Source organism: Tamandua tetradactyla, chromosome 1, assembly GCF_023851605.1.
Source record: "Tamandua tetradactyla isolate mTamTet1 chromosome 1, mTamTet1.pri, whole genome shotgun sequence".
NCBI lineage: Eukaryota > Metazoa > Chordata > Mammalia > Pilosa > Myrmecophagidae > Tamandua > Tamandua tetradactyla.
Window position 1 is genome coordinate 103615256 of NC_135327.1, and position 121066 is coordinate 103736321.

At 36.4% G+C, this 121066-nt stretch overlaps 1 protein-coding gene, 1 long non-coding RNA gene and 1 other non-coding gene across 8 annotated transcripts; 2 read left to right on the top strand and 1 right to left on the bottom strand.

The window, feature by feature from the left end:
- Positions 1-584: 584 nt before the first annotated feature.
- On the top strand, positions 585-655 carry TRNAS-GCU (transfer RNA serine (anticodon GCU)). The gene has a single exon. It is a non-coding gene; the product is annotated as a tRNA-Ser (tRNA).
- A 13262-nt stretch (positions 656-13917) lies between these two features.
- ITGB8 (integrin subunit beta 8) lies at positions 13918-116949 on the bottom strand. 6 transcript variants are annotated; one of them, XM_077122226.1, is made up of 16 exons: positions 115747-116949; positions 81923-82008; positions 76544-76718; positions 64710-64956; positions 63074-63239; positions 62350-62508; positions 52404-52499; positions 48332-48421; positions 36999-37133; positions 34162-34567; positions 31285-31510; positions 30050-30156; positions 22220-22315; positions 16149-16312; positions 15939-16048; positions 13918-15853 (listed from the first exon to the last, which is right to left on the bottom strand). In XM_077122226.1, the coding sequence occupies exons 1-16, from the start codon at positions 115871-115873 to the stop codon at positions 15766-15768; spliced, it is 2478 nt and encodes an 825-aa protein (XP_076978341.1). In that variant the 5' UTR covers positions 115874-116949; the 3' UTR covers positions 13918-15765. The 6 variants fall into 6 exon arrangements, with proteins under 6 accessions (XP_076978341.1, XP_076978342.1, XP_076978340.1 ...); XM_077122227.1 differs by having other exon boundaries at positions 13918-15271; positions 22220-22318; XM_077122225.1 differs by having other exon boundaries at positions 22220-22318.
- On the top strand, positions 116895-119107 carry LOC143651141 (uncharacterized). Its single transcript, XR_013159879.1, has 3 exons — positions 116895-117015; positions 117896-117988; positions 118191-119107. It is a non-coding gene; the product is annotated as an uncharacterized LOC143651141 (long non-coding RNA).
- Positions 119108-121066: the final 1959 nt, after the last annotated feature.

Consider the following 121066-nt stretch of genomic DNA (forward strand, 5'->3'; position numbering starts at 1 on the left):
GAATTACCAAGTTAGAGGATTCATACTACTTGATATCAAGATTTACCATAAATTAGAGTAATCAAGGCAAGGCAAAACTGGTATAAAGATAGTCATATAGATCAAAGGAATAGAGTAGAGTCTAGGAATAGAACCAGACGCACACAGCCAATTGTTTTTTGACAAAGGTGTCAATATTTTTTAATGGAGAAAGGATAGTATTTTTAAGAAATTATGCTGGAATGATTAGACGCTCCAAAAGATGGACTTCATTCTATTCCTCACACCATATACAAAAAAGTGAGTAAAAGTGGTTCATAGACCTAAATATAAAATCTGAATTTATTAAACTTCTAGAAGAAAACATAGAAAAAACTTTTGTGACCTTTAATTAGACAAAGATTTCTTGGATCTGACACCAGAAGCATAAACCAGAACAGAAAAAGTAAACTGGACTTGATCAAAATTAAAACTTTCTCCTCTTGAAAGAGCATTTCATTCCCACTTTAAGAAAATGAAAAGATAATCCACAAACTTGGAGAAAATATTTGAATACCTTAACATAAGATCTTATATATCTTATAAAGAACTTATATCCAGGGAGTGCAAGGGTAATTCAGTGGTAGAATTCTCGCCTGCTATGTGGGAGACCTGGGTTTGATTCCCGGCCCATGCACTTTCCAAAAACCAAACAAACAAAAATTCTAAAACTGGTGCTCCAACAACGCGATATTCACATGGAAAAAGAATGAAATGTGACCTCTGCCATGCAGCATACAAAAAGAAAAAGAACTTATATCCAAAGTATATAAAGAATATTTTCAACTTAATAAGCCAACCTAATAAAAGGAATGGGCACAGGATTTAAGCAGACATTTCATCAAAGAGAATATATGAATAGCATGTTAGTTATCTATTACTACATGACAATTTACCATAAAACATGGAGGCTTAACATAATGATAAAAATACATGAAATTGAGTGGCTTAACTGAGTTTTTCTGGTTTCTGCATGAGTATCTACTTCCAAAATGTCTCACTCACGTGGCTGCTGGCTATTTTTAGAAAGCCTAAGTTCTCACCACAGTGAACCACTCTATAGGACATTTTGAGTGTCCTTGTGACATAGCCGCTGGCTTCCCACAAAGTGAGAGTGAGGAGAAAGCAGCAAAGATTCTATGACTTAGCCTTACAAGTCACACACCATTGTTAATGCAGCATGCTTTATTGATTACACAGGTCAACTTTATTTAATTTGGGAGGGGACTACAAAGGGTCATTGGCAGGGGAAGGGGACAAATTGGAGACCATTTACTATAGATGTCAAAAAAACAGGTGATGGTTAATTTTATTTGTCAATTTGTCTAGGCTGTGGTATCCAGTTGTTTGGTCAAATAGTAGCCTAGTTTTCAAATGAAGGTGTTTCATAGAGGGGATTAACATCTGCAATCAGTTGACCTTAAGTCAACTGAATGAGAGTGAGGCTCATCCAATCAGCTGAAGGTCTTACAATCTGATGCAGAAATCTTATTCTAGATATTTAAAACCATTAAAACAAGAGAAATAAAAATGTATGCGCAAAGGTCTTTGTGAATGCTTACAGTAGTTTTACTTGTAATTGCCAAAAGCTAGAAAAAAAAAACAAATGCCTATAATGGGTGAATGTATCATCAAATTATGGAACATCATACAGTGGAACTCTACAACTCATAAATAAAAACAATTATTTATATGTGCGAACATGTTTGAATTTCAGAAACATTATACTGAGTGAAAAAAAAACAGACAGAAAGGCTATATACTATATGATTCCATTTATGTTGCACTCTGGAATAGGGAAACTATAGGAACAGAACTCAGATTAGTGGTTGTCAGAACTTGTGATAGTGGGAGAAAATGGACTACATAGTAGTTCAGAGAACTTTGGGGGATGATAGAAATATTCTGTATGTTAATTGTAGGAGTGGTTACATGATTGTGCATGTTAGTCAAAATTCATCAAACTTTATACCTAAAAAAAGTGTATAATTCTATAGAGTAAATTATACTTTAATAAACCTAATTTATAAAAAGAAAAACAAACAATTTTTGTTTAAAAATTATGTTAACTTCCATGTTTTAGTTTTGCTGTGAGAAAATTAGGTTTGGGTAAATATCAGTGAGGGGCTATGAATTATGAAGAAAATGAAAGCTAAAAATCACTTTGCTTATGGTAACAGAAATCAGTGATTATCAAGAAGGGGAGAGGATTATTGATTGACTGGAAAGTGTCATGAACAACTTCTGAAGTGACAGAAATGTTCTGTATCTTAATTGAAATGACAGTTACATAGGAATATACATTTGTCACAACTAATTAAATTGTTAGCTTATGATCTGTGTATTACATTGTATAAAAATTATTCCTAAGGGAAAAAATCCAAAGGTGCTCTGGGCAGGTGTATTATGCCTAATCTGATGTGATTTCTCATACAAAATGTGTGTATATGAATGTGAGTGTGTGTATGTAAGATTTGGAAAATGTCACGGAGGTTTTTCCTGCTGTAAAATGTTCTTTTTCATTTTGTCTCCCTTGATTCTGTTTTTTTTTTTTGTTGTTGTTTGCTTGTTTGTTTTTGCATGGGCAGGCTCCAGGAACCCAACCTGGGTTTCTGGCATGGCAGATGAGAACTCTGCCTGCTGAGCCACCATGGCCTGCCCTCTCCCTTATTCTTGAACCAACACACCCATTATGAAAACTCACTGATGCCTTCACTCACCACCATTTTAAAGAACTCATTTACTTTTGCCTCATACCTTAGAACTCCATGGGTTTCTTCTCCTATTCTGCTCTTGCTTCAAATGCTTATCAACTAATTAGAACATTAACTACCATTACCAGAATAGAAGGTTAAGATTTATGCTTATTCTTACTAAATGACTAATAAGCTAGGAGGAAGCTTAAGTCATGTATTTATCTTTTAATAAATAATAGAGAAAAGTAAAAAGCTGACATATTTAGTTACCATTCTAGTCATCCAATTTTGACTCAAAGAGTTCTACATATTTTTTTTCCAAAATAGAGGCAATGTTATCAGAGGACAAGACAGTGAAATCTTGAAGCTTATTTAAGCAGAAAAGGATAGCATTATGGTGATTTTAAATGCTGAAAAACATTTTGTATTTCTATTAAAAAAAAAGAAAAACCCTCAGTCAAACAAAAAGACTTCTAGAAAATTGTTAAGTGAATATTTATCAGTCTTTTAATACTTAATCTGAGGATTGAGGTACTTTTTTGCAAAGTTATCTCAAAAATTTTAGGTGCACTAAAATATAAAGTCTAGTGATTTTTTAAAAAAATAAGAAACAGTACAATTGCAAATGTTTAAGTTTTTTTTTCCAGGTTCTCTTGTCAAGTGAGAGATACATCATGTCCAAAATCATTCCTGAGATGAGTCTGATATTTTGCTTTGATATTTGAAAGAAAAGCAAATGTCATTTATTTATTCTGTTTCAAATTATACTCTAATTGGCCTGTAAAGTAAGATTAAACATTATAAAAATTCATTTTAATCTAGAGACTAAAGAAATTAGAGTCTATGGGAAAATACAAAAACAGTAAATATTACCTATAACCCCACCAGAGAGAGATAATCATAACTAAATATTTTTTGGTTTTTCCTTATTGTTTTTGGACTAACATTATTTTTAAAACATTGTATACACAGTACAGAGTTTTGTTACAGATTTTTGTTTATCATTATAGCATAATTTTCCAATGTTATTCAATAACCTTCTAAATTATGATATTTTGATAGTTATACACTATTCCACTATATCAATACAAAATTTACCCCATTGATATTTGTTTGACATCTAATTATCTTAATTTTACTGTTTTTAATGTTAAATTTTATTTGGTTGTTCAATTACGTTACTTTCTTTTCTGCCCTAAACACTGATAAACAACCTTAAAATGTTTTAATAACAGTTTATTTTTTTCCTTACAGAAATGAAACTTCTCATTCCATTATTTCAGGTGTAGTCATTAAAGGTGGGAAAAGAATGGCCAGTAACTTTTGCCAGCTAAATAGTAAACAGTTGCAAGAGAAGATGGAACTCTTCATTAAAGCAATTTATACCCTAAATTACGCTTTGGCCTATTTTCCATTTATTATGCTAATAGAAAAATATATAACAATGCAGAAATCATAGTGCACAAAAGGGCTATCATGTTGGGTGTCTAAATACTTATAGGTGAAGAATCATGGAGAATTAAGTTAGAAAAATTTATGCTTTCTAGATTTATATGATCCATCTATTTAGAAAATACCCTGCTCCTCAAAATATAAATTGTTAACATATATCCCTCAGTTTCTGTCATGTTCAATTGTTTTTCCACTGATGGTGTTTTAGTTTCCTTAGCTACTCAAAGAAATACCATGTAATGGGATGGCCTAACCAATGAGAATTTAATGGCTCATCGTTTTGAGTCCAAGGAAAGCCCAACTCAAATTCAAATGAAGGCCTTTTCAAGGTGATGGTTTCTTTCCAAAGACTGGTGTTCTTGGGTTGACTGCTGGTGATCCTTGGTCCTAGGCTCTTCTGTCACATGGCAGTGCACATGGTGGCCTCTTCTGGCATCTCCTTTCACTTTCAGGTTCTGTTGACCTTCAGCTTCTTGCTTCTCATAGCTTTTTCTCTCTCTGTCTGAATTTCATTCCACTTACATAAGACTCCAGTAATAAGATTAAGACACATGCTGTTGGAGTTGGGCCACACTTTAACTGAAGTAACCTCATCAAAAAGTTCTTCTACAATGAGTTCACACCCCTAGGGATGGATTTAAGTTTAAGAACATGTTTTTTGGGGCACAGAGTTATAAACCACCATAGATGGGAAATACGCTATTTTATTTCATGACAGTTTATTATTGTTTGCATCTGAGTGACCCTTCTGTATATATATATATGTATACACTGACCTTTATTTTTTCTATTCATTTGTACCCTGAGGGGCATTTTACCTTTCCCAGACCTACATCAAAGCAGAACTATTACCGAAATAAGAGGCATCTAGTTGAAAGAGACAAATTTGGATGCATGTTTGCATAGATTTTTCTTTTCCTAAGAGCAGATAAAACTGGATCTGGGGCAAAGGAAAAAGGTGTGATTTGGAACTGACAGAAAATAAGGAAACAAATATGTATTCCTTAAGGTGAGAAAAAGCAGGATTTTCTACTTCAGGGACCAGGGAATAGAATAGAAAGGATGCTAGGCCATCTGTCCTTTGGTGTGACTGTCCTTGAATTTCCTGAAGGTAGCCAACAGATCTGGACACTTGTGTCACTGAACAGAGGCTAGGAGAAAATTCATATACCTTGTTCAAGGATGAGAAAGTGAAAGGAAAATCTAGTTTTCTAACCAAGATGGACTGTAAAAAACTCAGAGGAGGAATTTCCCCATGAGGGAGAACAGTGATGGAGATCCTTCTCTGCTTCACAAAAATCTACACACATTTAGCTTTGGGGGAGAATGAAAGAAGTTTCTGAGGGAGATAAATAGTGAGAATTGGCCTTAGACTGTCAAAATATTTAAGGTAGAACTCTATATGCACTGGAATTATTTTTTAAAAGTGATGGCATAAACCTCATTTTTTTAAACAACATGCCATGCAACTATTTTATTACTGATTTGATCTTAACTATAACAAATGAGATGTGAGCACAATACTTTGTTATTGATTCATTCAATACTTGTCTATTGAGCACCTGCTCTACATACCAGCCCCTTGCCTAGGGGCACTGGTGAGCACCTAATGACTCTGGTCTTCTGATGCCAGTTTTCACTCTTCATGAAAGTGATTCTTAAAGTTTGATGGGCATCAGCATCACATGGAGAGTTTGTTAAAACATTAATTGCTGGGCCCCATTTCTGAAGTTTCTGATTTAGAGGATCTAGGGTGGAGAACAAGTATTGCATTTCTAACAAGTTTCCAGGTGATACTGGCTCTGGGGAACCAGGGACTAGCCTTTGAGAACCACTAATCTATAGGTTATCCTGTATTTAACAGGGAAATATGTAAAAATAAATAATAGTGTTTGTTGTTATGCCAAATGAAGATTTTCTCAAAAGGATAATTATCTCTCATGACTTTATGAGATGTTTAGAATAACGGCTAGAAAGAATTTTGAAGTCCTAACGCAGGAAAATCAGTCAAGTATGCCAAAGTCTGAAAAAGGCAGTTTTACTCTCTTTCATTGGAAGGAGACTAAACAGTATTGGGTCTGAAGTACTAAATAATGCAGCAGCCCAAGTAAGTGCTAAAGGATTGCCCTTTTGAAAACCAAGGTGCCATTTGTTTTCACAGCCTACCTGCGTAAGATTATTGTTATACTTCTACTTCTATTTGTAAATATGATGAAAATATTTATGTAAGAATTATTAGGTTAAAAGAAGATACTGCCTGTCTTTCAATTAAATTTATTTTGATAATATTTGAAAGCATGATTTTTGACGTAGTTTAAAAATTCACAGCTTTAGTTTTGTCTGGCCAAAAATTTTGATGAAGCTAGAATTTAGTCTAGAAGTCATGGATTGCAAGCGCAATGTGGTCTGTGAGGCCTGCTTGGGAGTTTTATCCAGTTTGGATAGAAGCCTATGATGACTTTCTGAGTTGAGATTAGATCCCTTCTTGACTAATTCCTTTTCTTATCACCTATATTCGACCAGCCCCCAAGTTCTCTCAAATCTTTGCAGCCATAGCTCATATTCCATTCTTTGTTCTTATGTCTAGACTTTTAATTCCTCATGAAAAATCTCCAAGTTCTTTGCACTGGCTATCACAATATGAAGTGCCCTCCTATTTTACCTTAGACTGATTCAAACCCAAAATATACATTTTCTTCTATACTGGCTCCTGTCCTCTGCCACTATAAATGTGTGAATCTCTCCCATTCAAAAGTAATTTGCTTCACCAGTTCCCTCTCATTGAATAGTTTGCTACCAGTATTTGATATTTGATATCACATCCTGCTAATTCTTTTCTCAATGAATATAAGGGCTGTGACCATGGCACATTCAAGGATAGAGTAATATTCACCCATTAAACGGCTATAAATCCTGACATGGAAAAATATTTGCTATATTTTTGAAGAAAGAAATCCCTCTACACCAGACTATTTATAGCATATTTCTTTTTTTAATGTATTCTTAAATTGTAAAATATAACATAATACAAAAAAGCAATAAATTTCCAAGTACATTTTAACAAGTAGTTATAGAACAGATTTTGAAGTTTGGTATGGGTTACAGTTCTATGATTTTTCATTTCTTCTTGTAGCTGCTCTAAGACACTGGAGACCAACAGAAATATCAATATAATTCAGCAGACATACTCACTTGTTAAATACTATCTTCTCTGTTATACTCTTCCTTCTCTTTAAATAACATATTTACATAAAAGCAATAAATTTCAATGTACATCGCAATCATTAGTTGTACAACAGATTTCAGCATTTGGCATGGGCTACAATTCCACAATTTTAGGTTTTTATTTCTAGCTGCTCTAAGGTACTGAAGGCTAAAAGAAATATCAGCATAATGATTCAGCAGTCGTACTCATTTGTTAAACCCGACCTTCTCTGTATAACTCCACTATCACCTTTGATCTTTCTCCCTTCTTTAGGGGTATTTGCGCTATGCCCATTCTAACTGTTTCATGTTGGAAGGGGCTATCAATAATTTGGGGTAGGGAGGTGGAACTAGTTGATGTTCTGGAAAGGCTGGCCCCTTTGCATTTCAGGATTTATCTGGTTCAGGGAACTATCTGGAGGTTGTAGGTTTTGGAAAGTTACTCTAGTGCATGAAACTTTTGTAGAATCTTATATAATGCCCTAGGTATTCTTTAGGATTTGCAGGAATGGTTTTGATTGGGGTTTGGCAAAATATGATAGGTAACAATGTCTAACTGAAGCATGCATAAGTGTGACCTCCAGAGTAGCCGCTCAACTCTACTCGAACTCTCTCAGCCACTGATACCTTATTTATTACACTCTTTTCCTCCCTTTTTGTCAGGATGGTGTTGTTGATCCTATGGTGCCAGGGCCAGCTCATCCTTGGGGGTCGTCTCCATGCCACCAGGGAGAATTTCATCCCTGGATGTCATGTTCCATGTAGGGAAGAGGGCAATAGTTTCACTTGCAGAGTTGGGCTTAGAAAGAGAGAGAGGCCACATCTGAGCAACAAAAGAGGTTCTTTGGAGGTGACTCTTAAAAGGCTAAGCTTCTCCACACATACACAGGAGCAAGCCTCAAGACCCAGAGCTTAGCCTGTTGATTTGGTTGTACCTAATGTTTGGCATGTATTCGGGTTTCCCCAGTGGTAAAGTTTAATAGTTCCATATTGTTTCTTCCATCCCTCAAGAGATTTTGCCAATACTTTTTGATTATCTGCTTAATATACTCTGGGATGTATCCAGGCATTATGTTGAGCTGTACAGGACTAAAGGTTCTCATTTTTATTCTGGGCTCCCTGGTTTTAGATTGTTTAAATGCTCTATCCAGACAGGTTGAGTTATATTATGTGCTACAGAAAATTTAGGTTCTGGACATAATAAAATTTTCTTCCTTTGGTCTCAAAAGAGTAGATGAAGTTCTAAAATACAGACGGTGTATTTTGTTATGAATTTCCTTAATCCTGACCCAATCAGCTTCTTATTTCTAAATGCCAGTAAAACATATATAAAACAACCCCTCAAAAATCCAGAAATTATAGCATAATTTTTAAAGTTACAAACAGGTATTCCTGCCTAGATAATAAATGGTAATTTTCATTGCCGTACATTGGATTTGAGTAATATTTAATTTTTATGGTTATAGATATTTTTATGTAATTATAATAAATATGCATTATCTGTATAATAGAAGTTGAAAATAAAAAGAAAAATATGATGAAAATGCTTATCTATGAAAATGATTACCAGTGGGGTGTTGGATTGTGAATTTTTTCTGTTTTTGTATACTTTTTACTACTTCCAATTTTTTACACTATATTAAATAGTATTTAAATTTAGAATTAAAGGGTAAAACATTGTTTTAATTAAAATTACATTTATTTAATGGAAGCACATGCCAACCATGTTTAATTTCAATCATATCACTTTTTCTGTGTAAAACTTTAGAGGCTTGCACTCTCCTACTTCCCAAAATTCAAACTACTTAGCCTGGAAATCAAGCTTTTCATAACCTAGCACCTATAGATTGCTGCCTTTCATTATCTGATGCTGTATCACAACAAAATTTCAAGGTTCTTGAATGGAATCATGTTTTCCTCTTCCTCTAGAACTTCCTTATCTCACCTTTCTTCATGTCACACTCACCTTTCCTCTAAGGCCCAGAACAAATGTATTGCCCCCATAGGCTTTCTCAGGCCTCATTCCTGCAGCTAACTGCGCTTAGCGATTTGCTTGTCATTTTAAAGTCTCCTTTAAAGTTTCATTTTTCCTTGTGTAGTATTTATTCACACATATCTGCTCCTCAACTTTGTTTATTGCACATATTTTGCATACAGCATCAGAATACAGCCTATCTGTCATAACATTAGAGCCCCCTAAATGCAATAGTTTAGCTAAGATCATTTCCCTCTGTCTTAAGGTGAACAGTCCAAGGCAGAATGGGAAGCTCTGACAATTTCAGCAGGAGTACTTGGTGCTTCCTTAATCAAGACAAGCTCCAGGCAATATAAATGGGGAAGAAGGAAGTGAGATTTAGGAATGGATTTATCACTTGCTCTCCAATCCCACTGGTCAAATTTAGTTCTGTAACCATTTAGCTTCAAAGGAGACTGGGAATTTAAGTCTTAGCTGTGTGCTTTGCTGAAACTCAGAAGGTGGGGTCCTATTACTAAAAGTGGAAGGAAGATTGGGCCCAAATAACATTCACAACAAAATCAGGATTCTGAACCAGCAAGATATTAGCCCAAACTTAACTGAAATGAATTCTCAAAGTTAAAATTCTCATAATACTTCCTTACAGTTTCCATCCCATGTCTCCAGCAAAACCCTCCTATCTAAATGTGTGCCACACATACTTTCCCCTTCAAACTGTAAAGGGCTCTTGAAGCACATTCAACCTTTTATGCACTATCCCCACCACCCAGCGTTACCCTCTTTTCTGGGGTGAAATAAAGAGACCCTTTCTCCTAGGGTTAAATAAAGGGAAATCACAATACATGGGTAGTTGATACATTTCAATTGTTAAATATGGCTCTTGAGAATGTGCAATTGAAGTTCATGAACATGTTAGATTTGTATGAATGTAATGGAAGAAGACTCTGGCAAGCAGGAGAAAAACTTTTTTAACTTTTAGATAATCTGTCAACATCTTGTCCTTAGGATATCCCTTCTACTTTTATCAAGGGATCAAAGGAAAATAGGGCAAAAAGAATGGCCCTGTATGTTCATCAATGCCCCTACAATTTTCAAAGAAGTAAACAGCCTTTTGGAAATACGTGCTGTCCTCTATAATTACAATATATGGCTGCTATTTCCCCGTGTCACAATGTGCTATTATTTGGCAACTGAGAAGGTCAACACTCAAACTGTGGTAATTAAAGAAGAATTCTGTACATTCTTAGGTAACATTTTTATTTCAAAACATTAAATTTCATATTGATTAACATTTACTTTTTAACAGAATGATGCATAATAAATGCCTTGTCATTAACTGTTATAAGCTCTGTTAGAAAAATAAACATCTCACAACAAACTACAGTGTCAGCTCTTTAATAAATACATCAAACAGAAGTTAGTAGTCAATCAGAGTTATATGAACTGGTTCATAGTATATTATGTGAAATGATCATATTCACCAATCTTCCATATTTTTAAGGCAAATTAACTTTATGTATAATTCAACACCAGAAATAATAAGAAAAATGTTTGATAGAATTTGTTTTTATTCTTTGAGCTATTTTATGTTCAAATATTTTAATTTAAAAATATTTGATATTAAATTTATTTTTACAAAGGCAGTACATGTTAAGTGAAACAAAATAAAGATTATGTTACTGATAATTTAAAAACATTTCTAAAAATATTTTTGCAGACATTTAAAAACCTTTAAAGAAGTAGCTGGTAAATGTAAAATAGAGTTTTAAAGTTATGTTAAATATATGCAAAAAATTTCTGTATTAATGTGTGAAAATTTATATTATTTATAATTTAGAATTAAAATATTTCATATTCAATATTCTTGATATAATCTATGTACCATACTTGTCATTGTGTGGAATTCTTAGCAAAACTATTATACCTATCTGTGGAACTATGTAGTCAGTAAAAACGTTTACATACATCACACATTTTCCATCCTTGGAGACTACAGTGGTTTTCTTATATTGTAGTTTCAGATAATTTTAGCTGAAATTAGTTGCAGAGGTTAGAAACCTGATTAACAGCATTAGCTTAGAAAGATGAATTTTGTGTAGAAAAGTATTTCAGGTAGATAAAGAGTAGTGTTATTACTCTCAGGTATTTCATTCACAGCTGCCCAGATAGCTGAATAATTGTTTCGTATAATTCAAATATTTTAAATATGCATACATGACAGTCATTGTATGGGCCTGAAGGTAAATTATTAGAGCCAAGAGAAAAATCAAATGGGAGAACAGAAGTAATAACGAAGGATAAAAAGGTAGTAGGGCCAGGGGAAATCTGTTTTCCATAGCACTTAATGGTTATATCCTATTTTTCTCCTGTCATTGACATAAAACATAGAAGATGCTGCAAAATCTAATTATGATGGTTTCATGTAATATTTTTCCAGTTAATTCAGTTTAAAAATGAGATGGTCATATGAAAGGATCCCTCGGAAAGGAATCAAAAGAAGAAAAACTTGCTAACAAAACTGGCAGATCTGCACTGATTCCTGTCAGTTATCTTAGGGTTTGCTGAAACCATAGCCGTTAGTACAAATTATTAACAGGAATCCAAAAGGGGTTTTAAAACCTAGAGACCAGCAGGGTCTGAGGTTATAAGCCTACAAGCCCCATTCTGGGTTGTATAGATTCAGTTACTCTGAAAATTGACTCCATATGTTATAAAAACTGGACTCTCAAATATTTATAAGAAAAGGAATGCCGTTATACCCATAAACATTTGGTTAAAGACATATTAGTGTAATATTTATTCAAGCACAACTTTAAATATTATATCTCAGATGCTAACAATTGTAAAACATATCACAATTTTGGAGATGTTAAACTGATAAAAAAGGATGTCTTAGAATTGATGAAATATGAATATGGACATGTAGAATTAGTAACACATAATATGTTCGCAATAGAGGAATGATAAAAGAAAAGGGAAATGATCTGAAAGAAAGTTAGTTCTACAATTCTTTAAATAATAGATCTCACTTTGCCTTGTATTGAATTGGAATTCTTAAGGTCAATATAGATAAGGATATTCAAATTGAATATTAAGAGTAAATAAAATAGAAAACAGTATGCACATGATTGAACTTCCAAGTAGCCATATTTCACATTATACTTTAGTGAAAACGTATGTATCTCAAGTTCTTCAAAACTAAAAGAAGCTTGAACACTTGTGAAAGTTTAAAATTCTTAGTTTTGAATGTGTTTTTGTTCAGAGCATAGATCAAATGAACTTTAAATCAACAAAACATGTTTTAAAATGAAGAACTTCATTATAATATTAAATTTAGATATTTTTCACAAATAGATTTATTGAACTTGAAACTTTAGGGTGATTCTTGGGACAAACAAGTGGAAAAATAGGGAGCAGAGAAAGGAAAGAAAAGGTTAAATTAAATCTAATCTATTCTACCAGGTACCAGAAGGAACAAAAATAGTTATAATTCTTTGGAGAGAAATTTTTATAGTCTATCATAACTATGTTTCAGTGTCTCATGGATGCTTGTTGTCATATGAATAGCTTCAATAGAGAGTAATTCATAAAACTATTCAGCATTTATTCTTTGGTGAAGTGTTGCATCAGACAGACCGGCTAATTTTAATTTTTAGTTTTGAAAATTTTGCCTCCAGATATTTCTATTCTGTTGAACCTTAGATTTTTTAAATTTAATTTTGGGTTATCTGTGTAAGCAAAGGCTAAATTGAACATTTAGGAAATAAATAATCGGATTCTTAGTCAATTTTTGAGTCTTCCAGAGAATATCTATGACTTAATAAATATTAATATATTTCCAAAAAATATCAAATGCTTTTAAATACAAGTTCACTGAAGTGTCAATATGTCCCCAGAGAATGAAAATGTATACAATTATATTGTAGTGTATGTATGACAATTCTAAAGAACTGCATACTTCAGGGCACAAAAATGCTATCGTACCAAAAGTGTTGTTCAAATTCTTAATTTTGTTAAAAATTTTAAATTTTATTAATTGTGCTTTATATCAATGAATTGCAAAAGGCTCCTCTGGTTATATTAGTTGAAAATACGTTCTATTTACATAAATTATTTAGTCTAAGAATACCCTGTTTTCCCTTATCTTTTAAATTAATTCTAAATAGACAGATATTAATTCTGTTCTCACAAACCATTACACAGGAGAACACCCATAATTCAAGTAAAATATAAGCACTAAAATCTTTTAAGAATTAGATCTTTAAGTAAAACAAGAAAGCAAAAGATATCACAAGCATAGCTACCATCATCATCTAGCATTGAATTGACTTTCAGGATGTTTGTCCCTTCCAATAACAGACTTGGTCCTTTGCAAAGTTAGTGCAAACTAGTGAGGGTGTAAAAAATAGGAACCCTTGATTTTTAAGGGTTTCATTTTATTATACTCTTTTGTATAATTTATTCATGTGGAAATTAGTTTATGAACATTTTCATATTCATTTTTAAAATTGTCAGCATTTTAATGAATGGATGTTTTCCATTTTGTAGGAGGGAAGGGGGGTTAGGCATCCCTTTCTTTTCTTTTTCTTTTTTTTTTTTTAAATATAGTCTGTGTGATAGGCAGGCTGCAATATGGATTTTACATTATTCTTGGTGATCAAAGATTTCGTACACAAGTAGTCACAGTACTGAATTATGTCAATGTCCCCAATCCATTTGGGGAAGGAAACACAGTCAACAGCGTCATAATTGCTTTGCTGTTGGATCTGCTAATGTAGCTGTTGTGTGTTGGCTCCAGAACAACTGATTATATGCTTTCCACTCTTCTATAGGGTAGAAGATGGGGTGGAGGTTGTTCTTCATTCAAACACATATATCTGGCACTTTTATTCAAGCGCTGGAAGACATTAAATCTGGGAAGTTATAACTTACAGCTCTGTACTGTACACAGGACTGTTGAACTGCTAACCAGTAAAAGTAGATTTAATGAGTCCTAGGAAATAATAATTGTGAGGAAGTTTCCATTGGGGAAGAATCAGCCACTCATGGCCCCTGTATCAAGCTCTCAGGATGAACGTCATACAACTCTGGGGGGTTAACATACTGTGCTGTAGGATTCCCTCGAGTTGTGCCATGCTGTAGACTCTTAGAAGCTGATTATTAGGAATGGTGGGAAACTGAGAATGGCCAATTCAATTTGAACTACTCTTGTCTACTTTGCTTTGAGGAAAATTTCACATGCCCATATGCTTAAGACTTCAGCAAATCACCTTAAACAATACTTTGCCCAGTCAAATATTTTAAAGATTCAAGAGGTAGCATAATATCGTGCAATGAATACTGGCTTGGCAGTAAGGAGATAAAAGCTCTTTTCTAATGCTGCCAGTTAATACTTTGGTGTCTTTTTGAGTAATCATTTACCACTTTCTGAGCCTTAGTTCCTGGACTAACTAAAAGGGTGAATTTAGCTTATTTCTAGGATATCCTTCCACCCTTCTCCAATATGGTACATTTACAAATTTTGGGTGAGTGTGGGTGTGGTGAATCAGAGATAAAAATGTCCTTAGGTTGCCCTGAAGGACAAAAATAATATAGCTTTTAATTGGAAAAATGCTGAAATGCCTTGTAAAAAATCGAAAAAAGGTCATTAAAAAATGTGGTACTTTGCTTGCTAGTGGAGTTTCTAAATAGGTCGTGAATTTCAATTTATTGAAGCAATCTATCCAGTTTACCAGGTAAGAAGATTGAAGACTCCACATATGCAAACAACATAGCTCTTCAGGTTTTGATGTTACTTTACAGTGCCCCTTATTAAACATTCAGTTTTAAAACCAGTATTCTAGTAAAGTGACATTGTATTAGGTTTTTATGGCAGTAGTAACTTAGCACTTATTTAATCCAGTCATCTGTGACATATACATTTATCCTGTAAGAAAGAAAAACAGTATATAAAGGCCTAGAGAACATTGGAATTAGTATCCATCTGTAAAAAGAAGAAAATACAAACACACATGCATAAAACTACACAGTTTCAAAAGCAATATCCCTTACTGTGAGATTAAGATTCTCTCTGGTCACCTCTTGAACAAGTGAAACACTCACCATCTATCCATCTAGCTGTTCTTGTCTATTTACTGACATTTACTGAATTACTTGGCTACATGATATAACTGACTGATTTTCTTTTCATTCACAAGTTCGCTGCAGGAAATACAGTACCCTTGTAGTGACACAATACTAAACCCATCAAACAGCATTGTCTTTTACAGGTACCTGTAAAGTGTAATCAGTGCTCTTCAGATGATCTACATTCTATGCCGATCTAAATAAGTTATATATTACAGTAAAGTGCTACAATGACACTAGTCTCCAACAGTAGTAAGACACATTTTTCTCTGAAAAATTCAGCAGCTATGTGAGTCACATTTTGATGAGGATGCTTGGCAGTCTTCGTTCGAGTATGCACCAGCAACTGGCATGACCTTGAACAATTTGGCTCCTCCTGTGACTTTTAAAATTATAATTTTTAGGAGTAATTATTTAAAATCCAGTTTTCCATAAAGTACTTAAAAAATCTTTTTTAGAAGTTGCACCTGAAAGTTTCATGAGCATTTAATTTGCTGATATCCATTTTTATTTCTTCAGGTTTCTCACGTCGGTAGGTTACTGCTCTTGTGCAAACACTTTGCAGAAGCAACTTATCCTTGATGGAGAAGAAATATCATTATTTATTAATGATGGACTGAACCATTATAAGTAGATAATAACATGCTGATAGTAATTCTGTTTTAGAATTCACTAACCTTTTTTGAGGTTGAGACTCTGTAATCTGCTGAAGACTTAATTTTATTACTATTCCACTGTAGAATCACCTGTCTAATGATAAGGACTTTAAGCAATCCAATCAAGAATGTAACTATGAAGATGATGAAAAATATTCTCAAGTAGCTTGTGCTAGAGAAACATTCTGTAACAAAATAAATAAATGAATTATAGAATTAGAATGAGGAAATCAAAGGATTATAACAAATAAAACATATTTACCATCCAAATTTATATGAACAGAGATATTTGCAAATTTGCATTTTCAAAATAAGGGATTGATATTACTGTAACAAAAAATAAATGCTTTAATTTTATTGTACATTTATTATTAAAATATTTTCAGCAGAAAACCCTCCTTTGGAGAAACCACAATTAAGGCTTCAATAAGATTAGTTTGCTACAGCCTAATTCTTTAATTGTATTAATTGGAAAAGTCCAACCTCCTCAACCAAATATAATTTTATCCATGACAGAGGAACAAATTAGTAATGTGCACTGCTGATCACTATTTGGAAAACAGGATTTAACACTTTTTTTTAAAGCTCTGGGCAATAGCATGTTTCTTTTGTTATACTCTCTCTTCATGTTTTGTACAACAGTAATGGAAAATAAAGTAAAAAAACTGCAGAAGCTAAAATCATTACTACTATAGTAGATGAGTGAACATTTCCTTTGAAATTATGGTGAAAGTGTTCATTATTATTATACATGGCTATTCAGTTAACTAGGAGTATCTGATTTGGGACATTATTTTTCCCTCAATTTTTATTAATTTATTTTTCACTTGTCTGTTAGCCAATTCTATTTTATTTTGCTGTTAAAAATTCCACTCTCTATTGTTTCAAGAACAATAAATGCTATCTGGAAAAAGAAACACTGCGTTAAGAGGAGGGCCATGCTAGGTCTCTGTTTTAGGACCAGACCTTTGGCAAACTCCAATTAGAAAGGCCACAGGGCTCTGTTATCAGCAGTATTACTCTAAGAGAAACAAGGGTGAACAAAACACAAGTATAAAACACAAGTATTCCACAGAATGCACCCACTGCCCTTCATACTCCTCCACCCTTGGGGAGAATTTTGGAACCTCCCCTACATGTATGAAGGTCTGCTTGAGAGGCCTCCAGGGAAGGGAACTGCTTAGAGCATCATCCGACCTTGGGTGATTTGGGTTTGAATTCCAGGTGATGACCACCTCTGCTCTTCAGTAACTCAAGAACTCAGGGTCAGGGTTCTTCCTCAAGTGGGTAGACTTACTAAAGCTCAGTTTACTTTCACTAGATGATAAGATCAGTGATAAGAAGATGGAAGGGGGAGGAATTGTGCGAAGATGGCAAAGTCGGAAACTCCAGGAATCAGTCCCTTCACTACAACTATTAAAGCAGGCAGGAACGTTCTGAATCAAATATTTCAAAATTCCAGAGTCCTGCAGAATACTTTATAGCACACAGGGAAGAGCAGGAGGAAAAGGCTGGCAAATAACAGTAAATATTAGTAAATTGCTCTCTCTGTGTGGCAGTTACTGGTGCCCATTTCTCATCTCACACAGGCAGCAGTGGGGTCCAGCCCCTGGAATAGCTTGCTGGTACCAGAGAGGGACATAAAAATCCACTTCCCCAACATGTGGTATGGGTGGAGGAGTAAAGGTTGACTACTAATCACTCTACAGCTTTTGACTAGCTACTCTGGATCACTGTGGTCCTGGTTCTGAGGGCAGCCACTGTTCCAGTGCACTCTATACAGCACAGCTTTGGGCAGTCATTGGGGGGAAGCTCCTGGTGTCCTTCCTGACTCTTTCCTTCAGCCTCTCCCCAAGGCAATTTGGAGCCAGCCAGCACTTCCCTTGTGAGTCCTTGGCCCTGTTCTGGCTGGAAAAGACTAACTAGAGAAATTCCTCCCCAGAGTGTTCCCTGCCCCCCTGCCCCCACTCACCCTGAATTTGCTCTCCAGGCAAAAGCAGCTTGAGAGAACTAAAGCAATATAAGAAACAGTATACATGGATGGACTGCTTTAAGTCCTTCAGTGGAAGACCCAGGCGAGGAAGAAGATCTGTCTCCTGGGAAGTAAAGGGGGCATTCAAATGCCTGATAATAAGGGAATTCCTAAGGCCACCTAGCAAGAACAAGTCCAAGACAAGATACTGGCCCAAAAAAGGCAGGGAGGGTTCTGACTTTGCATTTGCTTTGGGTTGACCTTCCTGATAGTGGACTGAACTCTGATAAAGAGTACTAGACAATCTCACTCAGCATAATGTCCTTAAGGTCCATCCATGTTGTTATGTACTTCATAACTTTATTTTCTCTTACAGCTACATAATATTCCATCGTATGTATATGCCACAGCTTGTTTAGCCACTTGTCTGTTGATGGACATCTGGGCTGTTTCCATCTCTTGGCAATTGTAAATAATGCTGCTATAAACATTGGTGTGCAAATGTCCATCTGTGTCTTTGCCCTCATGTCCTCTGCGCAGATACCTAGCAATGGTATTGCCAGGTCATATATACTTAGCTTCCTGAGGAACCACCAAACTTCCTTCCACAGTGGTTGTACCATTTGACATTCCCAGCAACAGTGGATAAGTTTCCCTCTTTCTCCACATCCTCTCCAGCATTTGTCATTTCTGTTTTATTGATAATGGCCTTCTGGTGGGTGTGAGATGATGGTGTGATGGATTTGTGCATATGAAACTTAACTCCGCAAAGGATAGGCTAAGCCTACTTAAAATTAGGCCTAAGAGTCACTCCCAAGAGAACCTCTTTTGTTGCTCAGATGTGGCCTCTCTCTCTCAGCTAACATGACAAGCAAACTCACTGCCTTCCCTGTGTCTACATGGGACATGACTCCCAGGGGTATGGACCTTCCTGGCAACATGGGACAAAAATCCTAGAATGAGCTGGGACTCAGCACCAAGGGATTGAGAAAACCTTCTCGACCAAAAGGGAGAAGACAGAAATGAGACAAAATAACGTGTCAATGGCTAAGAGATTCCAAACAGAGTTTAGAGGTTGTCCTGAAGGTTATTCTTATGCATTAAATAGATATCACCTTTTTAGTTAAGGCATAAGAGAGAGGCTGGAGGGAATTGCCTGAAAATGTAGAGCTGTGTTCCAGCAGCCATGTTTCTTGAAGATGATTGTATAATGATATAGCTTTCGCAATGTGACTATGTGATTGTGAAAACCTTGTGTCTGATGCTTCTTTTATCTGCTTTATGGAGAGATGGGCAAAACATATGGATTAAAAATAAATCAATAATAAGAGGAACAAATGTTAAAATAAATTTACTAGATTGAAATGCTACTGGTCAATGAAAGGGATGGGTAAGTGGTATGGTATGTATGAATTTTTTTCTGTTTTCTTTCTCTTTTTCTGAATTGATGTAAATGTTCTAAGAAATGATCATAATGATGAATATACAGCTATGTCATGAAAAGAATGTTCATATTGTATGTTGATTGGTTTTATTAATAAAATTAAAAAAAAATACTAGGCAATGCAAAGCCAATTTTCAGATAGTGAAAGGTATTTTTTGCTTAGATTTGCTCGGTTCTTTTGGCTCCTAACACTCAAGAAAATCTATCATCTCATTAGGTTACAAATCCAGAAACAGACACCTGAGAGAATAAGTCCCTGTATTAACATTTTAAAATATGAACATCTACAATGTGCAACAAAAGATTACAAGCCAAACAAAGAAACAGGAAATGATGGCCCATCCAAGGAAGAAGATAAAAATCTATAAAACATCAATGAAGAAAACCAGACAGCGGACACACCAGACAAAGACTTTATAAAGATCTTCAATATGCTTGGGGAGATGAAGGAATATATAGGAAAATATGAAAGTCTATCAGGAAAACAATGAATGAACAATGTGAGAATCTCAATAAAGACATAGAAATTTTACAAGAGGAACAAAACAAAACTACTTGAGTTGAAGACCACAATAAATGAAATGAAAAAAGAAAGCAGATTGGAGCTGGAAGAAGACTCAGTGAACTTAGAGACAAGACACTTGAAATGAGTCAGGCTGATAAGTAGAAAGAAAAAAGAGTTATAAATGTGAAAATAGCCTAAGGATCTCTGGAACACCATAAAACATATCAATATGTTTTATGCATTATGGGAGTCCCAGAAGGAGAAGAAAGGGGAAGAAGGAATATTCAAAGAAATAATGAGAAAAAAACCTCCCAAACTTAGTAAAAGACATGGATATGCACATCCAAGAAGCTAAGAAAACACCAAACAAGATATAATTGAAGATAAACACACCCAATCACATACTGATCAAACTATCAAATGCAATGGACAAAGAGAGAGTTGTGAAAGCTGCAAAAGGAATGCAACAAGTTATGAACAAGGGAGTCTCAATTAGATGGAGTGCTGGTTTCTCACCAGAAACCATGGAAACAAGAAGGCAGAAAGTGCTGAAAGGAAACAACTGCCAACCAAGAATTTATATTCAGCGAGACTTTCTTTCCAAAACAAGGGGGAGAATAAGACATTCCCAGATAAATAGAAGTCGAGCAAGTTCATCACCACTAGACCTGCCCTACAAGCAATGCTAAAGAGAGTTCTTCAAATTGAAAGGCAATGACATTAGACAGTGGTTCCAAATGGTATAAAGAAATAAGTACCTCTGGTAAAGATATCCATATAGGTAATTATAAATGCACTACTATTGTATTGTATTTTTGGTATATAACTACTCTTCTTATTCTCTACAGGTGCTAAAATGCAAATGCATAAAACGTAATGATCAATATATGGTTTTGGACATAAAATGTACAAAGGTACGATTAGTAACAAGTTCCAAAAAAGGTAGGGGGACAGAGGGATATAGGAACAGTATATGTATGCTATTGAAGTTAAATTGGTAACAAATCAAATATGATTTTCAAAAATTTAGGATGTTAACTTTTAGCCCCACGGTAACCACAAGAGAAATACATGAAAAATATATGCAGATAGAAATAAGAAGGGACTCAATATGGTGCAATACAAAAATTCAAATAAATATGGAAGTGAAAAAGTTGTGATGGATGCAACTAGGTGAAGGAATCTTGAGAACTTTAAATTGAGTGAAATAAGCCAAAAACAAAAGTACAAATATTGTATGGTTTCACTAATATAAACTAGTTATAGTTAGCAAACTCTGAGAATTGAATTCTAGAGCATAGGTTATATAGAAAGTAGGCAGAGATTGGGCAATTAATGATTAAGGAAACAGAATGTTCGATAAGGCCCATTGTAAAGATTCCTAGATTGTAAGCTCTTCCAACAGTCACTTCCATTCCTGAGTTTTAACTATCATTTCTAAATTCTGAGATGCTGTAATCTTTGTGTTTAACCTGGTAGTTCCCTGGAACTTTGGGTATTTGTGTGACATATGAGACATAGAGTTAGAATTCTGCAGCTCTGAAAGCATTATTCTATATAGCAATTGTTAAAGAAGCTGAAAAGGAGATCAGATTTCAACTAGAGTATGAATGAAATGGACCAGGTTAGGACTAAGGTAAATCAGAATATAGGGTAAAAAAGATGAAATTGCCTGTATTTTAAAACCTCAACTTCTGTGTGAGACCAAAGGAAGAAATGTTTATTTGGTCCAAAATTTAAATTTTCTGCAGCGCACTATCTAATTTAACCTGTATGGTCAGTTTATTTAAACAGCATAATTACATGGAACCTAGAGTAGAGAATGAGATCTTGTTATTCTGTATAGGTTAATGTAATACCCTGATACATTTCAGAGTATTTTGGGCAGAAAATAAAAAAGTATTTGCAAAGTCCCCTTAAGGGACTGGGGAAAAATGTAGAAGTATTAAATTTCCCCACCTGGGGAATTCCTGATACTCACAAGCATTAGGGACTCCCAACTTAATAAGCCCAGCCCTTGATTTTGAGGCTTGCCCTTTTAAACTTATTTTGCATGACAATATTAAGCATACTTATAATTATGCCAGAGAACCTCTTTTTTTGCTCAGATGTGTAGTTTCTCTCTCTAAGCCAACACCACAAATAAACTCACTACCCTCCCCACACCTTACGTGGGACATGACTCCCAGAGCTGTAAGTGTCTTTGGCAACACAGGACGTGGCTCCCATGGATGAGGCTGGCCCTGGCATTGTGGTGTTGAGAATGTCTTCTTGACCAAAAAGGGTAAAAGAAATGAAACAAAGTTAAGTTTCAGTGGCTAAGAGATTTCAAATAGAGTCAAGAAGTCATTCTGGAGGTTGTTCTTATGCAAGCTTCAGCCAGATATTGCAAATTGTCACACTATGCCAACCCCCTACCAACAGTATTCCTGAAAACCCTGAAGAATACCCTGGGCTCTAAGATTCTATAAAATTTTTACTTATTAAGTTTATTTGTCCAGAAACTTAAGGCCTCCAGATTGTTCCTATGCCAGATAAGCCCTGAAACCCAGAGGTACCAGTCTCTCCAACATCAAACAATTTCACTCCTCTACTATATAAGGTTGACACACCTTTGCAGTACAAAGAAGTTAAAATGATCATTTCCCAGATATCCCTGAAGATGGAGAGAATGATCAAATGAGAGAGAGAAGGTATACTGAGAAATTGTTTCAACAAACAATTATGATTATTACCTCATTATGTAGATATTTCTTTTTAGTTTCTAGGGTATTTAGTTTCTAGTGTATTAGATTAGCTAGAAGGAAATACCTGAAATTATTGAACTGCAATCTAGTACTTTGATCTTTGATAATGATTGTATAACTATATGGCTTTTATTATGTGCCCATGTAATTGTAAAAACCTTGTGACTGACGCTCCCTTTATACAGTGTATGGGGAGATAAGTGATAAAATAAAAACAAAAATAATGATGATGATGATGACGATAATAATAATATGGGGGATAAGGGGTATGAGATGTTTTGGGTTTTCTTTTTTGGAGTAATGGAAAGGTTCTAAAATTGATTGTGGTGATGAATGTACAAGTATATGTTGATGCTGTGAGTCACTGATTGTATACTTTGGGTGGATGATATGGTAAATGAGATATACCTCAATAAAACTTCATTGAAAGATAAAGCAAGAAAAACCCACAAATTACATATAATGAAAAAAATAGGCAATTATTAGCTTTTCGATACCAACACACTTTATGCCTGAAGAAAACAACTATATGTTGATACTGTGGTCACTGAAGTTATCTGGAGAAAACAGATAAACATATTTAACATACTCAAGGAAAGAAAGTGAATCAAAGATTTGATAAGTGGTAAAACTGACTTTCAGGTGTAAATAGGCATACATAAACATATAAACATACAGGATCTTTAAATTAAAAAGGAAAAAAGAATTTTCTTCTTGTAATATTAAATTCCTCCATCCGCCTAATAAAAGAAGACTGAAGATGTTTTTAAAGAATAAGAAATGACAGAAATGTTTTGAAGGAATACATAAAAAAAATAAAATAGCATAAATCCATTTGAAGTAAAAATCAAGCAAACTGGTTATCACTATCCTCCCTGTTTTATTTAATGTTTGGGTACTGAATTAATGTCCATAAAATTAGGAAGTAAGTGATTATTTAGGGAAATAAGGACAGTTAGATCTATTCTTCACTTAAGATTGTTTTCCAGTATAAAACTAGTTTTATTCATATATGTAAACATTTAACCTTTTATGGTGTTGATTTAATTTTTGGTACACGTATACTGTATTTAGTTTTGTTTCATTTATTATGCACTTGATTTTAATATGAATTGGCAACTCTACTTTTGAATAAATAATTCTGCAGCTTGAAACATATGGAAATCGCCATTAATGAAAGAATTGAGGGACAGAAGGAGTACAAGACTTATAAGCACTATATAGCAAAATGGCAAAAGAAAATCCTGCATTATTGTAGTGACTTTAAATGTAAATAAATTAAACTTGCCAGTAAAAAGGCAGAAATTGTAGAACGGGTAAAAAAGCATAACCCAACTATATGTTGTTTACAGGAGACTCAAAGACATAAGTAGGTTGAAAGTGAAAGGATAGAAAAATATACCATGCAAGTAGTAACCAAAAAAGACCTTAGGTAGCTATACTAATATTACATAAAATACAAAATCGCTCCAAGGGACAAAGGTTGTCATTATATAATGATAAAGAGGTCAATTCAACAAGAAGATATAACAACTATAATTATATATGGACCTAACAACAGAGCCCCAAAATATATGAAACAAATATTGACATATTTGAAGGATGAAATAGATCGTTCTACATTAATAGTAGGAGGCTGTAATACAACATTTCCAATAATGGATAGAACATTTAGACAGAAGATCAATAAGGAAATACAAGACTTGAACGAAACTCTAAACCAAGTAGACCTAACAGACATATATAGAAGAATTCGCCCAATGGCAGCAGTATATACATTCTTCTCCAGTACACATAAATCATTTTCCAGGATACATCATATGTTTGGTCACAAAGCAAGTCTTAATCAATTCAAAAACATTGAAATCATACAATGTATTTTCTCCTACCACAAGGAAATGAAGCTAAAAATCAATAGCACAAGGACAAATGGAACATTCAGAAATATGTGGAAATTACACATTTATACTTTTAAACAACCAGTGGGTTAAAAAGAAAATCAAAAGGGTACTTAGGAAATATCTTGAAGCAAATGAAAATGAAAATACAACAAACCAAAATTTATGTGATGCAGCAAGGGCAGTGCTGAATGGGGAATTTATACCTCTAAATGCTTACATTAAAAAAGAAAAAAGTTTTCAAAGCAAAGTCTGACTTCAAAACTGGAAGATCAAGAGAACAAAAAAAAGCAAACTATACCCAAAGTGAGCAAAAGGAAGGAAATTTTAAAGACTAGAGTGGAAATAAATGAAATACAGACTTAAAAAAAAAAGTTGGTACTTTGAAAGAAAATCAATAAAATTGGCAAATCTTTAACTAGCCTGAAGAAGAAAAAAGAGAAAAGCTGGAAATAACTAAAAGCAGAAATGAAAAGAGGGACATTATTGTCAACTCCATTGAAATAGAAAGGACTATAAGAGGATCCTCTGAATGACTGTACACCAATAAATAACATAACCTAGATGAAATGGACAAATTCATGGAAACACACAAATTATGTACACTGACTCAAGAAGATATAGAAGATTTCAACAAGCCAATAACTAGTAAAGAGATTGAATCAGTAATCAAAAGTCTCCCAACAAAGAAAAGCCCAGGACCAGATGGATTCACAAGGGAATTCTTCCAAACATTCCTGGAAGAACTGACATCAATTCTGTTCACACTCTTCAAAAAAACTGAATAGGCAGGAGCAACCTAATTCATTCTCCAACACCAACATGCCAATTTTAGATAAGCATACCACAAGAAAATTACAGGCCAATATTTATTATGTATATAGATGCAAAAATCCTCAACAAAATGCCAGCAAATGGAATCCAACAGTACATTAAAAACTATACACATGATCAAGTGGGAATTTTTCCGGGCATGCAAAGGTGGTTCAACATAAAATCAATTAATGTAATACACCACATTAACAGAACGAAGGGAAAAAACACATGTTCATCTCGATGCAGCAAAAGCATCTGACAATATCTAGTACTACTTCTTAATATTCCTTAGAAAACTAAGAACAGAAGGAAACTTGCCCAATATGACAAAGGGCATATATGAAAAACCCACAGCTAACATCATACTTAATGGTGAAAGACTGAAAGCTCTTTCCTTAAGATCAGGAAGAAGACCAGGATGTCTACTGTTACCACTGTTTCTTTTTCAACATTGGACTGGAAGTCCTAGCCAAAGAAATTAGGCAAGTAAATGAAATAAAATGCATTCAAATGGAAAGACAGAAGTAAAATGTTCCCTGTTTGCAGATGACATGATCCTATATACAGAAAATCCTGAAAAGTCTACAACAAACTACTAGAGCTAATAAATGAATTCAGCAAAGTGGTGGGATAAAAAATCAATATCCAAACATTCAATTGTGTTTCTATATACTAGTAATAAACAATAAGAAGAAATTAAGAAAAAAATAATTTACAATAGCAACTAAACAGATCAAATATCTAGCAATAAACCTAATCAAGAACGTAAAGGACCTGTACACAGAAAACTACGAAACATTGCTGAAAGGAATCAAAAAGGACCTAAACAAATGGTAGGGCAGTCTGTGTTCCTGGATTAGAAGTCTAAATATTGTTAATATGTCAATTCTACCCAAAGTGATTTACAGATTCAATGCAACCCCAATCAAAATTCCAATAGCCTTATTTGCCAAAATGGAAAAGCCAATTATAAAACTTAAATGGAAGGATAAGTTACCCCAAATAGCAAAAGCCATCTTAAAGAAGAAGAACAAAGTTGGCGGACTCACACTTCCCAATCTTAAAATTTAATCCAAAGCCACAGTAGTCAAAACAGCATGACACTTGCACAAGGACAAATATATAGACCAATGAAATTGAATTGAAAGTTCAGAAATCAACTCTCACATTTATGGCCAACTGACTTTTCACAAAAGGGCAAAAAACATTCAATTGGGAAAGAATGGTCTCTTCAATAAATGATATTGGGAAATCTGAATCTCCATTTGCAAAAGAATGAAGGTAGACCCCTACCTCACACCATATACAAAAATCAACTCAGAATGGATCAAAGACCTACATATAAGAGCCCAAAACTATAAAACTCCTAAGAGATAACACAGGGAAACATCTTTAGGAATTTATGTTAGGCAGTGGTTTCTTAGACTTTACACGCAAAACACAACAAAAGAAAAATTAGATCAATGGGATCTCATCAAAATGGTAAACTTTTGTGCTTCAAAGGCCTTTATCATGAAAGTGAAAACAACTTGCTCAGTGGAAGAAGATATTTGGAAACCACATATCCGATAATAGTTTAATATCCAGAATATATAAATAAATCCTCCAACTCAACAATAAAAAAACAAACAACCTAATTTTAAAAATGGGTCAAGGAGTTAAATAGACATCTCTCCAAAAAGGATACACAAATGGCCAAAAAGCGCATGAAAAGATGCTCAATGTCATTAATTTTTAGGTTAATGCAAATCAAAACCACAATGAGATACCAATTCCCGTGGCCTTGGTAAGGGATGGTGGTGATAACAACACACCATTGTGAAGGTAATTAACAACACTGAATTATATATTCGAATGCAGTTAAAAGGGAAAATGCTATGTTGTATATATGTTACTAGAATAAAAATAAATCCATGGAACCCCTAAACACAAACAGTGAACCCGAAGTTTAACCATGAACTATAGTACAAATGAAAATGTGCTTTCATCAATTGTAACAAATGTACCACACCAATAAAGTGTTAATAATAGGTTAGTAACATGGGAACCCTGTATCTTATGCATGATTTTTCTATAAACCCACAACTTCTCTAATAAAAAAGAATAGAACACCTGGTAGCAAAAGCAGTCAGTGAAAGCTTTCCATATCTTCACAGACTGAAAGAATAAGGAAGGTGTTCTAAAACAGTAATAGAATGGAGTCTCTCTAAAAACAGTCCCTGCCGTGGTAGCTTTCTCATTTCAAGACTTATATTAGGTTGGACTTATGTTTTCAAGCAGTGTCTACTGGTAAAGTGATTCTTTGGGAAAAAAAATCCATATTTGTAGTGTTTGCTAATTTCTGTGGTGTAGGTTTTCCCACTGTGGCTGATTTTAAACTGCTGTCTCGATATTACTGGGTGTGGAGCTGAGGTTTTATGAGCAGAACTAGCCCTTGCAAATGACTAGGAGGTACCCCTAGCCCACCACTGGAAGAATCTTAGAGGCTGTCTTATTCTAAGCCCTGATTTTTAGAATTTAGCCATCCTCTGGAGAGGCCTCAAGCCACTGCCTCTTTCTATATGTAACCGTTCTACTTTCCTTAAATCACAGCAGCTCCACTTTAAACTGATTTGCACACTGGGTTTCTGGGTGAAACATCATACTTGTGAATTTGGTGTTCCCCAAAGCAAAGTTTCCCCCAAATTTTAGTACTTAGTATATGATCAATAAAGGCCAAATAACTTTGGAGAAACTGCATATATCATTGCCCTTTCTAGTGTTCACACTATAACATAGTATATTAACGTTTCTGAAAAGCCCTACAACAAATAATTCTATATTATGAGAAGGAAAGGTGGAAAGGAGGCCTGAGGGAATGAAAGCACCAAATGCAAGTCTTTTCTACAGGTCACACACAGAGAGAATCCAAGGCTCCCTATTCAAAAGAGTGGCCTCTGAGTCTTCTACAGCACCCTACAGATTCACACACTGATACACATGCTTTAGTTCTGACAGAACATGTCATTTCTCTTGGCTGGCTCAGAGTGACTCAATCAACTAAAGCATATCTTTAATGGGGACAAGTGGCATGATCCCACTTACTGGCAGGAGTTAAGCCAGAAAAATCAAAAGGATGGCCTTTAAGAGTGATTGAGTGGGTGGATAATAGAGGGGCTAACAAGTGCTCTTTCTCCTGTACAATAGATGAGAAGGGGTGGGGAGCCCCCTAGCTACCAATACATTTTTAAAATAATGGGTTATGATCGAGGTCATTTTCAGGGCTCAAATTTGCAGATATTTTTAAATGTTGTTATGGAGGGCTAAACATTTAACCCTATCCTATGCCTCTTTTCTTAGTTTTGGTCAGGCAAGGACTTTTATTAAGGACCTTTGGGAATACTTTTTGTAACAACACAAATCAGAGTAGAGTGTTTACTTAACATAATAAATGACATGTTGGCAGTAAAGCCCTATTTGTTAGAAAAGGCACTTGACTTTCTGGCATGATTGCTACAGCCCTAGCTGGCAGCATATGGTCTATTTTCAGAGCCAAATAAACTATGGGCTAAGATCAGCATGGATGTGGGGGAAAAAGGAAGCAGAACTTTGGAGAAAGTTTATTCTTCTGTACAATCTCTGTAAGAGCTGGAATTATCTTCCAGGAGACTTGAAATAGGTAGTAAGAATGTTTTTGAAGAAAATGTAATTTTGAGCTTGATTTTTAATTCACATATAGTACAACACCTTATAACTGTGCAAAGTGGGATGCTAGTTTTTGGGTTGTAATGACCTTTGTTTAAAAATAGTCTTTGAGAATAGCTCTCACATGTTTCCCCCATTTATAGCTCACCATTCTTTTAAGTTCACCAGTTCATTTAATCACAGAAACCCTTAGAGGTTAGTATTATTATATCCATTTTACAGATTAGAAAACCAAAGTTCAGAGAAGCTTTGTGGGAAGCCTATCATTTCTTTGCTAATGGTGTTAAGGAATATGTCTTAAGCCAAGGTCTTCAAACTAAAAGTTCCATGGCTTTTCCATTATGCCATTTATAAGCATTTACCTTTAAACTACATTTATTTCAGAATAAAAACAACTAAGAAAGAACAACTTTGAAGTTCTGTATTTTGCAAAAGTAGATCATTGCTACATAAACTGGTTGGCTTTGCCTGAACATAAAATTAAATGTTGGTCTGATGCGAGGAAGATCAGAACTCGAAGCAAGTTTGGTTATGAAGGAAGAGTGTGGTTCCAGAGACTTTGTAAGAAATGACACTGAGATGTACACTGTGGCTCACCAAGGCCTCAGTCCATTTGGATGCCCTTCCAGAGGTCTGTGGTGTGGGAATTTAGCTGGGCAGTTTAGATGGGAAGCCTAACAACTCAGCCAAGCCAGGGCAAGCATGCTCAGCAGGTTAAATGGACCACCATCTCTGGGACATTTAAAACACTGAAGTAGTTAATCATTTCCTTAGCATGATTCATCATGGGCCCTTTGTAGGAACAAGATGTTCTACAGATACACTTCACTTCTCTGATTATTAAGCTTTGGTTTACCTGATGTTTGTTCCACATAATGTTGTTCCATGAGTGCACAGGAAGTTTTACACTTATCAAGTATAGCTTGGGAAAGATTGTGTGGATGAAGGCATTGCACACAATTCCTGAAAGGGAAAAAGAAATAAAAACATTTATTCTTTAAAAAGATTGTAGCCTTTAATGTTCTCTGTGAGAAATAAAATAACAGAATAGGACAACAGCCTTGTAAAACTAGGAAATAAATATTATGCAAATTATTTGTAACCTTGGCTGAATTTAATATCCTGGCAATTATATTCTAACAACTTAAAATATTTCAAAAATGTATAAAATCAAAATAATGATTTCTCTATATTGAGAGGAAAATCTATAGGCAATGAAGAAGGTATTCTTGCCACAAATTAACTATTAATCGTATTGGTGTTTTTGAAGATGAATATTATGACACTACTAGAAAAAGAATTAGCAATGACTAGAGAGTTCAAATTTTGGTCAGGTTTATTAACAATAATTCCCATTAGTAATAAATGCATAATTAAAATATTTACATTAGCTACAATCTGAGAAAGTGAAATGTCTTGAAAATTTTGAATAAAACCAACGGGAAGGTAGTGAAGTTTAGAGTGGTAGTCAGTGTTTGAGTAGGTCCTAAACTGTAATTGGCAAATCTATTTTGGCACGAAACAATAATGCCACCTTTACTAGACATGTCACCTTCCGTTTATATATCACTTATTTCTAGAGTACTTCATAGCTACCATCATTTTTTATCTTTACAATATTAAAAATAAAATATAGTAATAACATACTTATTCTATGTTTGCTATGTACCCAAGCACAAAGCGTTTTTTTCTTAACATGAATCATCTAATTTAATTATTTTGCAGAACTACAATAAAGTATTATCATTTATCCTCACTTTTCATATCTGGAACCTGAGGCATGGAGAATTTCAGCAGTTTGCTCTAGATCACACAGCTAATTAATAATAAACTGTGGAGCAGGCAACCTAAGGCGATGATTGCCTAGATAAATTTTGATGCTCTCACATCTAGCTAGTAGCCAAAGATTGGAATTCAAATCTCTTAATTCCTAAAACTCAACATTCAGTCCTTTAATTGGCATGATGACAAAAGTTAATCTGGAGGGGTAGATTCAGCAACCTTCAAAATTTAGGGGGGCAGAACGATAAAAGGGACAAAATTAGCTATAATGAAGAATGCTTTAGGTATATTTGGAGTCAGACAACATACCAGTTCTCATTGCAAGCTGGATTACATGTGGGGCAATGTTCGCAGAAACGGCCAATGCTCCTGGGGTCAGCACACTCACACCTGCCGCACACACATGTCCCTCTTCCACTGCACACCTGGCCCTTTGCATTGATGCAGTGCTGGGCAGATGCTGACGGGCACTGGCACCGATCCCCTTCCCAGCCACTGAAGCACTGGCATCTGCCTGCTTCACACTCTCCATGACCTGCACAAAAAAAAAAAACACTCCAGGACGTTAAGTTACTGGGGCTGCCAACTTTGTGAAGAGTTTCCAAACACAGATTCCCCTCTACCTCCGTGGAAACACACTGAGAGTCCAGTGAATGGAAGCAGCATTATTTTCTATTCATTTGACATAAGTCATTGCCAGGCCTTACAAGTGTCTAGTTTCAAAGCTGTTCTATTGCAGATGAACTCCTGATGCTAATGTAAGTGCTGACAAGTATAAAATCTGCCCCTGCTGCGGTTGCTGTGTATTTGAACATCCCATTCATTCAGTTTTAAATTAAAAAAATACAAATGGATATAAAGAAGCTACAAAGGCTGAAGTTATTGTAATTGTTTGGCTTGAAATCAGAAAAATAACAGCATTTAATTAATGGTTTCCATAATGTGCGTGTTTATTTTGTTGTTGCTAAGGTCTGGGATAACTTTGAATGACCTGAGGCAAAGCCTTTTAGCACCTCAGTTCTACTAGTACCAAGTTTAAAGATAGGGTTTCCTGGGAAGTTGAACTAATGCTTTCATATCCTCACTACATTATTTAATAGGTTAGTGGAGCCTGTTCTAAAGTATGCTGTGAGACAAATAAGTTGAGGGAACACAGGTTATGCATAGTTAAATGGATTTTAGACTGCAGGAATGGTCTATAATTTAATATGCTAATGTGATCTAGAAATCTTCAAGAAGGGGTACATCTTACAGGGTTGACTAGTGTTTATCAAGCTTATTTGGCCACAAATATTCCTTCTTTCTTCCCTCCGTCCCTCTATCCCTTCCTTTCCTAGCTTCCTCTTTACCTCCCTCCATCCTTTCCTTCTGTCCCTTGCTTCCTTCCTCCTTCCCTGTATTGCCAAGTACTTCACAGGGTAGCTTCCCATGGAATCTACTGTTGGACCAGCTCAATTGGCTAGAGTGTAAAATAGTGAGGCCAAGGCCAAACAAATGTCTAGCAAATACTGTTCTCTATATACAGGCTCCACGCGTAATCCCAGCCAGCTGGCCTGTGAATGTGGTTTAGGTCTCAAGGAGACTAGGAACAAAATGTAGGGTCAGCCCCATGGTTTACCACTTATGTACGAACAATTCAAAGCAGATTCTCAACTGCTTGTGAGTCAGTAGTACCATATGCATAGAGAAAGGCCAAAACATTGATTTTTGATATTTCACTGTAGGCAGACTGGAATACTCAATGTATTTCAAACTTCTTTGAGAGACTGACGGCTATGGGCCATGATCTCTGAATTCTTTTTCAACCCTGTTCCTAATAAGATTAGCTCTAAAAAGTAGCAGACAATTGCTGATGGTTCATTCTAAAGTCACCTATAGTCCATCCTACCCATGAGACTAGGTATAGCTGGATGAAAGTTTGGAATATAAAATATCCTGTATATATAACAGAATAAGAAGGCAATTTGCCATCACATACTTAAGTAAATGCAATATAGGTCAAATTTTTAGCTTACACAAGAATAGACAAGTATTTTTTGTAGATCTGTTAACTTTCTATATGCTCAAGACAAAGAAAATATTTCAATTCCTCAAAAAATTTAATAAAAAATTATTTACTAAAATGCGAATATTAAAAGGATATTTTCATAAGTAAAAGAAAAGTCATCACAGAATTGTGATGACACGTAATTTATTTAATTTATTTAAAAACATTTCATTTTCAAATGTTGTGCAGATTTTTCGGAATCTAACCTCTAGGTGGCAGTAAACCTAATTAACTGAAAAGTAAGCTTGATATTTAATTTTAATTTCATTAAAAATGTATCTGTGGGGCGGGCCGCGGTGGCTCAGCGGGCAAAGTGCTTGCCTGCTATGCCGGAGGACCTCGGTTCGATTCCCGGCCCCAGCCCATGTAACAAAAACGGAGAAACAGAATACAATAAAAAACAAGAAAATGTTTAAAAATGTTTCCCTTTCTTCCTTCCTTCCTTCCTTCTATCCTTCCTTCCTTCTCTCTGTCTTTCCTTTAAAAAAAAAAAAAAAAAAAAAAAAAAAAAAATGTATCTGTGTATGGCTTTAGGGACTACTCTTCTAGATTACTTATTAAACTAGTATTTTCTTGAAGAATGCTGCTTTGACAATTCTGTTGCTGGTAGTGTACTAAAAATAAATTGGATCAGTTTAAGTTTTTATTCAATTACAATGCCATTTATATTGCTATAATAATGCTTGAGAGTTTTCTGATGAATGAAAGGTATATTTTTATAGCTCACTTCCCATCATCCTGACAAAAATAAAATCCTCTGAGCAAGCTGGAGGGAGTGACTGCTTATTAGAACGAATCAGAGCCTTCTAGGGAAATACATTGATGATAGGAAACCTATCACATTATCATCAATAATTTCCTTTTCTGGTATACATCTTTTCAAGGTCAAAAAATACAAGAAAGTTCCAATTATTTTTTGCTTTTGAAATTTGAAGTATTTCCTGGACAAAAGAAATTTAAACTTAAATATCAGAATCATGTGTTTTGCATCTGTTGCCATGCCCTAATTTCACAGACCATGAAATTTTGATTAAAATCATATTTAGTGTCATAATTTTAAAGATGTAATTGGAAGATATTTTGACAGATATACTAATACAATAGTGACTATAAAACTGCATGGATATATTTAAACTCACCAGCACACAGATTTCCATGGTGATATGGACAAGAAAAGTCATCCTTTTCACAGTATTTTCCATATACTTTTCCAAGCTTGATTTTGTGACATAAACATTTCCCACAAATGCAAACTCCTCGACCGCTGCAAACAGGTTGATCCTTGTGTGACTTGCAACTCTCAGCAGGAATTTGATCTTCATCAAAATGACATTTATTCTCATCACAGTGGAAACATGTAGCATCTAGAAAAGTTTCATCTATACACTCTGTTTTAGGTCCTCTGCTGTCATCACATTGACAGCTGCAGTTTCTGTGTATAAGAATTTTAGTGGTTTCATTGAAACCAATTGGCTTGATTATTGCATAGCTTTTTCCTCCTGTGACATCACATTTTTTCATTGTAACTGTTACATTAAAAAAAACCTAGGGTTGGGGGAGGGGTGGAGAAATATATTTACATGTCTTGATTACTTTTATTTCCATTAAAATTTCTGTTACTATTATTTTGAATCAATAATATACTATCCTAGATAAATTAACAAAATTTATAAACCATACCTATAATTCTCTTGTATGTAGATGTAACATCCCTTTTGAATGCCATTTATTTCCTAATTAATGAACTAAAAAGTTAAAGGATGCAATGTTTGCTAATTACCTATATTGTGACGTTCAACAAAGCTGGATACAAATCTATTGGAAGTGTCTATTCCACTACTGGTGATTAATTTATGTTCTGAGTCAATTTCCTAGCAAACTTAAAATAGCTTAAGATAGGCCATACCATTTTCTGGATTCAGCCCTTAAATTGTTGTGGGGTTATTAGCACTAATAAGCCAAAGTAAAGTGCTGCCTCTCTACTGGTTTAAAACCGAGAGATGAGATGTTCAAACAAAGAATTTTTATTTTGTTCCTATTTTCTAGAGGCCTAAGTAAAGGTTTAGTTTATTCAAGGTGTCATTGGAGGGCAATGTGAAGCTTGCTCAAGGAAAAGGTTTGGGACACTCATTTTCAGCTCTTAAGACCGCAATATAAGGTCATACATTTGTCTCAGTGGGAGATGACAGGCCAGAATTAAGGAGCTGGGCTGGCAGGAATTGGTTTCCTTCATAAATCTGTAGCTTATTTCTCCTATCAAATTTTCCTTTTCCCTATTCTCTCTCCCACAAAACAGTTGGCTTAACTTATCTATATTTGTTGACCCACTTTAGCATCTCCAGGGACTTTGGTGTAGAAGAAGGTTATGTGTTTGGGTTTTTTTTTTTCCCTGTTGAACTGAGATCCTTTATAACTTAAAAAAAAATTGTGCTTGACCCTTTTGTTGCTATATATATATTTTATATATTTATAATGAAATATTTAGATTTATGTTTCTATATTATATATATGCATTAAGAATTAGAGGAAGTCTTACAATATTAAACTCAATAGAGTACTCCTGTGCTTGAAATGTTTTTTGTCTTTCAGAACGTTAAGGATTATCAGATGTTCAGGATAATGTGGTCCCTCTCAGTCCTAATAATAGAGTAGAACTTGGGTTTTATGTAATTAAGAGGTCATATGACCATTCCTGATAATCCAACTTTTTGTACTATATGGTTGAAAATGAGGGGAAAAGGGATGAAGACAAAGAAAAAGAAAAAAGTATAAGAACCAAGGAAAGCCAATCTGCCAAAACCAAGATTGCGAAGGAACTACATTTAAGAGGGTAACCATTTTTCAGAAAATAACATACTTCTAACTTTGGTTAGTACAAAGTTTTCTCATATTTAATGGATGACAAATGTATATGTTATAAATTGGCAAATGGTGTGTTCTGAATAAAATCCAGGGAGTGATTATAAAGGAGCCTATAGAATGAGAAACTTTCAATAATTAATCTTAAAATGTGCGGCTTTGTTGGAACAACTATACTACCGCAGATTCTCAACTTTCCAAGAAGGAAAAATACTTATAACTAAAGAGAATGGAAGATTCCCTTTAATTTAATTTTGGAATTTTTCATTTCTCTCAATAACACCTTTTATCTTTCTGTATATAGCATGGCATTTTAAAAACTTAATAACATCATAGAACTTTAGAAGTGGAGAAAGGGGTATTAGAAATCTTCTAGTCTAAAACATTCATTTAAAACTGAGGCAATTGATGCCTCAAGAGGTAAAGATTCACTAAAAATCACTTTGCCCTACAAGAACTACCTTTAAAAGCACACTTCTGCTTGTTCACCCTCTATTGTGCTGATCCTGGGAGAATCCTTATCTCCCTTGATCTTATTTCCTGATGCTGCTATAATCTGGGCCTCTCCAGTTGCATAACACCCATTTTTAGCTAAGTAGTGCCACGCCTCCTTTTTTATTGTTCTTAACAAATGCTCCTATCTCCTCCCTAGATCATTATGAAAGAAAGATTGGGGAATTTTCAGTCTTTGTCAACTGCTGCATTACCTGCATTCTTTCCTATGTCTTACTAGCTGTGATTTCACATTCTGAGAATTTTCAGAGCAGAAACCAAAAAAGGCATTATCACCATCATAAGTATAGATGCTACTTTTTTGAGGAAATGTGATGTCCTAATGTAGACTGGCAGTGATACCTAAGTTTAAAGTACCTATTATTAAATAAGTATTGACTATAATATTAATTTATTTATTTGCTTAGTTTAACCTGAGAGTTTGGGAGAAGAGTTGAGCTAAAACAAGTAGGAGCTTTCAGAAGAGACAACAGAAGTTACTATGATGTTTAGACTTTGGAAAGTCAGGAGTAAATAAGGTTTTTCAGAATGGTTTGCTTTTTCTGCCCGAAAGCATGCCAAATAACACAGTTAATTTAAAATAGGAAAAAACAGACCCACATACTTCATCATTGCTTGACACGTTTCTGCATCCATCTGTGCCTGGCCTTCTGGTCCCATCTGGACAGATGGCAGTAATGTTAAAATAGATGCCCTGTACCTGGTTTTCCACCTGCACTTTCACTTCTGAAATGAGTTTCTGCAAAGACATCAGTTTTTAATTCTTTACTATGGCAATTTCAAACGTAAGCAACAAAACAATAGTCAAGTTTATTAAATCATCCAAGATTTAATTTTTAACTAAATCAAAGAAAGTCTGTCTCTGTAAAAGGATGGAAAAAAAAGACATCTCCACATAATGGCCCAATTATATTTCAAATAAATAATAAGCACCGAAGAATTATACTCTCTGCACTTAAATTGCTCTCTTCACATATTTCCATAAACATATATTTTGATCACCTCAGAGTTATTTCTTAGCCTTTTATAAATTATTCATTGTTTTGTTATCCAATTATACTTACATTTTATAACATTTAAATACATAAATAATGTTTAAATACAATATAAATACATATATATTGAGAATACATATATCATCATGGAAGGTAACTCTTGAAAGCTTAAAAGTCTGAAACACGCTTCAAATATATATAGCTGGTAAAGAAACATTTCAGTTTCAAATACTTTAGGCTATCATAAAAGCTATCATGCCTAATTGATACAGAATTGAAAGGAAAATATTCGGGAGGCTATTTCTATATTGTAGGCACAAGAATTACCTGCCACACATGGGACTATAAAATTCTCCAAGGATGGCCTAAGAGCTTTGTTAAGTCTCTGGGACTTGTTTGCTTCAATCAATTTTGGCCCAAGCCTTTATATTAAAATAGCACTTCTTACTGGGCAGAAAATCACTCATTTATTTAGTCATTCATTTATACATTCATTCAATATGCATCTATGAAACGCCCACTGTGTATCAGGCACATGCCAATTTCTTAATTCATAATCTCTGAATTCCAAAACAGTCAAGCTACCTTAAATATATACTGCAAATCTTTGTGTATTTTGTCTCATAGAACTAAGAGTCTACCACATGCAAAAGATCTCAACTTGTAAACGACAAGAAGGGGAAAGAATGAAGTCTGTACCTAAAGAAAGAGAGTAGCAGTGTGTGAAGAGAAAAATAATTTCCTATGGCTTCTATTTCCTTAACTTAATTTTTCTTCCTCAAAGGTATAATCCACAATGAGACACATGCTTACTGATTAGTAACTAATAATAGAATTCTGGTAGTGAACCTTCAGAACAAGATACTTTCTTCAAATTTGTGAATTTATGTGGATTAGATAAGACTATGTCAACTACATTAATAGTCTCCCCAAGAACTCAGTACACTTTAATTATTTAATTGAGTAATTTCAGCAAATCAAAAGAAACTTCTAGTGGTATACAAATGGTATTGATAGTTTGAAAGATGAGACAGAAATACTAACACAATCTAGCATTCTCACTTGTTCTTCTGAAATTCTGCTCCACTAAAAACCTTAAATTGGTTAGGGATATGTTTTTCAAACAGGGAGTGAAGACAAATGTCTAAAATTTTTCTGTTTTGGGATTTAGAAAGTAAGCTCCAGACACAATATTAAACTTCCTTTTCAATATCTGAAAGGTACGGTACTGGGGAAGAATCTGTTTTTCTGATGCAGAACTCGTCAATGAATTGTGATGTTTTTTCTGGTGAAAACAAAGTTAAAATTTCAGAAGAATTTTGAAAATATAGACCTATATAGTGGATATATCCTATATATAGGGTCCCAAATTTAGGAGATTAACTAGCCAGAATAATTTTTTTGTTTAACTTGGCTGTATTTTTCCATTGTTAAGGTTACTCAAAACTACAATGGCCTAAAGCATCACAAATGTATTCTAGCAAATAAAGAGCATAAAATCAAATGCTGCTGTCTTAAGAGGCTCTTTATCTTTCTTCCTGACACACAAGTATGAAGTCTGTTCATTTATGTGCCTTGTCTGGAGTAATAAATGAATTCATACTTTAAAATTTAGGATGACTTCTAACACTGTAAGCTCCTTCCTTATTTTGATTAGTTTTTGGAACAACCTGTTGAAGGGAATGAATTCCACACATTTGATTTTCCTTGATAAGAAGCTCCCCTGTCCTAATGATCTTTTGTAAGCCTGTGAAGGAAATATAATTTAAAATGCTCCTCTTTACTTCATCCAACATAAGTTTTCAGACAGAAAATTCCTTGGACGAAAAAAAAAAAAAAAAAAGGTCTAATAAGATTTATTTTTCTTTTAAAAGAAGAAAGTTTAAACAAGACCTTTATTTTATATTCTGTGTATATTTCCTGCTTTCCCTTGCTAGCCATATTAAAGGCATGTGATGACTGGAAAAAATTAGAGAAGAAGCCAGAGGTTTTTCTGGTTGTGTTGGCTACGATTTACACTATTAAAGTCAACTGCATTGAGAAGGGAATCAGAGAGCATTTTGGGCTTTGGGACTTTATCAATGGCCCCCAAAATTCAAAGTAGAATAAAGCATCTCTTTGACACAAGGGAAAGTAGGTGGCAATACCAAGGAGGAAGTATCTGGGTTCTGGAGTCCAAAACACCTGAATTCTGATCTAACTTCTGTTCATTTGCTGTGTGACCTTGGGTAAGTTAATGAAGTTCCCTGATGCTCAGCTTCTACAAATGTATAATGGGGGCACCAATACCTGCCTTATAAGACTGTTGTGAGGAGTAAGTGAGGTTTTATGTGGAAAGTGCTTGGTTCTTGGTAGTATTAAAATGATTCAACAGTCCTTATTATAATAACATCTTAATAGGAATTAATTTATCCCAGAAATCACCCAGGTTGAGAGTAGATGTTTCTTTCAATTCTTTGCCTTTACATTCCCCACTGTTCACAGAACTGTTGATGCATAAGACTGCCAATTTAATAAAATAGTATTTTAATCAAGTTAATTTGAAATTTAGATAGCCTCAGTCCGATGCATTGTCAATGAGAAAATTGAGCACAAAAGGTGAATTGATTTTCCCAAAATATCAGGGCTGATTAGTGGTAGAGCCAGAGCTAAATGCCAGTTTCCTGCGTCCCAATCTAATGTTCTTTCTACTCTTCTCTCAAGATGATATGGTGCTAGTTTGTATCTTGCCATAGAAAATTGAAATTAAAAGTTTATTTTGAGTGGGTGCAGGTGGGACAAAATGGTGACGTAGTGAGGATGGAATTTAGTTCATCCTCCAGGGCCCCTAGTGAATAACCAGGAGCTATATGGAACAACTGTTGCGAGGACATCAGTGACCAGATGCACATTGTATACCAGTCTTGAACAGGTGGAATGGCTGAGATCCCACACAGAACTATAAGTCTCCCAAGCCATGGAGGCTAGTGCCCCTTCCCCGAGGGCATGGCAGGCTGGTTCCCCAAGGGAAAATAAAACACACTCTACTAGGAGCAAGGAAGGTAGCCCAATCAAGCTCCAATTGCAGAATTACTTAATAAATTCAGACTGCTGAAAACAGGCCCAGAGCACAGATAAACCTGGAGTAAGCACTAAAAGAACCATAAGTTTTCACCCCAGCAGGGAGGAGGCAGGGCTGATGGAAAAAACAAAAAAACAGAGGTGTTTTTATGTTGTAAAGCACAAAATACTGGAAAAGGGCTAGACCCCAAGAAAAGGGGGCACATATAGCCTAGGGACACATAGAGCTGTGTACCAACTCCAACTCTTGGTTGACAAACCCAGGGAGCTGGAGTCAGCTTTGAAAAGGGTTTTTTTCTTTTCTTTGTTTTTAACTTCTTAACACCTTATTAGTTAGAACTGCAAGCACTCTTAGGCTTCAGCACTGCTTCAGGCAAGGGCAGAATTAAGGCATTACTGAGAGACAAAGTAGCTAGTAGGTGAAAGGGAATAATTCCCTAAAGGATGTATGCTCCCTAAGAAAAGGAGGACAGGGTTCAGCTCAAGTGGTGGCCCTCCTTCAGGGAATTCAGGCTCCAGGGGCTGGAAAACAGAAGCAACTTAAGCCTACCTCCCACCTCAGCCATTGTCTCAACCACACCACTGGTAGGGAGAGGCTGCTGAAAATTAAAGGCATTGCATCACTTTATGCTGGTGGGAAGTTACAGGCTGACAAGCTCCACATCCTGGGCAGGATAGGAAAAGCACAGAGTCTAGAGGCTTCATAGGAAAGTCTGGGTCTTGATACTGGTTATACCCTCAGAGAAACCCGATGCTGGGGTTATATCCTTCTTCTGAGACATGGCCTGTCTGATCTGGGAAAATCTGACTGGGATTGATCGTATCTGAGGAGACCCTCCTCAAAAAATGTTCCATATAGGTAGGGCAAAAACCAGAAAAACAAGAGCTGAAAAATTCCAATCAGTTAAACAGAAGCTATGCTAGAGGTCTAGAATAAATTGAACTGAATACCAAAGAACAGATAGAGTACAAAGCCAACCAACAAGAAAAACCTAGGTAAAAAAGTGAAAATGATCTCTAGAATAAGCCAATCTAGGAAATCAGATGCCTAGACACCAGGAAAAAGTAATAATTCATACTAGGAAAATCGAAGATATGGCCCAATCAAAAGAACAAACCAACATTCAAATGTTCTACAGGAGTTGATACAACTAATTAACAGTGTTTGAATAGACATGCAAAATCACATCAAAAGTCAAATCAATAAATTGAGGGAAGATATGACAAGAGATGAAGTATAGAAAGAAGACACTGGGCAATCATAAAGAAGAACTCAAAAGTTTGAAAAAATATTACAGAACTTACGGGAATGAAAGGCACAATAGAAAAGATGAAAAAACAACAGAGACCTACAACAGACAATATGAAGAGGCAAAAGAAAGGATTAGCGAACTAGAGGACAGAATATCTGACTTCCTACACACAAAAGAACAAAATGAAAAAGAATGGAACAATATGAGCAGGGTCTCAGAGAACTGCGTGAAAACACGAACCATGCAAATATACGTGTTATGGGTGTCCCAGAAGAAGAGAAGGGAAAGGGGGCAGAAAGACTAATGAAGGAAACAATAACTGAAAATTTCCCATCTCTTATGAAAGATAAAATTACAATCCAAGAAATACAGCATACTGTACTGAACAAAATAGGTCCAAACAGGCATACTCAAAAGACACTTACTAATCAGATTGCCAAATATCATAGAAAAGAGAGAATTTTAACAGCTCCAAGAGAAAATCAATCCATCACATACAAGGAAGCTTTATAAGACTATGTACAGATTTTCAGCAGAAACCATGGAGGCAAAAGGCAGCAGTATGATATATTTAAGATACTGAAAGAGAAAATTGCCAACCAAGAATTTTATACCCAGCAAAACTATCCTTAAAAATGATGTAGAGTTTAAAATATTTTCAGATAGTCGCTGAGAGTGTTTGTTACTATGACACAGGCTCTACAAAAAAAAAACCACAAAAAACAAACAAACAAAAACTAAATGGAGCACTATAAGCAGATAGGGAAAAAATAGGAGAGAGAGAGAGAGAGGTTTGGAGTAGAAATGAAGACTATCAGTAAAGGTAAAAAGTGAAAAAAAATAAGATGTATAAAATCCAAAAGACTATATGGTAGAAGAATGGACTGCCTTAGTAAAAATACCATTAAATCTTAATGGATTAAATTCCCCAACCAAAAGACATAGACTGGCAGAATGGATTAAGAAACAGGATCCATCTATATGCTGTACACAAGAGAATCACTTTATACTTAAGGACAAAAACAGATTGAAAGTGAAAGATTGGAAAAAGATATTTCATGCAAACAGCAACCAGAAAAGCGCAAGGATAGCTATACTAATATATGACAAATTACATTTCAAATATGTAAAACAATTAAAAGAAACAAAGAAGGACAATATGTATTAATAAAAGGAACAATTCATCTAGAAGACATAATAATCGTAAATATTGTGCCAGAGTGCCCCAAAATACATGTGACAAACACTGACAACACTAAAGGAAGAAGAAGATGCCTTTGCAATAATAGCTGGAGACTTCAATCCAGTGCACTCATCAATTTGGATAGAATATCCAGACAAAGGATTAATAAGGAAACAGAGATTTTGAATAATACAATAAATGAACTAGATTTAACAGACAATTTACAGAGCACTGCACATCCCGTGATAGCAGGAATCACATTTTTCTTAAGTGGTCATTAATCATTCTCAAGGATAGATCATATTCAGGGTCACAGAGCAATTCTCAATAAATTTAAAGATTGAAATTATACAAAACACTTTCTCAGATCATAATGAAATGGAGTTGGAAATCAATAACAGGAAGAGGGCCGGAAAATACATGGAAGCTGAATAAGACACTGTTAAACAACCAGTCTGTCAAGGAGGAAATTACAAGAGAAATCAGTAAATATCTCTGGACAAATGAAAATGAAGACACAACACTTCAAAACTTATGGGAAGCAGCAAAGGCAGCGCTGAGAGAGAAATTTATTGCCTTAAATGCCAATATTAAAAAAGAAGAAAGAGTAAAAATTGAGGAATTAACTGTTCACCTGGAAGAACTAGAGAAAGAACAGCAAACTCACCCAAAGCAAACAAAAGCCAAGAAATAACAAAGATTAGAGCAGAAATAAATGAAATTGAGAATATGAAAACAATAGAGAAAATCAATAAAACCAGAAGCTGGTTCTTTGAGAAAATCAGTAAAAGAGATGGACCCTTAGCTAGGATGATGAGAGAGAGAGAGAGAGGGAGAGAGAGAGAGAGAGAGAGAGGCAGACAAAGACACAGAGAGAGGTGGGGGGAGATTTCAAACAAATAAAATCATAAATGGGAGAGGGGACATAATCACTTGACTCTGCAGAAATAAAGGGAGTAATGACAGGATACTATGAGCAACTATATGCTAATAAACTAGACGAAACGAACAACTCCCTGGAAAAGCATGAACAACAACAATGACTGAGAAGAAATAGATGACCTCAACAAGCCAATCACAAGGAAAGAGATTGAATCAATCATCAAGAAGATCACAAAAAAAGAAAAGTCCAGGACAAGATAGCTCCACATGTGAATTCTACCAAGCATTCAAGAAAAAATTGGTACCAAACTTTCTCAAACTCTTCACAAAACTGAAGAAGAAGGAAAGCTACCTAACTCATTCTCTGAAGCCAACATCGCCCTAATATGAAAGCCAAAGATACTACAAGAAAAGAAAATTACAGATCAATCTCTTTAATGAATATAGATGCAAAAATTCTCAACAAAATAATTGCTAATCAAATCCAACAGCACATTAAAAGAATTATACACCATGACCAAGCGGGATTTATTCCAGGCATGCAAATCTGGTTCAATACAAATAAAATAAATTAATGTAATATACCATATCAATAAATCAAAGCATAAAACCCTTATGATTGATTGATATAGAAAAGGCATTTGATAAAATTCAACATCCTTTTTCTTGATGAAAACACTCCAAAGGATAGGATTCCTTTGGAATAGAAGGGAACTTCCTCAACATGATAAAGGGAATATATGAAAAACCCACAGATAATATCATATTCAATGGTGACAGACTGAAAGCTTTCCCTCTAAGATCAGGAACAAGACAAGGATGCCCACTGTCACCATTGTTATTCAGTATGATGCTGGAAGCTTTAGCTTTTAGAGCAATTGACAAGACAAAAGAAATAAAAGACATTCAAATTGGAAAGGAAGAAGTAAAACTCTCACTGTTTGCAGATGAAATGATACTATACATCCAAAATCCTGAAAAATCTATAGCAAAGCTACTAGAGCTGATAATTGAGTTCAGCAAAGTGTCAGGGTCCAAGACTAACATCCAAAAATCAGTATTGTTTCTATACACTAGTAATGAGCAATCTGAGAAGGAATTCAAGAAAAAAATCCATTTACAATAGTAACCAAAAGAATCAAATATTTAGGAATAAATTTAACCAAAACTGCAGAAGACATAGATGCAGAAAAGTACAAGAAATTACTAAAAGAAATCATGGAAGATCTAAATAAATGGAAAGGCATACTGTGTTCATGGATTGGAAAAGTAAATATAGATAAGATGTCAATTGTACACAAACTGATTTGTAGATTCAATGCAATATGAATTAAAATCCCAAAAACTTACTTTGCAGAAACAGAAAAATGAATAACCAAATTTATTTGGAAGGGCAGGGTGGCCCAAACAGCTAAAAATATCTTGAGAAAGAAAAATGAAGTGGGAGGTTTCACATTACCTTATTTTAAAGCACATTTAAAACCTGCAGTAGTCAAGACAGCATGATACTGACATAAAGATATATATACTGACCAACAGAATCTGAGTGTTCAAAAATAGACCCTTTTATCTACAGACTATTGATTTTTAATAACTGTGACAGAATAGTCTCTTCAATAAATGGTGTTCAGAGAACTGAATATCCCTATGCAAAAGAATGAAAGAGGACCTATATCTCACACCCTATACAAAAATTAACTCAAAATCGATCACAGACTAATAAAAGCATTAGAGCTAAGACCATAAGACTTTTAGAAGAAAATGTAGGAAAATATCTTATACATCTTGTGATGGGAAGTAGTTTCCTAGATCTTACACCCAAAGTGCAAGCAACAAAAAGAGAAATAGATAAATGGGATCCCCTCAAAATTAAACACTTCTGTGCATCAAACAACTTTGTCAGGAAAATGAAAAGGCAGCCTATGCAACGGGTGACAATATTTGTAAACCGTGTATCAGATAAGGGTTTAATATTTAGAATATAAAAAGAGATTTTACAACTCAACAGCAAAAAGACAAATAACATAATTTAAAAATGGGCAAAAGACATGAACAGACACTTTTCAGAAGAGGAAATACAAATGGCTAAAGGGCATATGAAAAGATTCTCAGCTTCACTGGCTATTAGGGAAATGAAAATCAAAACCACAACGTGTAGCATCCCACACCTACTACAAAGGTCATTATCAAAGAAACAGAAAATGACCAGTGCTGGAGAGGATATGGAGAAAGAGGCACACTTATTCACTATTGGTGGGAATGTAAAATGGTACAACCACTCTGGAAGGTAGTTTGGTGGCTCCTCAGGAAGCTAAGTATAGAATTGCTATTTGATCCAGCAATATAGGAACTAAAGGCAAGGGAAAAAAAAATGGACATTTGCACACCTATGTTTATAACAGTATTATTCATGATTGCCAAGAGATGGAAACAGCCAAAATGTCCATCAATGGATGAGTGGCTAAGCAAGCTGTGGTATATACATTTGATGGAATATTATGCAGCTGTAAGACAGGATAAAGTCATGAAGCATGTAGCAACATGGATGAAGTTTAAGGACATTATGCTGAGTGAAACTAGCCAGAAACAAAAGGACAAATACTGTATGTTCTCACTAATATGAACTAACATTAATGAGTGAACTTTGATAGTTAAGGTTAAGAACACAGGTTATCAAGAAATAGAGGGTAGAGATTGGACATTTGGTGCTGAAGGAGTACAGAATGTGCAACAGGATTTTTTGTAAAAATTCAGAAATGGATAGCACAATACTATCTGATTGTAGCACAATAATACAAGTATACTGAATGAAGCTGAATGTGACTATGGTAGAGGGAGAAGGGCTAGGGGCATGTATGACACTAGAAGGAAAGAGAGGATAAAGACTGAGACAGTATAACTTAGGAATGCCTAGAGTGGAAAATGATGGTGATTAAATGTACAAATACAAGAATGTTTTTGCAAGAGGAAGAACAAATGAATGTCAACATTACAAGGTGTGAAAATGGGATGGTATATAGGAAAAAACACAATCAATGCAAGCTAGAGTTTATAGTCAACAGTAACATTATAATATGCTTCCACTGAATGAAAAAAAAGGCAATATGCCAAAACTAAATGTCAATGAGCAGGAGATATGGGGAAAGGGTATGGGATTCTTTCCAGAAGAAAAGGAAATGCCTTTATATAGATTGTGGTGGCAAAGACATGGTTATGTGATTATATCAGGAACCATTGATTTTTTTACTTAGGTTGGATTGTACAATGTGTGAATAAATAAAACTGTTTAAAAATGAACAGAGAGATAAAAGTGCTGGAGAAAATGTGAAGAAAGAGATGTACCTATTCACTGTTGGTAGGGAAGCTGAGAGGTGCAGCCCCTCCGGAGGGCAGTGTGATGGTTCCACAGGGGGCTAGGGGTGGGGTTGCTATATGATCCTGCAACCCCACTGCTTGGCATATACTTAGAGGACCTGAGAGTTGGGACCTGAATGGACATTTGCACACTGGTGTTTATGGTAGCAGTGCTCAAGATTTGCAATGGATGGAGGTGGCCTAAGGGTATAACAACTGAGGAATGGAAGGGGGATCTTTGTTTAATGACTACTGAGGAGCTGTAGGAAGGAATGAAATTGTGAGACATGCATTTATGTGAATGAACCTTGAGGACTGTATGTTGAATGAAATTTCAGAAACAAAAAGACAAATATTATCATGCCTCATTTATATGAAGTAACTGTAATATACAAACTCGGAGAATTGAAGTTGAGAGCATGGGTTATCAGGTTGGGGCCTATTGTAAAAGCTCCTAGATTGTAAGCACTTAGAGCAGTCACATCTGTTCCGGAGTTGTAATCATTATTTTTAAATCTGAGATGCTGAGCTATTTGTGTATAACCTGGTCGTTCCCTGGAACTTTGGGTATTTGTGTGACACCTGACAAAATAAAAATTCAGTGGCTGAGAGATTTTGAACAGAGTCTAGAGGTTATCCTGGAGGATATTCTTATGCATTATGGCTATATCCATTTTAGAGTTTATGATGTATTGGAGTGGCTAGAGGGAAGTACCTGAAACTGATGAACTGTATCCAATGGACTTGATTCTTGAAGACGATTGTATAACAATATAGCTTTTACAATGTACTGTATGATTGTGAAAAGCTTGTGGCTCATGTTTCCTTTATCCAGGGTATGAAAGATGAGTAAAAAAATAAGGACAATAAATAAATAAATAAATAATTGGGGGGGGGGTAAGAGGTAAAAACATTTGGGTAGATTGGAGTACTACTGGTTAATGACACGTAAGGATAAGGGGTATGGGATACATGGGTTTTTTCTTTTTTCTTTTTATTTCTTTTTCTGGAATGATGCAAATGTTCTAAAAATGATCATAGTGATGAATACACAACTATGTGATGATAAAATAAAAACAGCAAGAAAGAACAAAAAATGAATGGGCCGCGCTCTCTCAAACCTCCCATACAGACTCTTAGCAATATCAGCAAGGGAGACAGTAAAAAAAAAAAGTTTAGTTTGAAAAAATTGTGCATAATATATACATACCTGATAGGCTTCTACTACCAAATTGTTGAGATTTGCAGCTTTTGATTCTATTTGGCCAGCAGTGGTTCCAGGCAAGAGGGGTAGAAGATCCTATAAAACATACAATTGCATCTGAGTAATGACGAAAGTATGTGATTCCACAATCAACACATATTAAATATTTTCTTAGTGATCAGTGGAAGGTGAGATATTACATGTATCAAAAATATGATGCAAGAAAAATATAAGCAACTTAGTAGGGCAACTGAAACATATACTCTTGAAACAATAATGTTTGTATGTGCATACAATTATTACTTGCTGATCTAAAAATCTGGTCCAAGTACATTACCAGCATTTCCCCAAAATATCATAAATGGAACAGAGTTTCAAATATATTTTAAACATAAAATAGGTTCTCAGGGCAAATAAGTTTGGGAAGTTCTGCATGTGCTTTCTTTCACTCAGAGACTTAAAATGTAATTTTGCATTGTAAAGGTTTAGAGAAGTCCTGCAATTTGGAAATAATTTATCATTTTTTGATGCAGCATTTCCTAATACTTCTTTGATTACAGAACTCTTTTCTCATATAATACATATAAATATTTTACAGAACTACTGTTTCGTGGAATGACTTTTAGGACATTTGGCCCAGACCAGAGGAAAAATCATGGCCACTAATGGAAGTTTCATGGAACAGATGTTCTTGATGAATAGTATTTAAAAATTACAGAGAAGAGTCTAGGTATTTTGAGGGAGCCAAGTTCTAAAGGGTTTTCTCAGTAGTAGGTGAAATACAGAGAAGAAATCAGGTTAAGTGCAGTTAATGGTACAGATTTACTATTAATCAAATTATGAAAAATCTTGAAGTACATTCCTCATTTTTTCATTCAACAGGTATCATTAAGCTCCAGCTATACACCAGGCACCACTTAGGCATTAACAATTTGATATGTCAAGCCATAAAGACATTTACTACTTACAGATTTTTATAATTCATTTATCCAACTTTTGGGGGCAACTTTTTTTTCCATTTTAATTTTTTATTTATTTTTATTGATATTTATTATATATTCATATACCATTAATTATCCAAAGTGTACAATCAATGCTTCAAAATATCATCATATCACTGTGCATTTATCATCACAATAAACTTTTTCTTTTGTGAAAAATAACACATATAAAAGAAAGCAATAAATTCCAAAGCACACCACAACAACTAGTTGCAGTACATATTTCAAGTTTGATATGGGTTACAATTCTAAATTTTTAGGTTTTTACTACTAGCTACTCCAAGACACCAAAAGAAATACCAATATAATGATTCAGCAATCACACTCATTTGTTAAACCCTATCTTCTCTATATAACTCCACCATCACCTTTGATCTTTTTCCCACTCTTTAGGGGTATTTGGGCTATACCCATTCTAACTTTCTCATGTTGGAAAGGGATATCAATAATATGGCATAGAGGAATGGAAGTAGTTGATATTCTGGAGTGACTGGCCCCTCGGCATTTCAGGACTTATATGGTCTAGTGACCCATCTGGAGGTTGTAGGTTTCTGGAAAGTTACCCTAGTACATGGAACCTTTGTAGAATCTTATATAATTCCCTAGGTGTTCTTCAGGGTTTGCAGGAATGGTTTTGGTTGGAGTTTGGCAAGCTATGATAGGTAGCAATGTCTAACTGAAGCATGTGTAAGAGTGACCTCCAGGTAGCCTCTCGATTCTATTTGAACTCCCTCAACCACTGATACCTTATTTGTTATACTTCTTTTCCCCCTTTTGGTCAGGATGGCATTGTAGATCCCATGGTGCCAGGGCCAGGCTCATCCCTGGGAGTCCTCTCCCACACCGCCAGGGAGACTTTCATCCCTGATATCATGCCCCACACAGTGGGAAGGGCTATAGTTTCACTTGCAGAGTTGGGCTTAGAGAAAGAGGGGCCACATCTGAGCAACAAAGGAGGTCTTCTGGAAGTAACTCTTTGCATACCTATGGGTAGGCTAAGCTTTTCCACTACAAACGTAAGATTCATAGCAAGCCTCAGATCAAGGGCTTGGCTTATTGACTTGAGTGTCTCTAACATTTGTCACAGTATCAGGGATTCCCTGGTGATAAAGTTGAATAGTTCCATATTTTTTCTCCCATCCCCAAAGGGACTTTGCGAATACTTTTTGATTATCTGCTTTATATATTCTGGGATGTAACCAGGAATTACATTAAGTTAAACAGGATTAAAGGTTTTGGGGCACCTTTTACATACCATATTGGAGAAGCTAAATCACTAGGCCACATAATTTCCATCCTGAAAGATGTGACAGGTATATAGGTGGCAATTTCATAGAACAATGTACATGTGACGCATTAGAAGTATGCACAGACCCTAAGGAGTGGGATACACAGCAAGCATCTGAAAGGCTAGAGGAAGTTGTCAGGGACAGTTTCCTAGAGGAAGAAACTCATGAGTCGTTTCATAAAGGTGAGTAAATGTTAACCAGGTAATGAGGGAGAAGGGCTTCCAGGGATGGGGGGGATTAAGGCTTTCGGAACTTATCGATTCTTACTATGCACTCAATTCAAATAATAAACCTGGTTTGATAGTTTATCTTTCAGTGGCAACTTTCCAAAAGAAGTAGGGAAAAAACTGCTAGAACCAATAACACCCTCAAAAAACAAATAATAAACAGCAGAGAAAGAGGAAGTAGAAGCTATGAAAGGCTGCATAAAAATTCAAAAGTCAGCTATTAAGCTTAGAGGTTAAGAGTACAGGATTTAGGTTGCTAGGTAATTTTGGCAGGTATTTAACCTCTCTAAACTCTTTCTTCATCTTTAAAATGGGCATATTAATAATTCATTTATTTTGAATTGTTAGAAGGATGAATGAGTTAATGTTTATAAACTGCTTAATACTGTGCCTGACAATATTAAAAACTCAATAATGGAAGTTGTTACTGTTTTTAATAAAGTGTTTTGGGTCATTTAATTTAGACCCGAGGCCTTTTTCTGTGAATATTAATGATTGTTACAATAAAAGGGGGTTAATGTTTTTTAAATCTAGGGAAACAAGGAATTAAATAAAGCTTCAGTATAGAATTCTAAGGAAAGATGTACGGCTAAATATAGTAATGACGAATGGGGGAAACTGGTGGAAGGAAGACCAGTTTTGTGACAAATGCAGATGGGTTCAAGTATTTGTTTAAGTCAAAAGGAAAAGTAGTTTCTCTTGACTTATTATCTGTATTTTAATAAATCAAGAGCACTGGGGACTGAGAACTGAAGAGGATTTACATTAGGTAGTAGAAGGAAGAAGCAAAGCCATCAAAGCAAATGAAGAAGACCCTGTGAATAGAGGCACACAATGAAAATGAGGGTATCACAGCATCATGAAAGTGAATAAAAGAGTTTGCAGAAAGAGAGAATCTAAAAGATTGTATAAAGAAATCTCTAGCAGGGTTGCAGAAGAGCAGTTCCATGCTGGGAGAGCCATACCACAGTGGTACAGCTGCTGAATGTCTAGTCTGCCTACGGGTCTCACCTAGCCCAAAGGATTCAGTGCACAAGAGAAATAATTCTTATGCATGACGGTTTTGAATAACTCAGCCACTTCCACAGCTCCTTTTGGTCCCTTATGAGATGACCTAATCCAGGCATGTTGGTGCTATAGAAAACTAAGGTGATATTCCCCGACCTGAACCTATTATAAAGATATGCACATGAACCAGAATATAAGCAGGACTCTGGATATGAAAGGTACAGAGGTGGAGCATGAGCTGCTTTTCACCTGATAAAAGCCTTCTCCACTTTTGTCACAGTACCTCCCTGTGTATCAGACTGTGCCCAAGTGTACTGAATAAAATTCTCAAACGGCATTTAATATCCACACTTGGCTCTAGGTTTTAAAAACACAGATGGAATTTATACTTAAAGCTAACTTGTACTATACCATACACATTCATGAACACAGTATTAAATTAAGATTGCACAAAGTATGATAACTCCAGAATTCTTATTTGTGGTTCTAAGACATGTCCTAACTTCACCTATCAATGCAAGCATTTTATTTTTATATTTTGGGAATTACATACCTTATACCAATGAAACTGTTTTCCTTCAACTGCAAAAATGACATTAATGTTGTTGTCTATTAATTTTTCTGAAAGTTGGCCTAGTGAGGGATGTTCCTGTAATGGATAATGAAATAAAGAAGGGAGTGAAATTTAGTAGCTCAGTCTCATACATATTCAAACATCTATTATGAAGGAAACCATATGAAGGGGACCTGCATAAAAATGTACTTGCTTGTGAAAGATTATGGTTTTATGAGAGACATTTAAATTCTTTTCAAAAATAACATCAACATCAGCATATTAAGGGTATAATATAGGCAACAGCTCCAGAAAACTCTACAGCTTAGGAAAAAGAAGACGGGTGAATTCAACTTAGTATAAAAAGTATTCAGCACCTCCTTAGACTAGCAATGGAGTCAAAGTGACATAACTGAAACGTAACAGTATTTAGAAATAAAGACTTCAGTGACAACATTCTGAGGTAAAATTCAATAATAACAAATGTTGAAATGAAAATATGAACTCTTTAGAAGCAAAAACCCTTGTGACAAAAGTTCTATCGCAGTTTCATCCTCTGTAAAAGGAGACTGAGATCCTCTACCTTCCACAACTGCTGAGAAGATTAAAAAATAAGGATTATATGTGTGAACTATTTAAGGCAGTTCCCTAAACATCGTAGCTTCTCAACCATAATATCAATTTTTATGATTTTTATTTCCAATTGCTTATAAAAGGTATGTAGGTTATGGATTGCTCATTGTATTATAATTGTACTTAATCGTTTTGTCCTATGATTTACTATAAACCTGTTTTACTTTGAAAAATAAAGCTTAGATACAACCAACTGTGCTCTTTTTTGGGGTAGTGAGAAAGCTGAGAATGGATAGGGCAGGGGAATGAGATCCATAAAATTTTGCTTAGAAAAACATGAGAAATCTGACAGATATGGAAATTGCTATCTCTAGTTACATGATTAGATGCAGTATTCAATATTTTCTCTTTCTATAAATACTCTTCTCAAAATTAATGAACTCAAGTAACAACTTCATAACTAGACATCCCTCAGTCAGGTGATATTTCTCTCTGCCTGTTCATGGTCTCCTAATTGCATTACCAAGGATCATGTCGCTGATCTAACTGGTATCATGTGATTCAAGTTCAGATTACCCTGTATTTTGGGCCACCCCCTCCCCTTCATCCTCCAAATTTGAGTTTTTTTTAAGGGAAAATTTTGCCAACCATCTTGGTTAGCATTTCTGTGTTTTGATGACTATATGAACTCAATTAAAGAGCTAACTTTACTAGTTTCATTTATAGTCTGACTTCTATGGCTCACATATTAAATTTATATATACAGATATAAGATTTATTTTGGGCTTTAAAACACTTTCACTAACATAAGTAATTTTGTGTCCTTTTAGTTCTATAATTATCTATAAATATAGTGATAGAAAACAAATCAAATTTTCATGAATTACACTTAAATTTGATATAAAACTAATTTTAAAAAGAGGCTAATTAAAAAAAGAGGCTTTAACAAGCATGAGTTTGTTAGAGAAAGATTTTTTCCAGAGCAATTCTTAAAAATATAATTTTAGAGTAAAAGGAAAAAAAAAAACCAAAATAAATTCTACCAGCTATATTTTTCTTCCTCGTTCCTATAAAGTACATAATCTTAAAACAGATTTATGATAGCTTGTATAATGTCAATAAATTAAAGAGAACAAGTAAAGAAAGGGTAAATTTAGGGCCATGGTGGTTCAGCAGGTAAGAGTGCTTGCCTGCCATGCCCGAGGACCCAGGTTCGATTCCCGGTGCCTGCCCATGTTAAAAAAAAAAGAAAGGGTAAATTTAGCTGTATTAGGAATTGTTTTTTAACAGTGATTTTTTTTCATACATTTTTATTTTGACAAAAAGTAGTCACAGTTTGCCAAGCACTCCTCCATCTTAATTTTTAAGGCCATTCATATTTTCAGGAAAATTTAATCCATATGTTTTTAAATAGTTTATACTTAGGTCATCATCAAATCGATTTTTAAGGAACAATCCAAAATGCAAGCAACTTTTGGGGCCTTATTAATATCTTTCCTCTTTTCAAAACTAGAAAGTCTCATTGACAAAAAAATTAAACTCCAAAAAGTTCTAATTTGGTCAGAGCTCATTAAGAAGTTCAGTTGAATTTGTAAGCTTAAAAGGATACATATATTTTTTGAATCCTAGAAAGAAAACTCTTTTATAGAAAATTCCAAGTATCCCGAAGTAGATTTTTTTTTAAAAATTGCAAATGTGTAACAGATGTTTAAATAAACCAGTGTTGACAGCAGAGCTGTAGATTAATGTCTACTGCTAAAGCCCCTTCCCCTTTCTTCCACGAAGCATGTTATCTTCTACGTGTTTTATCTTTTTTTCTTTTCTACATCTTCTCTTTCTCTAGCAGGAGAGCACACTCCCTCTCTGCCAGCTGTCCTGTTCTGGTGATGTCACCGCCCCTTCAAGTCTAACTCCCTCACTATCTAATCCATTACATATTGTTTCTCTAAACTCTGAAAATAATTAATAGAGATAACACACATTTCAAGGGCAAGAGGGAGAGGCAAAAGAAATGTGCCAAGACAGCTGCTAGGTAATTAAGGGCAGAGAGATGTCTTTCACATTTTTCTTCTTCACTGGCACCTTGTCCGTGACCTGCGGGAAGTAACTTATAAATGTCAGAAGGGAAGAGGAGGTAAGAAAAATTCACTGGGAGCAATTTTGGTCAAAGAGATAACTGCATAGAGATGTCTGGTAGAATTTTCATAATGCGCATATGGAGATGAAGAAAAAAGAAGTGTTTAGGAGTCTCTTCATAAAAGTGAAATTCATAATAAAAATTGTTATGACAATATGGAAAATGCTGTAATAAGCCATTAAAAAAAACCCAAATCTTGGTAAAATAAAATACTCAATTATTTGGATTATTTTTTACACTTTATTTTTTAGAGGAAAAAGACAACATGTAATCAATATGGTAGCAGAGATTTACTTAGAGATGAAAAATTTAAATTATGGGTTGTCAGTCCAAATCTATCCCAATAGCCTGTTTTATATCTCCATGGCCATACAGGGATAGTTGCATAGACCAAGGATTCTCCACAGTGGCATTACTGGCATTTTAGATGCGGTAATTTTTTTTTGAGGGGGTGGCATTGTAGGAAGTTTAGCAGTATCCCAGACCTCTACCCACTTGTTGCCAGTAACACCCCCCTCTCCTAGTGTGACAACCAAAAATGTCTCCAGACATTGCAATGTCCTCTGGGGGAGACTAAGTTCACTCCCCGGTAAGAACCACAACCTGGTTGCGGTACAGTGTCAAGAGCAGGGGCTCCGGGAACAGGCTATCTGAGCTTAAATTCTGGCTGTGCAATTACCAGATGCACTGGAAAAAATGTCTTAACCTCTCTGAGACCCAGTTTCCACATCTATAAAACAGGTATAAGTACTACTATCTACCTCTCAGAGTTATAGTGGGGATTAAATGGGTTGGTTTGTATAAAAGCTTTTACCTCTTATTCTGTAATTATTAAGCCCAGATTAATGGTAATGAAGGACTCATGTCCTGATTTCCAACTGCTTGGCATCTACTCGAGGCTGCTGTGACCTCAGATGAGGTTCTGAGATTTCAGGGCCACAGTTTTCTCATTGATAAAGTGGAGGTAATAGCAATATCTACACGCTGCTCAGATACTGGATGGTGCTACCTATTAATAAATGGACGAGACTAGACAGCACAGAACTGCATAATAAAAAACAGCTCAATAAAAGACCTTCAGAGGTCATTAGCAACGGTTAAATGTTAGGCTTGTGGATGCACTTCTGACCTATCTCACTTACCTGACACTTGTAGGCACTGGAGTTTGTGGTCCCTGCCAAACATGGGACCAGCTTTTACTAAAGGAGGAGGAGGGACTAGTCATTTTTGTAAACGTTTCTGCAAGAGTGGCAATACAAAGTTTTGTGCTTAAATATGATTTAACCAAAACATCCAATTAATAAAATCACTTAATTGCATAAATATTTTCACCAGATTTGATATCTATGGTGCCATTTTTGCAAACATCATTTTTTTTTTTTTCTCATTTCAGAGCTGTTATAAAGGCAGGGACGGGCGATCTTAGACTTGGCACAGGTAACTCTGCATGGAACTTTTGCTTTCAATTAAGAAAAAAAATTAAATATTGTTTGCAGAGGTAATTTCCTGGCCATTTTTCTGAGAACATGAGAAGCATTCAAAATGGGTCTATTTTAAAGTTATTTTTGAAATGTTCTCACAGTATTTACAATTTAAAACAGTTTCAAGAGCAGAAAACTAAAATCAGGCATTTTATTACTTTTTAAAAGCCTCAAAAGTTATAATGATGTTTTAAAACTTGGCACATAGACTCAAAACTTTCTAGGTGCATTCTGCCTGAATGCCAAAACTCCATCCTCCACCCTCCAATTTTCCTTTGTTCTTTATTTTCTTGATTTCTCACATTCATAAAACCCAAAGGTGTTACTTCTCTAAACTGATTTTATCTTTTTAATTAATAAAACAGAGTTATATTTTGTATGCAGTATTACCAGAGAAAAATTATAAAGTAAGATTCAAGAAATAAGGTGAGCCTTTTATTATAGCCTTTAGTTTATCAATATCAGAATTACTAAGTTATTATCCTTATAAAAACAATTCAGTAAATTCATGAGACTCAATAAATGTCAATAATTTTTTTTCCCTTAAAATGATGTTTTTGGCTTAGCTATCCTCTTCTGTTGACTTTAAATAGCTCTTGTGCTATTAAACTTTAGGCTATGCTTCAGAGTGCCGGTTTGGGGTTATTTTATATCTTTTTATTTCTTGAAAATAGGATTCAGAATTAGGAATATTGTGTAAATCCAGGCCCAGAAAGTACACCTTTTGTGTGTGTGGTTGTGTGTGAAGGATTAAAAACATTTAGAATAATAATTACTTTAAGACTCTTCAGAGTTGGACATTCTTAAAACATAAAAAGTGACTCCTAATATGGCTACTTTTCAGTGTCATTAAAATCACCCAACTTGACTGGTGTTCTGAAAGGCAGCTGATCTGAGGTCTATAGAGTATAAAGGTTGTGGTCTAGAAGGAAAGCTGGACTTCTGTGGCTCAGACACCCAAGGCAAGATTTGTACTTTCCTTCTCCATTTCATCCACTCTAGGTGCATATGATGATGCCCACCTGCCATGCTGTAATGGGGACTTAGTGAGCTCATGGATGTGAAGTACCTGGTAGATCCCCCAGCTCAGAGGCAATGCTTCATCAATGGAATTGATGAAGTTTCATTTTGCTTAGCTGTGGAGCCTGACTCTGATATGTATTGTCGCTCTGAGTCCTTGGGTAAATGAATTTGATGTCTCTAACCTTCAGCTTCCTCATCTATAAAATGGATTGTGGTGAAGTCTGGATGAGATAACATAAGCAATATGATCATCATAATGCCTGGCACAAAATAACTGCTCAATGAATTAGCATTTTTATTAGTATGTTGTAGAGACAAAGAAGCAGAGAAGCAGAAAAATAGAGGAATTCAATTGTTTCTGCTGCTCTGTGACTAAGAAATGTTATTTCTTAGTCACAGAGCAGCAGAAACGATTAACAAATCTACTACAAAAGATTAAAATTAACTCCTAAAGTGGAATGCTGTCTGATAGCCACATTAATTATAAATGAGTCTCCCACACTTTCAAATAGTCAGAAATACCCCTCTCTGAAAAAAAAAAGCTAAGAGGAGGTATTCACTTTGTGAACGTTTGTTAGCTAAGGTAGTAAAGTTCTGGATTAAATTAGTAAAGTATCTTCTTGAGCTCTGTTTCTTTTTATGTATTGCCAGATAAACTGAACATAATTCCAAGTAGTTTAAATAAATGGTAAAAAGAAAACTTCCCAAATGCTTTACTAAAAGCCAAGTACATGTCACACAGAGCTACATGAGAAAAGGCATAATGTTGACTGCTTTTACCCATGAAAAAGCAAAAGTCATTAGTCATGCTGATGATTTCTGTAATTCTGCCTCAATCCTCTGAGATGATGGTCAGTGCAGCAACCAGTCTATGCAGGCAGCAGTAAGGGGATGCTGAGAAGATATGATAAGAGGAGCCTATGCAGGCAGCAGTAAGGGGATGCTGAGAAGATATGATAAGAGGAGCAAAGAGGCAATGATTCTAACGAGATGAGGCACTGAAAAAGGTTGTAGAAAGGAAGCAACACCAGACCTGACCCCCTCAGTAAAATCAGGTTTGGGGTAGGATCTTCCCTATCTGATTTTCTTTCCAGGACTGAGAATCATACCAGTGCCTGAAAATTCCACTCTTAAGGGTTCACTGGGATGGCCTCTCTGCCTCTTTCCCATTCTTGCTCTTTGGTCCCCTTTCATTGTCACTGAAGAGCTTGGTGCTCTCTTCTGCCTCTACCAAGGGCTGGGGAATGGCTGTGAGGAGGGCTGGCTGGTGAAACAGGACTCTGACTGAGGTGGGGAAATGACCTTGGAAGAGCCAGGTGGGAAACAGGGTAAAATTCCAGATCCTCAGTATTAATAACATATCTTCTGCACTATTAATATATTTTTTGGGGGGGATGCATGGTCTGGGAATCGAAACTGGGTAAAATGCATGGAAGGTGAGCATTCTACCTCTGAACTACCCGTGCATCCTAATTAATAGTGTTTACATTAACATCTGCCCTTTTAGAAAGAATCACACATCTCAAAGTGCTTTGTTACCAAATAAATGATAAAACTACATTACTGGGGCAGTACGAGGGTAGTTCAGTGGAGAATTCTTGCCTGCCATGTGGGAGACCCAGGTTTGATTACTGGACCATGGACCTCCCAAAAAATTAAAAAAAAAACACAAAAACAACTACATTACTTTTTCTAGTTTTTCAAGCTGGAACTTGAAAACTTCATGAAGAAAAAGCAGTGGAAAATGTAATTTATTCAACAGTGTTAACATCATTGGATAATTGCCACATGATTATTTAATTAAATCTGGGTTTGTAATGTATGTAAGTCAAATTATCTGGTTTATTTTTTCCATACGTAAGACTGGAACTAGAAAGTTAGACCAGAAATTGAACCAAGCTTATTTATCCTACTCTTCAGATGAGACACTGTGGCAAAGTAATTAAGAACACAGATTTTGATGTAAAACTGAACTGGATTAAACCCCAGTTTTGCCACTTATTAACTATATGTCCTCCAGTAACTTATATAACCCTTCTGTTCCTTAGTTTTCCTATTTGTAAAAGGAGGACAATTATGACGACCTTCCAGAGTTCTTGTAAAGATAAATTTGACACTATATGAGAGGTGTTCGCTACAATGCTTTTTGTTAATAAGGGCTAAAAAACCCCCACAAAACTGTAGTTTTTATTCCAGGGTTTATACTGACCTTCATGAAATGACTATGTGTACAAGCTGTAGAACTTTGATGCATATAATTTAGAAATATAAAAGATCTTTTAAAATTTCCTTTCATAAATTAAAAAAAAAAACCCCAACAGATTCTCAGATACCATTCACCATTCTGGCATTGACTACTGGAGATAAAGCCAGGAAACAAAGTGTTTGATTACTTGTCTTATGCATTCCTAAATTCCTCTTTAATAACAAATAAGAGAGGATGGAGCTCATCTTAAAATGAGAAGGTAGACATTTTTAGAGTCAGGATCAGGGTAGCCTTAGATAGCGCAGGTTTCAGAGCAGTAGCATATCTTGTATATATAAGGTATGGCCAAAGGATCAATCAAAATGCTTCAACTTCTACTGTCTTAGGGCAGTGTCCCTAAAATAAAGGAATGAGAATCCTTAGGAACTTTCAGCCTGGAATAACTGAAATAAAATTATTCTTCTAAGATATCAACAAATATGTTGCCATTTGGTTTACTCATCTGAGAAGGTTCATTCTTTTAAAGAGGCTCATGATAGCTTCCCCAAATTCCCGGTGTCATAAGAACCAGCCACTGCCTAAAAAACTTCCACCAGATTTGCAATTTATTTCTGTAAGCTTCTATGACCTGGTATATAACTAAAATGATGGGAGCATTTCTTTGCCTAAGGAATCCTCCCTAGACAAGCAACAGCAAGCTCTCAAAATACAGTTTTGGAGAGATGGCTGGCGACTTTACAAAACTTCAAAAGAATAATTAAATCTGTGAATAACATGATTGTTATTTTTCTTTATTAAAAAAAAGTTTCCCCCTTCCACTTCTCTCAGAATAGTGTCTCCTGTCTCGTCCCCCACACCCCAATAAATAAGCCAGCATGCTACCCAGATCAAAAGAGGTTCAGTAGAAGGAAGTTAATGATAGATAAGAAATGACAAAGCCAAAGTGGGTTTAGGTCTGCCAAAGGGAAACGTGACTGAGTAGAAGGGAATAGCAAAGGGAAAGACATCAATGGAGTAATTCTGAATCCTAGATTTTTTAATTCAAAGTAGAGCATTAGATTTGACACTGTTTTTCAAGAGATTCAGCCATCCAAGGGTTGAATTTGTTTTGTGAGATGATACAATTGCACCACTAGACTTTCAACACATCTGGGATAGGATGTTGTAGAGTCCTGGTGATCTATTTAAATTTTACACATGGTAACCTAGCAAATTTCAACCTAATTTATGTGCTTGTAATCTGCGGTTCCCAAACTGTGTGCTGAGACATGCTGGGGCAATGGAGTGGACTTACAAGAGTGCCATGAAATATCTTAAACTTTCAAGAGAAAACAGTTAAATTCAATGTCTGTCAGGTACTCAAAGACTACTAGCGGAGGTAGGTCACAGTTTTAATATGACATTTGACTACATTCTTTTAGATGGCATCATATCTTTGCAAGGCTGTGATTTCACAGGTTGCTCTGATAAAGAGCAAAGGGAGGGCAAAAATCAATGTGGAACAGGAAATGAGGCTGGCAATGTGCAATCTGAAGTTTACACATTACTAAGTGGGAAGTTTCCATTAGTAAGTCATTATGGTTATTCAAGAATAACATGAATATATACATACATATATAAATATAAACGTGTGTATGTATACTTTTCACTTCCTGTGTATTTTTTTTAACTGGCTACTAAGTTGTTAAGAAATAAATATTTAAGCTATTTGAAGCAAACTACTTAATAAACAGAACCCTTAGGTATTTCTTCCGGCCTAGCTGCACTATGGAAAAAAATACTGAAATACTAAGAGTGCCATGAACTGAGAAAGTGTGGGGACTTATGTTCTGAAAAGTTTGCCCAAGAATGATGCTTTGGACATTTTCCACATCTAGAATTGGCTAATCCTGAAGAAGAGGTAATTCTAGGAGACTGTATTTAAATTTATAATTCATACCTTCCTCTAATCCTCAGGAAGCAGTCCAGATATCCATTGATTTCAAAAGAGGCCCTACACATAGGTAAGCTTACAGAGGGAAGGAGTAGGCACAGAAAACAAAGCCTTCCTTGTTTCCCTTCTGCTTTTTTTTTTTTTTTTCTGGTCTCTATTTAGTTTCTACCTATCCCACTGTGAGGATTTCTTTGGCCTGATACATTTTTCTTACCCTCCTTAATTTGTTTGCTGATAACAATCCTGTAGCACCAGTTTATTTGTTTAAAGCAAAGGCATGTGTTTTTCTTTTTCCTTTTAGGTCCTTCAATCGCATAGAAAATGAGCTCTTATATCACTTTTGTTTTCATAAATTATTGAGATTTGTAGCATATCAAAGAGTCAGCTAATAGGTATTATCAACATATTTTTGCATTATCTTTTCTTGATCAGCATTTATAAGTTGCATTGTTTCATAACTCCACCCTCATGGCTTATTCTGGCCCTGTACTTGTTCTTTAAGGTAATTTCTTAGTAGAAGAACAGCTGAATTGCCAATTAAACTTTAATTTAACCAACAAAGCATAACTATTAAGGGGTTTCTGCTACATTACCATGCTCGTGGATCTGACATAGACGTTATTTTTCAAATGGCAGTTCCCGTCATTTGGCACCACTATGCCTGCCAATTTGCTATCAAGAGCAAGATGCGATGTCTGATCCGTCATCACCAGCAGCAACCTTTTAGCTTCCTTTCTCCATCCAATATGACTCTTAAAATAAACATGTAATTAGACCTTGTGCAAAAACAAAAATAAAAACAACTGCAGTCTTTACCTTTGAGTAAACATTACTTTACCTCTGAATTAAAAAACACTAAGTCATGCTGGAATGATGTGCCTAAGCACAATGCTGCTTTATAAGTAACACTGACTTTTCATTACGTATCTTTTATCTTATCACGGCCATTTGACCATAGTATCTATCTCCTGGCTAGAGATTTCCACAAGAGAACAAGCTGGTTTATTAACATGACTAGGACAACAGGCAGTTTCCACTCCTTTCTTAGAGTGTGTAGCAGGAAAAGAGCAGCCCTTTTGAAAAAGGATTTCCCATGTGCATAAGTTATTCTTTTTCTTTTATCTTTTCCTATTTATATCCCTGTCCCAATTTAGCCACCCAAATGAATAGTGTGGGTGACTAATAAGAGATAGGAGAAGAATGTATTCTTTTATGGTACGTTTTCACTCTATCAAACAAAGAGGGAATAGAAACACTAAATTCTTTGCAAGTTTGGCATCTGAGCACATACATGCTCACTAATGTGAAATGCCTCACCTCGCAGACGGCTGCCTGAAGCATGGCATCAAAACCGCCTTCAGGTGTATCTATATTTCCGGAGATCTTCTGTCTGTGAACCGCTTTTGTAAACTCAGTGATGTTCTCCGTCAAAGACAGCACATGGATGTACCCATGGGGAGGCATACAGTCTAAATTGTAGTCGCTACATGGGAACAGAGAAAAGGCAAACTCTATTTAGCTATGCTTCCTGCAAAATTCCAAAAGACTACCAAGACGAAATAGTGTGATGGAGGTGAGAAGGGAATATAATTTTTTTTTTTTTTGTGCTCAAGAATTTTTTTTATGGGAATATAATATTTTTACCAGGGCAATTTTATAAGAGGAAAATGTGTACTTTATAAAGCCAGAGAAAGGGTCAATACTGATGAATACTTCTTTGTAGTAAAAAATAGGAATAAAAGGGTTTGGTATTCAAAAATTTTAAGATTAAACAGGGTTCTTTAAAGACAGCTAAGATCTTTTAATATACCAATATGTATATTTCAAAGGGGGGATAAGAGTTTGCAGCAATTCCCTATCACATCTGACCACAGAATGGCTGAGAAACACTTTCTGGGAAATTTGGAGGAGACTTAGTAATCAAAATCATGTCATTATTTGATTTTTTAAAAAAAATTATTGCATTTTAAAAATGATGCTCAGCATGGAATTATTAATGAACGAGAAAAATTGAGAATTTCTTGATACATCGGATAACACGTATGAGATAATGTGTCAGAAAATGAGAATCATTTCTTAGGTGCATTCATATTAAGGAGAAGGCTCATGAAGCTTCATTATTAATTATTATTATTATAAATATTATTATTAATAATAAATATTATTAATAATTATTGTTGTACAGTTACAACAGATGGCAGAGTTGCTTTTGGAACCTTGGAATATGTACTGTAAAGTAATCTGGGCAGTTAGAGATGTAGGGATGAAGTGTTAAAATAAAATGTTTTACACATAGATGCTTCTCTTTGACAATTTAGCAGACTAATTGACAGTCTCATGTGAGAAACTTGAATTTTTTTTTAGGTTAGCTCTCCTTTCCTGATGGGGCAGGTGCTATTTATAATCAGACTTCAAAAATGATAAGAAATAGGGTTCTCTCTAAGCAGTTAAATTCCCAGGTTTTGACCCACCTTCCCTGTGATAGCTGAGTTTTCTTTCTAGTCAGGTCATAAATAACATACTTCATAAATACATTCACAATATAGTGGAAAGAGAGATGCAGTATTGGCAAGATAAATCCTTTAGAATGCATCAAACCTCAACTCAACAGATTTGGGGCAATCAAGGAGAAATACAGAATTTCCAGAGAGGTATTTATATACACAGCAGCCTGATCAGTGAAGGTTTATCCGAAGTCACCAATACTATGTAGGTATTCTTAAAAATAAAAAGTGAATGAATGATATTTGAAGGCATATAAAATTAAGCATTCAAGCTACAGAAAATTTCAGAAGTTTAAGGTAGGAACATATCTCCATCTGAAATATTTTAGATTCTTATATAATTGGACAAAATTATGAAATTTCCAAGTTCTTTATATAAAAAAACAGTGAGAGTTTAGAAGAAAACGTTTTCATTTAGCAATATGAAACCCACATCAAACAGCAGATACCTGCACTGATTATGAATCCTCTCTGGGTGGATGCTGATGTATGGGGAAACCGTTTTATCAACATATGAACCAAATCCAAGGCGGAAGTCATGGGAGAAAAATGCCATTTTTCTAGATAAGTCATTTCCAACAGAATTTAATTTTTCTATATTATTGTGCATTGATGCTGAGACATCAACCAAATAATAAAGATCCACAGGATATTTCTTCAGGGGATGAATTTTCAACATAAAATTAGCTTCAGCTCCTAGTTCAGAGAAAGAAAAAAATTAATTCATTTTAAATGTCTCAGGATAAGCTGTCAGAAAATTGGTCACATTTCAGCATGTAGAACAATGATTATGAATTTTCTAATGAATGAAGTTAAGGATATTCTAAATAATTTTAAAGAATATCCTTATTCTTTAAAATTATGCAATGCAAAAAGCATACCAATTTATTAGTCTCCAAATTCTGCAATGCATTTTTCTCAATTCTAAAAGTCACATAGAGATAAGAAAGATGGGCCAACTCAATATAAATGCAACAGGGAGGACATTCATTGCTGTATAAACCATACTTGCCTTGGCATCTAAAAAAGCACCGCACAAAACAGCAAGCAACATCTCTATCCTGAGAGAGTAGGTAGCTGTGTTGGTGGAGTGAATGAGGAAAACTAGAATGGTACTCCAAGAAAAATGGCCTCTTATTGGATGCAGGCATAAATTCTTTCTTTTATCATATTTACATATGAGTTGTGAAGTCTCCAATACTGAGTAGTACAGTAGTACATTAAGGTATTCAAAATAATGAGTACCTCACCATGAATGAATTGCTGAGATTCCTTCCAACAGTTAGCCAAGAGAAGGAATGAGCCAGGGGTCTAACGAACAGAATCCAAGATTGCCATGTTGAGGACCTGGGTGCTCATGAAACACAGGCTGAAGAAGGATCAGAGAGACTGGCCCTAAGTAAGACAACTGTATGCGAGGAGAGGGTGACCACAAGGAGAAAAAGTATAGGGAGAATCCCAAGGATAGCAGTGTCTGCAATGAGTTTTGTTTAGTTCTCTGCCCATTACTATTTGGTACAAGGACCTGGTTTATCCTAGCACCCTACAGAATTAGAAGCTCTGTTTTAAATTTTAAATGTATGGTCAATATTGTGAATTTTACTTTTTAATCAATAAAGCAAATTTCTGTAAGCTATTAATTATATGTCCTTGGAGTATGATTTGAATGGAAAAAAAATTTTTTTAATTCTTAAATAAACACCAATGTATATAAATAAGTGATGGTCAAATCTACTTATTAAAGGAATTCCCTATTAATGTATGTAAAAGTAGCAATATTTTCTTTTAAATTATTTTATAAATCTGATTTCTTTGGCAAGATTACCCATTGTGTTTAGAGTAATAAGGTTTTACTACTAATAATAGAGTATTACTGATGTGAAGGAAGCCTCATTAGTGTGACACTACTAGCTTTTTGGTCCAGGAATTTGGCATGAGTAGCTCAGCCCAGCCCACTCTTTCACCCTTCCCTCTAGGAGCTGGGTTGCTTTCAGAGAGCATTTATTCTGCTCTGCTTTCTGGTATTCGGTGGAAAGGCCTGTCACTGTGGAAACACCCTGCATTTGGGGTGGAGAAGTTTAATTCAGGGGAATGTTAGGATCTAGTGCATGGACCCAGGTGGATGAGAAACCGAAATGGAGCTACTGGGGTGCCATCCATGCAGAGGCTTGAACTTTAATGTGTGGGTTGGAGTTTTGATCTTGGCAGTTTGCAGAGACATACTGAGACCAAAGGCTATCTTGTTATGTTTTTTGTTTTGTTTGTTTTTTCAAAACTTGCGTAGCTGGATTTAAACCATTATGCTTTGGACATAAGGCTGATATGGCTGGAGGCCCTATGCACTGGTCACGTGGTGTGTTCACCTTGGTGGGTCTCTGCAGTGACTCTGTTCAAGCATGAGTGGTTGTGTTTTAATAGTCAAAGTGAAATGCACTGGATATTCAGCATATGGCACAGGGTCTTAGCAAAAATATGGGGTGGTGACCTCTGAAAACAGGCAGGGTTTGTATAGCATCAACATAGGCACAGCCCTTGGAGGCTTAAGCTATTCAGGCAGCCCTAACCAAAGGCTGGTCACATGAGGGGCCTCAAAAGACATCAGCAGCTGACAGCCTCGCAAGCAAATTCTGGTCTCAATGGCTGCAACAAGAGGGCAGTGAGATAGCCTAGCAAATGGCCAGAGTTTGAGGGTACAAGGCTGGATTACGTATATGTTTGCCTTAGCACATGGACCTGGGTCAGGTGAACACCTCAGCAGAGGTGGAGGGCTCAATAAGACAAAATGTCAAAATAGGGGAAAAGAGAATCTTTCCATACATAGGCCTTTTAGTCATAGCTGAAGAGAGTCATTGCTTCTTTTAAACTTCAAGACACCTGAATTCCCTATGAGGTTCTAGTTCTAAGTAGCTAGTTCTAGGTAGATGATCTTTGATAGCCTGACCTCACTCCCCACTCTGTGTGTTAAGGAGGAAACTGAAGGGACTCAGCTTGGAGGGCTGTGGCTTGCCCATGAATTTGAGACACTCCCTAAAATATCCTCTTAAGTTGGCTTTGAATTGGATAATTATATCCAAGGAAGAAACCTTCCTTTGGAGGCAGGATTTTTAGGCTTCGGCATTTCCATAGCAAAAGGCAGTGGAGATATTGTTCATGGGAGTGCAGGGTGGATACTGTGTTACTAAACCGAACCAGGTCCAGTTCACAGTGAAGTATTGCCAGCACAGAACTCAAAGGGGAGATGGCAGTAAGAAGGCTTTGAATATAGTGACTGAGAAAGAAAGGCATCTAAAATAATACTTAATATCTGAGGCTATTACCATTGTGAGTTCATTAGCAAAGGCATAAATATCTCAAATGCCACTCTGAGAGAGGAGCTATGCAGGATTCCTCTCATGGATTTTGGACAACTGGCCAAAGATAGATATCTAGCTATCTATCAGCTAGATAGATTAGCTGATAAAACCTAGAAAAATGCTAATCACTACCAAGCTTCTAAAATACTGGAGTCTTTGCCGTGGTCTTTGGCAAATACCTTTGGATTGGAATATGTCCTAGACCAGGGAATATAATTTAGCCTAGAATAACTAACTACCCTACTGCTTGGGATTGGCTTGTTTTCTAAGGTTGGTTGTATGGGCCAGAGCTATAATAATCTTGTGTACTCCATTAACTCTTTAAAAAGTGAGACACATCAGAGACTTCAGCTGAACCGAAATTGTAACTGCCAAGATCTTGAAGGAACTACACCATCCTAGTAAGAAAAGCCCACAATTCAGTTGACAAAAACCCACAGCTCCATCCAGATATCAAAAATCCTAGCTCATAGAGAGCAGGTGAAGTGTTGGGGATGATAAACTTGGGGACTTGAACTTTTTGAACTTTAACTCAAATGGCAAGATGATTTGATACTGGACTTTAATTCCTTTGGATATTCACTTAAAAATTTGGGGGTTGAGATCTTCGAACTTTAACTTACAAAACACCCAAATTTAGTCCTTGAACTTCAAATTTCCAGAGACAATCATTATAAATAGAATTTTACTGAAATTTAGAGCATCTTAAGGTTTTATAATTTGATGATGAATGTTTTTATGTAATCTCATTGTAGAACCACTTGAAATGCTCTTGGACAAGATGCCTAAGCATAATTTTGGAGGAGAAATTTAATAGGGTGTGAAATCTGAGCATAGAATGACCTTGGAATTTACTTAATTAGTGAACTACTATGTTCCATTTCTGGGTCTCCAGGGAAAATCCTCCCTGTCCACCCTTGGCGTGGAATTGATAACAAAGGAAGCCTCCTCGGTATGGGGTGATGGCTATATGCAAATGACAGACTGTCCTGATGCTGCTCTTGTGCCCTAAAAAGGGACAATACCCTTAAGGGTCATCATATGCTTAATAGCTGTAACCAGTGACTTAAAACAAAGAGTCTGGGAATGTTGGGGGAGAGAAGGAAATCATCGTTCTCTAACACTGATGTTTTCTTTCATTTGGAATGCGCTCCACTAGAGTAACTCCCTTTTATTCACTCCCTTTCCACCCTCCCCACCCCGTGGGTAATATATGATTTACAAAACAGTTTTATCTAAAGGATCTTATTAAATTCTCACTACCAATGTTCAACACATTTCCATTATCTTAAAAATATCTGGGCTATTCCAAATATTAGATAGTTTTATATTCAACAGGAATTGTTATTATAGACAAAGGATAAACCTGACTGGTATGTACTCTCCAAATATTTTCCTTTGCAAAGTATCATGGGTTGATACTTAAATCTTAATAGGAGGTACACTTAAGTCTGTGTGCTTTTTTATCTTTAACAATTAATTATAGCTGCTCTTGTAATTGTGGGTGTTTGGAGTGTTGAAGATAAAGAATAATGATTACTTAGTTTATGTTTCTGGTCACAGGAAGTAAACCAGTTTTCTACAACTGGAAATGAGACTGGTGATCATACAATCATTTTTCTGTTCACGTACTTTGTTCCCATGGTACAAGGATTTCATTTTTTACAAAATCTCCTATTTCAAGCATACAGGTAAATGTGAAGAATGTATTTGGGTGTTTGTTTATGTGAGTATCTTTAAAATATTTTCCAACCCTCCTAGGTGCAAGGCAATCTAATTTTCCAATATTTTTCTGGGATTCAAATCACTTTATCTCACCAATTTCACTAAAAAAGTAACTCCTACTACTGAACATAAGTGATGATTGACCAAGGCCAACTGTGAGAAAAAGTTATAATGGACTTATACTTTCTGGGTGACTATAACATTTCCTCCTCCCCCCGCTTTTTTTTTTTCCTTTTCTTTATGGTTGTAGAATTTTCATTATAAGGCAGAATCAGGTTAATTGTAACATTGTACCTCAAATTCGTTACTGTTGACACCCTAACGTGTTTAAGGTTTGGGAATCCAGTCTGGTAATTTAGTCTTCAGTTGATGTCTTAAAAAATTACTCATCAGTTAAAAATAGCAATGCAAAATTCACTTTAGCTTGTCAGAGCGTACAAACATGTTTCCTTACACTTCATCCCTTCTTGTCTTTTGCCTGGATTATTTCCACAGCCTCTTCATTTATCTTCCACTCCAGTCCCATTTTCCTGCAATCATTATCTATACCACTAAGTTGATCCTTTGAAAATTCATAATTACTTATGTCACTCCCTGCTTAAAATCTGTCAGTGACTCTCCATCAGATGGCTAAAATCTAAGTACTTAAACATGACAGATAAGTGCCTTGAAAATCTTGCCTCTACTACATCTCTACTTCTAGCACAACAAAACTTTCTCACATGTACTACCTAAAGACATACTCCTATGCCCTGTTTATGTCCTTCCTCTTCCTTTGTGTCCTAACCTCTTCTTCACCTAACAACCACTTCAAGACACTGCTCAGTTATCTGCTCTTTCCCGGATTGGGCTAACCATTCCTCCCCTCTGTTTCCTTGGCAACTGATCATGCCACCATCAGAGTGTTTACCAGATTATTCCAGATAGGTTGCCTTTATGGTCTTTTAGTGGTAAGAACTAGTAAATGAGATAATCTGTGTGAAACATTTAGCACAGGACTTGGCACACAATAAATATGTATATACATGTAATCATTGTCATTACTACTATTAGATTCTAAGCAATTTTAGGGTAAGACCTACATTTTTTTTTCACCTCTTAAGACTCTGGGTTTGGCACAAACATAGACACTCAATAAACATTTTAGAACTAAAGTATATATGAAGCACATTTTGACAAAGCATCTCATAAGGCCTTACACATTAGGAAGAGAGAATCTGTGACTTCTTTCCCACAGTATAGGGAAAGCTTAAATACAATGTCTTTGTTAAAGAAGAAAAGAGATTATCATCCGATCCCCAAAATATTCATGCTTCCATTTAAATTATCTTCAGGAAAGCTTCATTATCATGCCTTTTCAATTTCTAAAGGCTCACATCCTTATTTCCTTCAATTAATTTCAAAGGGAAGAAGCGAGTCTGTGACACAGAATAAGAAAGAGGCCTGGGAGGAAAGGTGATGACCTACTTAGAGCTATTGCCAGTGATTGGTTTGAAGAGACCAATGAATTAGAAGTTGTTAAAGTGAATTTTTATACCACTCAGATGATGGGTGAGCAGCCCTGAAGTGCTGACTACAACAAAGAAATGGAAAAGATAACTGAAAAATGTTTCATATGAGATGAAACTGAAAAAACATAAGAAAAAGTGAAAAACTGTAGGAGGAAGAAAGAGAAGCCAATTTCTATTCATTACAATTTGCAGGGGAAAAAGAAGTTCCAGAAATGGGACTGCCTGCTTCAAAACAGCAAGGAACAGGCTCCAGCACATTTCTGAATTTCTGTGGGAGATAAAATGAGGGATGTGTGCCAGGACTTGAGGGGGAAAAAATGAATGGGTTTCTATTTTCTATGGTTTTTTTTTTTTGTATTTTTGAATTAAGGAAGAGTTAGACTTACTTGAAAAATCTTAAATTGTAAATAATGCTACACTAAATTAAAGGGCTTCTTTCTTTACACTATTAAAATAAATCAAATTTGAAATATCTTTTGAATTAGTGAAATTTAAGCTGTACTAATCATTCTCATACATATTTTATTACTTCTGAAGCAAAACTAGAGCATTCCCTTCCTCCTATCTTCCAAAGGATTCAATTTCAGTGTTCTTAAGGAACATCAACTTGTATCTGTTGTCTATTTCTGTCATTATTTTTCCATAAGATCAATAGGTGAAATTAAAGAAGAAAATACAGTGTAAAAAGTGAAAAGTAAAAGAAAATATAATTTTCAATCTCACTTAAAATATTCAACATCAGATACAGTCTACTAACATTCTTTTAAAATATTACTGAGTATATGATAGATTAAAATTATCCATGACAAATAAAGATGCTACATTGAAGGTCATGGATTGATCAGATATAGATAATCTTTAAATAAACCAAAATCAGCATTAGGCATGAATACATTTTATACTTAGGTGTACATTATATCACACTCTCAACTCTTCCATGTCTAATGGTGGAAAGGAGGGTCTTTCCACCCCTGGGGACAATCATGTTTCTACATATCCTGAGTTGGTAAAATATAGCTTTAAATATTATGCCCCAAATCTGGCATGTCTTTTTTATCAAAATTCAATTTTTCCAAGAAACTTGTTTTCAATATACTTTAACTTAATAAATATTTGTTATCTTTGAGGATTATAAAATACAGTTCTGCCTCTAAGGAGCTCATAGCTAAGTTGAAAGATGACTTACTCAAGTAGGCAAGCATATTAATTTGCATATAGCAATGCAAATACCAGTGGGAAATGAAATAAAATCAAGTTCCATAATGATTGATGTAGACATTAAGTGTTTCTCTTTTTATTCTACTAACTCTGTGATTTTATCCATACTACCTTCACTTACCACTTTGTGTCGATATCTCCTTGTCTGTATCTCCAAACCATACCTCAACCTTGAACTTCAGACTCACATGGACAAGTGTGTACCTCACCTCCACGTGACGCAGTCAGAACCCAGGTGTCATGCATCCCCATCAATCACCAGTCCATCTGGATTCTGCCTTCTCATTATCTCTCAAACCCATCCAGTTGTCTCTTGCCTCATTACCATCATCACTGCTGTCTATACCACTGAAACTGGTTCCCAACTTTTGAATTTTCAAATTATATACTGTGATGGATTAAAACACCATTATATAGCCCATGACAAACTCTGGGATATGTTCTGCAACTATTTGTTAAAGTGCTTTGCAAATTATTGCTTTTTTCTTTCTTTGCATATATGTCATATTATATAATTAAAAAAGTTAAAAAAAATACCATTGTATCTATAAAAGGGAAAAAGTTAAGCTTAGTAAGTGTATATATTTAAATGTCACACACTAGTGGAACAAAATGCAACTTACAAATTTTTAAATCTCAAGTATTTAAAAAAGAACAAGCCATTTTAAGGAATATAGTCACATTTATTAGAGGAAAAATATCCTTCATATATGATAAGCGCCTAAAAATTAGCCTTCACTTAGAAAAATAGGCAAATCCTATGGAAAGGCAAATCATACACAAAAAAAGGGACTGCAGATGTTTTAATAAATTTTTTTAAAATGTCAAACTTACTACTAGTAAAAGAAAGGCAAAAGAAAATAGCTAATGTTCTAGTTACACTTAATAGACTACAGAGGTTAAAAAGGGTGAGCATGGGCAAGGCTGACCCCTGAAAGGCTAAACTGGACATGAATTTTCTTGTGAATAATCTGACAAATTACACCAAAAATCTAAATAAATTTTCTTATATTTGACCTAACAAATCTACTTCTAGGGTGGGTGCTAAGGAAATATGCTGTTAATATAAGAATTCATGCATAATGAGGTTCACTTGAGATTTAGTATTTTAAGAAAACTTCATTAGAATTTGACTGGGATTGCCATACATTTATTGGTTTGCCTGGATTATGTCATATTTATAAGAATATGTTTATAGAGATCCATCATTGTTACAGAAACATGCAATTCTTTCCCATTAAGTCATATTTTCTTTTAAGGAGCACACAGATATGACACAATTTTTAAAAAGTTTATTCCTAGATATTTTCTATTTTTGGTTGCTGCTATGAATGGATCCCCTTTTTGTTGAATAGAAATTTATTCATTATTGAATATTTGTAAAATTATTTGCTTCATTTTTAAACTCCTCTTTATTTTTAATAATTTGTTAGTTGATTCGTTTGTATTTTCCAGGTAGAAATATAATGATAATTTTGCTTTATCATTTTCTTATGTTTATAACTCTTATTCACTTTTCTTATCTAATTGCTTTTATGTAAAATATTCAGAATAATTTAATATATATTAAGGAAATATTCTTCAATTTTGGCTTTATCAGGAGTGGGCATTAAATTTTACCAAATGTTTTTTTTTCCAGCATCTGTGAGAAAATAGTACATAATTTTTTCTCCTTTGAGCAAACTGAAATTATTTATAAAAATATATTATTTTCAAAATAATAATCTATCTTTGTTTTCTAACTTAAAACCTACCTGGTTGGGGAAATTGTTCTTATTACCATGAGTTTAATTTGATTTCCTAAAATCATGAAGATTTGATCATTGGTTTACACTAACTTGTAAAAACTGAGTCATTTCTAGGCTTTCTCTAACCTTTGGAAAAGCTTATACAGGACAGAAATATCACATTCTGTAAATGTTTGGATGATTATTAAATCATTTCTTTCCATGAACTCTTTTAGACCTATTGGTTAAACAGGGTGTTTCTTTCCTAACTTTCTTAACTTCTTATATATTTACAGGGTTACTTAGCATTCTCCCTCTTCTTGAATCAATTTTAGTTGTAAATTTTTCCTAGAAACTTATATTATCAAGATTGAAACATTTTGCCAAAGATTTTTTTGCTTAATATTCTCTTACAGTCTTCTTTTTTCAATGTTTGTTTCTGTGATTACAGTCTTATAATTAGTATATTTGTTTTTCTTTTTTTTTAATTAGCTTTGATAAAGAGTTTCCTGTTTTATTGGCTTTCACAGTGAGCCAGCTCATGGATTTATATATCCATTTTAGTTTTTTATTTATATTTGGCATTTGATTAATTTTTTAAATTTATGAATTCCTTCTTGTTTTCCTTACAGTAATTGTTGTTGTTCTGTTATCTTTTTTGGATGTGTCATTCATTTTTGCTCACGTGTCTTTAATAATAAAAGTATTTAAAGTTTTGATTTTTCTTGAGAGCAACTTTGGTCACATCCCATATATTTTGATATTGTTGTTTTTATTATTGTTAATACTTATTAGCCTAAAACTAGAGGTTTGATTTATTCATGGAACTAGAATGTATTTGGAAGAGTATTTTCTTAGTTTCTCTATCATTTGATATTTGCTAAGCCTCTGGTATTGATTTAAAATTTTATTGCAGTATGGTCAGAGATGTTGGCCAATATAGTTTTTATTTTTCAGAATTGAGTTTTCTTGCCTAAAATATGATTAATTTCTACAAATATTCCATGGACTTTTGAAAACATTGCTTTATACATCAAGTTTATTAAATATATTTAATTGTTCTATTGTATTATAGAATTCCTATTTCTCCATCTACAAATATTGAGATGTATTTTTTAATTCTTCTCTTTGTACAATCCTTTTGAAGAAAACGGAGAATAGAGAGAGAGGAATCTACAATACTGGAGGAAGATTTGTAGTAAAAATGACATTAACAACTGACCCTCAAATTCAAATATAAACAGTAGAGTATTCCCAAACTAGTTTGAATTAGAAAGTTGAAATATATTTGAGTTATATTTGTGCTACTGATCAATGCTAACACAGCCTGAAAGGGGAGATAGCCTGGAGGTGAGTAAGACTCTGGTGGGTCTTATGGATGAACAGTGGGCAAGGCCTGGGATGATATTTCCTGGGGATATGGATATGCATAAGAACATGGGGGGTTTAGAAGCAGTCTCAGGAGAAGATCCAGGTGACTTCATTGATTGAAAAAAACAAACTAGGTTAAGGAACCTATTAAAATAAGAGGAAAAGAAAAAGAAATCATTAAAGATGATTGGGCAAACATGCAAACATAACCTTAATAAAAGGTCACATATGTATGAGAGATACATAGGAATATCTAAGGGCAGAGTCTAGTAAACATATTGAGTTAGGATTAGATGAACAAGACATATAATTTCTCTCTTTTTAAAAAAAAGAACACTAACTATTTTACATAATTTTTTTTTTTTTTTGCAATGGAAAGTGGTAAGAACCATAATCTTACCAATCTAATCACATCCCTTTTCAACTCTTGCTTATATATGTACATACTGGGCTGTATAATTGTTTTACATGAAGATCACAGTTTTAATTGGAAGTTGGTATGCACCTATGGCCAAGAAAGAAAGAGACTTTGTTTATTTGGTAATCAAGGAGTCTGGAAGTGATAGTTCAGCTTTGTACTGGGGAGGGACATATGTCAAGAATCAAAACTTTAAAATGTATTGGCAGGACAAGACCACCCAACATGAGATAATGAAGTCTTGAAACCAACTGGATACCATCTAAATGAGTGGAGTGTATCTCTGTACCTTGCACCTGAATTCCATTTGCTCATGCAGTTTGTAGTCTGTGATACTATAGCGCTGTAGGAAAATGATTACTTTTCAGTGGCCTACATGCACCCAAATGTGGAAAGTACTGTGATGGAAGGGGAAGCACAGGGAAACCAAAGAGGAAAGGTGTGTCTCACTCTCAAGGCCCATCACAAGGCAGTCCGTGGTAAATATGGTTAATTATAAGACATCATTGTGCATTTAAAAGTTCATCAGAAAGCCTCTAAGGACTTAAATCTCCTACCAATTAATTAATCAACTAATCAATTCAAACAAATATCTAAGAAGTCCTTACTACAAACCAGTATTCTGCTAGGCATTAGAGAAAGACAGAGGAATAAAACATGTTCCCTGTTCCTTTTCTCCCGGAGCTCATAGTGGAGAAAGAACATAATTACACTACAATGTGATCAGGTCTGTAAACACATAATTATATTATGCTGTGGTCAGGTTTGCAGAGTGTTTCCAAGGTCACATAGCTCACTTCTGGCACCAAAAAAAATAGAATTCTGAGTTCTTGGTTCTGAGCCCACTGTTATTTCTACTACAACAATGCTGCTTGCCGCATAATATGAAATATGAGCAAGTGAAAAGGAACTGGAATTTCAAATTAAGATTCAAAATAAAATTATTTGAAAATCACCAACCTGGACGCAGTTGGATTTCCACTTCTCCTGGTGTCACCTGGGTATTAATTTCATTTTCACTCAGTATTGTTACATGTACAGATGGATATTCTATTGAATCAACCGAGCAGCCTTTGCTTATTAAATTGGAAACAATATCACAACGTTCACTCCTTGATCCACCTGAAATGAAATCCTGTTTAGAAAAAGCAAAATCACTAAATTTTTTAAGTTGATATCATCTCATGGTAACTAAAGAAAAATCAGATAACATATATCCCAAAGAAGCCATCTTCCAATACTGTACAAATTATGGGACTGTTCCAAATAGCCACATGTTTCCAATAATAGTCCTGGCAAATTAGTCTTAAATAAAACTTCACTTTCTAAATCTTATTTAAAAAGAAGAAAATGAATTATTAAATAGGATATTTAAACCAAGAATTTTAAATGCTATTAACTGAACACTGTAAAATCATACCAACTTAATCCTTTCTAAATATTTTACTTTGGAAAGACTACTCCAGAAGGAAATCTAGCCAAAATAGACCATTCAGTGGTTCCAAATGCAAGTTTCAGTTCTCAAAGAACCCAATTGGTATGTTTATTATGTACTGTTACGGTTGGAATATGAGAGCAAGTCCTTAGAAATCACATTCCTAATTAAGGACAGAAAATTCATGAAAGAATGAATTGGAAATCTACATTTCTTACACAATAAAACTTTCAACTTCTTATATATGCAATAGCCTGTAAAGAATTCAATAAACCAATTAAGATGCTGGTAATGAAATGGGGGAAACCATATTACAGCTCAGACTTTCTCTATCATTCAGCATTGGTTAATTGATGGCTATCCCATACCCATCCAACAACTTTGGAATTAATGGTACAGCTTAAAATTTAATTTATCCAGTTTGGGGTAAAATTGATATTTTTACTTTTTCATATTACCACTTAGAATGTGTTTTTTCCTAAGAAAGGGAAATTTATTGACAAGGATAGAATTGTGTTTTATTATATATAATACTGGCCTGAACTATTTGTTTACGTGTATTTGTTTACACATGGATATTTGCTCAGCGATCTTCCTGGCAGTGGCTAATGTGATCTTGTATTGGTCAATCCTCTTTCAAAGAGTTGGACTTTCAATCAATTAACGATTCTGTTTAAAATGTTGATTGATACACTTATGGAGGGTCAATAGTCTGTGTAGGACTGTAGCAAGGCATATTTAGCCCTTATCATCAAAGAGCCAACAGCCCATCCATGAATTCTGCCATTGACCAAATAGATGAAATTACATGTGATGGCATTAAACAAAGCAGAAGCCCAGAATTCAGAGGGCTAAAGAAAAGGGGATTATCAAGTTTAAGGGAATATGAGGTCACTAAATATGAACAGGAACATCTCTGGTACTGGCAAGTAATTAGATGGGATAGTGGTAAGCAACATAAAACATCTACACATGAATTTTAATTTAATTTCTCTATTTAGAGTGGGGTTTGGCATGTTAGGTCAGTGGGACAAATGTCATCTATGGCCTGTTTTTCTACTGCCTGCAAGAAAAGAATGGTTTTTATATTTTTAAAGGACTATAAAAAAAATAGAACAATGAAGAAGATTGTGTGACAGACACAGCACATGGCCTGCAAAGCCTAAAATTTTACTATGTAGCCCTTTACAGAAAAACTTTGCCAATACTGGTTTTACAGTGTGGGACACACTTATAAATATCACTAAAAGACAAAAGGGACTACATATTTTAGTGTAATTTTAAATTTTCATTTTTTTAGTATGATTTTACATTCCTATTCAGTGTAATTATTCTGCAAGATTCCCCTCAAAACTTCTGGCCATACAGTCATATCCTGTACCAGACATCTTTCCAATCAATATTTCCAGGGTCATTTGCTAGCACAGAAAAATTCAATTTGCTTTACTATTATTGCCCACACACCTAGATTTTATCCCAACAACTTGTATAAACAACTTGAAGTTCCTCAGAGAAAGGTGCTAGTATGTGTGTCACCTTTTATTCCAGAGAGAAGGACCCTATCTCCTGAGTCTCAAGCAGACTGATAATGTGTGAGTTTGGTACATGTTTGCTCATTTATGTCTCACATGACATGGACACAGACAAAGGGTCACATGCACTTTACAGGTATAAAAACTTCAAATTATGGCATAGGAAAAAATGCAAATAGCTCTTATTTTTCTTCTCAGCCAGGGATTATGTAATTTGTGAATACAGACAGGAGAAGAAAAGAGCGTGTTTAATTCACTGTAATTATACATCAATCTATTTGACCTTTTGGCCTTTAAATGTCAAATAGTTTTGCTGAAATAAGCACCAATAGTCTCAATTATTTGGCAATAGCTGAATCAGCATGGCTTTTGTTTAGCCCCACCGTAAAAACTAAGTTAGAAAAATACTGCCAATTTGACAATTAGATTTGAAAATGGATGAAAAGACCGGGCAGCAAAATAAAGAGCAGAATGCCATGCCTGCCTCACTGTGGCCTACTTTCCCCTCCATATTAAAGAAAAGCATTTGGAAGCCATACCCTCTTAATTTTTGGCATTCTGTGCCATTTTAATTTCTTCTCTTATGTTTTATTTTCCACAAGAAATACACAAGCAAAAGTATACTCTGACTTTCCACAACTATGATCTATTTGAGATTGAGAAGGCCCACGTTATAAATATCCCAATTGCCTCTCCAACAGTTGTTACGTTTATCCACTAAATATAATAATCTGGAGGTATAAATAAGAAACTCATCTCAGAGTCTTCAACTTCCAAACTCGGCTACCTACACAGAAATAAAAGACTTCTATCATCTCCCACTTTGGCAGCGAATGCCCTTTATAACATATTTTGGTGTAATTATGCTCCAAGGTTGCCCTATAAATTTCCGGCTACACAATCACACCTGACACCAGAAATTTCAGGCAGAAGAGGAAGAGAATTCTTCAGGGCTTGTCATAGCTTATGCATATGTTAGAAAAGGGACAAGAGGCAAAAACTTAGTGGTATCAATAAGGTCCTTTCCATCCTAATTATTTTCCAATTACTTTCATTTGCTATGGAGGGAAAGAGAAGACAGTGTCTATGGAATGGCAGATTTACATGCTACATATGAATGTGAGCAAACTGAGTATACCCTGTCCAAATTTTAGCAACATTATACTTTTGACCAGTTTTGAGCATTTTGTAAGCCAGTCTCAGTTTGTTACTGTTTATCTGTTTTAATCTTGGGCACAGAAAGCTGCCTTTTCCTTCCCTGCCCCTCCACCCTTGCTATCACATCTGTGCCTACATGGTAAGTGTTCTTTCCGAATTCACCACTACATTTTTCCTCTCAATGATGTCAGGTCAGATGCTGGGGGGTGGACACCTCCTTCTGGTAATGAGGTGAACACTGGCTGTGCCCTTAAACTGGCTGCTATATTGTTAACACAGGCAGCAGCCTTCTTAGGTTCCTAAACCTGAATGGGTTGCTCTGGAGTCCCAATGAATTGCTGTATAGGAACAACTCCCATTTCTTAAGCCACACCAGTTTGCCAAATATTTGCCATGTAACTGTTTATTTACCAAAACTGTGAAGTAAGTATGATTATTATTTCCATTTTAGGAGAAGGAAATCCGAGGCTCAGCATAGTTGGGCATCACATCCAAATTTGTACTGCTAGAAACTGATGGAACTGGGATATGAACCCAGGTCAGTCTCATTTCAGAACCTAATTTCTTGATACCTAAAAGAGACTACACTGCACTAAAGAGAAGAACATTTTGGGACAAGTGAATTTCTGAACGTTTTCCCTGAGGTCTCCAGCTGAAGGTTCTGACCAACAGTGGGCACAGGTGGCTTCCTCCTGTCTGGCAGTGCCCTCCTTTCCCCCTGGCTTACCACACACCATCTGATACTCTGAATACTCCTCCATGGCAGGGCTTGCGTGATGTTGTAAAAGGATGTAGTGAAAACCAAAATGGAGCACTGGTTTAGGGTGAGGAAATATCAAGTTTTGAAGCTTCAAGTTTTACAGATGAAGAAAGGGAGGCTCGGAAAGTAGAGTGAATTCCATCTGGTCGTGTGGCTCATTGAAAGTGGCGGCATTGTGCCCAGGTCTGGAATAGTCCTCTCTGTGACCCTGCCCCTCACTCAACATACTCTGGTGGTGCCCTGCCTGGCTTATTAGCGGCACTTGATTTCTGCACTGGTAGAACCCACAGTATATCTGGGGAGCCTTCAGGAGTCTTATTCCAGAAGAATAAAAAGAAGTCTTATTCTAGAAGTAGCTACTGTTTCTTGAACCCCTTCCTTGCCTCTCTCCTGATTTGCTTCATAGAAGAAAGTAATGCCCACCAGACTTGGGTACTTTTCAGCTTTCTGTTTTCCTCTTGGGAGATATATCAGGGCAAGCATAGCATAATAGGAGAGATAAGAAAGATGATGGTGTGCACAGTTTTTGAGCTAAAGATGGAGGAAAGAGAGAGGGGAGCTAGAGATCTTCCTCCACATCAAGCAAAAGCCTTTAAAAAGCTGTTTATTTCAACTCCCAAGAGCCACAGAAGTAAATGTAAAATATCATGGACAAACCTATAAAAGAAGAAGCTTTAAATAAGCAGATGGTTCCTTTGTGCAACTTATTATAAATGGGTAATTCTGATTGAAAACCACCTACAAAAGAAAAAACTCAAAAAACTTTTGAGTCAAGAAAGCAGGAATGAATTATACTATTTTACCAAGAAGTTTCTTCTTGGGATTCATGTACCTTGGTGGAATACAAAACATTAATTTTGAACAATAAACATTTGTTGAATTATTCTCAATCCACAGAATTTAAATGTACACAACTCATGGACAGAATCACATATCAAAAGAACAGCTTCACATTTTCAGTAAGTAACAAAGGAATTGATGGACATATTAAGAAATGGAGTAAATTACTTAACTCCAAGCATTTCAATTAAAAACAAACAAAGCAAACTGAAAATTTAACTTGCTTCTCTTTAATAAGCACATACGAAAGTAAGATCCAACTTGGATATATAACTTAATACCTCAAGCTGCAGCCTCCTGGACTGTCAAAAGTTATTATCTATGTTTGCCAATTCTCTCTATAGAGCAGATGGAAAACATAAAACAGTTTGCACTTCATTTCAAAATTACTATACTTTTCCTAATAAAAAGATGATACTTTATTTTCTATTCAGCCAGATATGCTATTTCCAAACATAAAACCAAATAAAATTTTCCTAATGTCCAGCAGTACCTTTCCTTCTCCTGAAAAACCTTCGAGGCACAGAATATCAGGGCAATAAAATCATGCAAGGGAGAAGGTCAGCTGTGAGGAAAATAGAAAAAAGCAAAAAAAAAAAAAAAAAAAAGCACACCTGCTGAGCACACCATCCACATTCTGGACCGAGCACAAGGCACTTGGCACACGATGCCACCTTCGAAGATGTACATCTATTGTCTTCTGCAATGGAGGACAAAAGGAGGGGTTACTGGTTTGCTCTCGTGTTGGGAAGTGGATACAATCCTAGACCAAAATGTATTTTGAAAATTAAAATAAGATGAACAACAGTTGTAAATACATGACAGTAGAAAACATATCATTGCTCTGGGGAAGAGTTAACCTGCTCACTCCAATTAATAGCGACTTTATTTCCTGGGTGGCACTTATTTGGTTTCAGAACACTGGGAGAAAGGAGGGTGATGGAAATGTGACTTTAATTTTTTTTAATGTGCTGAAATTCCACTCCGTTTATATTATCTGGACCAAGTAGGTGTTTTTGGTTCTAGAGTTTTTCCTGTAAAAACAATCACACACGGATATCAACTTCAACATATAAATCCATATTGAGTCACCGTGAATGAACTTTTTGAGAAATAATCTTGAAGGACATATAAAGTAATTAACTTGGTAATTCTAATTGTGTTAATATTGATTATTTGGCTCAAAGGATACCAGAACCAGGCATAATGGCGTAATTTAGTATTTTAGAAGTAACGTGGTTAAAACGGTTGAGTTATTTTAGTTGACTCAATTTAATTTCTCAGACTGGATCACTTTAAGATCATAAACAATTCACTTTCCATAGATTCTCACACTTGGCTGTGATATTTTAATAACATAGTTGCGCCTGGAAACTATTTCCCTTTATTCCCTTGGCCACTAACTACTTATACCATTAAAAAGAGGCTCATCATACTAATCTTAACATATAAAATAGAATATGGAATGAGCCACATATTATTTTACCATGATTTTTTAGTGGAACAATCACATAGTTCCTACAGTACACTCATCACTATGAAATGTCCCAAGGACACTGGGAATCGCCACATTGTCTCCATCTCACTCACAGGCACACAGTCAATGAAATAGACAGACTTGATCAAAGCCATGAGCAGCTCATATAAGCAAATGAAGACCCATACAAACAAATAATAAAATCTAGTGTGCTCCTCACAAGAGAGGTATCACCAGGGTTTTAAGGGAATTTGGGAAGGAGTTTCTCACTCTGCTTTAGGAGGAAAGGCAGGAGTAGGGAAAGAGGACACATTTAAGGATGGCCCCCAGAGGCAGTGATACCTCTCTCTCTTTGCTGTCCTATGTTATTTCCCTAATCTGTGATTATCTGTTTAAAATTAAAAAAAAAAAAAGAATGAAAGAAAAGCGTGCATGTTAGTATGTGTGCAGCAGCACTCATGGGCATGGTTGTTTTCAAGCCATAGAGATCATATCATTTTTGGTTGCTCCATCCAATAGGTTTTCCTTTCTCTTCTCTCTCAACTTCCCCCAACATTCTGGAATACAGCGTAAAAATAGTCCTGACATGGATGCGGCATGGGATAGGCATTAGCAGTGGGGAGAAGGAGGGAGGAACCCCAGGGGAGTAAACACAGCAGAGAAGCCCTAACTGGGGTGGCAGTGAGCATTTATCCAGACACAACAATGGGTTAATCCAAAAGTATGTTTCCCTAACACTCTGATATTCTATTATCTCTTCTCTATACCTCCCTCCACCTTCTGTCTTTGGCTTTATATGAGTTTTTTTTATATATGTTACCCAAAACTTCATAAATTTCATTGGTCTTTCCAGACCTGGCCTAGAATTCCAAGGGCTAAAAATAACACTAATATTTTGCTACCAGCTTGGCTCTGCTCTAACCCTCCTCCACCTAACCATGAAGACTCCCTAGCCTAAAAACCTTCCCTCTGACTTAGCTTGCAAAAAAATGTAAAACTTGCATATTCCTGAAATATGCAGTCGACTAAGTGACCTTTTTAGCTCTGTTCCAAGAAAGAAAATCAATTTAGGTCTAAAAATCAAGTATATTTTCAGACCTAACTTGACCTTTTCAGCTGTTAGTCTTGACCAAACTGGAACATGGAATTAAGCTTATTCAGTTCAGACTTGATCAAGCCTTTCACTCAACAGGTAGGACTTTTGCACTGGCAGTTAATATTGCTGTCTCCGGAAGGGGAGCTGCAGATCTGTGAATCTGATCTTTATTTCTGAAGGTTGTCTGACTCTGTCCTAGGTTATCCCAGATTCAAGCCCAGTTTGCTTGAGTACATGTGATAAATAATGAATTTACAAGCAAAAGCTTTTTCTTTGTACTATGCTTTTTGATTGTTTTCTCTAACAAATTCTAGTGCCAACTTCTCTTCCTAAGCCTCAGACACATAAGGATGATGACCAAGAGGGAAAGGGACATTGGTCCTGTCAATTCCCCAGGTTCCAGGGCTGACATTTCTCAGAGTCCATGTAACTGCAGAAAAACGATCCCATAAATGGCCATGGAGGAGGTGGGCCTTATGGTTCCACAGAACTCAGGCAAGGCCATAAATTGAACTCCATGGGAACAGTGTCAAACATTCTTGCTGGAGATTGTCATGATTAGGCTTCACAGAAGACAAGCCAGATATACTTTGGCAAGCAGAATTTTGAGGAACTGCTTTTTTAAATTCAAAATATGCAACTAAGTAAAATATCTAGTACAAAATATCATACCTACTATAGCAGTTCTTTATACAGAAAGATCAAGTTACTGTGGGGCCTATTAGCATGTGCTAGGAATCTGCTCTCTCTCTCAGGCACACACACACACACACACACACAACACACACAACCTGTGTGGGTAGAAATCTTCTGAATACTGAATACACATCCATGCATGACTGCTGTTTATAGACACTGGCAGTCTGTCATCAGCCTCTAGGTCAGCTCAGATATCCCCTTCCCTGATTTGACGTTGCAGGGAGCTGCTTTCCTGCGGTGGTTTCCTAGCAGCCCTTGGCACTGACACCTGATTAGAGGATGTGCCTGAGTGGTTCTTCTGCCTGCTCAATGACTGCGGTAGCTGCTTGTTCAGCTATCTGTCCACTGATGATGCATTAAGCACCTTCTTCTTCTTTTTTTTTTTTTTTTAACATGGGCAGGCACCGGGAATCAAACCCGGGTCCTCTGGCATGGCAGGGAAGCATATTCTTGCCTGCTGAGCCAGCGTGGCCTGCCTAGCACCTTCTTTATGATATAGCATTGCCTTTTCATTAAGGGTAAGTTTTAAGGATATTAATGGAAATTCTTCAGCCAATGGAAGCTGAATGATAAGGTTTTAAACCACATATCCTCAGATTCTTCTTTTGTGTTCATTTGTTTTGCTCCTTAGAGCCTCACAAACCCCATGCAGTGAAAAAACTGTGCTGTCTTGACAGAAAACAGTAAAGGATCTAAAAACATTGTCAGTAAGTGTATATATTCTTATTAATTGTATTCCTTGATCTATGAGCACAGGCTGAGAGTTTTACTATTATGTTGGACTAGAGGTAACAGATGTGATGAGGAAGTATAGCTAAGTAGTTACAGGAGCTAACTCTAAACTTCTGTAGCACTGCTACTTACTAGTTATATGTTCGTAGATTAGTTGCCTAAACTCTGAATCTCCATTCCCTCCACTGTAACACAGAGCTAACAATACCTACATTAAAATGAGGATGAGAATGAATTGAGGCAAAGTTACCAAACATAGAGCTTAGGGAAGAGAAGGCATGCAATAAATGGAACTGTTATAATGTTACCTTAATCAATATTATAAGTTATATATGGGTATATAGATAAATTTTAGTTTTAAAAATATAGTTAATATATAAATAGATATTAAGTGAAAATTTACTGCATTTATTTTAATCATTTAAAAATTATTCTTAAAAGCCAACTAAGTTAAATATTCACACTAAATCCAACCTCTTAAAAATACAATTTGGCATGACTGTGAATTGGATTACTGAAAATCTCTCAGAACACTTTCAGCTTTTTTATAGTTTGCAACAGGAACATGGATTTAAGCTGAATATTTTGAAAATTATTTCTCTGAATTAAATGCTTATGATGTAAGCAAAATGATCTCTAGTCATAAAGTTAATAAATGTCCACAATCAACAGGAGAGAGTACACAAAAATCAGGAAACTGCATCCTCATGACACTCAGATATTGTTTGTTTTAGATGATGTAGTTTATTCATAGTAGCAAAGTGAGAAGAAAGAAAATAGATCAAACATGCACATGCACACACCCAAAAGGCAATAGAAGCCTCAGTGTTCAGATTGGGATCTTCCCATAAGACAAGTGAGCAGATCAAGAAAAAGGTTTAAGAAACATTTGTATTATTTCTCTGTGGTAATATCTACACAATAAAATTTAAAGGATGCCCAGAGTTATCTGGAAGAGAGAACAAATATAAGTGATAAGGTTTGTAGTCCTTGATATTCAAAACCAGTCATTCAAGATTCTCATGTTACATGTAGAAAGAACGATTTGTGAGAAAAGTTTTTTTTTCCAGGAAGTATCCACTTCCTAATTGCATTGACTATACAAATTAAATTAAACTTGGATGATCACATAAAAATACTTCCTCTAAAAAGAAAACAAACTGTTACAATGAGTACATACACTACTTTGCTAACAGTCAAACACAGGCAAATTGAGTACACATAGAATAAGGTTTGAGTATAATTTTGTGGTATTTCCTTGTTCCACATATGTATCATATGGAACATGGATATGTTACAGATACCATCCAAATACATTGTCTGATTACTAAAATCCTCTTTTACACAGAGATTCATTATGTGCTATCAGTTGATGCAAAAATTTAAAAACAAGAAGTAAATTGTTGGTAAGTGACTAGGTTACTTAGCTATCCCAAGTTATGGTTGAGCAATTGTGTCCTCCGGGCCCAACAAAAATATGGGAAGGGAATATAGGTGGTTAGGTCTATCTCTTAAAAAATCGGGGCACAGAAAAAAAAGTCAGTTGTATTTCCATACGGATTAAATAAAGGGGCATGAGAGACAAGAAAGAATCATGGGATTGTTTTTGGAAAAGGTAGGTCTAAGTGGGGAAGCTCTCAAGAGCTAGAGAAGATATAGGACAAAGAAGTTACTGCCTGTGATATGGTACCAGAACTGTGGTAGGGATGGAGGTTGGGGAGAAAGCAAGATAATAGGACACAGTTTCTCTACTCTCTTTTTCCCCTAGGTTGCCCCCTGGACCTCAAATTATACATTAAATATATATATATATTTAATACAAAACAGCATTCTTTAATGACATTTTTTCATTTGCTATTTTATTTAGTATTCAGAATATGTCAAACTTAATTTTACTTTTAAATAGACAAAGAAGCAGAACTCTTTAGATGGTAGTCAAAGAAATGTAATACATCTGTGGCCAAAGTTCAGTTACTAAAATATATTTTAAGCAACTAATGAATATTTCAACTTTGCCCATATAGAATTATCTGAAAAAAATCACTTTGATATTTGCTGCTAAGTTATATATTTAGAAAATACTGCTCTGTAGATGCCCAGCATAGATTGGCAATTGCCTCTTTTCTGATTCTACCACCCTCATTTGTTTTATATTTGAAGCAAATAAACATCTGGCCTATGAAAATGAAAATGAGTATTGCTATGGGGAAAACCATTTTATCTAAATAATTTTTCCTCTAATTTCACTTGAAAAAAAATACCCCTGTATTCATAATTAGTGGGAAACAGTTTGGATTCCTTTCTTTCTTGCCTTCTCTCTGAACATGTTAGTTATTCCAGCGATTTGGTTAGATAGTACAGGGGTATTTGGAGGTAAAGGAGGCGGTGTGATAATGATCAATTCTAATAGAGGGGCCCAGGAGAGAGGGTTAGAGAATGAGGACATTATAAGAAAAAATAATTGTCTTAGCACCCAGAGACAGAACCTGAGAGGGAGATTCTTGGCAAGTGATTATTGAAGGAATGCTCTTACGGAGAAGGGTGAAGAAGGCCCCAGCGGGGCAAAAGGCTAAGCAAAGATGTTGGCGCAGCCAAGGTTTGACCTCAACCTTTATCCACAGAATTCTGAGGACAAAGGCGGCACAACGCTGTCCCACCTTGAAGCAAGGGGACCTGCCTTTTAGAATGCCTCCCTGGTTGTAGAGAAACTGGCAGGGGAAAGGAGTATGGACGAGTAGTAACCTCTGAGGGATCTCTGAGCATTGTGGCTGTATCTGGTGGAGGGCAGTGCTTCTGAGAAGGTAGCAGTTCTAAGCTATTAACTCAGTGCAGCTTGGGATGGGTGCATCTGCCCGGTAAAAGGAATCTGGGTGGGGCACCAGCAACTCCTGCTACAATGATATACTCCTGGAGAGTGAAAAATGGTTAGAATTTTGTGGCAGAGATTGCTATTTGGCTACCTGTTCTTCTTTACTAAGAGTGTCCTGGAATTGTTGGGGATGGCATTGAGGAAAACTGAAAGCCACATTTCCTGGCCTGCAACAGTGTTGATCGTACGACTGGTTCTGATGACTGACATGGAGGCAGAAGTTGCTGAATGGGCTTCTGTGAAAGCTTCTCAAAAAAGCACCGAGTCAGGTGGAAGGCCCTTTTTGGCACTGTGCCCGCCCAGCTTTTTCCTTTCTGGAATATGGATGTGATGTACAGATCGGCAGCAGTCATCTTCATACTTGAAGGAAACTTTCTTAAGGGAGTCAACACTAAGGATAGCAAAGGTAAAGAAGGCCCAGGTCCCTCACAGTGCTGCAAAATCTGATGTAAAAGGAAAATTAACCATACTTAATCTTATTCGGGCTTCTGTTTTTAAAGTCCCTTTTACTGGTAGATGAACTCAATTCCTGATCCATTTTCATCTAAGTTATGAAAGATAAATTGATAATAGAAAGACTTGAGCAGAATTAATGTAAATGTTACTTTTCAAAGAAATTTTAAGCAAAATACTATGAAATAGACCATTCATGCTAAGGGTATGCATTTTTTCATGGTTTGTTTGTTTTTCACTTGAAAAGTTGGATTATTGCACCATGAGATCCTGGGGGACAGGCATTTAGACATCTTACTTTGTAGCTCCAGTGACCCAAACCTAGCACATGGTATACACTCAGTAATGAGTAATGAACAAATGATATTCTATGTTGAGGTTAATTTAGCAATTTAATGCACACAGATTTAAAAAAAGGATTTTTATTGAGATATCATCACACACATACAGTCCATCCAACGTATACAATCAATGAATGCTCACAGCACCATGACATAGTTGTGTATTTATTGATCATGATCATTTTTAGAACATTTGCATCACTCCAGAAAAAGAAATGAAAAGGAAAAAAAACTCATACATCCCATACCCCTTACCCCTTCTTCTCATTGACCACTAGCATTTCAATCTACCCAATTTATTCCCCTGCCATTATGCATTTCTTTATTTTCCTTATTTTTTTACTCTTTTGCCCATACCCTGGATAAAAGGAGCATCAGACACAAGGTTTTTACAATTACACAGTCATACAGTAAAAGCTATACATTTATACAATCATCTTTAAGAATCAAGGCTAGTGGAACACAGTTCCACAGTTTCAGGTACTTCCTTCCAGCCACTCCAATACACTATAAACTAAAAAGGAATATATATATATATATATATATATAATGCATAAGAAAAAGCTCCAGGATAACCTCTCCACTCTGTTTGAGATCTCTCAGCCATTAAAACTTTATTTTGTTTCATTTCTCTGTTCCCCCTTTTGGTCAAGAAGGCTTTCTCAATCACTTGATGCTGGGTCCCAGCTCGTCCCAGGAGTCTGGTCCCACATTGCCAGGGAGAATTACACCCCTGGGAGTCATGTACCATGTAGTGGTGTGGGCAGTGAATTCACCTACTAGAGAGAGAGGCCATATCTGAGCAACAAAAAAGGTTCGCTGAGGGTGACACTTAGGCATAATTATATGTAGGCTTAGCTTCTCCTTTGCAGGAATAAGTTTCATAGGGACAAACCCCAAGATCAAGGGATGAGCCTATTGAATTGGTTGTCCTCACTGCTTGTGAGAATATCAGGAATTTCCCAGATGGGGAAGTTTAATATTTCCTCCTTTCTTCCCAGTCCTCCAAGGGGACTTTGCAAATACATTTTTTATTCTCTGCCCAACTTACTCTGGGCTATATCAGGACATTACATAAAACCTGTACAAACCAGCAAGATCTCACTCCCTACTCTAGATTCCATGTAATTATGGTTCAAATAAACTGACCAAACAAGTAAAATGACATAATGTGCTTCCCAAAATACAAGTTTTGCCTCAAATAAACATCTTTTCCTTTAATCTCACACAGAAGTTGAAGTTTTAAAATATAGACCATATCATTCTTTGCCCTGTATTCTGATTTACTTTAGTCATATCCAGATCTGCTTCATTCATAGCTCTAGTTGAAGTCTAATCACTTTTTCAACTTTTTAACAGTTGCTGTATGGGATAATGCTGACTTTCATAGGTTCAGAGCTCTAACTCTGAGTCTCAGGTGTCACATAAATACCTGAAGTTCCAAGGAATGACCTGGTTATACACAAAGCTCAGTATTTCAGAATTTAGAAATAACAGCTACAATTCCTGAATATATGTGACTGCTGAAAAAGCTTATAATCTAGGACCCTTTACAATGGGCCCCAACCTGATAACCCATGCTCTTGATTTCAGTTCACCTAGTCTGTATATTATAGTTAGTCCAAATGAGTGAGGCATTCCTGACATTTCATTCAACATGCTTTCTTCAGGTTCATTCACCTATTTGCAATGCATAAGGATTTTGATAGTTCTTGATCACTTACATTTTAAAATTGTCTTTATTTCCAAAAACTATTTATTGTAAAAGGCAATATAATTATTTTTAAATAATGATAGATACCTGGATGAAGTCATTTTGATGTTTCAAAATGGGGAAAAAAAGAACCTATAGTGACTAATTTTTTCCTTTATATTTAGTTGTCTGATATTGTAGAGTTTTGTTGATTTATTTTAAAGCAAGTCTAGTTTCTTCCTTAAAAACTCCTCTGAATATATGATGGAACAATGGTGAAGTGAAATAACACATTTTATTGCTACCATTTTTTATGCAAAACACCAATTTCCTTATTTTTCCTTATTGTGCAGATCTAAATTAAATTTCAATTCAACAAATATCCCTTGCCCTGATAGAGACAAGTAATTTCTCAGTAGGGAAACTTCCTTATAATGGTGGTGTTAGGAAACAGTGCTATTATCTTTGCTTCTATTTACAAGGTTTATTAGGCTTTATGTAATCCTTGTCTCAGGGACAAGTTTCAACCTCCCTTTTACATAGTTAAAAAGTTATGCATTTATAACAGGGATTTATGCTAACATAAATATTTTTGGAAAGGAAGGAGAAAAATAAAAGTCTGCTTTCAGACTTGGACAGGTTAAGCAATATTAGGGCAATGTCTATACAAGCCTAAAGAATTCATTCTATTCCGTCAACCTTCCCTTGTTGTTTGGGGCAATCCCGACATGAGTCAGAACTAAAAGTGGGTTGGGATGGCATAAATCAAAACCCTTGTTCATGAAGGAATTTACAAGAGTGGAATCCACCGTGGTGAAGCCACTGATGACTCCCATTTGTGTTGAAATGGGCATCACGAGAAGACTGGTCACTTGGGGCCATATTAGAACCTTTCATTGTGATTCACTTCCAAACACTGCAATCATCTTTGCTCTGAAAACATTCTCATTACAACATATGTTGGGTGTCCATGTAGTTTATGTGCCACACCAGGACACTTTTTTTCTTTTGAAAGGGGACATTGGTAATTATGCTGGTGCCACAGGTGCAAACTAGAAATCCCCAGGCAAATTTTGGCCCAAAGTCACCCTAAATGCACAGTATTTTGGCGATGCAGAGTGAGAATTACAAACAAGAAACAAGACCCTCCATACTGAGGTTATAGGAAATGTGATAAGATAAAGAGGACACCATGAATTAGTGATAAAGAAGTGTCTTCACTTGAAGGTGGGGCCTGAAACTGGTTTTAAACAATAGGTAAAATGCAGAAATCTGGTTGAAAGTGGTTGTTTTTAGACTACATCCTATCTACATCTTGACATACATTCTTTGATATGGAAAGGAAATGAAAGAGCATAAAGAATTTTTGCATTTGCATTTGAAAATAATTTAGCAGTTATTTCCTTGACAGTGAGATTTCCACTTGGTGGGCCAAGTGGTCATTCAACACAAGAGAATAGTTCCTCAGAAAATGCAGTCACTCATTTATCTTGGCAATCATTTTGTCTTCTGAAACACCTGGTGGGAATTAATAAGAAAGTGAGAGAAACCGAGGAAGAAAGATGGGGGGGGGGGGGTCAAAAAAACAGCCTTCCTCAGTAGAGCTTTCCTACTTCAGACTTGGAACTTCAAAAAAGATCAAAATCTCAAGATTCAAGGAGGGCTCCAGAGGCCCCTCTGAGGCAAAGTCTGGTTAAAGCTGCATTTGTCTAGCTTGGAAAAGCAATATTAGTCATGTGCTTTTTGTCTTGTTTTAACTGGAACCTTTCCATACATTCCAACTGTCCTGTTTATGAGGCACACTCCCTTTTTATAAAATCCAAAATATTCACCGGTTTCCCACTCTGTTTCTCTAAATAATGTTTTCAATCTACCACACTATAGTTCCAGGGGCTCTTCCTATTTTCTTCTCCAAATCTTGGCAGGTATAAATTTCCCTTTTCCAGCTTAAAATAAAAAATCTCATGTTAAAAACCTCAAATGCCATGGTATTTTTTTGCATGTGTGTGTGTGTATTTTTCTCTTAAACACTGTCTATACAGAATAGACAACAATATAAAGAAAGACAATCATTTAAAAATATGATTGAAAAGCCCTTGTTAATTAGTACCATTGTTAGCCTTTAAGTGATGACTCAATAATCTCCATATAGCTCAAGACAACTATTTAATACAAGTAGTGTGTCAAAACTTTTCCCATCATCAGTGCTAAGAACATCTCATTTTTTCCATACTAAAGATGAAGGTGTTAGATTCTTCCGAGTCTAACAGGATTCTTTTCTATCCTAGGTGCCAAAGACGTCCCTAAATGCTTCGGTGCTCTTTTCAAAATTCATTTTATTTCTATGTGCAAGGAAATTCTGAGTTTGAACCCAAAAGCCCCAGACTGAAACTTCACCAAGTGAGCTCCTGCACTGGAATGGTTGGCAGTTTCTCAGCTCAGGCGAGAGCTTTCTTTTTTTTTACAACAGTGTTTCACCAAACTCTAGCTAGGGGAGGGCTCCAAGTTGCATGCTAATTAGGCAGAGGCACATGAAATCAAAATCTGAAAGAGGGAAGAAGGCAACTTGTTCGCATCCTAACTCTGCCTGTTCTCTGATCTTGGCTTCATGATTTAACTTTTCTGAGGTTTTTTTTCTTTCCCCCTTATGAGGTAAAGAAAATGCTCCCTTTCTTTACAACAAATTGTGTTCATTCACTGAGCTGTAAAACACTTCAAATTGTAGAGTATGATGTAAAATGCCATTATTGGTAGAGAACATTTATTTTGCAGCATGCACAGTTCTATTAGTTTATGGGGATATTTCAAGATGCACTTCTTAAAACAATATGAAAATTTTATTTGAAAGGACCAAGGAGAACCTATACAAAGAGTTGACCATAATGTAGATAATTCACTGTTTTGTTTTAGCATTGTAAGCAAAGAGGCATAAGTAAACTTTTTTAGCCATGGAAATGTTCTGTATCTTGATTATAGTGGTGCTTTCACATATCTAAACACCTGTCGAAATCCATATGTTAGCATTTTAAATGAATGGAATTTATTGATTAAATTTTATCAATAGCAGATTTTAAATTAGCATTCTAAAGATGGAGCATTAATTGTTAGTCTGTATTTACATAGCTTTTCAGAACAAGGGGTAAATTATTTTATTGCTTCTTCATATGGTTTCAGCTCAGTTGTGAGATAAAAATATTTTTAAATTCAAAATTATTTTTATATCCTACTTGGAATTTCTTTCAACCCCCCAGCAGCATGAGACACTGAAAGAAGTAGATAATGATGCCAAGGTAAGATTAAGTATCTTGACAACTAGTACTATTATTAGCACTAATAATATGAATATAATTAGTTTGAAACCCATAGTAACAGAATATTTTATATTCTATTCTCTACAGTAAATTCCCTTCTAGTCTTAATGCCAAGAACGATCCTAAACAACTGATGTCTTTTGTAAAATCTATTTTTATTTTGGGCTTGGGGCAAAAGAAATGAAATTATAATTAAAGTGAAAGGGTTATTATAATGAAAGGATTATTATAATGAAAGGATTATAATGGATTATAATGAAAGGACTTTCATCTAACTGAATCTTATATGATAGATATTTATCTTCCTATAATTCTTAAATTATTTTAATTAAAAACTATTCAGTTTAATTTTTTTGGCTGGAATTTGACTAGGTATTTCTTTCAATAAATAAGGGTAATTACTGGTTTAGAAGTACGAGTAGATGAAAGACTAAGCATTTGAACCAAGTTAAAAAAAACTGCATTAAGATATGCCCATAATCTCTTATATGGCATTAATATGGCTTGCAGCATTTTTATGAAGTCACATTCCCTTACATTTTGGGATGTTCTGACTGAAGAATCAGTTAAAGACATCTTATTTTATTGCCCAACAAAACTACCCAATCTAGATAGAAGCCTAGTTAGGCAGTTTCAGAGAGAAACCATTAGCCTATTCCCATGGAAGTGATATAATTAACATTCAGAAGTCCAGTGTGTAAGTTCACAGTCTTATATCTTCAAACCAACAATCCCACTGCACTTGCAGTAGATTAACTTTTATTTTATGCTGTGCGGTGAGGGTCACATTTCATTCTTTTTCCATGCGAATATCCTGTTATTGCAACACCATTTGTTAAACACTTTTGGTTTGTTTGTTTGAAGGCAGGGGCTGGGAATCAATCCCCGGTTTCTCGCATGTCAGGTGAGAATTCACTACTGAACTACCCAAGCACCCCTATGAATAGATTAATTTTATAAATACTCTCCAGAGTATTTATAAATATGGCAGACCACAATTCTGCCATACCCTTTATTCCATTTCTGTAGTCTATAAAAAATCTTTCTTGCAACCAATTGAACCTTATTAAAATCTCACTGTTTAAAATTATAAAACTGAAATTTCAGTGTTCATTGAGAAATACATACAATGTTAAATGCTTTATATGCATATCCATTATTCTAATAACTTTGTTAGGCAGATACTATTATTATATCTACTTTAAAGAAGAGGAAACTTGGGGCCAGCAACACCCAAGGAAGATACCCAGATTCACAATGGGTAGTTCAGACACAGCTCTCCATGAGGTCATCAGCACGGTGTTGCCCTAATAACAAGGTCTTCCTTCTTACCCATCATTTACATTCCAGTATCCCTATGCCGCTCAGTCTCTTTCCCGGGCTTCATTCTACCAGTGCCCATTTCTGTATCATATATGCATTTCTGTGGTGTGATACCCAATGAAATTCTTTATTAAAAACTTTTTTATTGTGAAATAATTTTAAACTTTATCTCTCCCCTCTCTCTACCATTTGAGACTAGGTTGCATAGATAATGCTTTACCTCAAGGTACTTCAGTGTGTATCTCTTGAGAGCAAGAACATTTTCTTACAATCCCACAGAGTTAGCAAATTCAGGAAATTTAATATTGACACTACACCATGAAGTAATCACATTATTCTATGAAATTCTGACTCTCTATTTCCCCTAAATGGTCCAGCTATTACTTCTGTTTCATCAAAATCCAGCTTTATCCAGAGTTCAACATTCCTTGGGGAAATCTGCAAATAATGCTTTGGTATTTTCTTTGCTCTCACTGGCTAATTGTAGGGCTCTCCCTCACTCCTGCCTCCCCAAACTTATCAACCTCTATTCTTTCATAGTCCCCATCTCTTCTTTAATATATCCCTCCCCATCTTTGTTATCATTAGAAGACACTTCTCTAAATTCCATAATGTACTCACTTGCTTATGGTTCTCTTCCTCATCTGGTTCCATGAAATAATCAATGCACCTGAAATCCCCAATCACCCTGACATCTCACTGCTTCCACCATGCACAGAGCAGTTGGGAGACCCTGGGGCCAGGGACTACAGCAGGGGTTCTCATGAACTACAGGGCCCACAGGATCATAAAGTCATCAGAGTTAGTAGGCCCAAAACATGGAAGAGAAGCAGCAAAAGTGACAAAGCCAAGAAAGAATGGGTCAAAAGGCAGGCTACTGGGACAAGAATTCTAAAACCTATAGTTGAAAGTAAACAGAAGTCATTTAGACTTAAGTGGGGTGATATACCCTAAGCAATGGCTCAGGCCTTACTACTTGAAGCTGCCTTTATGGAGATCTGTTATGAGTCCCTTAAAGATTGGGGTGCCTTCAAATTCCCTTCTCACCTCAGCTAGCCCCTAGGAGCTCAGCCCTACTTTTTTTTAATCATTTGTTGACTTTCCATCATTTGTTTTCACATTCATTGTTCTAAGTATTTCCCTGCACATTCCCAAGTATTTCTGCCAAGTCCTTAAATTTAAGAGATGACCTAATCTCACTACTACTAATATTGCCTAGAATAATCTAAATAACTTTCCTTCTTTTCAAATCAAAATTGTAGCCTTTGTTCTTTTTTTGGAGGAAGAAGAGTTCTCTTCCTTGACAAAAGCATTTCCTCTACCTGTCTAGTGAATTGCTCTCTCAAGAGCAAACAATAATTTCCTAACTAGATTTAGCAACCAACATGTAGTAATGTTTAAATACCCTCCTCCTTTTAAAAGTTATACTCTATCATTCTTCCCACCCCACCCTTCATCTATTCTTTTTAAAACTGTGGCTATTTTCACTCCTCTCTAAACTTCACACCTTGATAGCTGCATGCACTCCTATGATTTAAGTTTTACCTCCTCACAGGTACCTACCAAATTAGTATATTCAGTTCCAAACTCTCCCCAAGTTTCCATCTTGAATTTTCAACTCTCTGCTGGACATCCCACTTAAATTTTCCATTAGTGGAATTTTAAATTCTATAAGCTCAAGGAGGAATCAGTTCCTTGATTTCTTCCTGACTTGGCTGACCTATTTCTGTTAATTACATTATTTTCCTAGTTATTCTGATTTCAGTCTTTGTGTTCGATCTGGACTTCTCCTTTTATTTCAACCTCAACAATCATCTGTCAGTCATCAAGTGCTTCTGGCTTTTACCTCAGTATCTTTACCATTCATCTTTCCTTCTTTGCATACTCATCGATTTCACCCTAGTTCAGGACCTCACTATGTGTCATTTGCCTGAATGTAATGACTTTCTCACAGTCACTTTCCTCTGGTATTTACCATTAAAAATTACGGCATACATTGTTGCTACTATCACTTCTGGATACAGTCTGATTACATTACTATCCTAATAAATAGTTAACCAACCAAACAAAAAAACCTTTGATATTTCCTACTACTTGAATAGTAATGATCAGACATGTCTACCTATTTTTAACTCTACATTTCTCTTTTTATCTTCTGCCAGGATGCCCTATGCCATGGCCAAAATGCATGCTTTCCACTCTATCTGCAGAGCACTTCCTTCTGTTTCAAGGCAGCCCGTCCTTTCTATTTGGTTATTAGGAATGTCTTCCCCAAATGCCTTCACTTTCAAACATCATTGGTTTATATCATTTCCAAGGATATTTTTCAGAGTCCAGCTTGTACACTTATCTCACTTATGAAATATCTCCTCTATGAAACACTTCCTGCTCCCTTCAGGTAAAGATGAATACTTAGAAATTTTGCTTTTGAATCTTTACAGAATTTGCACTGTGATCCTTATATTCTGCCTTGAATTTTAGTTATTGTTATATATATTACTTATATAAATAATAATATATATATTATATAAGTATAATATATATTATATATAAGTAATATAAATAATATATAAGTAATATATAGATTACTTAGTTATGTGTATGTATATACGTATATGTAAATGTATTTATCAAGAAGCAAATTCTTTGAGAGAGGAGAGAATGTTTAGTAATTACCTGGTTAAGTAATTTGAAAGGTCTTCCCTAAACCCCTCTACTTCCTAAGCATTGCTGTTTTATATCACCCTCAGGTATATTCTTCAGGTATTTGTACACCTTCTTAAGCAATCAGTTCCATCATCTGGGGTCAACGGTAGCCCCAGATAGACCCCTTGGCAGGAGATGGGGTATAATGAGTCCCCACACTGGAACTAAGTGAGGCTTCCTCAGACTTCTTCCCCTCCTTCCAGAGGAACAAGTTTCCAACCCCCCATTTCTCCTACCCCTACTACTCCCAGCCTCATCACCACAGCCTCCCGTGAGTTCTCAATGACCAATCTCATCACTCTATCGATACCAGTTCCTACATGAAGCTCAGTCCTCCCAGATTCTCCTCACCTCCCATATACACTGTAATCCCTGTAAGGCTCTGTACAATCCTTTTCTCTCTCCATATCCCACTCCTTTTCTACTCCAAAATTCTCTTCCCTGCCCTTTCTGAGAGCCACAGTACATTTTCAGCAAAATTCTCTATCTCAATCTCTTCTCTGAATGTTTCCCTTACTTTCTTGTTCTCCCCTGAGGGCGTGGATCCCCCACAGACAGCCACGGCTGACTTTTATCCCACAACCCCATGGCACTGGGCCTGAAGGCAGTAGGTATCACTTTAGTTCTTGCTGTATTTCCAAAACATTCTCTCCTTCCTCGTCCTTAAAAGATCCCCTACCTTTGACACTCTTGAGATCAGGTCATAGCCCTCACTCCTATGAATTGTTGCAGGCATTTACCAACTGCAAAGCAATACCTTCCCATTTCTAGATTATTTTGATCCCTGGTTTACTGTCATACTCTCCAATACCACTCCTATTTCTCTTCTTGGCAATTTCAGCATAAATGCAGATCATCTGCCTAATACCTTATTCTCTTCTCCTGCAATGATTGTACCCTTCACCCTGCTTTAGGTACTTGCTTCTATAATTACTGTTTTAGACCTCGTAATTGCCAATAACTGCAACCCCATTATAATCTCAACTTCACATATCACTTTCTCTGACCACCACCTCCTGTCTTTCAATCTGACTCATGGCTTCCAGGATCTGGCCACCAACATTCTGTCATCTCCAGTCCATCGATCCTCCTATTAGACATCTCTCACATCCCATAGCATCCTCTCCTCTCTCTACCCTTCCTCCAATTATCCACAAGCTGGACTCTCACCTCCTCAGGACCGTGCTCAAATATCACCTTCTTAATGAGGTCTGCCCCCACTGAATCCATTTAAAACGCCCCCCTTCACCTATCCCAATCCTCCTCACTCCCTTTGTCCTGTTCTAATTATCTCCATAGCAGTTATCACCTTCTAACATACTTAAAAATACTTATAGCCATGTTTAATTTTTTTTTACTTTCTCTTCCCTAAGTCAAAATATATAGCCCCACAAGGACAATAGCTTTTGCCTGTTTTATTTCCTAAACTATTTTTATATATCTCTTGAGCATACTTGCCATATAGTCATTGTTGAACAAATATTATATGATTATCACTTTATGAGATTTTAGTTATACTTATAGAATTTATTACATTATATATCAGTTGAAGTATCCATCTCCTCCTTTAGCAAGTGATAAAAGATTGAGGCAAATACTATGCTGCTCTTTTTTGCCTCCCTGAGGCCTACAACAGTGTTTTGCATATAGTAGAAATATATACAAGTTTGTTGAATGAATACTCGATTCTTGCCTAGAAATAAGTTAATGTAATCTAGATAATCAAATCTTTCATAAATATAGTTCCAGAAGGAATGACTGGAATATATCCAGATAAACCATGTATATATGTTTCTCGAGATCACTGTAACAAATGGCCACAAACTTGGGGGCTTAAAACAACAGAAATTTATTCTTCACAGTTCTGGAGGCCACAATTCCAACCTCAGAATCACTGAGCCAAAATCAAGGTGTTAGCAGGCAGGGCTGCACTCCTGGAGACTGCAAGGGACAATCCGTTTCTTTCCTCTTCCAGCTACTGGTGGCTGCCAGCATCCCTAGACTTGCGGCTGCATCACTTCACTGTGTGCCCCTGGGGTCACAGTGCCTTCCGCTCTTCTGTCAAATCTCCTTCTACCTCTCTCTTGTAAGGACATGCCATGATTGCATTTAGGGCTCACAGAGTAATACAGGATAATCCCCCCATTTCAAGACTTTTAAAGCAATCACATAAGTGACATCATCGTTGTCACTGTCTTCTTCTCCTCCCTCTCCTCCCCCCTTCTTCCTCCTTTCTCTTCACCTCATCATTGTCCTCCTCCTCTTCCCCTTCCTCCTCCATCTTTTCTTTCTCCTCCTTCTCTTCCTTCTTCTACTTCTTGCCATGTAAGTTAACATTCACAAATTCTAGGGATTAGGGAGTGGACAACTTTTTGTGGGCCCCACTTTCAGCCTACTGCACCAGGCATGAAAATAATCAGTAACTGGCATGGTAAGGAAATAAAGGAAATCAGAGAGCTATAAAACAACTTAGCATAGTATTCCTCTCTTATGTTTTCCTCTTCAGAGCCTTTTGGTAATTGCTGTTTCCTTTATTTGGAACACTGTTTCAGACACCTCTTGCCCTCTACAGGGCTTGGCTCAGATATCACTTTCTCAGTAAGGCCTTTACTCACCACCCTATTTAAAATTGCAACTCCTCCCCCGAGGACTCCCCTGCTCCCTACTCGGGTTTGATTTTCTCTCTAGAAGGTGCTAGGCGTATAGCATCTTCCAGCATGCTGTATTTTTATTTCTTTATTTCATCTCTTTTCTGCTACTAGAATGTAAGCTCCACAAGGGCAGATACTTTGGGCTGGTCTCCTCACTGCCCTATCTCCAGGGCTTAGGACAATGTCTGGCACGCCTCAGATACCAATACATACTTGTCGAATGAGGAGATGAATGAACAACTCTCCTGCATTGCCCAGATATTGCAGGTATTCTCTCTGTGACCTGATGAGCTGCTTTGTCACTCCTCAAATGTGATTTGGTTGTATATTTAAAAAGCAGCTTGGTGGGCTCCAGAAGAAGTGAAGGAGTAGAGCCTTAAAGGGGTAGCTTAGGTGTTGGAAGACAAAAGAAATCTGAAATCCAATGAGAAGCTGAGTGGAAAATAGAAGAGTTCAGCTAAAAAAAGATTGGACCTGAAGTGTTGCACGTTGGGAGATGATTTAATTTCTCTCAGAGGGCTGCTGCTGTTCTAGCCAGTTTTTACTGATCCAGCTGGATGGGCTGACTCTCAATAACAACTTAACAATGCTATATGATTTTTAACAAACAGCATATCTTTGAGAGCCACATAGAACAGAGTTGCAATCATGTAATATAAAGACCCAGGAAATACCTCAGGGCAGCTTTCCCTGACCCTCCCACCATCCTATCCAGCCTACTCTGTCTCCCATTTAGGTGGCAGCCTCCCTATTTTCATAGCACACCTGTTAAGGTTTGTCATATGTTATTTTTTCATGTTGTTCAAGAGCCTTCACCCTGGCAGGAACTGCATCCATAAGACCCTCTGAGTGCCATAGCACAGCTGAGGCATAGAGTCTCTCCAGACCTTGTCAGTCCCGTGTTGCCGATCCATCCAACATGTAGCAATAGCTCAATTTATCCACCGCTGCTGGCCTGGAAGGCTCTGCTGTTTCCCAAACAGTCTCCAAAGTAAGTTTCCTAGGTATCTGTGCTCTCACAGTGCAACACAAGTACCTGCTACCATTGATTCCTTGCCTCCTGGACAACCCTGAGGCAACAAATATAGAGACAGGGTGAACAGAAGATCTTTTTTCCAAATATGGTAGGGCATATAAATTCTTGGTAGTGCTCTCTCAGCTTCTGTAATGCCCTGCCAATCTCTCGGTCCATGTGAGATCTTCTGTGCTACTCTAGATGGAGAAGTCACTGTGCATCTGAACATCTGACAACTCGGCCTTGTATGAGCAACTCATTGGCCTGTCTTGCAACATTTACAGTTGAAAATCCTCAAAGCTCTAGAAGGGTAAGTTTGCTTTATTAACATTAAAGTTCTTGGGAACCCTGTTTCTTCACAGGAAATTCAGAAATATGTGTGACACTACGTGGTAGAGGCAGGCTTCTAAATGTTCAAGTAACTCAACGTTTCTTGGCATTTTCTGGGGATTCATTTGTGCAGTTCTCAATAAGGACAGCTGATGAATACCCTAAAATGAAGTGACCATTTTATAGATGCTTTACTTTCCAGACCTTGAGCCCCAATTCCAGGGTTATTTAACATAAGGATAGAAGCACGAAGTTTGATAAAGGCAAAATCAAACAAACAAATAACATGGACTTAAAAACATTAATCCCAAAGAGGTTCATAGTTACCCCAGGTAGGAGAAACAAGTCCATGCCTTCCCATCAGTATTTGAGGGGCTTGTCCTGGGAGAAGAAGGAGTGTAGCATTCAGTGATAGTTCCGATTAACCAAACGTTTCTGCACTGCCAAGCAATTTAGTAAGAAGCATCCTTTGTCATTTTTAAGTTCAAAATCAAACACTTCTCCAGGAGTGAGAATTTTTGCAAAGGTCCTGATAACTGACTCATTTCATATGCCCATAAGTGAATCTCTGCCTCAACATACCCATGGCCAGAAAACCGACTTTGCCTCCCCTGGTCTCAGACCGCAATGACCTCTGGCATCAAAGCCACACAGTCCTCCCAGTAGCCTAGTGACAGCTCTGGACAGGTACATTAACATCCAATAAGGAGGACTAGCCTCACCTGCCAGTTAAACTCTTTTGCCTTCAGCAGGGCACAGACATAGGCTCAGGAACCACCTCCTCTTCTCCCAGTCCATCACAGTCCCTTCACATGTGACCGAGCACCAAGTGGGCTCGGATGCGTCATAAGTCATCAAACAACATATCCTATGAACTAAGGACGGGTGCTGATTATGTTCAGTCCTTTTATTTCCATCATCAACCCCAGGGATGAGGCTACTGTCATTATCTGTACCGACCTTCACTTTAGGGCTCTGGTACTAGCAGAGCTGTGGCTGAAACACTCATGACATGAACCTTTCTAAACCAAACTCAGGATGCCGGAAACTGTGACTTCCTTTCGAAGTACTTTTCAGTGACACCACCTTTCAGATGAATTCTTTTGGAACTTTAGCCCCATCTACCATTTCTCGAGGGTTCTCTTTTGCAAACTATTGGTCCATTTGTCTTCAAATTGATTTATACTATTTAGTTTAGATTTAGACAAAAACATCTAAACCAAATGCACAAAAAAAAATGCAATGGAGCAGTACCTTGGGAAGTGTGTATTGTACTAAGAAAAGAGAACAAGGCCAATTTTCAGCCAAAAATGCAGTTCTGCTACAATGACTTCTTTGTTTCTAACTAGAACAGCCAGTTCTATAGCAATTCCCGCCCACACCAAAACTTTCTTGCATTCTTTGTTCTACTGCAGTTAGTTATTATTAATAACACTACCAGACACAGACTGCCTGACTTTCTCACCCCACCCCAGCAGGTATTTAGGAGAGACATTCCCTAGTTTGGCATTTCTCAAAGTACCTCCCTACCAACCCAGTCCTTGTAGAATCTTGATTTTTTTCTTTTAATCATTTCCTTTGTCTCACCTAGTAATTCTAAAACTACCTTAGAGTATATCTTTCCTCCAAGCCTCTTCTACCTAATACCTGCAACAGTTACTAGGAAATTAGATTAAATGTGTGGCCTCCACTGAAACTGGGAACACACCTGTACTGGAAAAAGTGTTTGTGGTTCAGCATCCAGGAAAGGACTCTCACACAGATGCAGGGAAGTGTACTCTGCCTGTGGCTGCATTTTACCACAGGCACATGCTGAAAATCAGCCCTTTTTATCCTAAAAGGAAGGTGGGTATGACACCACTGGACAGCTCACACAACTAGTAAGAAATGCGTGGTAAAGTTCTTCAGCATTGCATCTTTTCTAGCCTTCCATCCTCCTGTCTTCATTACCTGTCCTTCCCTTCACTCCCAAACGTGGTCTCTCTCATGGACACTGGCTTGCATTAGCCCTTGACAACTGAATTCAGGCTCCTTATGCTACCATCTGGGGATTTTGATTTTTTGGCAATTCCCTAGAAAAATCAAACTGCACCAATAAAGATCTGGAATTGCAACAGACACAGACTTTGACAAATGTAACAGTATTTGTAAATTAAAAAATAGGAACGATACAACAAAATCATCTGGGAAAGACAGCCAAAACTCATTTCCAAAACAAGTACTGTAATGATGGTTGGTTCATTGATAAAGTCAGCCTGATAGTCCACTTTATGTATATCACATATATATATATATATGTGCACATTGTATATGTAATTCCTTTTGTATATGTGTGTGTGTGTGTGTGTATACACATTTATAGCAGGATCCAAATCAAAGCATCTTATAACATTATCTTAACAGTATAGATTTCTGATCTATACTGATTTCACACGAAATTTTAATTTAATGACATTATTATTTTCTAAACCAATTTTAGTTAGGAGGCTTTTAAAATAACTCAGGGAAGATAATTCTAACATTGTTATCTGTTCAATATTAGTAGTTTCTTAGAATTGATCTGAGTACTTTTACTGAAAGGTAGGATTATTGCAATTAAATTATAAAATCCAAATGAAAACAATTTTGATTTTCATTACATTTTTTCTTTGATGTTTAAAGTATAGTAATTTACTTAATGTGAAAGTAGAAAGAGGGTCACCTTAAGATTGATTTTTAAACTGAGAAACAGTTCTTTTACTCTACGAAGGCAGTATGACAGTATGTTTTCTGCATATGCCAGACAGAAAATAATTCAACCCAATTTGGTTTTTCTGTAACATATTTAAATTAATAGAAATAAATGGTAAAACTAAATTTAAAATATGCATATATTAGACTCTTACCATTACAGTACAGAATTCAGTGTAATCTGTACACAACTTGGGGGTTACCAAAAGGGACTCAGTTACTAATATATGAAAGCACCTTGATGTGAAGTGGTCTCTGGTGCTTTAATTGTTCACCTCTCCCACATGACAACCACTATTAATATGTAAACTCCCAGAAAAGCCTTCACTCTAACTTTCTCAGGGTCAAGAGCAAGACTACAAATGGTGTGGGGCACACTAAGACTAAATATTTTAAAATTACAAACCAGGCTAATAAACTGCTAATTGAAATAAATTCTGTCCTCCTGCCTTGATAAATACATATTCATAATGACCTAGAAGGCTATATCTGAATTTAAAATCTCAGACTTCATAGATTTTTGAGCGGGAGCTTGGTGGCTTAGGAAGTGTTGCCTCTCCAGCCCACAACTGGCCTTCTTCCCTTTCCAAGCCCAGCTCCAGCCTGCCCTGCAAGAAGCCAGTTCCTGACCTGCCGGACACTCCTGCCTGCATGTCCAAGCTCTGTTTGCCACCCCCGATCACTGTCCTTGGCCACGCCTGTCTAGGTTTTGGTACCTGGGTGGCACAGTCTACCGCAGGAGGAGGGCCTGGGAAGTGGGCTCGAAGTTGGTTGGGCAGAGATTTCCAGAAGGATCTAGAAGGGGGTGGCACGCTCTAACTGGGCATACCTAGGGACTCCTTGCCCTCCAAGGCCCAGGGCCCAGGGCAATCTATAATGGTAACTGAGAGTTCAGCCTTGGTGTCAAACCCATGCAGGTCTGATTTCTGGGTTCATTCCTATTAGCTAGAAGATCAACAACTCTTTAATTAGTTTGCTTCCCTGTGAAATGAAATGGGAACAATCACAGTTATATGCCTCAGAGGGTGATGGGCATTAAACAGATATGTTATATTTTCCTACCATTTGTCCAGCAGAGTGTCTGGCTTATAGAAAATATTCCACAAAAAAAGTTAACCAGTGCTATGCTTTTAACTCCAGAACCCAGTATACTGTCTATCACAAAGTAGTAATGCTGAAAGAAAGCCTGAATGAATACATGATTACATGGATTAGTACAGTTTAATTGTCTTTTATTACTATTTTTAGTCTTTAGTTAAAATGACTACAAATTCCAGTTTCTGTAATCTAAACAGAAATTAGTTGTAAAATACACACTTGAGGCTAAAGCATGGGAATTATTTTTCATACTTATCTATGAACAATGAAAGTAATAACTGTCTCAGAAATTTTGAAAGCCAAACTTGCTAGGTTTCTACTTTTCAGTTCTGCTAAAGATTCGCATATAAAGTCTGCAGCAGACTGGGAAAGCAAACCCAGTGTCCTATCGAGTGTTAAACCTTTTATAAGGGAACCCATCAAAAGAAAATTATGTGTCTCTAAGTTCAAATTCCAGTGAGGATTAGAGCTGAAGAGGACTTATTTGCTCATAACTATCCTCACATCATCCACTGAGTCATTTGCTCCAAATAATTTATTAGGATGCACTGTGTACCAGGCACTCTGTATGAAAGGAACCCATACAATGACACAGGGACCAGGAGCCCCAGAAAGGGGCTGAGTCAGGAGGTGAAATGGTGAAGGTGGATGAGAGGCTCATATAGTGAAAGATGACTCAGGCTTTCTTTACCTTAATGGCTTCGTAATGACTGAGCACAAAGAGATGATGATAAGAAAATCTCCATTTTCCTCTTGTCACCAATTTCCTGCCTTAAACTCTTTTCTACCTGGCCCTAAATGAGAATTTGATCATCTTTAATAGCAAAGGATAATAATATTCCTCTTATCAACTTTGAAACTCGAAAACACCTTTTCTTCCCTTTTTTCTGGGGGAAAGAGTGTTGAATGCCTTAAGTGGACCATAGAAAGACACCTTTTAAGAGTTTAATGCCACCTTATCAAGATGGCCTGCTCTGACCATCCTAGATTTAATATCAGCTGTCCTTTTCACATCAATTTCTGAACACTCACTCTTCTTTAGATACATGCAAATAGAACTGCCGTCCTTAATGAGAATGTCAGCATCATGAAAGACACTTTGTTTTGCTCTCTACTGTATTTCCAGTGCTTAGAACAGAGACTTTGATCATTTAGCATAAAACTGCCACCTGAAGAAATTACAGCAGTATATGCACTTAGCCTAGCAAAAATGGGAAATGTCATGCTCAAAATAACCAATCCTGCTAGACATGGCTAACCACTGCAAATATTTACCAGCCTACCTTAGTAAAACTGTATGGCATAAAAGCAATAAACAGCATATAGCATCGCATTATAATAGAGTAGCTCTGAGCAGCTGGGAATGCAGTGAGCCCTATGTTGACCAATCAAATGGAACACATACCATGATTTTGTCCCTTTGAGCATTTTTACCTGAACTGGCTGGTTACCAGCTAATTAGTAGGTCTCCAGTATATATTTTATATATAGTTAGAGAAGATCCAATGGGTCTTAATTCATAGTCCTTGTGAATTTGTTTTGTTGGCAAAACAAAACGTGTGCAGTTGGGCTGTAACAGGAGCTAGAGTTTTGAGGACCAAGAAGGATTAGGCAAATACAATCAGGATTGGTTATGAGGTTGTGAAGTTATTCCAAGCACAGAGAAAAACACCATATCTTGTGTCAGTTTGGCAAGGTCAGATTCAAGCTTTGCATAAGTGACACAACTTTTACATCAAGTCATCGTGAGAATTGTCAAACCTGCAAAAGGCATGATAAAAGATGGAGAATGCTATAGAACAGGCACTTTTTAAGGAGGATACTTTCAGCATCTTTGTTTCATGTGTACAAACAAGTGAAGAACTCCATAAGAAGGCAAAAAGTTGATTGCTTTTCAAGAAAACTGGACAGCCTCTGCATATGCTCAGGCCCTATTTGTAAACGTTTAAAGAACCTTATATCAGAACAGTAACCTCTGGCATCAACCCAGGTGATCAATAAAATGGTCTTGGTGGGACAAAGAAAAAGTGAGAAATTTAATATATTTATTAAAATAAAATATAATTATAAATATTTATAATTGGACAAGCCAAATTTAACAAGTGGATTGAAAAGGCTCTAAACTGTTAAACAACAAAGACCAGATTATCTCAAATACTTTTATATTCTGCAAGGAAGGGTCATTCAAAATGGAATTCTGAAACACTAAGGATTGTTATTTCATGAACTTTCTTGATCTCATGATAAGGGAAAAATGGAATGAAGGCTGATTATTATATTTATCTTGCTAGTTACCTGTATAAAATCTCATTCAAAAATTTCCTTTTCTCTTAACATCAAGAGACTGAGAGAACCTTCTCGACCAAAAGGAGGAAGAGTAAAATGAGGCAAAGTATCAATGGCTGAGAGATTCCAAACAGAGTCGAGAGGTTATCCTGGAGGTTATTCTTATGCATTAAGTAGATATCACCTTGTTGTTCAAGATGTAGTGGAGAGGCTGGAGGGAATTGCCTGAAAATGTAGTGCTGTGTTCCAGTAGCCATGTTTCTTGATGATGACTGAACAATGATATAGCTTTCACAATGAGACTCTGTGAATGTGAAAACCTTATGTCTGATGCTCCTTTTAGCTACTATATCAACAGAAGAGTAGAACATATGGAATAAAAATAAATAACAGGGGGAAGAGATGTTAAAATAAATTTAGTTTGAAATAGTGGTAGGTGAAGGCAAGGGGTAAGGGGTATGGTATGTATAGTTTTTTATTTTTCTTTCTCTCTATTATCGTTTTATTTCTTTTTCTGTTGTCTTTTTATTTCTTTTTCTAAATCGATGCAAATGTACTAAGAACTGATGAATATGCAACTATGTGATGATATTAAGAATTACTGATTGCATATGTAGAATGGAATGATTTCTAAATGTTCTGTTAGTTAATTTTTTTTAATTAATAAAAAAAAAAAATTTCCTTTTCTCCCAAACTACATCTCCTGATTTCACTTGGTTTCTTAAAATGCTAACTCATTTTGTTTTCAGCCAAATCAATGAATAATGAACTTGGCAGGATATGCTTATGTAAATAATATGATATCTATTAAACTTAAACATACATTTAAAAAATTATCAGCTGGTAAAATTATTCTGAGAATTGTTTCTATCCAGTTAATCCTACTTTTGAGTTCTCTCAGCTCTTAATAGGTAGTTTTATTACCTGACGATTTCCTATATTTTTCATACTTCTGTATAAATAGGTTACTTACTTTGGGTTGCTGTGTTAAGTACTATTGTTTTAAATTCTTTTCATTTTACACAGATTGCTTTCAAAGCTATTAATTAATTGAGATTAAAATTAAAAATAAAAATTCTACAAATAGTTTACTTGGTTGGAGCCAAAACAATATGTCTTTTTTTTACCAAATAGCTTGTTTTTTTGCATGTTAATGCCAGTCAGACATCTAGATGCAATGCATGCCATGGTCCCTTTTAACGATTTGACCTCGATTGTAAAAACTATAATTTTAAATAGGTTCATTTGGTATTAGTTAAACCATATCACATAAAGTTAAATATTTTCTCCTAAACAGTACACATTTATAAATCGTAATTTTTCAAATATTTAGTTTTTGCAAATAGTGTACTACAACTTAATGCCCTGAGGAAGAAACAAATACACATTTATGATATTAGAAATAATTTCTATAGTAATCTTTAAAACTCAAAAACAAGCAAAAAACCATGTAAGGTCAATATATATTTTTTTGTAACTAATCTGTTTCCTTTTCTAATAAAGACAACTAAATTTTTTTATAAAACTAGAGTACACGATTAGAATGTTCGCCACCCATGAGGAAGACCCAGGTTTGACTCCTGGCCCATGTACACCCCGCCAAAAAATATATGTATATATAGATTCAAGATTAAGTTAACTTTTATCATATCTAACTATGCAAAAAAAGTTAAGCAAAATTATCTTTATTGGGAAAATCTTTTTTTTTGGCATGCTTGCACTAAACATGAAAATAAGATTTTTTCCATAGAATCTCTTATTTTCTGCTAAAACATAATAGAACTTGATTCTTCCATTCATGTGCTATTCACAAAGAGAAGAGAAATTTGGAGAAAGTAAATAAAGCCATGTCTTGGAATAAACAGGGAATCACTTTGATGACAAAAATTGAAAAGAAATCTACTTATTCATTAATTTATTCATTCGACAAATGTGTACTGAGGGCCTTTTACATGGCCAGCATTCTTCTACAAAACAGAACAAAGTGCCTTTGTCGTGAGCTATATTCTAGTTGCCGGGTTAGGAAGAGGTGAGACAGTCAGTTAACAGAAATATGCAAGTAGGATGCTAAGGGTCATAAAGGAAGAAGGTGCAGGGTAAGAGGGCTAAAAAATATTGACAGGGAGGTCAGAGAAGCCCTCTCTGAAAGTGTCATTAGATAGATGCATGGAGGAAGCAAGGGAGAAGAGTCTGCAAAATATCTGAGGAAGAGCATTCCAAGCAGAGGGAATGGTATGTTCATGCCTGGAGGTCGATTATGCTTGGCACATCCTAGGCACAGCAAGGACCAGTGCTGCTGGAGCAAACTAAGGGAGTGCAAGAGGGTAAGGAGATGAGGACAGAAAGTTAGCAGGGGGTAGCTCATATAGGATCTCAAAGGTAAAGTAAAAACTTTGGTCTCCTAGCTAAGACAAATAAGCCATGGAGAGGTCTGAGTAAAACAGTGAAGAGATATGATGCAGATGTTAAAAGGGTAGGTCCAGCACCACTGAGAAACAGGGAGGCTCATAAGTAGTCATTCAGTAATTTGAGCAGAAAATGGTAGCATGGGCCAGAGTGGTAGCAGGTGAGGTAGTGAACTGACTGTGGGGTGTGAGAAAAAGAGAGGAATCAAGGATGCCTCCAGAGTTTTAGTCTGGATGTGAAACGAAGTGTGAAAGAAACAGGCTTAGGGAAGAAGATTGGGAATTTGGTTTGGAATGTGTTAGAGCTGACTCTGCCTTTAGACAACCAGAGAAGATGCTGCTTTGGCAGTGTGCTGTACCTTCTGCGGATCAGAGACGAGGTCAGACTAGAGATATATATTTGGGTGGTGCCAACATAGAAAAGGTAGTTAAAGCCCCAAGACTGGATGTGAGTATATTTTGGGAAGAGAAAGTCTGAGGACTAAACCCTGGACCAATCCTATATTTGGAAGTTAGAAGATGATGAAAAACTAACATCAAAGATGAAGGAGCTTAAACCAAGAGATCCTGGTGTCCAGGAAACCAAGGGGGGAAGCTTTTTGAAGGAGGGGAGTAGTCAACCATGACAACTCACTGACAGAGGATATGTCAAGCAAGATGAAGACTAAGAACTGATCAATGGATTTGGCAATGGGGAGATCACTGTGATCTTAACAAGAGTTGGACAATTGGAGAGATGATAAAGAAAGCCTAACTGGAATGGGTTCAAAGAGACAGTAAAGACAGGAATTGGAACTAGCAAGTATGGACACTCTTTCAAAGACTTTTGCTAAAAGGAGAATGAGAAATAGAGCAGATACTATAGGCAAATGTGAAATCAAGAAATACATTTTTCCCTTTATCTTTCTTTTTTTATTTTTAAAGATGGGAAATATTACAATATATATGGATATTGATGTAATGATCCAGAAAAGAGGAGAAAAACTGATGATGCAAGAGAGAGGAGAAGCAATCTTTAAAACCAAAACTTCAAACAAGGTATACCTGCTGTGTTTCCGCTGGGATAAAGTAATTAACCTTTGTCTGGGGAATCAGATGTATTCATATTATTTTTTCTTCGTCATAAATACATACCAAAAACTGTTATATATGCATTCTTTTAAAAAATATTTTTAATGCAACCATAATAGAATGACTGCAAAGGATAGCGTTGGGTTGGATTTGTCTTTCCTTTTCTCCCTGTCTTCTGTAATTCCTCTCTTTAAAAATTGTGAACAATCATGTGACCCTAAATTTCTACTGAATGATCAGATAACAAAATTCCATTCTGTTGGATTAATGACAGTATGTTTCTCCTCCAGTGGTATTTTAAGTTAAACATTTTTAGGTTAACATGAAGAATTTGCTTCAAAGTAATCCAGTTGGTCCTAAAATAAGCCAGGACTACAGTTAAAAGTATAATGATAAAAATGTGCCATCATCAATTGTAACAAATGTTCCACACCAATGCAAATGCAAGGTGTTAAAATAGGGTGGTAAATGGGAATCTGTATTTTATGCATAGTTGTCCTGTAAACCCACAACCCCTCTAATAAAGGAAACAAATAATCAAATGGGAGAAGGAGAAGGATTGAATTGAAAAAAGTTGGCTATGAACTGATAATTTATGGAGTGTGATGGGCATATGGTATTCCTTATATCATTCTCTCTGTTTCTGTATGCATTTGAAGATTTCCACAATATTAAGTTAAAAAATTAAAAGAAACATAGAGTCAATTCCATGCCTAACCCCAAAGAGCCTATCATATGGTAAAGTTTCAGAGTATTTGATAAAATGTGAAGGAGCTATTTGGGACCACAGGAATCTTTCTGGAATTCTTCAAATCCTATCAGCTACTTGACTTTTGAGCATACAGTGCAAGGATAGATGATTCTTTAACTGATCAGAAAGTATTTCAGTTGCTTAAGACAGAATTAATTTGGATGCCTATTCTGGTAAATAATTTGGAAAGCTAGATTTTTGGTTTTTAATGAAACCTCGCTTCTCTTAAATGTCCTCTCACTTAAGGTAATCAATCATTTATTATTGATATATATATATATTATATATTCACATACCATGTAATCATCCAAAGTGTACAATCAGTGGTTCACAATATCATCATATAGCTGTGCATTTATCATCACAATCAACTTTTTTTTGTGAAAAATAACAAATATACCAAAAAGCAATACATTTCAAAGCACACAGCAACAATTACTTATAGAACAGATTTCAGAGTTTGGTATGGTTTATAATTCCATATTTTTAAGTTTTTACTACTAGCTGCTCCAAGACACTGGAGATTAAAAGAAATATCAGTACAATGATTCAGCAGTCATACTCATTTGTTAAAACCGACCTTCTCTGTATAACTCCACCATCACCTTTGATGTTTCTCTCACTCTTTAGGGGTATTTGGGCTATGCCCATTCTAACTTTCTCATGTTGGAAGGAGCTGTGGAAAATATAGGATAGGGAGATGGAATTAGGTGATGTTCTGGAGAAGCTGGCCCCTCTGCATTTCAAGGACCCATCTGGAGGTTGTTGGCTTCTGGAAAGTTACCATAGTGCGTGGAAACTTCGTAAAATCTGAACGTGTTATAGACTATCTTTTAAGGTAAAGTAATGCTATAATCACAAAACAACAGTAATCCAGTTGGTTGTTAGGTTAAAAGAATAAATATTTGATTATACATAGAAGGTGAAATTTCATTGTAGATAAGGTTAAGACTTTTTAAAGAAATTTGTCACCCATATTGCTATATAAAAATGTAGGTAACAAAGGTTTTCAATCTTTCAAAGTCAGCAAATGTGGAAACAACAGTTTTGCTGCATTAACTCTTTAAATATTGACCAGCTAGGTATTCTTCAGTGTTTTCCAGTTACTCATTAACCATTTTATAGTTTTATTGTTTCTGTAGTTGGTAATTTGCACTAGGGAAAGTTGAAAAGCAAACTCTAAAACCTTTTTCTAGATCAGAAATGCTCAGATTTTGTTAATAACATCCCTCCTACTCACTATATATTTATTGTTAAAAGTACAATATGTATTTGAGGCCTATATATTCTATTTAAAAATTAAACCCTAAGTTACATTGTTCTTGTACAGTTTATGGTTTCTTTTATACAGCTTTATTGCCTTCAACGTTTCCTTGGTATAAACTACTGCTCAAGAAACACAATTTCCTTTGTAACTGATGCCTAAATTTCTATTCCGCTTTAAGCATCTAATTTGCCCTGTGAAGACATATAATTTTAGACTTGTAGCTATATCACAGAAGTACAACAGTTTATACTGATCTCTAATTTTCTGAGTTATATTGGCTATAATTTAAATTTTTTGCATGTTTTAACTGCAGTACAAACCAGTACACATCAGAAACCTTTGTATGTTGACAGAGATTGGGAATAGGATGCTTTGTTCTGATTTCAGATAAGCACTCCCTTTTCACAACTGCAGGTGCAAGGAGGCCTATTCATAACATGCGCTTCAAATCACTTACATTGACTTCATGGGCAAACAGTGCTACCACATGAGAATTTGACTAATCTTTACAAGATACAATGAATAAAACAATATATTACCATTATTAGAAACATCTAGAGATAGAGGTAAGTAGGATGTTTTCTTTTGCATGTGTATGGGTAAAAATAAACTCTGTTCATACAAGTTTGCCATTTTACCATTATGTGTGTATGTGTTTACCAGATCTAGAAAAACACTTTGTCACTTGTTCTTGAAATAGGATGGGATTATGCTCTACAGAAAAACTGCCTCAATAAATTCATGCTAGTCAATGCTACTTGTTCCTTTGCCTTGAGTTGCATTTGTTTTGAAATCAACACAAAAGCCACAAAATAACTGCAGGATAAAATTTATTCTAATTGCCCGTATTTTACATAACTGGGTAAATCTCCTTGACACAAACATTAGACAATTACATATGCAACAATTAAGTGAAGCTAGTTGGGTGTTTCCACTTTAAGCCCTTCTTTACAAGGTTATGATTTGACTGTTTTAATTAGCTTGAGGCAGAAACTTTGCGCTTCAATTTTAAGTGTAGGAGTAAAGTTTAAGTCTACAAAGCAACTGTGATTATTAAACTTTCCTAGAACCAGAAAGGTCAGAGAAAGGTTCTATTAGAATTTAAAGACTCAATGACCACTAAACACAGATAAGGTCAAAAGGTATATAATATACAGGCAATAATCACTGCATTGGGAAAAATAAATGTTTGACCTATATTTAAAATTAGTAAGGACTCATCCTAAATGGACATCACCCTTACTTGTATATTTTACTTCTGCTTATAATCCAATGCTACCTACCACCTTACGTTGCATATAATCCAAAAAACCCCAAACATCTCATACACTATTTGATGGAGCTTCCCTTTGTGATTTAGGGAGAGCAGGTATTGTCCTCATTTCACAAATGAGGATAAAGTTTATAAAGAGGTAGACTTTCAAACTCATGCTAATTCTGACAAAAGCAGCATGCCTGAACTGAAAGCTGTCAATTCTGGGGTTCAGGGTTCTCTCTGCTACTCAATCTCAGGGACTGATCATAGTGAGGGATTAAATAGCTGGGAAAGTTTTTGTTGTTTTTAAAAAAACAACCTGAAAGATGGTGACTTAAAAGAAGACGTGTACTCAGGTGTGCTTAATTCATTCAGGCTGAGCTGTATGGTAGAAGACACTTGCAGGCTGCTTTCTTTTCTGTTGTGGACTCAAAATTGACAGTCAATTTATTCACAGCCTTGAGTCAAATGCCACCTGGTGTATTCAAATATTAGACAGATGTGGAGCATATTCTGTGCAAATACTTCAAGGATGGGCTGGATTCCCTAAATTGGCTTCTGCAAATACGACCTCACTTCCAAACTTCCATTTTATTACTGCTTCCCCAACCCAGGAGAAAAGAACAGTATTTCCTCGTATAATTGGTTATTGCTGTCACTCCAGGCGGAAGGGCTTGACACCTGGCCTCCCTGGGGCTGCTTGCCGAGGCGGACTCTGCCACACAAGTTCCCAGGACAGACCAAGGCTGACCCCGGCTACTTTGTTGGCCCGGACAGTTTGGCCAGGCAGCTTTTCGTGCTAGTCCAGATACCTTTGGGGAAGCAAAGAGGAGGAAAACAAAAACAAACGACAGAAAGAGACAAACGAAAACCACTTACCGCTCTGGGCCAGTCCGAGAACAACTGAATACAGCCCGGTCGCCCGGAGGACCGACGCGGGACCTCGCCGGCAGTTTTGCAGGCAGACCAATGCGATGGTAAAAAAAGCCAGGGCCGAGCCGCACATACTGCAAAGCAGCCCGCACCGCGCCCGCCGCCTCGCTTCTTTCCCCGCGCGCGCTCGCGCCTCCGGGGCGCACCTCGGGGCCCGCGACCGAGGCTCGCTAGGACGTTACCCGCTGGACGCGCGGGCGGACCCCGCAGCTCCCGGCAATCGGTGCAGGTACGCGGGCCACGGCACCACTCGGCATCTCAGGGCCCCCGCGGCCCTCCCAGCTCGGCCCGGCGACCCCCGCAGTCTCCGTGCGAAGCACCGCCTCAGGCTGCCGGTGGCCCTCGGCGGCGACGCGAGCGAGGGCTCGGCAGTCGGCTCCCGGACAAAGAAAAGAGCTTTTGTTTCTCTCCAGGCGCTGGGGCTTCTGCTGCATAAATCAGCTTAGCAAAGAGCCAAACACAAGCAAACCCAAACAAAGCCCGAAGCTGGGGGGAAAAACCACCCTAAAGTACATTCACTGGGTGATGCTGCATCTGTGGGAGGGGACGCCGGGGAGGCCGAAGGGGGAAAAGTTGATGGCGCATCAGTCAGCGCGATCTTCTTCCACAGGTGGGCAGGAAGGGCAACTGCACTGGGTTGCAGCTTTGCAGCCTCCTTAGACAAGTAGCGGGCAGAGACGAGGCGGCGGCGTCCTGGCTGGCGAGGAAGGAAGCTCGGGGTGCCAGCAGCCAAGAGGCGGCGTCTCCCGGAGCACCCTAGGAGTGCCCACCGGCGCCCGCTGGCCCAACCCGAAGCATCCCGGCTCCCTGCTCGGCCTGGAGTGGAGGGGACGGCCGCGCGCGGGGACAGGGAGGTTCCGCGGTGGCGCTGGGAGGCTGGCCTCGCGCGGCGGGGGTTTCGTGCCCTCGTCCTTTTGACCCAAGCGCACGGCGCACACGTCCCGCCGCTGAGAGCCCCTGCAGCTGGCGCTCTCTGGGACGCACCGGGCGAGGGTGCTGGGGAGGTGAGGCTGCCGACGGGCGGGGGTGGGGTGGGCCTGTCCCGGCACCCCGGGGGTCTCCGGATGTGCTGGTAGCTAGGCGTGCTGCGGGCCGCAAGTTGCTAGGAAACCGCCCCACGCTACCCGGCGCTCGGCCCCAGCGGCCCGCAGGCGCGGCGGCGGCGGCCCAGGCGGCAGAGGCAGCAACAGCTCGAGCAGCGTGGGCGGGACATTGGTGAGGCATGAAGTCACCGCGGCCCACACTCGCTCTTTGTTTTGCTCACTCTGGCTCTCCCCCCACCCCTACCCCCCTTGGCTCGGATAGTTGCCATTCCCATAGTTCGCAAGAAGTCCTGGTGCGTAGCCGCGCAACAGGAATCGCGCTTCGGATTCTCTTTCCCACCTCCCCCGAGTTCTTGCACCCCATCGCTCGCCCAGCTGGTGTGGAGACTCGCTCAGCACGAGTGGCAGCTGCACGCAAACCTCAGCCACTCACCCCCGCGCTGTGCGCTCCTTTGTTCGGAGATACTGCCCCGCATCTGCAGCCTACAAAGTGGAATCTAGGGGCCTCTCCCCGCCCCCAACACTCTTTGCTCTGGGGGAGCGGCCGCCGGCTTTGCTTGCAGTTAGCTCGCGTTCGCCCCACCCCAAGGCCGTCGGCCGTCTCCCCAGGGTTGGAGAGTTGGGTGAGTCTGCAGATGAAACTGAGCTGCTGGTGAAAATTCTTGCGGCCCTTCCACTCGGAGCCTCTGCCAGGGGGGCCCGATAACCCCGCTTTTCTCCGGGTCTGGTGGTGGCCTTGGGCTTTTGCTAGGTACAGTGTGTCTTCTGACCTTAAGCGTCACCTTCCCGATACGCGGCACAAAGATGTTACAGACGACGGTGGAGCGGGGACAGAGAAACTAAAGAGAGGAGGTGGGAAGGCGCTGCTGCCAGCTCGCAGCTCAGACATTTAGGTGCTAGAGGGGAGAGGATGTTAGCTGGGGAGCTGTCGGGGAAGCAGCCTGCTCGCTCGGGTCCTGTCACTACCACGCCGGGCCATGGGAGGGAACCCAATCCCCCGGATTGAAGACAAGGTTTTTGAGACACGGGTGATCTTTATCTTTGTCCTCTAGAGGCAGCAGTGGCTCCCGTCGCGAAGTCTGACCTCTCTTCTTTCCACTAGCCGCCTAGCAGACCTCTTTAATGGAGCACGCGCCTGTTAGCAGGTATTAGATCAGTCCAGCCAGGTTAAGGCAAAATATGCGGGGATTTTCTTCCTTCGTATTGCTTAACCGTTTCCGTCTCCACTTTCGGAGCGAAAAAAATTAAGTGGAAGGCTCTCTTTTTCTTTCTGTTTTCTATTTGTTAGTTGAGTGAATGGAAAGTACCTGGTTAATTAACCACAACGTTGAAAACTCCCCCTTTCAGGTGTGGACTGCACATTGAGGCCGGCAGAATTAGCTAACAAGCCAGGAACCCAGCTGCAAAATTAAAAGCGCCCTGGATCTACCGATCAGATTCTTTTGAAAGACCAAAGACATGATCGAAACCTTAAAAGTTGAAACTTGTAAACCCAATTATGTTTGGGTTTACAGGCAACGTGCTGTAAATAGACAGAATTAAATTCAACTCAGCTTCCTTATTTCTTTCCTTAGTTCCATGATCGAGCAGCTATGGCTTTATATTGGTAATCTTAAAATGAAGGGTCTGTAAAGTGGCTGGAATGGGGTGAGGACAGAACCATGTGACCACTAGATGATCACACTGGAGCTCCGATTAAGGGTTCTTTATTTGGGCAGCATTTATGTTTTCCAGAGATTATTTTACAGACCTAAGAACGCAGTGCAGTGCTGCAATAAGGAAAAAAAGTCAATCCATACGCCCCATGAGGAAATGTGTTAGTCCACTCTACACTGTACAGGACTATTATGTCAGAGTTCCATGACATATGTTAAAATCGAATTCTTGATGCTAGATTTGAAATGACAATGACGGTATTAAATAAAATATGAAGTCAGGGAAATAATGGATGTACATTTGTAACATTGATGAGGTATGCATTAATTTTTGTAACTATATTGTTAGGTGCTGATATAATACATACCAAGCCAAACCAACTGTGTAACAAGAGGAATATGATGCAATTTATAATTCTGTTTCAGGAAGTTTTGAAGCCCTTCAGAAAGAAAGACTTCTTCCTTTTATTACGTGAGATGTGTACAAATGTATGTCAACATACCAATTTTCTAGAGCTGGTGAAGCCAATCTCTATTTATCACCACTTCCCACTTGTAAAAAGGTTGGAATTCTGGTTGTAGAAATAAAATAAAACATTCTTGATGGGAGACTGTAATCTCTTTAAGTTATTTACAAATTATTCATACATTTTGGCCTACACAGATAAAAATGAATTCTAAAACTCCAAAAATCACCTATAGGGTTTTCTCATCATGAATGTAACTAGTGGCTCAGGAACAACATGTTTGCTTGTTTCCAATAAATATTACTGGTCATTGTGCTGCAACTTTTTTTTTTCCTATAAGGAGATACAGGATTTTTGAAGTAATTCAGTATTGTTATCTTCATCATACTACCTGAAAAAGTCTAAGAGAGAAAGAAAAGATGGTGACTTGATTAATTCTTTTTCTTTTTTTATCATGTTCTAGTGTATTGCTTTGAAATTTCTAACAGCTAATTTTTCATCATTTGCAGTAATGAGAGCAAATTAAATTCACAGATAATCTAAAAATAACATTTTAGCTATTCATTTCATCCTTCCTATCATCAAATTCTTTAAGTTGCTAAATCATTAAATTAGATGAATTAGCTTTCTTTCCTAATCCTTAAATTTTTATTTATTATCACTATTTTGGTTTATCGCAATAACTAAATTTTGTCCAAATGACCTAATAGCTGTAGCTAGAATCATATTCATGTCTTAATATTATAGTTTTTCTGAAGTTGGGATCAGATATATTCTATAGGCTTTGAAAGGATAACTTCAAGCTGCCTATGAGATTGCTTCATCTACCACTTACAGGAAATGTTGAATGGTGAGTCCAGTGAAATATATTACTGTGACTGATATCTAACTGCTTCCTGTGAAAAAGAACAGAGGATACTGGAAAGAACTTTTCACTGAAGGATTACTGTTTCAGTTTGTAAGCTGCCAAAATGCGATATACCAGAAATGGAATGACTTTTAAAAAGGGAATTTACTAAGTTACAAGTTTACAGATCTAAGGCCATGAAAACGTCCATATTAAGGCATCCAAAGCAAGATACCTTAATTCCAAAGAAAGGGCCATTGAAGTTCAGGGTTTCTCTCTCAGCTAGGAGGGCATATGACAATGTCTGCTAACTTTCTTTCCTCATTCCTAAGGCTTCCCCAGGAGTGTTTTCCTTCTGCATCTCAAAAGGTGTACAGGCATTTTCCAAAATGATCCCCTCTTAAAGGACTCCTATAGTTAACCCCACCTTGATGGAGACATATCTCCATGGAAACCACATAATCAAAAGTTCTCAAAATTGGGTGGGTCAGGTCTCCGTGGAAACAATCATAAAGATCCCACCCAGCAATATTAAATGATGATTAAAGAGTATGGCTTTTCTGGGGTACACGATAGTTTCAAACCAACACATTCCATCCTTTGCCCCCAGAAGACATGTTCTTTCCAAATGTAAAATAAATACATTCATTCCATCACAATATCACAAAGCCTTAAACCATTTTAGTAAAAATACAAGTGCAATACAAAATCAGAAACAGTACGAAACCTCTAGGCATTATCTGTCCTAAGGCAAAATGCTCCTAGCTGTGGACCTGTAAAACTTAGAAAAAGTTATCTGCTGCCAACATAATAAAGGAGGGGCAGTCACGGGATACATGTTTCCATTTCCATAGGGAGAAACTAGAAGGAATATAGGGACAAAACCTGCAAGGCAAACTCCTTTACATATGAAAGTCTGAGAGTCATTTATTCTCTGGGCTTTAGAAAGCAGCAGTCCCACCCTTTCCAATGGCCTATGCAGTGGCCCAGCTCTCTCCAAATGCAACCTTGGGAGATATTGGGGAGACGACCTTTTTCTGGGTTCCACCCTCTCTAATAATCACAGCCATATCTGGGCTCTCTCCCATCTCTGGGGTACATACTCAACCCTGCCATGTTGTGGCAGCCAGACTCTCCCCAATTTCCAAGGAATGTGCTCCACCCTCTTTAAGGCCTGGAGTGCAACTCTTCCCGAACATGGAGGTGGAAGGTCCACCCTCTGCCTTCAGGGCAGACTCACCCTCTCCAAGTGCA

Bases quoted from the DNA above. Each gene is read 5' to 3' on its own strand.
- ITGB8 (XM_077122225.1), bottom strand. From the start codon at position 115,873: ATGTGCGGCTCGGCCCTGGCTTTTTTTACCATCGCATTGGTCTGCCTG. The intron at 82,009-115,746 runs GTAAGTGGTTTT...CCTCCATTGCAG, and splicing joins TCTCGGACTGGCCCAGAGCG to AAGACAATAGATGTACATCT. The intron at 30,157-31,284 runs GTATGTTGTCTG...TTTCCCTTTCAG, and splicing joins CCAGCTTGCAATGAGAACTG to GAATTGTGTGCAATGCCTTC.